A 144,179-nucleotide genomic window follows, 5' to 3' on the forward strand; every position below is an offset into this window, starting at 1 on the left:
ATTATATATACATTATATATATATATATATATATATATATATATATTATATATACACACATTATACATACATGCATATATTATATATACATTACACCAGACTGTAAAAGACGAACAGGTTTTGTCATATTATCTGACAACGCCTCTGTTTAAGCCACCATATAACTCTTAAATGATGGATTCCGCCCAGCAAATACATCATTTTCATCACGATTCAGAATTTTAATAAGGATTTAGGATTTTAATGCAGCCTTGCCACACGCGTTATGTAAACGCCGCGAATGCTTGCTAGGTCATGGCGCGGCAATGGGCCTGCGCCGCCCAATGCTGGCCACCACGTGCGGCTGCTCCCACAGCCGGCCTGTGCGCCAGGTGGCCCACTCCTGAGGGTACTGGCGACACTCGCCACCCCTGCAGCCAGTGACAGACGTCCGGTAGGCAGCACTGAAGGGTTATCAGTGTGGGACTGCCCATCCTGCCACCTGACGTTGCCAGACGTCCGCCGCGCTGTTCCGCTGCGTGGGAGCGGCCAGCCCGTGCTGGCGCGAGCTTTCCAATTTCGCAGCACGGCATGACCAACCAGACACCGCCTGGGCGTTATGCCAGCCACGGCCGCCTGGAGATGGGGATAACAGCACCCGCAGGATCTCAATATCTTATCGTTGAATCGAAAAATTTAGACAACAATCGACAGCAAACAACAATCTTGATCAGTCACCCAGAAATCATCAAACTGGCTTTTATCTCATGACGGGTTATGTCAGATGGCGCCAAATACCTTACAAACGTGCGGAATTTTTTTAAAGGATTTCGTGGCTCCCCATCGTACGCGATATCAGTCGTAGAGTTCTGCAACCGGCGACAAACAAAAGAGCGCGCTTCATGCAAAATGGGATCAAGGCCAGGGTTGTATCAGGCCAATGGCAAACCACTTAATCTGATGTAGTTGTGCTCCTCCGGCGCGTGCACATAACACATACGCAGAAATCATTGGGAAGAAAATGTGCTGTAATGCCATCTGTCGCAAACAATCATTTTCCCAAACTTAAAAGTCATTACCTCCAGTTTCTGATCCATCACGTCTCAGGTGCTGGTGGGTCTACCTGGCATCGTTCGGGGTCTGCTTCCAAAAGGGGAAGGAGAGTTCACCTCTCCCCCTCTTGGTCGCGAGTTGAAGCTCGTGGGCGATGGCTCGGCTGGTCTGCTCTTGTGCTTTGAATGAGGTTTGCATGGCTTACTCTGGTGACTGAGCGCTATGAAGGCAGCGAGATCGGCAAGCAAAGCGCGCCATGTGGGAAATGCAACCTGTCCTTCAAAGCAGCCTCTTAATGAGTGCTCTTCCCGTTTACCTGGTTTCCGGTGTTTTAGCCATACAGAACCGCGGGAGGGTCTTGTGATCTTGATAAGAGTCGGTGCCACTTATCTTTGCCACTTCGCATCTTTGGCACCATGACCCGAGCGTCCATGCAATTTATCTGGATGCCTCAAATGACACGCATTTTTGCACTCGATGAGAAACTAGGTGGATGAATTGGACATGTGCTGACGGCTGACCAGAACCGGTGGCATAAAATCAGCTGATTAAATGGTCCGCATTTCCATTTATTTTCGGGTACTGGCCGCCACGGTATTTGTTTAATGTCGCGAGTAATATGTTGGGACATGCAACTGCTGTGACCACTGGCGTCGCAGTCAGTCACGTTCACTGTTACGGATGACACCGGGACACGCCAGGTCGAAAGGTTCGAACCTGTCACCCTGCGGTCACGTGTCAAGTGTCCAACTGGAGCACTGGCTGGAGCCTTCCCGCTCGGGAATTTACCCGGCGAAACACGAAAGGAGCGAATCGCAAAATACGTAAGTGACCTGACCCAACTTTGTCGTTCCTCCCCCTCCCCCTTCCACCACCAGCTGGAGCTGATTCGCGGAGAACGGCTACCCAGCCGAAGAGCACGACATCACTACCGGCGACGGCTACATCATCACCATCCACCGAATCCCGTACGGCCGGGCGGGGCCGGGCGCCGGGCCGCGGCCTGTCGCCCACCTTCAGCACGGCCTGCTGTCGGCCAGCTCCGACTGGATCATGCAGCCGCCCGACAGGGCACTAGGTACAGTCACGGAGAGCGGCAGCCAAAGGCCGAAGCTTTGGAGCACGTTCTAAATATGTGCCGTTATGTGCCGTCTAGATATGTGCCGTAAATGTCTCATCAGTGTGCCGTTTGAAGCTGTGTCCGCTTGGCTATGCGCACTGCGTTCCTGCCACTGCTGGAACAATTCGCCAGAAATGCTGGAACCAAAAGCGGGCACTGATGAGATTTCTTGCGCGTCCCCGGAGCCCCGCTCGGCGGCCCTCGCCAGCCCTCGCCGTGGCGATGGCGGTGTCACCCGTGCCTCCTCCCGCAGCCTACATGCTGGCGGACCGCGGCTACGACGTGTGGCTGGGTAACGCGCGGGGCAACACCTACTCCCGGCAGCACGTCAACATGACCGCCGACGAGCCGGACTTCTGGAAGTTCACGTGAGCAAGCTCGGATACCGCACGCCACGTGCCTGCTTGAGAGCAGTCTGGTGTGGCGCAGATGTCGTGACGAGCGTTTCTCAATGAACCCGATGACTAGACATAGTGCGATGTAAAGCACAGGAACGGAACTCCCTGATGGAGAAATTCTAAAAATGCTTACCAAACCATGCAGTCTTAAATGGAAGCTGCTTTGGAAATCTCCCGGAAAGAGTTTTTTCAGTGTTAAACCTTGCGCATTTCGATGAAAGTTATGCGATCGTCGCCAGGCGTGGATACATGGGGGGAGGGGAGGGGCGAGAGGCTCTAGCCCTGTCCTCCCCCCTCCCCCCCCCCCAGGTGGCTAAAGTCGGGCAACAAATGTCGTTTGATTATATTTATGGGCATTGGAGAGATGCCAAACAGCTGTTGCAGAGGAAATGCTGTTTTCAAGAACTCCTTAGCTAAAAGGAGGCAAAATACGAGTTTGTAAAAATCAGGAGACGTTTTTAGACTCCAGCACTTTCAAAGTTGGGGGGTTGCTCCCCCCCCAGGCCGCGTTCTCGATCCGCCCTTGGTCGCGGCCACACCTGTTACGCTGCGTTCTTCTCCCCCCCCCCCCCCCTCCCCTTTCTCGCCCCGACAGCTCGGTGGTTACACGCACGAGAGTTCTCGAGGGCAGAGGACGGGGAGGGGGAGGGGTGAGGGGAGGGGAGGGAGTATGCCGCATGCCACGCTGTTTTGCCAGGCTCCACACGCGAGCTGGCGTGCAGTGATGACCAACACTGTCAGTGGAATGCGGGGACTGAAGGCAAACACGGAGAATGACAGGGGGAGGGGAGCAGCCAGCAGCTCTCGGTAGCGGCGGTACAGGCAAAAACTGAAGGAGCATTTCTTGTCGCAGCATGCAATAATGCAGGAGACGGCCCCGGGACTGGGGAGCAAATGCAGGGTGAAGTGATTGTCTCACAGTAAATGATACGCGGTGCCAAGTAGAACGTTCTTGGAGGCAGCGGCGTAGAGCTTTGGTCTTGATTCAAATCTACCCGTGCCGTTATTTTCAAATTTGTGTTCGAATTCACAGCATTTTACATAGCTTTCCACTGTTAGCATAAGTACTTTTCTGCGTTGTGGCGAAATGATGTGTCTCGGCTCAAAGCGGCAATATCGTACGAGTAGCATGAGAGTCATCAAACAGAGGTATCCGTTTGAATCAGCCGCCCTTTGCCATGCTCCGGGAAGCGCCGTGACCCACTGTATGCTGTTGTGCGACCCACGTGACATTATGCCGCACTGTAAAATTAAAAACAGACATCGCGATTACAGGTCAGATTAATTTGGTTTCTTTGAATATTGATGCCGTGGTGACGTTAGGTGAGATCAAAGGTAATGAAAAACAAGCCGTTAAGCCCCTTTTTGTTTGCGAGTGCTCACCGCTTCTAACCCATGTGCACGGCCAGCTGTCCCTAAACGCTCGTCATATATGAAGCGAGGTGACCGATTATACGAATGTTTGCTCTGATAACAGCGCCGTGGGGAGGCAAGATCTAAGATAACCACGAAAAAGCACGAAAAACATTACTTTAAACCATTACGCATTAGGGTCAAAAGTAATGTTAGTGTGTGTTTTGTTTTGCTTTTGACAACTCCATTCCTTTTGCTCCGACTACCGACTGCCACGAAGCGTTCAACGCTCGATGTGCCACAACTATAACTACAGCGACGAAGAGACCACGAGGAGACCTGTTCCTGAAGCTGGGCCAGAAGGCTTAGAACGTTCAGTTGTCGGTGAATGACACTGTTCGCCTCATCTTCATGACCTTTGACCTGGCTGAAAGCCGTGACATTCTCCAGCAGCAAAGTTTTCATTCATGGCACATCACATACAATTTCGCGGCTGTGAGGGATGACCCACTGGACTGCCGGCAAATGCAAATTTTTAATTCTTTAGATTTTATGGCTTGTCCTGGCCCTAGGTTACAATGTTTCACAGCTGACAGCTAATAAACTTGTTATTTGGGCACATAGTACGATGAAACTCTCGCTCTGCCGGCTATGTTCACGACGTTGGATACATGAAGTTGTGTGCAAATTGAAATATCATGCGGGCTCCATGTAATGAAATTGGAGTTAACACAAGGCCATCGTATTCATCATGTACGGCGGTTAGACTTAACCGTACCCTAGGTAACATATTCAAAACGGAAAAGGATCGACTATGGCGCATCGAAAGTCGGAAGTTTTGTGACTGCTGGTCCCGTCGTTCCGGATCATGACTTTATTTTCATCACCCTCGGACATTTTCCTTGTTTGTTTTCATCGCCTTTCGCTTACCTGGAAGCAGTAAGATACATTCCCTGAAACGTTGGGCACAGAGGACATATCCTTTTTCATTCGTTTTCTCATGCCGTAGTAATAGGTATGGTGTAAGTTCACTAGCATTGGTCCTGGTGACTGAAGACAGGGGTGGTGCCATCAATTTGGGATAGGGGGACTAGATAAAACAACACTCGCTACGATATTTGTGTAAAAATGGATGAGAAGCCACGCGTTTCGTAAGTGACGTTCTACAAAGGATCATTACTATGCAAATACATCCTGTGCCTTGTGCTGTACCATGGATTTGAAGGTCTTACTACAGTTTCGAGCTTTCTTTCCAGCACAGTGGATATAACCATCTAGACCATTCGGACACACAGTGTATGTCCCGGTCATCTGCCACCTCCTGTTGCCATGATAGAGGCTCCTTACATTTCAAGGGGATTTAAAATAAAGCTCCCCTTGGCAAACGACAAAGAGGTGGCTGTCTCCAGTGCCCCTGGTAGCGCTGCCCCTGGGTGACTTCCTAGGGTTGGTATCCGCAGATTCTGCATAGCCAGGGATCAAAATCATAACACTTGAAAACAGGGAAGAAATAAATGAAATAGGACATCTTGGAGATGGAAAAGGAAGCCTAGTTAAAAGAAATATTACGAAGCAAAGAAATTGCAACGAAAGTTATTGCCGCCATGTAAGTATGTACGTACTTCCAACCATTACCCAACTGGGGAGCGACCTTTATTATCCCCTAAAGCTTTTGAGCATAGTGGAAACAGAAACGGAGCGTCAAAATTTTCAGTACGTTTTCCCTAATCATTTGGCACACTTGCATTACTTCAAAACCTCACTGCAGGTCAAGTCATTGCCCTAGGTCGGGCCAAGTGGGATAATACGCAGAAAAACCCTTTGTAGTTTTGGGAAAGACTGGTGCCAAAACAAAACTTTGCAAGCTTTTTTATTTGTTACGCAATTATTCGCACAATTTTCACGGAATGACATATTCTGAGAGACTGTCAGGAGTTTGAAAGGAATTTCCGGGCATTGAAAGACAAAGAACATCTTACGAATGTGTATGACAAGCAATGATACAGAAGACACGGCTCAACAACTCTGAGACAAAACGCTTAAGTCTGCTCTTGCTTATTCAGCCAGTGTTTACTTATCCAGCCGTTTTTGTTCCACTCTGTACAACAACGAAAAAACAGAACATATTTTCAGACAAACAAATATTGAACCGTTTAACGGCCATTCGTTAACTGTATCCTGAAAACATGCCTCTGCAAAATCATCAGCTAGTTTAACTGACTGTCTTCCTGATGGGTGGCTGCTGGCTTGCGACCAAAGCAATTCATTGCAATGAACCAATCACAAAACGCTTGTCCACAAATCTTGCGCTAAATGTGGCAAATATTTTTACATATGTTTGAATAAACAGTTTGCCAGTTCAGGTCGTTTGCGGACGCTTCACTAGTTCAAACACACCACTTGAATATGTACCAGCAAAGGTTGAAGTATTGCGGCATATCGATCAATGTCGTAACGATCGGCTGGCTGTTTAGCCACGGGATTGTTTTAAAGAGCGCCTCCTGTTTTCGAATGCCACCTGGGAATCAACGTTATGGCAGGAAAAAAAATACCAGGAATCATTCAACAATACCGCTGGACCTGAGCGGCGAGATGAACGCATCATTCCCCGCGATTACCTGCCACACAAATCCAGACCTGTTCGCGTTTATGTCTGAAACCAGTCCTCATGTTCATCGATATGAAATGCAAATTCCTCAACCCGAGCCGGTGTCCAGTTTTAGCGCGGCATCTCCGCAGACCAAATGCCACTAACACGAGACTTGAGAGCGATACGGGGAAAGGTAGTTTGGCGCCAGTTTGAACAAAAATGTGATTTGGGACATTACGCCAGTCAGGCTCACCAGATATCAAACGAGGTTAGATCCCGTACCTGATGCGAATTTTCGTTTAGCCCTACAGCATCTTTAAAGTCCTCAAAATGCTTCGCTTAGATGGCTGGACGGGATCCCATTTTCTGATAATCGCACAAAAAAAGATTGAATGTCAGAGAAAAGAATGCGTCATTCGAGTCGAGTTCAGCACATTCAGCTTTAATTTGGCCAATATATAAGTTATCGCAGGTCATGATATTCTGACCAGGGTCGAATTGAGACAACACAATAAACGAGTTTTTTGGGAATATTAGGATTATTATAAGCATGACGTATGCGTGTAAAACACCACAGAACACTTCTAAACATGTCCCCAAAATCTGTTCTTGTCTAAACAAGATATGTTGATTTCATTCTTTTAGCTTCATCTCAAATATGATTCTTCACCTCGATCAGCAAGTGATTTAACCCAGTGGGACTTGCACGCCAGGTGCACAATAGATAAAGGCGACGGTTTCAAGAAGTTCGTGCGCCGCAGTTACCATTTTTCGCCAGTCTTGAAAAGCCCTGAGGAAGACAAATATCCTGGTCTGTTCTGGCCGTGTCAGGGTTGGACTCTATCGACATTTTAAGTAAAAGTTTTCTCACCCAAAGCTGCTCAAACTGTTTATGTGACGAAATGTCCATCTTGCTAATGATGATCTGATAATATACCTGTCCGATTCGTTATTACGACCTGTGACTGGAACTGTAAGCTTCATAAAACTAATCGCCGTAGAATCTTCGATTTCGGCGTGCATTGGTCAATACATGTTATCATGGAACTGCCATGCAAAGTACCTACATATCCAACAACGCTCCCAGGTGTCAAATGAACAGAAGAAACGAAGCACAAATTGCAAGGTCGTGTCTTACTGCATCCCAATGATATCGCACCAGGTGAAGCACGAGGGTTTCCACCTTCGTGGAAACTTGGATTATGTGCTTGATTCGGGATCTTACGTCAAAGGGCGTTAAACACGTGACTGAACTTTTGAACGCTTTTGAACCAGATCGTACAAGAACAACATTTGCTCTCTGAAGCACAGTGCAAGGCATACACAACTGCGCATCATCGGTGTTCACCTTTAAAAAAATGATATGTATAGATTTTCAGGCACTTGGTGATGCAGTTACCTGCTTGCGGCTTAGACATAGACACTCGACTGAAGAAATGAAAAAACTCAGACAATCCTGTGCGTGCTGCTCTCTAGCCATTTGGATAGGTATCAGCAGCACTGTATACCTAGCGATTCGATGCTATGCTCTGTTTATCGTAAGAAAGAACGGAATTAAAGCCGGTCAATCAATTCGTCACGAGCATCACGCTGAAATTTTTTCAAACTCAACAAAATGGGTCGGAAGGCCTGCAGGACAGCACTGCGGATCTCTCGAAGCAATAGCAGTTTTGGATGTTTGCATTGCTTGCAGCAACTTCATGTTCATATGGTTGGTCGATATATATATATATATATATATATATATATATATATATATATATATATATACGTGCATATTTTTGGCACTGGTGTTATTTTCGTTGGCAATTATTTTTACGTTCTAAATTCATTGCCTACCTTTGAAGCAAGTTATGCTATACTTTCATTCGGTAAATGCTCCAAACTGGTGCTGTTTCATGAATAACATGGGAAAATCCCAAACACAAAACATTGATTCGCTCAGTTTTATTGAAGGTATTTAACAAAACGCTGAACATTCGGCTGCAGATATACGTACGATACATCCGGCTCAAACACCCCACACATAACTACATGCCACATCCACGTAAACGCTACGAAGTCAGTTGAAAAGAACGAAACGGAAACACTTCTCATGATCGATCTGTCATACTGTTCTCATTCATCGTTGTCACTGCCGGAGCCGGTGCCGGAGTCGCTGCTATCATCGGTTGTTACGACAACCGGTGGGAGATCTTCTAGCAGCCCGTCATTCGTCCAGTACTGCTGCTCCAGCCTTTTGACGTGCTCACAGCACTTATTCCAGTCCTCTGGAGAGACAGCTGCGACACCTGCCTCCACCAGCCGTTCCACCTCCTCTTTCCGCCCCGTCAAGTTCCCCCGTATTATCACGCGCTTCATCTGTGCCCACACTAACTCTATCAGGTTCAAGTCGCAGTGATACGGCGGCAGGCGAACGATCCGACGACCATGTTCTCTAGCAAGGTTGTCCAGAAAATATTCCTTATTCCGGTTCTGGGACTTGACTAGCTTCAGCAGCTTCACCTTCCGCATGTCTTCGTCGATGGTCACACCCGCCTGCTGCAACCACTCCTGGACTTCCGCTTTACGCCAGCTAGAAGTTGGCAGTTTTTGGCACAAACGGGAATGATATGAGACATTATCTATGATGATCACAGAGTGCTCTGGCACGTTCGGAAGCAGGCACTCGGTGAACCACTTCTCGTGGCAGTCGGCGTTCATCGACGTATGGTAGCCGGCGTTCTTGCCGTCGGTCCTGAGGTGGAAAAGTGCGCCCGGTATAAATCCTTCTGAAGAGCCGACATGGACAATGGTAAAGCGTTTTTCCTTTTCCAATGGCGTTCTTCCGTCCGTTGATTTTACTACCGTCCTGCCACGCTAAGTCCTCCATATCGTACTGATTGTACCATGTCTCGTCGGTATAAATGATTTTGCTGTCGGGAACTTCTTTATGCAGCCTCTTCATCTCCCGCAAGAACTGGCATCTCGTTGCTGCAATATGAGGTTTCTCGATCAGGATCTTGCGCTTGTCGATCCTTCGGTACTTAAATCCGTTCGCGAGTAGGTGTTTTCTTGCGGTGGATCTAGACATGGTGACGCCGAGCTGTTCGTGAAGAGCATCCGTGATGGTGTCCAGAGTAACATGTTTTCCGTCGATGTACATTTGGTGTACCATTCTCCTCATCGCGCAAACATCGAACGGATCTAGATCCACCCTTGGTCTTGCTGCAGCTGGTCGGGATCGGCTTGGCGACTTCAGTCTGGCACCATTCTGGGCTTCACGTTGTATGCGGTAGACTGTAGTCTTCCCAACGCCCGTTACAGCTGCTGTTCTTAATAATGGACTCTCCCGGACGGCGTCGTCGTCTCCCGCCTTCAACTTCATGTCCCGGTCTTGGACAAAATGTTGATGCACATTATAAACAATTTCCCTACTTTGTGCCCCAAGAGTCCTTCCAGACGCTAGATTATATTTTTCATTCATTGGTAAGTAGGTACTAAAACATATACAAGATATAAAAAGACAATGCAATATGCAAGCAAAGCAATATAAAACTTTTCACTGCGTAAAATATTACCGCAACACCAAAGTGATGCCGGTCATGATGTTGGTAATTTTTGGGCTACAGCACACTCGAGTAATGACCCACGCGCAAAAAACGTGCAAAATCGTTGGCAGCACTTTAATTCCGTTCTTTCTTACGATAAACAGAGCGTAGTAAATGTAATGGAACTTTATTATGGTGGAAAATTGGTCCCCATGAGTGAAAATGCTTACAAAAAATGCATTTTTTTCCTGTCAGAAGGTTGCTGAGATAGGGGGATTGTTCCCTGCTATCCGGAGATAGAGGGGGACGCGTCCCCCCCATTCCATTCCAGATTCGTCACTGTGGTTCGAAACGCATTCCGGGTAACACGCAGTTTGCCTTCGCTGGTCCATAGTCAGTAGTTTACTGTTTAACGTCAATTCCCGCTCTTCCAGGTGGGACCAGATGGGTATGTATGACGTACCGGCCATGATCGACTTCATTCTGGAAACGACGGGTCAGAAAGATCTGTATTACGTTGGACATTCCATGGGTAAGTATAAGTCTACCCCAACTGCATCGGACCCATCGTAGATTTACATTCAGCATCTATAATGCTTCCCAAAACACGCTGCGTTCGGCGGATGATAAAGCCATCCGGACAATAGAGCCCACGCTGAATTATTCCGATATCAGTGCATTATTGACACATTCCCGTGAGATTTCCCACCAGCTCTTCTGTTTCGATCACGCTAAACTTGAGTTGAAGTGTTCCCCGTGCAGGCGTGCCAGTGTATTAGCCTTACATAGCACCCGACATCACATCAACGATCGTTCACCCCAATCGGTGACATTTTGTAGCATTTTAACGTGCTCACGCACCAATCGTTGCTTCTTTTGCTGCTTCTTTAAGCCCACCAGTTTGTCAACTGCCGGGCATCTCATTGGCCACCGACTGACCTGCGCTGTTCTCCGAGCATCTCCTTGGTCGCCAACTGACCGGTGCCGTTCTCTGAGCATCTCATTGGCTAACGACTGACCTGTGCCGTTCTCTGAGCATCTCATTGGTCGCCGACTAACCTGCGCTGTTCTCCGAGCATCTCCTTGGTCGCCGACCAGCCTGAACTGTTCTCTGAGTATGTCATTGGCCGCTGGTTGACCTGCGCCATTTTCGACCGTCTGGCCACAGGCCACCACCATGTTCTGGGTGATGATGTATAACCACCCCGAGTACAACGACAAGGTGCGGCTGATGCAGGGCGTGGGGCCCGTGGCCCGGCTCGACCACACCTCGTCCGTCATCCGGTACTTCGCGCCGTTCGCCAACCAGATAGAGGTGAGTCGCGCGCCGCGACCAGGTAGTGGTGGCCGTGGTGGCACGGCGGGGGAGCGGGAAAATGGGTCTGGTTACGCTGGAGGCGGATTTTGCATAGAGGCTGTCCGCACGCACACGCACAAGCACACGCACACGCACACGCACACATACAGAAACACAGACACACACAGACACACACATCGACACACACAACACACACACACCACACACACACACACACACACACACACACACACACACACACACACACACACACACCACATATATATATATATATATATATATATATATATATATATATATATACATATGTATGTAACATATATATTACCTTATGCACAGAGAGGAGAGATGTTTTTAATACAACGCAACCTAAAGAAACAAGGGGAGGAAGCCGGGCGGCGTAAAGAACGTAGTTGCCAATTATCATATTAGTTTTTCTTAAATGTTTTAAAACCTAGGGCCGGATACCGTTGGTTTCCTCTCATGACAAGCAGCACGCACGTTTTTGATTCGTACCTCTAGTTTAATTAGGACAAACAGACGTGGCCGTTGGGCGAACGTACGCTTCTCTCACTCAGCGGAACGGTGCTATACCAGGGAGGTAGGGGATGGAAATTGGAAAAAATCTGCAACGTAATTTATGGGTGGCTCCATATAAAATATGAAATATCTTAGCCGATAAGGCAGGGGAAGGTCGGTGACGGCGGCATGGTCCGTAGATGTGGTTGGTTACCCTCAAGACGACTTGATTGTCCAGCGAAGTGCTGTGTTTCCGAAAAGTCAGCTTTCTTTACATTGTCTCTATCTTTGCGTATCGCACAGGCACTCGAGCTGCTGGAATGAACTGACAATGCTAAAACCCCAGTCCAGAATCTGTTGATCCGATAGTTATTGCTCTGTAGGTGTACAACGGTTGCCATGCCTCTTGAATTGTATAAATTGCGCCTTCCAGTCAGAGTTTTCATCACTGCGTGTCTTTGTAGGGTTTGCGTCATCTTGTGATTTAAAGCGGAGTGCCGGTTTTCCAGAATTATCCGGCCTCTGAGCCGAAGAACCAATGTTGTCGTACCCAGCGCACCCGCCCGGGGCACCGTCTTCAGATGGATTGCTTTTACGGGATTCGAAGAGATTACATGCGAACATAATTTGATTGACTAAAGCTGTTCTCAAACCCATCGGACCCGAACATCCACCTGTCGGCGAAATGTGCGCGAGGCGCTGCAGCGCCACGAACTGCGCCACAAAAGCAGCCATGTGTTCTGACGCATTGCACTGTTTTAAAGACTGACGCGGCTAAGCGAGAGATCAACATTACGCGTCCGTGGGCGCCCTTGACCGTCTGTGACAGCCTGCCGCCGCCGCCCGTGTCCACCCGCGAGCCCGGCGACCCCGCTCTGGTAAACTGTCGCGTGCCGCCGGCAGAAACTGGCCGAATGGATCGGCTATGACGAGTTTATGCCGAGCGACGCGCTGATGACGCTGTTCGCCGAGCTCGTCTGCGAGCCGACCGAATCCACGCAGTTCATCTGCGACGACATCCTCTTCCTGCTCTGCGGCTACGACCCCTCGCAGCTGAACGAAGTGAGTACCGGGCGGAGGTCGCCTGATGTCAAGCTTTGGCACTTTGACCGAGCGTGTCGGTCCCGGGTTTGTGGGATCCGTAACGGTCCATGTGTGACTGTAATGTCACGTCGTTCTCAGTGAAATTTCCACGTTTTTAAAGAGTTCAAGGTAAACGCGGTGTAACGCGGTGTAACCTGAAGACACCGACACGGTCTGTAGCTGTGCCAATAGTCACCCATTGCTTCCGTTTGTGTTCACCTTCGTTCTTAGCTTTAGTCATGACTTCTCCCTAGTGCTTTCGCTTATAGCAAAGTCTGCCCGGGATTATTTTTTTACGGAACGCCAAGCATGTCATAGTGTAAACTTTCATGGAGCGCGAACGGCTGCAGAGGGTGTATTAGCGCTCAGGGGGTCATGGTGCAACCGGGGTTCGAACCCGAACCTCCCGCGTGGAAGTCGAAGGCGCTAACCACTCGGGAATTACGTTCCGCGGGATTCGCTTGCCGTTCGTCTGTGTCCATTATCGACGAAAAAGCCAACTGGCGTTGACTCCTGGGCGTGATTGGGTTATTATTTCGTCACAAGTCAACCAAGCAAACGAGTTACAGAGATACTTTATTTATACTTACGCCTTATTCATATTTGACGTCTTCATCACGCGTTCCCTGGATGGGAAGTTGGTCAAGACAAGTCGTGATGGTATGCGTATCACGTTAAGGCAGGGTCCATACTTGTGCTTGACTCTGTGTGACGCGTGAGTCCTCTCTACATCTAACACGACTGAATGCAAAATATAGAATCAACTCCTCTGATAATGCCAGAGGGCAAAGATATGGAGTCCATACCCAGCCAAGTGTGCGTGATATGCTTTAGTATCTCAGTGTACGAATCGGGCATTAACGGGGCACGGGCGCTCACATGCGCTTGGAGCGTTGCTCGACAACTAACAACTCTGGAGAGACCAGGTTGTTGACCGGAGACCATCAATCAGCCAACGCAAACTCAGGCGTGATGAAAACATATGTTTATAGCCAGTCAGCACTGATATGTTTTTGACACAACACATCATGTGTCCCTGCGCTATTACCACTGTCTATACTTAGCTAAGCATTAGCTCAAGGCCACTGTGCCTTGAAGAATCCTGTTACCATGCCTGCGTCTTGCGTATATGCGAAGTCACGATGCAGGCTCCTTCCACCGAACTTTGTTCCCACATCGGGAAACAGCTTCCAGAAGCTGATATCAGAATCCACGCAGAGGTGCACGCTCTAACCCGAAGTCAAAGGTGCACGCTCTAACCCGGAGTCAAAGGTCATGCTCTAACCCGGAGTCGGAGCGCTTGGTCTTGCTGCGCTGTAGGCCAGAATCGAGATCAATGGCTCTGAAGCAGAGCGGAGTATCTTACCTGCGGCTGTTGGGATAAGCTCAACGCCGTCCATTGGCCCTGGCTTTCGAGCCCCAGAAGCGGCGAGCCATTTGGCCCGATCACACAAACGGCGCCCCAGCAGGCAGGTGATGGAGGAGGGAGCGCCTGCTCTGTCCGTGGCCCGGTTCTGCGCTGTGGTGTGACACTAAACGATCTTGCTGCGGCTCTATCGGACAGACAAGCCAGAGGCAAAATAGTTCATTAGACGGGATTAAAACTATCGTGTTGAGTTCCGGGCACGGGAGCGGGCTCTGTTTAGCAGGGCGGTCTGAGAACAGTATTGCCCCTGCACGCTATTCGGATAACTTAATACACGAGCATGCAGTGCAAATCTGTCAGAGATCTCTCAGGCAACCGGTCAGGTCGGACAAACGAGCAGATGCCGTCACTGATTCATGAAGCGATGGATTGACGGCAGCGCTGATTGAGAAGGGTACAAAACGTCCCAAGCTCCGCGACCTGAACCTGACGCGGACACACGCGCTTGGCTGAGTGAAGCTGGCGGCGGAGGGATAGCGCTGTGTCGCAGCTGAGGACTCGCAAACCACACACACCGACGTACTATACAGACACAGACACAGACAAAGAGACCCCGGCCTACGCGGCCCGTCACGCTTCATCAGTGATGTGGACAGCAGTGTAATGACATCCGTATTGATGGCGAGACCCAATATTTACCCGAAGATGGCGATGGGATATGACCAGGGCTTGGCGATAGCCGGGTGTTGACAAGTGCCGGACGGATTAAGCCAATATTGACCTGACCACGGGAAGGGAAGGGATGAGATAGCACGCACTGACCTGCTACTCACTGCTCTGAAAACGACATAATACGTGAACTAACATGACAGATTACCTCCCAACTGAGCCAGAGTTCAATTACCCTCGCCGAATGGGGGGGGGGGGGGGGATTGATAAGTTGAGTGCTCCATCCGGTCTTTCGGCGGTTACTAAAAGGTAATGGAGATTGCCTCCACGTAATGCGTACGCCCATTGCCGAGTTCTTTTGATACCTTCTGTCATATTTGGTCCATGGTTAGACCTACACCATGTCAAAAAAAGCCAACTTCCTAAAAATGATATTCATCAGCGCAGTTTTATCAACTTGGCTATGCTTTGACTCATTAGAAAAATAATATATGATGAAACATACAGTTTTTGTTTTGGCGTTTTCGAGAGGCCTAAGATTAATTACAAATCTGAGGTCAGGTGAATCATGACCAATAAGTTAAGATCAAGCCTCCATTTGAGCCGACACTCACCAAGTTTTGGTGTTTGAATATTAGCAACAGTATGGTCCTTTACTATGCTGCACCATATGGCGACAACACTCATAGCGTTGGCTTAGGTCGTGACTCCCAATTTAGGTAGGTACATGCTATTTTTTGAAATAATGAACTGTTTGCCCTTAGGTTACCTTAACCATTCGTGGAGATACCTCCAGAAGCTAAGGTTAGATTACACGAGAGCAAAATATCATGTGATACCCCAGTTTTAAATTGTTAGGTAGAAAAGTATGTAATATGCATTCAGTATACAGATTTTGAATTTTGTTCACAAAACACGAGATAAATAGTTTCATTTAAGGTGTGGACCTCCAGGCCTCTGAAGGCTATCCGAGTGATGCCGCCTCTTGCAACCTGAGCTGTGCGCATAGGAGCCTTTGCGGACTTAAATGAGCCACTGCCATACTTAGAAACGGTGCCTAAACCAAATCGTGAAAGTGAATTCCCTTTCAAATTAACATTTATGGCCATGTGCACGCGATCACAAGCCTGGTGTCGACCTGTCCTGACCGCCGAAGGCCCAGAATATCCTCCCCAGCTGGCGGAAGGTGACGCGGGAAGCCACGCCGGCGCGTGACTCTACATGACCTCACATGACATATAATGGTCTTCACTGACCCGGCACATCCCGGAAAGTCAACATTTTAGTAGTTTCGTAGACTCTGCTAGAATCTGCATTTTCTCGTGCCGGTAGTTTCGCATTTTTGATCCAGATTGACCCAGTTTACTTGAGTGTCAACTGAAAATAGTGTTTGGGTGTCTTTGGTGTTTTTGGGTGCTTCACCTTGCCATTTGAACAAATATTTAGCTTTCAAGTATTACGATAAGAGTGTGCATTATTTATGGTATTAACATGTTTATCAGAAAATTTAGTCACCGGAGATCGATTAGCTATCATTCAATGTGAAAGTGTATCATTTTGGATGGGTCAAATGACCTGACATGACCTGTACTTAAGCGCATGAATGTGGCCCCCCATGGTCTTAAAGTATCAAATTGTCACCTCAGTTCAATCTATTTGCGGTAAAATAGCATACATATGTATGCAAGCATCGGCTGATTTGGATTTTTCTTCACCTAAAATGACGTAAAGATTCCTTAACGTCCAACACTTTGTGACTTGGTGAAATCTGTCGTAGATATTTATATACATCCCGTGCTATGCCGGGGTATAGTTGCCCATTCAGTGTAGGGCCTCTCATCCTCCTAAGATTTGGCTCTAGCGCTTACCCTTAATTCTGTTTGAGAAGAAAGTGGGTCAAATCCGTGGAAAACCCTTTTGTGCGTACGCAGGGGAAAGGTTTCGTTAACTTTCACTGCTCAGCTTCCCCACCCTCTTTTGCAAACTACGCCCGCACTACTTTTGTTGGGAGCCGATATCTTAGATGAACGCTTAACTACCACCCCAACACGGTTGGTGAATGCCACACGTCTCTCTTTGCGGTGCATCGTTTTAAATGTCTTGACCTCAGGCGTAGGCGACGGGCCAAGTGGACCATAGAACCAACGTAATTCCGCAATCCTAGGCATCACGCCATGATGATGCATAGAAAGAATCAGCCGCACGTAGTTTTGACCTAACCGCTTTTTGAGAAGTTCCTATGCCGCTGGCCTGGCCTCAGCAGTAGCAGCCACGGTCGCGAACATCGCCGCCGGCGGTGCCTCCCATCAGTGTTTCCCTCCTCTGCCCACAGACGGCGCTGCCTGTCATCATCGCCCACACGCCGGCCGGCGCCTCGACGCGCACCCTCGTACACTACGCCCAGGAGATCGACTCCAGTAAGCGATGCGGCCGGCGTGAGTGCCGGGTTCCCTTGCCCGCCCCTGTGAGGCGCGGAACGGCCGACGGGCGACGGGGGCGGCGCGCGACCTTCTTCTCCTCCAGGGTCACACTGGGGCATGTTTACGGCCAGTGAAGGCGTCGAGGTTTCAGGGAGCTTTTATGTTTATGGGGTCGCCACACGGTGTGGAGGAGGCGGCTGCGCTGTTGTTGCTCTTTGCATATTTCAAGCCGATATCGACCAGACAGCTGAGATCCCTGGCTGGATAGGGACTCGGGCGAAATATTCGGGTTCGGCAGTGAAAACGGCCATGCTTCGGAAGACTGCACCTGGTGTTGCATACACTTTGTAAAGGTCGAGACTCCCTGCACACAAGCTTGGCAACAGCATGTCCAAACTTTTTGCTGCAATTGGCGCAAACCGCGGGGTAGTTTGCTTACATCTTACATCAGCAAGTATGCCGAACACTTGTTATCTATCGTGCCAGGTGCCTTACGTTTAGTGTTGTCTCCAGGCCAGCGGCATAGTCTTACAAAATAAGGTGGGTGTGGGGGGGGGGGAGGTCTGAAGAATAAAAAATGACCCAACCTACCCTTAAAATACGCCAAAAAAGCAAATTTTTCACCAGATTTGGCCGACTTTCTCCCCAAAGGCGTGGGAGAGGGAGGGCTGGAGCCCAAGTTGCGGGGGGGGGGGGGGGGGGCTGAAGACCCACTGAATAGGAGAATACACCCCTGCTTCGGGCAATGGGCAGGCGATGGTGAAATGTCTCTATTATAATCTCCTATGCTGAAAATAATCGACCCCAAATTCGCCTGGAGGTAATGAACAAACGAAAGCATCGGGTAACCATTGTCATATTATGACAACGTTTGACGCGTCAGTGTAGTTTTATACACCGGTTTCGAGATGTTTCAAGTTTTATAATGAGAGGGTCTGCACATATCCGAATACGTTACTGCTGTTCGTACGCCTTGTGTTTGGGACTATTCATCTTTATATAACCCTGTTTACTCACGACCGTGAGAACTACTTTTAAACGCCAAACAGTCTCATTAGTCTCATTCTCATTCTCATAGTCAGAGTTTCGAACATTCTCACTCTCCCACATACCAATGGTAACATGATCTTTTCGTTTAACCAGCACCTGCTCGCATATATGGGGTTAATCATTTTCAAAAGAAGCTTTCACCATGCCAGCTGAACACGAGTGATTGCTGAGCTGGTGGTTCGTGCGATATTCCCTCCTGGCGAGATGTTCCTCGTCGTTGCCCCTCCCAGTCGCCTGGATCAATACACCGACATCACCTGCGGATAAATTGGACGGAGTCCTCCTAACCGCTCATCACTAGCCAACTACGGAACGGTACAGCGTCTATGATTGGACGGCCGATGTCAAAAACGGTGCTATATCGGATCATCGAAGTAAGATCAGCTGATGAGTTTGCAGTCGCTAAGGCTCCTCGCTCCGGCATCTGCGGTGGAACCGGATGGTGCAGGTGAAGCATCACGTCGCATTGGCGATACGTGAGAGATGCGCCAGTTGCAATTCTAGTGAGAAAAATGCTTGGAGCGCTATATGAAATCAGTGATATGTCAAGGTATGAGAGGCTTATTCGAGCGGTTTTTTATCTTCAAACCGTCTGGTCCATCACATCTATAGTGGTCTTGTCCACGGCGCAATGCGACTGGCGAGGTTATGTCTGCGTAAAGTCAAACAGCTACGCTTTCAAGGCGACCAGCATTTTTTCTTTTTTTGACGACCACGGAGGGTGCTCCTGCAGTACTATAATAATGAACAGCACTTTATTTCATCAGAAGATATGCATCAGGTATTGGTATGTATATCTAAGAGTACAAGTTTGACGTAAGGCTGTTTAAAACGAAGGACAATACCATGTATGACCGCTTTTTCAATCACATTGCCTCCAGAAAAGCCCCTGATTCCCGAGCGATCATCAGACTTGTAGCGTGGGTGGTGTAAGAATTAGCCGAATCTACACAGTCCCAAAGTTGCAATTCCAACCGCTCAAAAGCTATGCTTGGCAAAGGAGTAGGGTTAACACCTAGCAATACCGATGCTTCTAAGTCATGGTACGCTTTTTGGAGATGCTGGTTGCTTCCTAGCGAATCCAGGCTGGATGCTTAGTATCTGGGTATGTTGAAAGCCAGGGTCCCTAGCACATATCTGCAGTCTTGTATTTCTGAATAGCTTGAAAGAGATCCCTGCGGACGACTTCAAACGTGACGACGAATAGGGACACCCTGAAAACACGTAACACGTACGCCTCAAACATATCAAGCTGCGGTGAGTTCAGAGTGGGGAAAAGAACTAACTTTTCAAATCTCACAAAACATAAATATTTAATGTTGACAACTCAACAGTGAACATCTCAAGAAGACAAATATGAAAAGCCGATGACTTCGGACACTCCCAAATGGCTATCAGGAGTACAACGTAATGCGTCTTTCTGGGACTGATTCACCTTTTTCGAGCCGAAGTGCTGCTTCACACTCATCCTTATCATGATAAAACACGATATCAGAACTAGTTGCTTGGCCAATTCATAGACTCTATCTTGAACCAATTTACTCATCCGATCTCCCGAATGCTCTTCTCCATTTCGAGCTGTCTATCGCACGCCGGCGATGGTGCCATCACATCTAAAAACAGAAATATATATTAGCTCCAGAAACAAGTGAATGCTTTACTTACGCTAGGAACGGAGTGAGTAGTTCGAGCCAATGGCCGCCGCACGATCTGTTGACGCTGCGGTGTTCCCCGGGACCGGTTCAGACCCCGCGGCCGGTTCAGACCCCGCGGCCGGTTCAGACCCGGCGGCCGGTTCAGACCCCGCGGACGGTTCAGACCCCAGGGCTGGTTCAGACCTCGGAACCGGTTTAGACCTCGGGGCCGGCGTCGCGGGCCCTCAATAAGTGTCTTTTTCTGATGCTCGTATTGCTTGGAGAAAAGCTGTGCAAGAAAAAATGTGCACGGGGGCATGTTCTGAATCAACATGCCTGTTGATGCAGTCACAATCTCACTACAGTGCCCACTGACTACGACATCCTCCGTGGTCAACGAGCTTGCGTAGGCGGTCAGTGTGTGGCTGTGTATGTGTGGAGGGGGGGGGGGGGGGGGGAGTTGCCGTTGCAGGCATACATGTAACATACTGGGACATGACTATATTTCTGGTGATATGAGCATATCAACCAAAGAAACGTGGGCAATTGTATTTGTGACCGGCCGGCTGCCATTCTTGGCACTCGCTAATTTCGTTTATAGCTATACAATGACAAAAGTTACAAGAACGTCACTAGCCTGATATTTATCACGTCTTTGGCTATGTTTGAATTGGTGTATGTTTACCTCCTTTTTACTCACTGGCAGTGAATGCCGCGGCCTTGCAACGTACCACCTGTTAATGCCGGTCCGAGTACAGGGGACTGTGAGCCGAGTGTGCAAGGTTGTGTACTCGTGGTCACCCGTGTATGGGTGACAGGTCAATAAAAGAACAACATAGAAATGGACGCTGCCTTAATACGACCTTGGCAGTGTTGCTCATCACTGTCTCTTTAATCTTGCACGAATAAAATGCCAGTTTGTGAAGAATCCACGTTCTTGCGATTGGACGAGACCGCTAGCACCTCATTACACGTATTTTCCATGAATTGCGTTTTAAGCGATCATGCCAAAAAACAACGTAATATACTACGTTTTGTGGTCCTTCATGTTTCATGACATGGTTTTCCGAAGGGCTAAGGCTGTGAGTAGGCAACCTCCATGTACGCTGTGCCTACCTCCATTCATGGAAGGAATAACTGTTCACAAATCATGCTGATTCTGTGCCTAGAACCACGTAACCAAGTTTCCGATCCCTGCGCTCGCCGCTTTTTGTGAATTCGCGGTCGGGGCAGTGAACGAAATCGAAGGAAAACGAAGTCGAAGCATGCCAAGGTCGTGTTACGGATTGGGCAGGCGTTCCCTCACCTTTGTTCTTTGACTTTGTAACTTGATTTCAGATTCTGAAATTTTATCTCTTTTAGGTTTTTGGTGTTGAAGCGTCTCTCTTTTGGGTACTTTCACGACTGTTTATCGCACGTTTGTGTTATTAACTGGAGCAGAAGACCTGCTGTACCCATTTATTGATATGGTGAGCTTCATTTTGCACATTTACGTTAGTCAAGATTTTCTCATTAATTCATCACCATGTCTTGTCTCCGCCTTGTCCCAGGTAACGCTAACAATTTGCCAAAGATAAATGGCAGTATTTCGTGGAAACCATTCGAAATGAATTTATAAATAAAGAAATAAGAATAGCGCTGGCCTCATTGTTAGGCCGACATTACAGAAGCCATTCAAATTGCTGGCGATCTTGTGGCATTCCCACCGCGGCTCTTCGATAGCCGCGGTAGCATGACTGCATCGCTTAACTGGCACAAAAACATACGGTGATAGCCCGTCTTCAGCAATGACTTCCTTTTCTTGACCTGGTGGAACATTACAAAGCTAAATTGACACATCTCTCCTCTTGTGGCAGACATTTACAGTGCCCTTAAAGAAAACAATCCGCTGACTATCAGGAAAGAATTTACTGCCACAAATATAGCCTTATCAGCTCGTATCGCGATCAAGCGTGGGGTGGAAATTGCCGGCTTCAACCTGTTAGCCGGTGTCGCGTGCCTAATTATCAGCTAAACGCAGCGAATCTCAGGCAATAATCCCCGGTTGAAAGGCTCCGACCAAACTGGCCTGATTTCCGGTTCGTTTATAAGACTGAGAACGTGGCGTGCCCGTCAAGTTGGCGAAATCGCTAGCGTCAACGGGAGGAGAAAGAAAAATGTTCCGTTCCAACGTTCATACTGGCCAAACGTTCATACTGGCCAAACGTTCATACTGGCCAGTTGTATTCCAGACAGTCCTTCACATCGTTGATATGTTCAAGTACATATCTAGGCACATCCACATCCACGGTCCAAGTCGCGAGCCCCCTCGGGCGGCGTGACGCCTGCGGAGCTTGCGTGACCCGCGCCCTCGCCTGGCCTGACCGGACCGGCTCCTCGCGACCGCTGACCTTGACGTCCCGGGCCGATTGCACTGATCCGTTTAGAGGCGCAGCCCGGCGGGGCGAGACGCCGCGTCCGCGCCGGCCGTGGCGCACGACGGCCGCGCGCGTGTGCCTCGGGCGCGGGCGGGGAGCGTCCGAACCTGATCAGGCTGATAACTCTGACGGGCGGCAGTCGCCTCAGGGCATTAGGAGCGCTGACGCAGCGGGTGGCCCCGAGGCGCGCCGCCGGCGCTGGCGCCGGCGCGCCGTAAAAACTGCTGAATTTTGTGTCGGTGAGGCGGCCGAGCCGACATAACCAAACAATATCGGCGAGGATAACGAAGTTACGGCCGCGCTAAAGGCCAACGAGCGGTTGCAAGGGAGGTGGAGTAGGTAGCCGCGCGCTCTCGCAGGTTGAGGGAGTGCTGTTTTTCTGGCGCTGATCAGAGGGAGAGAGTGGCTGTATAAACCACACAGTTGGTGTTTAGGGTCGCATTCGCCTCGACAGCGGAAACTTTTAATGATACCCAGAGGCGCTGCAGTGGAGGAGCGCACTAGGCGCAGTTGTTGGCAGACAAAGCTGGGCGCAGCAGAGCGGGATTACCCCGCATCAGTTATGTGTTGTTGGCAGTTCGCGTCTCGTTTTCGACGGGCGTGCAGAGCAGAGGTGACGGTGAAATGCGACGCGGCGCACCGCTCATCACTCCTCCACCCGGCGACGGAAACACCCTCCGCCGCCTACCGATGTCCCCTCAAATATTGATGACCGGCCCGAATGTCTTCACTGGTGCCAGCCAGCCCGTCGCATGGTTTATTTATGCTGTGACCCGATGGCGTTGTTTTCTCTTCGGTGGCCGACAAATGCTTCTCGGGTCGTTTCGCCTCACGCGTTTGGACCCGGCGCCCCATACTCGATCCATTGTTGATGGGTTGGGAGCGGCGAGCCTGCATATTTCAGGTGGTGTTACAGCGCCCGGTGCCTGCGTTCCTGGCCACCCCAGGTGGGAGCCCGGGGCGTGGGGCGGACTCACCGCCGGCGGGGGGTTTCCCGGCAAGCGGCGGGCCTCACGACTAACTAACCTCACGACTGACTGACCTTAGGACTGACTGACCTCACGACTGACTGACCTCAGGACTGACTGACGTCACGACTGACTGACCTCAAGACTGACTGACCTCACGACTGACTGACCTCACGACTGACTGACCTTAGGACTGACTGACCTAACGACTGACTGACCTTAGGACTGACTGACCTCACGACTGACTGACCTCACGACTGACTGACCTCACGACTGACTGACCTTAGGACTGACTGATCTCACGACTGACTGACCTTAGGATTGACTGACCTCACGACTGACTGACTTTAGGACTGACTAACCTCACGACTGACTGACCTTAGGACTGACTGACCTCACGACTGACTGACTTAGGACTGACTGACCTCACGACTGACTGACCTTAGGACTGACTGACCTTACGACTGACTGACCTCACGACTAACTTACATCGCAAATCACGACCTTGTGACCTCACGACTCACTCACGACCTCACAACTCGCCACTGGCTGGTACGCCCCGAGCGGAACGAGCGTGTCATCCCGCTCACATGTCGGCCGCGGCCGGTGAGCCCACCACGGGATGAGGTGCGTTATTGAGGCCGGGTCACTGTCTGTGCCCTCCTGCGATGACCCCGGGGGCGCCGCGCGCTGCCAGATGGCGAAGACCCGCTGTCGGTGGCATCACTACCGTCTTGTCCATCTCTGGGGGTCATTCGAACCAGAATTACTCCTGGGGTTATGGCTGTTTGATCGATCCCCGGTCTTCATATCGCGAGGTCATGCTGCTTATTTGGTGGGCGATCCGTCTGATCCCAAACAAAATATTAGTTGTGTTTTGGCATATCACAACTTGGTGAATGTGACAGGTTGTCGCTATGCCAGAGCATGTGTTGGCATGCAATTGAAGGACCACATCCTGGATGTTGCGTTACTGTGATAACGTGTTTTATGGAAATGCGAGTGAGCTTATGGTGCTTATGTGCTTGAGAACTGTGAGACTTCTGGGTATGCATGCCATATTGAAGCTCATCAACCCCACCGAAAAGCTTTTACCTAGCACAGTGTTTGCACGTTTGGTCTAAATGTTTTTTTTGTTTATTGATTTAATGTCGCGCCTTGATTGCTTTACTGGCTTTGATATTGCTATCAGCGCGCGTCTGCAGTACCGGCAACCGAGGCAGACCAAGCTGGGAGCGTAACGGACAGCTTTCGGACCTACCAAGACGGTGAAGCTGCAGACCTCCCCACCAATGGCAAGCCTCATGTGGAAACGGTCCCACGTGGTGAATGAAGCTTGCTTATGACCCGTCTATGTAGTTAATACCTATTCAATTTCCTTAATACCTATCCATGTCCGCCCTTCGTTTTCAAATGGTACTGCTATGCTAAAGAATGTATCACAGGGACGGCAGTCATCGACGGCGATGCGGGAGACGGGGGGGGGGGGGGGGGGGGGGGGCTTAGGGCTTTCTTATGTCATGTGTGCGTACCAGCTGTCATATGTACATACTCCTACATATGTACGTACTCCTATTCGATAGTTTCTGTTTCTAATTTCACGCAATCCAAACACCCGCTGTGGATTTATAACGTGACTGGGCGCTGTCGTTATAACGGCAGCGCTTGATAGTTCGGTGGAGCGCGCAGCCCCCTGCTGGCATAACTGCCAACACAAATAAAGGTCATCCTCGCGCTTTGCTGCATTGCTCCAGTTTATGGGGGATTGAGCGCTGCAAAACAACTCAGCCCGAGTCCCATCTGGAGGGGTGAGCTAGCGGTGGCGTCTTGCGGCAGAGTCTATCGTGGGATGTTGAGGTCGTTTTTTGCGTGGAGCGCTGCGCAGACAACTGCAGGCGCCGCAGGACTCGATAGATGCCCATCTTTGTTCAGGAGAGACTCGAAACGTGGCTTGGGGCTTAGTGCCCCCCCCCCCCCCCCCCCCCACCTGCTGCCAGACACTGTAAGCTGGTGCAGTCTCCATGGCACCGGTTTTAGAATGACGCAGACCTACAACTGTTTTAAAAAATATCTAACGGCACTTGGAGAAGGGCCTGACAATGCGTCCTCTTACTAACGTTCGCCAATGTCATATTATCAAAAGAAGTTTGAGAGGAAAGGCGATGGGTCGGGTCGGGTCGGGTCGGCGTGAGTTGCCAGAGGAAGGGCTATTGTGAGCTGCAGGCTCAGGCTCAGGCTTTCTGCACCAAGGCCCTGGCAAGAGCAGCCAGCCATAAGGCACCAATTCGTCGCCCGGTAGCGCTATTTTGTGACGTAAACGCGCCAGGAAATCACTTGAATACAACTTTTGGGGGGTACCACATGCTAAACAATCGTAGGGTACTGCAGTTCACTCTTCTGTGACGTGCTATGACACGCTGACCGCAGTTTCCTTCGTGTCCACGCAGTGCAGGCACTCTAACACATGACGACGATGGAGTACCGGTCCCCAGAGGTCGGTCGGCCGTTTTTGGTTTGCATATCTGGCGCGGTTCCTTACTTCTGACTTCAGTGTAGCTCGCGTATCCGGCCGCTGTCGTGCAGCTCACCAACACCGCCGTGAGAACCGGCGCGTGAGTTGGCGACGTTAATGACACGCCCAGCAACAGGCGTCGATGAATAATCCAGGGCGGTTAATCGGCGACAGCGGTGCCCTTTCGTCCCGCCTCTGCCCAGACAAGCGCCGACATGCTCCCTCCACCGGCGGCGAAGCCCGGGGCCGTGCCGACTCGACGTCCGGGGTTTCAGAGAAGTTCTCGCACTTCGACTGGGGTTCGGAGGAGAACATGCAGCGGTACGGGCAGCGCACGCCGCCGGAGTACACCCTGGACCGGGTGACGTGTCCGGTAGCGCTCATCTGGGCCGACAACGACCTGCTGGCTGACCCCCAGGTGAGGGGGCCACCGCGGCGGGGACGCTCAGGTGGCAGGCGGGATCATCTGACCCCCAGGTGAGGGGGCCACCGCGGCGGGGACGCTCAGGTGGCAGGCGGGATCATCTGACCCCCAGGTGAGAGGGCCACCGCGGCGGGGACGCTCTGGTGGCAGGCGGGATCATCTGACCCCCAGGTGAGAGGGCCACTGCGGCGGGGACGCTCTGGTGGCAAGCGGGCGCGGATCTGCTCGTCCCGGCCGCGGAGTGGGGAGGAGGCTTCGCTGAAGCTCCAGCGTGAAGGCGAATGGCCTGACCTGGCCGCCGGTCGACAGGAAGACGCCGGGCTGGTGCGCCGGGTGGTGGTGCTCTGTTCTGGGCCGTGAGCTGAGGGGAAGGTTATAATCTGAGCTCTGGAACGGGGCAGGTCATGGCCAGCTCTATCAGGGCAGGGCTACCTACCGCTAAATGCGGCAAACAGGCCGACAACCATCAAAAAGGCCTTCAAACCTGCCGTAAACCATCATCTAGCAGGCTCTTCAAGAACTCTCGCTTCGGCGGATCTTCGAGCTGAGTGAAGTGGCACCGAAATACCCCAGCCATAACCCTTGATCCGTCATCGCAGCATTCAGGGCAAGCCTCATAGCCACCATTGACAGCTTCTCGTAATTACCATCTGGCGCCTCTTCCGCTGAACCCGACTACATAGACAACAGGTGATGACTGCATCCCCGCTTAGCCTCCTTCTGCGAGCTGGGCGCCAGAAGGAACTCCTAAGAATCCCTGCCACCAGCAGCCAGTTAACTGACGCCACGAATGAACCTCCAGTGAAATACAACTCACCTTATGCCAGCTGTTGCCGGGCGTCAGGTCCTCCAAAGCCACATCACCTGACCTGACCTTTGCGCCAACTTCGTTTGCCACTTCCCGAGCATGCTCAGTTCTCGTGGGTTTCCATAGCCTTTTTACTGATGCCTGTCGAGCGTCGCAGCTCTGCTTGTTAGTTGGAGGTAAAGCTCTCTGGACTAGGCTTACAAGAATAAACGTGCGCATGATCAATGGTTCGGATGATCCTACCTGCACCATACACCATTGATCTTTTAATGATATTATTTCCGCTGGGCTGTAGTGAGCCAATCTATTTTCTTTTTTAAGAGAACGCGACGCACGTCGTCACACCCGTTTTATCGAGCGCCAGCGGCTGCATTGGCCACGTTAGCGCTCGTGGGCCGTGTCGCACCCTGGATTCGAACCCGGGATCTCCACGTGGGAGTTCAACACACTAACCACTCGGTCATTACGCTCCGAGCCAATATATGAATGATTTGCGTCGGTCAATGGACCGATGGCTGAGCTTTATTTTTCTTTAGTTGATTTCGGCTGCACATATCCCACCCCTAAAATAGCGTGCAGCTATGTGCCCTGTCTAAACGACCAAGTGAAGCACATCTACTGCGTAAGCGCCAGCGAATACGGGTCAAGGATGCACAACAATCTTTGAATTACGACCAAACCATAGGGCTCTTGATTTTATGCTATTCTATCGCACGAAAGCTGCCCGGCTGCGGTCAGACGAGCATGAGTTACCAATAGGATGGATTGAAAAACAACAAATAATGCTTCTCTATTGGTCGACCTAAATAGTCTCCATAGCAACCCCGTCTGTTGCATCATGCTCGCGGAAAATATTGGGATACACTTATACTGTTCTTATTGAGTTATAGGTAGTTTGAGATGCATAAAATGTTAAGTAAAACTGCATCCAATAATGCACCCACTGTAGGAGTTACGGCGTTAAATGTTGCAAAGTTGTATCAGCATCAGACATGGCATCAGCATCCCGCGCCACCGCAGCCCAGTGTCGCGAAAATGTGTGCAACATCCAACCTCCGAGGACAGCATCTGTGTGCAGACAAATCTGGACCCCGTTTGTGGCTCCCGGGCGACGAGTCAGCTGAATGAAACGAGGACGCAGTTCTTGACGTTACTAAATGCCGGCCCGCATGCAGGTGGGTGCGGCCACCGCCCGCTTCGTACCATTCATTAAATATTCTGGCAATTAACGACCAGATGGCACGCCATAGTAGCATGACTGCCGGGTCATGCTTACAGTTTACAATCTACATGTGTCCAAATTGATGCCTCTTTTTATGAAGCTGACCTGGTTCGTGATGACTCGGATGCTCTCGGCGTAGGCGGTGGTGCCATCTGTGTCGCCGGCAATAGTTTGGCGACCGTCTGTACAGCACTTGTGTTCAGGAGGCCTTCTAGCAGAGATCCTGTGTTCATCAGACCTTCTTGAAAGAGCCTTGTGTCCAGCAGAATTCATTTCAGAAGCCGATGCTCTGACAGATTACTTGCATCGGTCTCACCACGCGGGGAATGGTGCTGACGCACCCTCCCCAGGTTTCTCTAATTTTTGACATTACGCCCATCGGCGCAGCTTGGAAAGAAACGCCTTAAAAAACGACGTCTCCTCCAATTTCTGACCTGATAAACTTCGTGCAAGAAGGCCTTCTGAACATGGGGGCTTAGGAAGTAGGTCTCCTAGATGTAATCTTTACGCAGGTGGGCACTCTGAGCACATAGTTTTTGGGAAGAGGCCTTCTGAACACAGAAGAAGAGCAGAGTAAACTCATTGAATGCGGGTCTCTTGAAAGCATGAATGACTTCGGAATGCAAGCTGTATGGACGTAGGCCTCCCGAGCGTAGGCCTTCTTGAAAATGAAATTTCTGAAAGGGACCTCACGACCGGATGTGACCTGTAGCATGACATGTCAGACCATACGGTCAAGCCCTGAGTGCATGTGCCGTTTCCTCAAGAACAAAGCGTGGTTTGGCAATAACCCAAACGACGCTGGACGGCGCGTGCCAAAGTATGTCGTAAGCATGCCAAAGTATGTAGTAAGTAAGTAAGTTATGTCGTATGTATGTCGTATGCCAACGTATGTCGTTAACTCGACTAACGTGGCCTGGGGTATATAAAACCCCGTCATGAAAGGTAAAATAACACTCCGGGATGATATTTTACCTTATAACATTTCGCCTAGCTTGACCTGCATGACCTGATAGTATTACTTTAGAGAATCACGCCATTATCACGCGGTGTGATGAAAACACAGCAAATTAGTGCTGTAAAGACATTTAGAACAGCTATTCCACTACGGGCGTCCGCTATCGATCGTATGAACATGAAAGGTGACCGGCATGACCTTGATCAATAAGTATTTCGTTATGGTTAAACATTAAGAGCGGTGAATCGTTACCGAATATGAAGATCTGTTGGAAGGTAGATCCGTGAATTTTCTTAACTTTTGATCAGACAGCACTAACAGCCTTACTCCCCGTACAATAACCAGGAGAATGGAGAGATGTATCGATATCTTGATATTTCGGCTGCATGCCTCATCGAGCCTGGTGTCGGTAGATACACTACTGATCTTAGTTTCAATAACGGCATGCACAGGTCTGCATAGACAAACTAATATCGGTAGATGTACTGCTGGTAGGTCTTTACAAAGCTGTTTATCCCTTTTGAAATTTAAATGGTGTGCCCTGGTTCAAATTCAACGCTCATTAAGGATGGCGTTTTTGTGCGATCTTTCATGTCGCTAAGTTGCACCATGTCACACCGGTATGTACCATGTCTACGCAGTCGTTACGCAGTGATGATAATTGCCTACAGGACGTAATGCAAAGCTTGACTCAAAAAACAAAAAATATCCACTCTAGGCTATCAAAACGTGCGCGAATGTGAGTGCAGATATTGATAAACCGACCGTGACACGATTCCAACAGCAACGGCGTGCTCCCTCAGTCTGCGTTGAGTAGGACATTTCTCTTGGAATCCCACTGGAGTTCCGAGCCAGTTTCCAGGTCAAAGGTCGAACGCACCGGCCCGGCTAATTCTGCGATCGAGCCGGGGTACATCCATCCCCAGGCAGTCCTGCCAACGAACAATCCGACACTGTATTACTCCTGAAATCCCTGGATACACCACACTGCCAAGATTCTCTGTGTGTAATTAGCCATGCTCACCCAGTAATTAGTAATTACCGTAAGCTGTAATTATCGGAGGCCCCCAAGTCCGAAACGTATTAGTGCCCTGAAAATGAGATAGCGACACACGAGTTGGGAAGTCCTTGGGCGACCAGGCGTCCTTAGGTGCGGGCGGCGGTAGGAGGAGAAACACAGACATGGCTGCCAGCCGGGTTACGATCCTAGGAAGCGTGTACAAGCCATCGCTACATAATGTGAAGTCCAGTGCCATCCTTTTATTCTTTCCCTCAACGCGACCCGACTGCAGATGACCGCCTCTTTCCTTGCATGCATGGCTCCATGTCGGAACAACTAGGTGGAAGAGCGATGTTTTAGCTTAAGAAAGCAGTCCATTCGTACGAGCTTAGTTGTGTTGGGGTCAGTCAGGTCAAGGAAAATAGACAAAAGCCTTTTGCCAGGTTATGGCTAACATAATCAGATGACGGAGATAAGAGGCGCATCGTAATCACCACATACATTGCGGAAAGTGTTCTGTCATTAATGACTGCCAAAGCTGCTACCGTGCGGGCCTTTTACTCAGCTGCAGACGCGGCAGACGAAAGGAACTACAGCTGACTGTGCCGTTTACAGTTTCTCAAGATATTCTGCTAAAACGGTCAGGTCGGAAAATATGCGCCAGGCTTTTACCATTGTTTCAATATAGGTGTCGATGAGCCGGTTTCTGTTATCACCTTCAGGCAGATATGGAGATCGATGATCTGTTTTCTATAAATTAGCCCCGATTTTTCTTAGATTCTAACCTGTCTTGTTGAGAGGCGGGCGCGCGTGTTTGATATTACACCACATGATTAATGATATCGGGCCGATCTTTGGCGACCTAATGTCACTGCATAAAATTTAAAGCTAAGGTATCCAAGCAAACAAGAAAGGTCATGTTCTCTCTTCGCGTAGGCGCCTTTGGGTTTTATAAGTCCTCTCTAAGAGATAATAGGGGCTTATACCCTCTCCCAGACGCCACGAGAACGCATTTCAGAGAGGCAGTAAGGAACGCAGGGATGATATGGTCAAATTCATGCACAGGCGGAAAGCTCTTGAACATAAAGAGGAGGCAGGTTTAAGGGACATAGCAAGCCTGCTGTCTTTGCATCTCGTCTCTGTTGGTCTGTGACACTTACCGTAGCCTTCTGGCAGGACGTGTCCTGGCTGGCCGAGAGACTTCCGAACATCGTGGAGAAGTACCGCGTTCCGCTGTCCTCCTTCAATCACCTGGACTACCTGTGGGCCATCGACGGAGACAAGCTCGTCTACAACCACCTCATCGAGAACATGCAGAAGTACTGAGGCTCACTGCCACCAAATCGCAAGCGGCAAAAGGTTTCATTTCAAAGAGTTCCAAAGCGATACTATATGAAATGCATTATTGGCAACTGGCTACAAACTGCATCGTGGCAAAACGAAAAGATCAGCAATACAAACATACGCCAACAAGCAGACAACAGCTATCAAACAGATGCGGACGGATTCGCCCCTAAGAACGTCCCAATGCAGATGCCTCAGTCTCCGGACGCTCTCGCCGCTGAGGGCGGGGGACACCGCCCCGCCGTAGAACGCCACTTGACAGCTCTCTCCCGGCACACGTGCCGGCCTCGCTCGTTCCCGGGGCCGCGCCAGCCGGGGACGTGGACTCCACGTCGTCACCGCGCCACTGCGGATGTCCGTTCATAATCAAACGCCAGCGCAACAGCCGAGCCTGCGGCATCGGCCTGCAGTGGGCTGCCGGGAAAGCCGTCAGGTCTGAGAGAGGCTCTCTGCAGGCGAATTCGGCGCCGGAGACGGCTCTCCTGCCAGGCTGGGCCTCCCTATGGGGTAAGATTTCTCTGCAGGAGGGGTCGCTCTTTCAGGGAGGTCTCCTCTACCATGTGGGAGTGCTCCTGCTTGGGTGCCTGCTTTGCTGGAGGGGACCTTCGTCACGAACACCTCCTAGGCCGGGGAGGCCTACTCTGCTTGGGAGAGGACATTAATTGGGGAGGAATCCTGTTGCGAGCAGGGTCCCACAGTCGGGTATGGATCCTCTAACATGACTTTATCAGAAAGGTTTCTTGAGGGTAGGGAAAGGTATCAGGAAAGGTTTCTTGACCAGAGCGTCCTCATCCGGGAGGGTCGCTCTGCCGAGGATAGCTCCACAGCTGGGTTCCTCAGCCGGGGGTGGCTCATCAGGACAGCTTCTCAGCCTGGGAAAACTCCTCATTCGGGACGGAGTGAGCCGGCGTCGCCCGCCGCCACCGCTCCTGCCGCTCGCCGCCACTGTTCTTGCCGCCCCCCGGCCGCAGCGCCTAAATAAAGTCAGCCACCCGTGCTCAGATCGGTCGGGCCTGCAGGCATTAAGCACGACTCACTAAACTTGTTTGTGCTACGCATCATTTAATCACGCCCTGAAGTATGCAAATGGGCCACTGAAAAGGTAATGCTGGTCCCCTGGCGGGGCCTTCGCGGTTGCCGGGGCGTGACGGGCCGGCCCCAGTATCCGCGCGCCGGCACTAGGGCGCCCTCCAAAGGCAGTGGGCCTCCTCGACGGGCCCCGGGCCGCGCCTTCATGGCAGGAAGTTGGACAGGCGAGTGTCTGACGCGAACGGTGGACGAGACCATTAAGAATGGCGACCGCTCGCCGGCCAAGTTCGCTGCAGAGGCGGTCCGAAGTGGGACGGCCATGACCTTTTCAGAATTACACCAGGAAAGTAATTTTGAAATCTGGCCTGAGAACGCTGAGCCCATCTGCCCCCTCCCCCTGCAGTAATCGTTTCTGCTGTGAGCCCAAATGGTGCGGAGCGGTCGGTTCGGCGGACGTCGCTGGCCGCATCGGCCGCCGAGCCGTCGTTTCTGCCGAGGCGCGGCGCTCGCGGCGATAATGGCACGGACTGTTAGCGGCGGCCATTCAGGCGCGCCGCGCTAAAAAGGCCGGCGACGGCGACGCAGTGCCGTCCCTCGCTCGGTGCATGCCTAACTGGACACTAAATCAAGATGGCGGCGATCTGCAGCGGCCCATTTATCCCGCTATTGAGAGTGTCGCAGTGCAGATTTACCGGGCACGGCGACGGCGGCGGCGGCGGCGGCGGCCGCCGCGCCGGTCCGAGCGCGGCATGGGAGGCCGGCCAATCAGAGCTGCGGCCGCGGATGGCTGCGTTCGGCCCGCGAATTAAACCGGCGCACTATTGATCAGCAGACGCGGCCGCGGCCGTCGAGCCCTCGGGACGCGTCGTTGACGGACAGCCCGACATCACTGTATCAATTACGACGGACGCGCCGCAACTGGCGCCGCTGGCATAAGTTATGACGATTGGAGCTCGCGAGCTAAGCGGGCTAGCTCCGCGTTGCCCGGCGGAGCCCACTTTGCATGCTCGCATCCGCCGCGTATCACTCAGTTTCAGAAATTTCGTTCCGTGTGAGAAAGCCGAGAACATGGAGTGTTCAGTTGGAATCATGCGGGCACAATGGCGTTTTTCTGACCGAAACATTTGAAACGTTCATATTCAGCATGATCTCCATTACATTACATTTTCATGATTTCCATTACAATTACCATGATTTCATGATAAATGTAAGGCGGACAATGCCCTGCTGCCCGTTCCAACGTTATTGGTGTTTTAGGCACTCCATTTTGAAATCCCACATCATTGATATCTTGGCTCTGAATTATTTTTTGAGGGTCATTTGTTTAGGGATTCTTGACCTTTGCATGCGTTGCTGAACTGATTCCAGCGTATGTTGGGTGCATTGTCTTTGTATTGCACTGAGAGGTATGCACAGTCTAATTCGCAATATGTTTTCAATCACTTTAGTCCCCGACTTTGCTTATTTGCAACCCAGAGATCGAATTGGAGGCTAGAGGCAGATTCCGATGTTGGCTAATTTCTTTTCCGGTTTGCTTTGGGTATGACGTCACCAGCGAGGCCGGTACACGGGAACAACGCTAAGCCACTCAGAAAAATAGACGCGCTGCAGCTGAGAAAAATCCGCAATGCTCAAATGCTACGCTTTCCGCTAAGATAATGCCTTTGGTCGTATAGCAGAAAGAAGCGTAGCAAAAAAAGTGCAAAATGCAAATGCTACCGTTGTCCAGTGCGGGAAGTAAGCAGAACGTTGTATGAACCCGATCTCTTTCAATAATTTTTGTTTTCATAGGTTTAACGCCGGCATCTTTTTTCGATTTTGTAAAAATCTGCGGAAATGTTTTTGCTGCAGGCTCAGGGAAAGTTTCAGAAGTGAAGGACGTTAACTTACCCCACGAGTACCATCACGTTTTTTTCTGTACGCCGAACGTAAGGAAAGCGACGTGTACCTCCAACTTACGACATGTTTTTTTTTTCGTTCAGTGACCTACAACCGCACGCAAACATAGTCCCTGCATATCATTTAACATTTATGAACATTCATTCACCCCTGGTGCATAAGAAATTAGACACCACCGTCATGTTGCTGATGGCAGCGTAGCTAAAAATGTCGCCTAGTAATTTGGGACTGTGAAGGCAGGAGGACTGAAACTTTTATGCATGTACGACCTCATGCGTGCTTGCCAGATGGTCCAAAATTGCGAATGTGCCAACTGCACATGATTTCAATACTATATTACAAGTAACAATGCTATACATACAGCAATACAATTCTGCATATACGCAAAAGCACGATGTTACAAGTAAAGAAGATCAAATTGCTGAAGTTAACTGATGAAGTGAAGTAACGTGAAACATTACATTCAATGGTGCCATGGGAGTGAGCGCAAACTGCGCAATGGCACCGATTCACCCACTAGTGATAACATGTGGGATCGCCGTCGTGGAGCATGTTAACCGCAATGACAACTGAATCATATTATATGGCCATAGCATTACCTGACGCAACTCAATCATGATGTATGGGCGCGGCACCACCCAACTTTAACCAAGCACGGCATATGACCCACCACCTGACGCAAGTCAGTCATGGTGTATGGTCGCGGCAGCACCCAACTTTAACCAACCACTGCGTTTGGCCCACCACCTGACGCACTTGACCACCCCCACGTCATCCGATCCTCTTCTGACACACGGGCTGCGTGTGCCGATCTGACCCTGAAACGTCTCTTGAGTCGGCTGATCTGTCTCCGAGCCACTGCTCGTGCGTGTCGGGCACCCTGACCCTAGTCCCTGAATCCCTGAGTTCATCCAGAGGACCAAACCTCGGTCAGGGCCAGCGGTTAGCATCGAGCGCGGCCTCCCGCCCCACCGGTCCGAACAACCGGAAACAGACACTTTCGCGCTGTCACATCTCATCTGGCAGCAAAACATCATCACGACGAGCGCGCCACAAACGCCGCAGCCGCAGGGCGAACTCGGTGCCAGAGCGGCCTGCGCCACGCTCCGCCGGACGAGCGCGGCGCAGTGTGGGCGGCTCACAGCGGAAGGTTCGCACCGGGCCGCGGATTCCCTCGTCGCGTCGCTCGTGACCAACTGCCCCCTCCGCACGGCGCCGTCGGCCGCGCCAGGCCGCGGCCACCAGCGCCCCGTCGCGCGGCGACCAGCGCCTGTTATCGACGCGCGGCGAGCCGGCGTCCGCCTTCGGAGAAGCGGACTCATTGTGGCCGGTATCAGCGCAACGCCTGATCCATTCAGCCGCGCGCCGAGCCGCCCGCATCTGGCTCCGACCTCTCGCACCGCCCGTCAACAGCGACGCGACCCGGCATCGGCGGCGGCGGGCCGGCATCGGCGGCGGCGGGCCGGCGTGGTCCGCGGCGCGGCGGTCCAGGCGGTCACACCGGCGCTGGGGATCCCACTTAGTCATTGCTTACATGAGAGGCGACTTGGACCGGCAGTGACGCGTGTGTGGTGCTGGCTACATCGGCCAGCTAGGCGCTAATTCAGACCGACGGCCGAGTCGAAGAGGGCTATAAAGGCGCAGAACAACGCGGATGAGACGGGGAAGCCGGCGCTTGCTGACGTAGTAGGACGGACAGCTGATAGGACTGGTCGTGATGCAGCAGCGAGGAGCAGGTCACAGAGTGACATGGATCTAGCAACGAGTTATTTATGAGCGGCTGTCAGATGTGGCCATATACCGCATAATCACATCAGCATCGCAACCGGGGTGTCTGGGCTCTGTGCGATCTATTACAGCGCTATTGTTTAATAGCATTAAGGCCTGGCACGGGGGAGATAATGATTCTGCCTATCACAGCTGGCTCCTCAACATTATGCATAGCAGCGTGGGCTGTGCTCTGGACCCGGGGATAAATGCCATTATAAACAACGCGATATGCTGTGAGGAGAGGAGTTCTGGTCGGAGAATACGCCGTCCGAATTCAAAGCAGATGCGTCATTAACGCATTTCAAAGTGTTTGCAAAACAACCAACCTTTGCTCAAAAGCTACGTTTCTGACTGTAACCGGCGTCTGCAATAGCTTGAAGGGAGTGTTCCACTTTGGTATGGGGTCTTGAACTGAAGCCGCCATCTTGAAGATCATTCAGTGCAGCTCACAGCCCTGACCTAAAACCTTCTAGTTTCTCAGCTACACACCCGCGAAGATGCGCAGACTATGTCGTGCAGGCTTTTTTAAGGCTCCCCAAGTATCCATGACGGCACAGAAACGCCATTCAAATTATGCCATTCCACTTGTCAAATATAGTTGTTGAGTTATTCAAACACGGCGTTCGTGAGCACGATTTTCGGACATCATGGGGATCGATTGGTTCTCGACACGTATTGTGCAAGCTATGCAAGATTCTCACACGATGGTTTTTAGTTTTGAATTAGATCCTTTTCGACCAGAAATGATTATTTAAGGGCTATGGGATGAAGGGAAATAGTTAACAATGGGGCAGACCTGCATGCGCCTGGGAGGCCAACCGCCGAGCTTTAACTCGCGCACGTGCGCTAGGTACCCGGTGGGGGTACCCTTCCCATGGGGCTTTTGGCCCACTTGTGGCTGACACATGCAGCCTGCCCCGGACAAGCACCGCGTCGCGGGGATGCAAGATGAATAACTTAACTTACCTTGAATAATAACTTAATAACTTGTATTTGAATAACTTAGGAAAAGTGTTATAACCGAGTATGTGAATGCCAGTAAGCACCCAAAACTCCCGGATGAATATGCAAGAACAGCACGAGAAAGGGTCAAGTCACGAGCACCCAACGATGTTTGGTTCAGCACACATCCAACACCGCCGTGGGTTACCTCTCGGGACATAGGAGCGAGCGCTGTCATACAAACGTTCCATGACGTAGTCATTGAATGACGTAATAAGGAGTACATTTACTAAATACAAAAATTGTGTTGTCTAGCCTTTCTTTTGTCCTTTTCACTCAAAAGTATGCCGATAGTGAGCTTATTTCATCAGATTAGTGATCTTATTTCATAAGATCCGATGCTTGCTTCAGTTTCTTTAAATGTGATATTTCCTTTGAAATATAATTCGAATGATAGATAGGATCTACCTGTGACCGCCGAATCCAGCACGCACCAGTGCACAGGTATCTGTGATACTGCTACCAATGGTGCCAGCCTGTGCGCTGTCAGAAGGGAAAGGCTCCATGCAAGATTACTTTATTTTATGAGCTACACTAGAATGGTCGAGATCGTGTCTTTTCACTCCCTTTTTTTATTTCCATGCACTTAACCAGTAGTATCACCTAATAAGTAATTCCGTGCCAGGGAAAGACGTCTCCAGTTGCATCAACGGGCATGTGCTGGGCGGCGGCTAGAAACTAGGCTCCATTGCTCAGTCGGCACAAACTGTTGGAGCTGTTGGACAAGATGCGGATGGAGCACGCAGTCTACCAGAAAGCAATGCTACGACTGCACTTTTTCTGCCTGCCTGAACGCGGAGCAAGTTACACCTGTCGACATTGGGTACACATTTTCCAAGCGTTCTACAGAAAAACGCTAGGCGCCGTGTGGCTCGTACTGCCCGTCGGGGGTGAACAGAATAGAACTGTTGGTGGTAGGGGGGGGGGGGGATCGCATCGTGTTGAGGGCGGTGTTGATCGTCGGGATCGACGCCACGTGTCTGCAGTCCATCACTGCTGTCGGGCGGCTGACGTGGACGAGCGAGATCACTACCATGGAGAGTGGAGACGAGATGTACGCTAGATGTTATTCGTCGTCCGGTCGTAAGCCAACGCGTGTTTGTAATGGCGCTTGCTCCGCTCAACAGATCCGCCGGCTGCGAGTCTTGAATTGTCCAGGGTCAAGGGCGCTTGAGCTCTACGGTGCAAGCATGCATAGTTTATAGTTTCCATGTATGGTATATACTTTCTCTGCAAAGTGATGACATGACTTCACAATTTCGCAGGATGGTTAAATTTTGAGGACCAGCTTTGGATGGTCCAGATCATATCCTTCCAGCCGCTTTTATTTGCATTATTCTGTTCCCACACCTAAAAAAAGAGCTGGCGCTGGGACATTCTTGGCCGACGAAGAAGACCACAGCAAAGATGGGTTCTTAAAAAACAAGGCGAGAGGACACCACGCTATTAAGGGGATGGTTATTGTATGCGCTCTCAGAAGGCCAGATGTCAGCGTTACACGAACCTGGCAGGTTCTGGCCCGTTCCAAGATCCATTACAATCACTACCAGCAAACGACACAAAACAGAGTCCACATGTTCGTTCCCCGATCACCTCAGAGCAAAGTACGGTCCTGCCTGAGCAGGCCTGAAGGTGGGTTTGTGGTGCGTTCCAGCCGTCCCCGGAACCATCAGCTATGCCCACACATGGCGCGTGACCCATTTCCCAGTCGTGCACGTGTAGCGGAACGTCGCCGCTGCGGACTTGGGTCATGCAGCTGTTAGCACTAGAGGTCCAGAGGAGACTTACTAGCCAGCTGCCCGGCTCGCTCCGCAGTACTGGGGAGGGTCGGGCCGCTGCGGACTCAGGTCATGCAGCTGTCAGCACTAGAGCTTTGAAGGTCGGGCCGCTGCGCACCTGGGTCATGCAGCTGTCAGCACTAGAGCTTTAAGGGTCGGGCCGCTGCGCACTTGGGTCAAGCGGCTGTCAGCACTAGAGCTTTGAAGGTCGGGCCGCTGCGCACTTGGGTCATGCAGCTGTCAGCACTAGAGCTTTGAAGGTCGGGCCGCTGCGCACTTGGGTCATGCAGCTGTCAGCACTAGAGCTTTAAGGGTCGGGCCGCTGCGCACTTGGGTCATGCGGGTGTCAGCACTAGAGCTTTGAAGGTCGGGCCGCTGCGCACTTGGGTCATGCGGCTGTTAGCACTAGAACTTTAAAGGCTGGGCAGCTGCGCACTTGGGTCATGCGGCTGTTAGCACTAGAGCTTTGAAGGTCGGGCCGCTGCGCACTTGGGTCATGCGGCTGTCAGCACTAGAGCTTTGAAGGTCGGGCCGCTGCGCACTTGGGTCATGCGGCCGTTAGCACTTGAGCTTTAAAGGTCGGGCCACTGCGGACTTGGGTCATGCAGCTGTTGGCACCAGAGCTTCAGAGGAGGCTCGCTCGCCAGCTAGTCGGCTCGCTCGGCGGTGGCGGGGAGGGCCGGGCCGCTGCGAGCACGGTGCTTTGCTGACCGTGCCGCCGATAAGGCCCAGCCGGTCCTGCTGATCAAGCACTGATGCATTGCACAGCTGGTGACCTACCGTCCCAAAGACACTTTTTCGGTTCGCGGTTCTCGGAGCTCCCGCTCGTGAGTGATGGATGAGATTGTGGAAGGTGGAGGGATGAAACTATTGAAAACCCAGCCATAACGGTTAAAAACTTCTGTGCCCCGCGTTGGTGTGAGATCTTTGGGTCCTGGGAGCGCACGATAAATATTCTAAACGAAAGGTCTCATCATACTTTGAACCACTACAGCGTTATACCTTCAGAACACGAGAGTATCGGGCAAAATGCTTGCATTGTTTTGGCCACCTTTTCCAAAATCTCAAAGCAAGTGGCTGCGATGCGATTTGAGAAAATCGATTTGAGGAGTGCCTTGTTTGCTCAAGCCAGATGTGTCCAGCCCAGACTTGACTTGTTTGACACCAGCCTTAACAAGGCTCCCTCGTCTATGCCACTCTGTGAGCAATGTTTGCGACGCATCGATCTGGACCTGGCGACCGTTGCTATTTCTGCTAATAGACTTGCGCTCGCCATATTATTCGCCTCGATATTTGGTTCACGTCATGGGACTAGCCCGGCCGTTGTTAGCTATTGGGTTGGCTAAACATGAGCAATTGTGATTAATTGTGTTGGTTAATTGTGTCATCAACAAGATTAATTGTGCGCTGTCATCATAGAGAAGCGCACCCAGATGCTTTGGTGCATGATCATGGGCAGGGTAGAGCCCAGGGGAGTTTGCCTTTCTACGTTCACGTGTAAAACAGCGCACCCCTCCTCATTTCGAAGCTCAGAATGTTACCTCGGCCGCTATCGAACCGTCAGGAGGCACCGACTGCGCCTCTTTGCGCAGAGAAACGTCAGGACACGTCTGCAACACCCGAACACTCCCGAAACCGAGCCGAGCACGCCAGCTACCATTCCGCCAGACTCGCAGCAATCTGATGATAAGATGGCGACATTCGTGGCTGGCCGGACCGGGCGCGGGCGGCGGCGGCCATGAGAGCAGCGGCGCGGCGCGCGCCGGCTGCCCCAAGCGCCGACATCCTCTCGGTGGCCGCTCGCGCGGCGGACAATGCGCCCGCGGCGCGCGGCGCGGCGCCGCGGGGTGCCATTGTCCCGGCGGCCGGCGCACCGGAAGCGGCGGGCTTCCGTGCGAGTGGCCGCGCCTCAGCGGCGTTAAGCCGGCCGGATCAGACCGGCTCTGGCGCCGCCTGACGTCTCGCGTGCCGCCGGCCATCGGCGCCGGCCACCGGCGCGCCGCTCGCCTCTCGCCGCTCGCCTATCACCCCGGCGTCATCCGCCGGGGGCGGCACCTGACGCCTCGCCCGGGGGCCGGGGGAGGCACACCTGGGGAGAGTTGCCCCGCGGGGGGGCCGTCCGGGCGTCGATAGGCGAGCGCGTGCGCGCCGGCCGGCGGCGCGCGGCCGGCGCCTATCGACCGGCCGGTGGCAGCAGTCGGCGCGACCCGGCCGGCCCGGCATGTAGAGAGACGGCGCGATGTCGGCTCGGCGCTGCTGGCGGCTGGCGACGGCCGCCCTCCTCCTGCTCACGGCTGGCTCTGGACGCGTCCTCGGCGCCGACTCCGCGTAAGTACGCTGGCCGGCACACCGCCCGTGACCAGACCCCGTCAGGTCACCGTGAAGACTCGCCTCTTGCGGGACGTGTCGCCGGCTTTCACCCCACCGCCGCCGGTGTGGCTGACCGCGCGTTGCGTGCCGCCCGACTCGGGTGATCTCGTGCGAGTCACGGGGCGGCTCGGACGTCGGCCAGCTGGCGCGGCCTCCGGGCGACCCACGCCGGCGCCGCGGCCGATCAGGCCATCCCTGACCGCCACCGCCCCGGCCACCGGGGCTCCGGGGGCCCCAGCCGGCACCAGGGGCTGGAAGCTGGCAGGAGCTGATGCCGGGACCCGGAGCAGCAGCACCTCCGAACAGGTGGCTGGGTTCATAGCCGGGTGCTGGGTGGAGCGGGGAGTTTGACGCCATGGGTGAATATGTGTGGCAGGTGTGTGAACGACCACACCACCATTGGAATATAAAGTTAACATTCGTCATTGAAGGTCTTTTCTGTTGGGTCATTAACTAGGGAAAGGTTTTTTCGTGTCCAGTGGTCTGAGAAGATATGGAACTCGGACAATAGCAGCAAAGGGACCTGGTAGACGGGTGCTACAGCTAACGAATATAGAGTCCGTTTCGAAACTCAGCTGATTGAAATGAATTGAAACTGAGTTGAGCTCCAACTGAGCACGGAGGGATTGAGGGATTTACCTGTATCTGTAAACCGTTGGCTGAGTGGGGCTTAAGCTGAGCGCTACGGGGGATGAGGGAATACTTAGCCAGGCACCAGAGAAGATGAAAGCATCCGCTCCCGTGCGGGGTTACAGAACTGTGTAGCTGAGACTTTTGTGGCGACCAGGGATCTTTAAGGCCAGACCTTAGCGGGCTGGTCACTGAGATGTCTGAAGTGAGACACTAGGGATCAGAAACGTTCTCTGTACAACGACTTTGGGAAATGATGGTCTCTTCAGGCCGGCTACAGTGGGCCGCGACTCTGTCGCAGATTGTGAGATTTGAAGAGGCTTCTGCCTCCCGGCATTAGTGAACTGAGGGTCTCCGTAATTGGACTATGATAAATTGTGTATCTCTGTAAGTAGACCCAGCGGGATCTGTAGTTATGCTGATGATAATCTTGTTGAGTATAATCCCTTCTACTACTCGAATATGCCATCGTGTTGTCCCTTTGATGATGCTTCAAACTGAGAGGGCTGCAGTAGTTTGTGTGGTGAAGATTTTCATCCCTTGTATACTGTGCTCCATTTCGATTTTTCCTAGCGAGTTGAGAGCATACAGGAAGGGGCACAAAATCTTCATGCTCATGATTTCACAACTTGTCTCCTGAAAGAAAAATAACTTTGTTACCAGTGACGTATTTATGCATTCAAAGTTGTGTTTCCTTTAATGCCCAATATGAGCGTTACCGATCCACATGTGCAACGGCCAGCGAACGGCTAAAACATTTAGAGCGGGAACAACGGTCTATAACTTCCAGTTGGTCCAGGGCTCCTTTTCCACTTGGTATCATAGGACGTATCAAATTTAGCTGCATACATTCTCAACCCGTTTCCTCCTATGCAACCCAACTTTAATCCACGTCTCGTGTATTTCTGTGGCCTTTTCCCTGTCTGTTACGTGAGCGAGCATAACGTCCTCATCTCCTTTTCTCTTTTTCTGTTCTATCCCTTTCTCCCTGTCACTCCCTCCCTCCCTCTCTTTTTCTCTATGTTAATCTCACACGTACACACAAACACACACACACACACACACACACACACACACACACACACACACACACACACACACACACACACACACACACACACACACACACACACACACACACACACACACACACACACACATACACACACACATACACACACAGAGTTGCATACGTATATTTTATGTGTACAAACTTATTATGGATGCAAAGTAGCAGAAATGCACAATTCCCTGCAGAAATACTTGACATCACTATCCACAAAACCCTGATGAAAAAGACGTCGCAGAATGCACGCAAAGAAAAATGGAGGCAGAATGTTCAGAATGGCACGAAATTCCCAGGTGGTCACATTTGTCATTCTGTTGCATCCATAGGCAATCTGAATTAAGATTAGAATAAAGATACCTACGAGACATTTTACATGTAAATGTGTGTACGTGTCAGATAGCATATCAGCAAGAGGAAAGGAAATGAGCCTGGAAGACGTTGTATTTCGAAGTCACGTGGATTCTTCACAGGGCTTCTGCGGTTTTACAGCATGATATGGCACGACTTGACAACACTTGACGAGGAAATGTTGCTTTCTGTATGGGCAGTTGACATCAGAAAGGTAGGAAACGACTGGAGAATCACGTAAACAACCGAGCATCAGACAAACAGTAAACGGATCTTCATTTCATTTGTTGTCACGCTGAGCACTCGAAGAGAGGACTTGAGAAGTTTGAGCTGCTCCTCGGAATGCGCCGGGCAGCGTAATCTCGCCGCCTCTCCTCGCTACCTCCAAAGTGCACCATTTAGTGACGGTAGTCATCTAGCCATATGTATGTACCCATTCCGTGAGCCGATAAGACACGTTTCTCATTTCAAGCTCAATTCTGTGTGGTGCAGGGGCCCAACATTGCCTTTAGATAGCTACTAAAACTGCACGGAATGCGGATAGCCGGGAGAGGGGGGGGGGGGGGGCGTTCTCCGGTAGGTGGGTCGGCTGCACACAAACCCTCAGTGAAATACAGCACAGTCGCCTTAGGATGGCTTCTCTGGGATGTACTCACACTATTGCTTCTCAACATTTTCCGTCTGCGGGAGTGCATACGGACGTGCCAGCGGTGAAGGTGAGCCGGCACCGCATCATGGAGCGGACGTGCCAGCGGTGAAGGTGAGCCGGCACCGCATCATGGAGGCATCCCCGCCACACATGGCGAGTGGGCAGTGAGAGCAGGGCGCGGCCGAGAGAGGGACGGGTCGTGACCTGGCAGCGAGGACCCAACCTCAGACAGGCGTACACTGCAGGCTGCCCGGACGGTCAGGTGACGACACACGTGGCGCAGCCTGAATGTTGAGGACTGCCATCAAGACATGAGGGAAATGTATGCACCGCGAGAGGTTAGAGTAGGTGGAATATTACGACGACGCAGAAGTGATGCCGCTCGACGCTTAAGAGTAAGAATGATATTCGAATGATTATGGAATACATCACGATCATGAAAAGACGACTTAATCAGCATTGATAAAATATTCCGAGGATGGACTGGGTCGTCTGCGTGGAATGCAGAGTCCGTGGTACAACTATCAGTTTTGAACGCATGCATCTTGCAGGTAGTCAAGCGCCTGGTCAAAATCGCAGCGCAGCAATGAAGCTTCGTTGTTTGCATTTGGCATAAGCTCTGCTCTTTTTATCGCTGTGATTTCGCGGGCTCGGCGACAGAGCTCAGCCGTGGCAACGTTCTGTTAGAACCAACGCATGGTTCCATCAGCATTTTGAAACCCGGTGAACTGCGGCGCGCTCGATGACCACAAAGGGCATGTCGCGCTGCAGCACTTTATGGCTCAGAGTCTGTAAAGCCGACAATGCTGTCGCACTAAAGGGAATGGAATGCACAATCAACCCCAGGCGCGGGCGATAGCTGTTTGCATCGCAGAACTAAATCATGGATGTAACGAGGACATTTACAATGCCCAGTTAACTCGGCGCACGCGTTCACCCTAGCTACGTACTATCTGTCACATATATCTATGGCCAGGGCTGAGGCTGACATAAGAGGTCACTACGTTTGAAACATGTGCTGTCACATGAGCTTAAAACATAGCAACACAATTGTTGGCGAACTGTTGAACTATTTTTATGATTAGAACTTTCGAAGTACTTTTATTATTATAACTTTGAAACTACTTTTTTGTAAATTAGATGCTCATCCAGGCTTTTTTGTTGGGGGCGTTTAGATCTATTCTGTTTATATACTATTCATGTACTTAGGTACCGATCTGGGGTCCAAGAATCCTTTGCAAGGCTCCCAAACGAAAGGGGAGGGGAGGGGTAGCCCGGAATCCCCCTGGTTGCGTCTTTGTTAGCTATCCTGCGTTCTGCTCAACCATTTGTTCCATACGGCACGCCTATGCATTCGTTGTCGTTTTGAGCTGTTATCCTGGTACCACTTCTGTAACTGACAGGTGTTTTCCGGGTTTGGGCAGTTATTGATGAGCGCTGCTGCTGTGTATTCAGGCCACCTAGCCTCCAGCACCGCCACCGGTAGCGCTGCCGCCTACAGTCCCGATACCGTGTCCGCTGCAAGACCGACTGCCAGTGACGTGCGGCCGTGGGCTCAGCTGAGGACGAGAGGTGCCTTTGTCTCAGATGGGAGCATGGTAATGAAAGCGCTCAACGTACGCCACGTTTCTGGAAGCATCTAGCGTGGTGTTTATAGCTAAAACTATTCGAACATCATTAGAGCTCAGCAGGGTTCTGGGTCCATTCTTCGCACACAGTCATCGTGCCTTTCATGATGAAGTTCATAAACATTTGGGAAACACCTGCCACATGAAACTACCGAAAGTTTCACCAATGGGACCATTGGCCAGTCCCCGACGCAGCCAAGCCCTGTTGATGAGGAACGCACCTCTGACTCCTCGACGGCCAAGCCTAAGAAGCTTAAAGTAAACAAACTAAAGCGACTAAATCAACTTCAACTCCCGTTCTCTGCTCATTTCCACGATGAAGCTACTGGGTAGGCTGGCTGCAACTCCTGATGTAAAGCGATTCCGACGCGCCCTGACCTGGCCTAACCTGGCATGACCTGGCCTGACCTGGTCTGACCTGGCCTGACCTGGCCTGACCTGGTCTGACCTGGCCTGACCTGGCATGACCTGGCCTGACCGTGCCGCCCCTGCACTGCCGCGGCACAGTCCAAACGAACTGCAGCTACGTGCTTCTCGTTCCTGAGTGCCGAGCCACTCCGACAAATATGGGCCTGATTCTGATGCGGTCAGATGCGCGGGACGCTCTGTCTCCTGTACGTAGCGCGGGATACAAACGAGCAGCGAGTCCGCGCAGCGACTCGGACAGGAACGAACCGGTCCGGCCGAGTCGGGAAGCCCGAATTGGAAATATGCTGAGCTCACCGCCGGGTGTGTAACGCAGGGCCCAGACAGCGGTCCTCCGGCCCTCTGTTCGCCGCCATGCCACACCGCTGTCCAAGCTCGGCGTCGTCTCCCCGAGACCTGTGGAGAGGGCGGGATTGTTTGGAAACCGCGCCACCTTGCGCCGTGTCATGCCTCCTTCATCCTTGGTTGTGCTCCACGGCTTGTAAAGGTGTGGCACTATGGAATTCCCACGCTCCGACGCCACCCTTCGGAAGCGCTGCACTCGTGAGGAATCAGCACCGGGCGCGAGACATGCCCTCCAGAGAGCACGTGATGGCTGGGACGCCGCAGCACCGGGCGCGAGACGTGCCCTCCAGAGAGCACGTGACGGCTCGGACGCCGCAGCACCGGGCGCGAGACGTGCCCTCCAGAGAGCACGTGATGGCTGGGACGCCGCAGCACCGGGCGCGAGACATGCCCTCCAGAGAGCACGTGATGGCTGGGACGCCGCAGCACCGGGCGCGAGACGTGCCCTCCAGAGAGCACGTGACGGCTGGGACGCCGCAGCACCGGGCGCGAGACGTGCCCTCCAGAGAGCACGTGATGGCTGGGACGCCGCAGCACCGGGCGCGAGACATGCCCTCCAGAGAGCACGTGATGGCTGGGACGCCGCAGCACCGGGCGCCAGACATGCCCTCCAGAGAGCACGTGATGGCTGGGACGCAGCAGCACCGGGCGCGAGACGTGCCCTCCAGAGAGCACGTGACGGCTGGGACGCCGCAGCACCGGGCGCGAGACGTGCCCTCCAGAGAGCACGTGATGGCTGGGACGCCGCAGCACCGGGCGCGAGACATGCCCTCCAGAGAGCACGTGACGGCTCGGACGCCGCACTCACGGCGCTAGTTTCGTCCAAAGGCTCGGACGTTTGAAGAGTTTGTGGATCTTGTTATCTTCCTTCAGCCTGTCCCCATCCTTAGCATATACCACATCCCTGAGAGTTTAGTTTATGCCAAATTCCTGGGAGTTTAGCATGGAACAGGTCAAACTGACGGCGAAGGCCAGTTTTGTTTCGAGTAGGCTATGTCATGTACCCACCACTCAGACCCGATTGAACTCCTTAACCATTGCGCCAAACTGCACCTCTGGCCTATGTCAGCGTCTTACTCATCTCTGCCTCATCCTAATCATACATCATATATATATATATATATATATATATATATATCCATATCTATATCTATATCTATATATATATATATATCCATATCTATATCTATATCTATATCAATATCTATATATATATATATATATATATATATATATATATATACATATCACGGCGGCTTAGACGGCCACTGCGTTGAGATAACGAATGCCTGCTAGCTGCTGGGCGGAGCCGAGTCCTTTGTATCACTTCTAATGAGCTGCTCACGCGAGATGATTATGTCAGTGCATTGTGTTTACGTGCTTGGGGTTGGCACACGTGCATAATGAGGCACTCTCACCATGAGAGAATAATGCGGTAACCTCCAGGCCCTCCGGTCCGCAGTAATGAGCTGATCCGGCGCCAAATTGTTGCTAATGATGTTCATTTTAAACGTGGTCGATACCTGCATTAGGCACGGCTGATAATAAAGGTAAAGTCAGTTCTCGCAGTTTTTCCTTCAAGAGCTCATATTTTCTGTCTGTAACGGTCATTTACCCGATCTGCTCCATCTAACCCCATGTTTGTTATAACGAAAACACGTTTTGTCCTAGTCTTGTTTATGACTACACTATTCGTTCATTTCATTTTATCGATCTGCGCTCAAAGTTTTGGTTCAGGAAACGTTTTGACTGCGTTGCTTTTGGATAAGTCGAACGAGGGATTCTAAAACATAAATTCCGCAAAATGCGTTTTACAAACGTTCAAATTCGGCGTATTCTGGAAAGCCGTTTCTCCTCCGGTATCCTTTTGCTGTTGACAGACGCAAACGTCCGATTTGAAGGCATGCCATGAGTTTACCCCAACCCTGCAAATATCGCACACCAGGACTTGAAGATCCCAGCTTGGCTGATTCGGTCGGCAAACATGTTCTGTATCATATCGCATGCAATTCATAACATTTCGCGTGAGCGATCGAGGCTACCATCAATATTTTCTGACTGAAAGTTGTACTGAAAAAATACTATGATACCTGTAAATTATTTTTTCAACCTGAAACAACGGGAAGCAACGAAATTAGCATCACCATCCCAATCCTTGCTGCTTCACGTTACCGTAACATTATAGCCAAAAGTAATGTCGCAACGCTAGAACCAGAAGAGAGTACTGACATTCCATTGACTCACGTTTAAGCTAAAACTGGGTCCAAATATTCATTCAAATATTCTAAGCCGGCTTCGCACCGGCCGCCTGAAAATGTGACCAAACTGGGGCGGCATGTACGCGCCAAATGTGACCAAACTGGGGCGGCATGTACGCGCCAAATGTGACCAAACTGGGGCGGCATGTACGCGCCAAATCAGGCTGCCTGTGCTGAACTCTCCCGTCCAGTCTCCGCTGTTCGCTACAGTGTTGCTAGCAACGCAGTTGCCTCTCGACACGGCAAAAGCCGCGATTTGGCAAACGGGCGGCCGGCGTAATTCAATCGGTCGGCCCAACGCGGCGCGTTCCCACGATTGTGGCTGGGCGCGCCGGACGGCGCCGCCGCGGGCGCTGCGCCGGTCGGCTCCGCTCGGTCTGTCCCCGAGCCGGGAGGCGACAGCGCCCACCAACAGTCCGCAGCACGACGCGCGCGAGCCGCAGCCCGCGAGGGCGAGCGGCTCCAGCGCACCGCTCAGCGCGCCAGGTGCGGCGCTGCAGTGTAAACGTCAGGCTGTTCCCACGGGCCGGCCGCGTCCGCCAGGCAACCGCCCAGCGCCCACGCCGCGGGGCTTACAAAATTGTTACCTGGGGGAGAGCCGGAGCGCCCAGGGACGCCCAGGAGGGCAGCAGGCGGCCCGAGGCGGCGGCGCGACGCCCGCGTGCTCCACTCGGCCACGCGACACCCGAGGCTCGCCCCGTCGCACTTTGCGTCAGCGACACCCGAGGCTCGCCCCGCCGCATTTTGTCGTATCCCGTCGCCCGGTATCCCGTCGCCCTTTGCGTCAGCGACGCCCGAGGTTCGCCCCGCCGCACTTTGTCGTATCCCGTCGCCCGGTATCCCGTCGCCCTTTGCGTCAGCGACGCCCGAGGCTCGCCCCGCCGCACTTTGTCGTATCCCGTCGCCCGGTGTTGACGCAACGTCGTGACGTCCACGCCGCCGACATGTCCGACCCCGTAGCGTAGCGCGGCCGACACACAAACAGGGGTGGTGTCGACCGACGGCCGGCCACGCCGCCCGCTCCGGACGGCAGGCAAATCAAAACGACAATCAATAGGGGAGCGCCGCCGCCGGCCGACTGGAAGGCGTCGTTTGAGGTGTCTGCACGGACCGCGCCGTCGCGCCGCGGATTGCGGCTCCGCCCCCCCCCCCCCCCGCGCCGGCCGGCGTCGGGCGGCGCTCGTCCCCAGGGGGGTAATGCACAAATGGCACGGCCGGCACCAGCCATTGGAAAGCCTAGAAGCAAATTGGAACGGCGACTGAGACCGGTCACGCACGAAGCGGGCTGGGTGCGCTTGTGCAATGTTACAATGTTGCACTGCGAAGGCCTGCCTCCTTTACTACCGGGGAGGGTGCGTACGTACGGCGTGTGGGTGCGCCCGTGTCAAATACCAACGTCTGCCCCTGCACGCATGAAGCCCAGCTACTCTCCTGTGAGCGATGGTGGGACGGTGACCATGACAGCGCAGCAACGGGCCCAATGAGTGGCGACACCAGGTGGGCGCATCCACACGCACGGGCTCTCACGCGACGGTAGGTCGCCGGTGTTCCAGGGGCGGCCCGGCGCATACCGTGCTCAGAGTCCAGGGTTGCACTGTCCCGCGCCGGTGTTCCAGGGGCGGCCCGGCGCATACCGTGCTCAGAGTCCAGGGTTGCACTGTCCCGCGCCGGTGTTCCAGGGGCGGCCCGGCGCATACCGTGCTCAGAGTCCAGGGTTGCACTGTCCCGCGCCGGTGTTCCAGGAGTGGCCCGGCGCATACCGTGCTCAGAGTCCAGCATCGTTCTATCTCGCGCAAGGCTCGGGCTCACAAAATTCCCGGTCTGTTCAAAGTTAGAACAAAAGCATGTCAGTGGTTGCGAAGAATGTAGTAGCCCCTGCAAGGCTAGACTGACAGGCTGTCACTGTGCGTAAATCGGCTTCAAAGCCGAATTATGTTGTTTCGCATCTGCGCTCCTAGTTGCAATCGAAAGTCACAAAAAATAACGATTCGAACTATGAGCATTCCTCGACGTCAGTACAGCTGGTTGAAGTGAACGTCCAGATGAAGGCACACACATAGCGTTGTCAGAGAAGATATCGAATTGCTTTTCATCCTCGGGCTCCTTTCCACATTCAGGAGATGCATGTGATGTAGGAAATATCCGCAACGAAATGAGATGATGAAACTTTTTTAAAGCGCCATTGATGAGAAAACAGGGCGGGTAGTGTGTGATAAATGTTTAGTCAGGTGTTCCGTACAACATAGTAATTCAGTGCAAACAAAAAGCTAAGTACCGAAAGTCAGTTATCCATTTTGCACCTCATTGTTATCACAATCATACAGAAAGAAGTGAAGGGTGTCCCTCAACTGACGTAGTATAGCATCCGCCACAGTAAGTGCTTCGCTTGAATTGATTGGGCTTGCTAACAGAACTGTTTGTTTTTGTGTGTTGCATTCCCATGTTTAGCGCCAAAATATTACTGAAAAATTCCACTGAATCTTCGAGGCGATTAGAAACAAAACAGATGTTGCATATGGAATAATTCACGAGAAAATGGTCCAGCACTTCAAATGAAACTCAAACATAGTTCTTAGTACGCGCCACCATTATAGGTTGAGTGAAAAGTAATAGTCCTAGAGCGGCAAAACCGTTATCTTTGAATGAGTACAAGTGTCCGACATTGTACTCACAACGTACTCAATGGCTTGCATCAGGGGCGGTGCTGCGAACAGTTAACTAAAGCTCACACAAGTTAGGTTCATGCGAGTCAATTATCCATGTACATGTTGTCAAACCGAATTCGAATTTTAGTGCTTAGAATATTAAGCGACAATACCAGAACATTCTGGAAATTGGATCAATCTGCAGATGACGGATGGATTCACAGGGCGCTTTGGACCATCTTGGAAAATTTTGACAACACACGGATTAGAACCGCACCCTATTTAGAATTCGTCATGCCACAGGGATTGGGCAGTCTGAAAATTTAACCAAATGCAGAAGGAAATAGCTGACTGTACAACACAAACTGCAAGAAGCCTATCAAGGGAGCTTCAATTCTATGAAGAGGTAGATTTCAATTCTGACTCCTGGAAATATATTTTAGATTATTGAGGCAAACATGTCATTGAGTAGAATATTTCACAAAAAGGTGACCTTTTAAGGATGATGAGAGCACTGTAAGAGGTGATTACGGAGCCATAGCATGCCAGTTAAACAGGTGGTGTAGCTGCTGTCCTGAACCTGAAACATAAAGCACGTATTAAAAACATTACACATAGCTACACCACCACCAATCTGGCGTGGAATAGCAATTAGGTAGCATTCAATTATTTAGATTATTGGCGAACGCTCATTCCGAGCTGTAAAGAAAAGAAAGCACTGGAGATCGCCCCCATTTCAGTACGTTGTTTGTGATGTTCTGTTATCATTACCATTGAGTCTTGCATAATGTTCCAGGGTCAACACTCAAATACAAAATTAGTAGATTAAAACAAATACAAACGCTCTGTTGCCGTCAATATGCATTTGCTGTCTGCTACGAAACGCATGAAGAAATAGAAAAATGCCAGTATCACCAACTCAGGAATAAAGACAACCCGAGCCTACCAACGTTTTGCGATTGTCATAGTACTTGGCAATATATATATATGCTAAATTACAGAGAAGCAGACAGGAATTATGGTGTCACGCTTTCCCAGATCACGTCCCACCGTGTAGTTATATATTGCTCCGATGCTGTCCCGACTATACACTTCACCGGAACACTTATAAAATTGTCATTATGGCGCCTAATGCATGGAATGCATACTCGGCGCACTGATCAGCCTGGCGCGCCGTGTTAAAACCCGAGACACCCATGACCCGTCTCCCGGCTCTGATTTTGCTTCCCTGCACAAAGCATTACTGAATGGTGTGATGAAGAATTTTTGGCAACTGATATTGTTGTAGATTATTGACTTTGTTCAAGACCTCAGGAAATTCAACAGAAGCGATTACAAAAAAGGATTGGTGGTAATTAATGCTGATGCATTGGTTAATGCAGTAGGTGAAGAACGAATACCATTTGAACGAGCAATACTTATCACCGCCACCTAAGCGACATGAATTGAGCATCCAAAGAATGCGCAGTTTTTGACTTGCTTTGACTTGCTTGCTTGCCATTCAGATTTGTATTTGCTAGAGTGGTGCCAGTGCAGTTCTTTTACCTGTTTTCTGCTATTTTCCAAAATTGTAACTTTACTCGGGACGGCATGCATACCATGGTGTCCCATTTGGCGAAATTGCGACTTAAGGATAGTACGAGGCCTCGTCAACAGATGCCTCTGAAATTATATCAGATATTTGATGTCCTTCGCTGGATGACAGTGGCTGAATTTTGGCTTACATTGTCCAAACTTCACCACTTACGAAAATCATCTTGCGCAATTTTTGAGCGCCCGTTGACCAAGAATAAGCTTCAAGTAATTACAAACTGTTTATTCCAGCCATTTGTTAACTTCAAAGAAGATTTTGCTTTATATTAGAGCTTAAAGTGAACGTCATCTCTGAAGATATTGAGGCAAGCATCGCTTATGATGAAATAAGCTCACTTCAAACCATTGGTGTACTTTTAAGTGGAAAAGACCGATCTACACAGCACAATTTCCTTTCTTATTGAATATGCTTCTCAATGTGCCAGGGTTTGATTGCCTCATCGTACCTTGTAAAACATTGTTTGAGATGCAATTGACGGCCGTTATATATGGAAATTGCGCTCACGAAGCCAAATATGAATGACTTGACAATTCCATTTTTCTTAGCCTTGATCATCGCATGATCTGTAGAACGACAGCATTTGAATGATGTTATTATGGCGTCCGGATGTCTGAGTGACCTTAAAGTAGTCTGTACAAAATAGTTTGCACATCTTCGCCGGCGTATAGCTCAGAAACCAAAGGAGCTTAGGTCTTAAGAAGAGCAGGGCTGCGATCTGCGCCGAATGACTTTCAAAATGGCCACCCAGTTCAAAACCCCAAACGAATGTAGAACACTCCTTTAGTTTAAGGCCATGTAAGGACTAAAACGCCAAGAACGGGGATGTCTGGAAGATTGAGCGTGTTCTTTGCCTTGTTCAACAATGACGCACCAATGCTGTTTGCAATGCTCGCAATAAGCGCCATGCATTTCCGTGTTAAAGATACCGATGCAGAGGTAAGTAAGCAATGTGCGTGTATGAAATTCCCATGGAACGTTACCGGTGTTTTCTTCTTTAAATGACCAATGCACGTACTATTGCCAAGCTCTGGTGTGATAATGTTCGAAACAAATATTACATCTAATGGATATTTTGTCGTCTCGTTTCTACCAGTTTTGTCACCGGCCATCCTAATTAAAACACAAGCACGTGGCAGGTTTTTGTGAATGTCACAAAGTAAATCAGATTGGGCATGATTACATAAGGGGAAGTTTACAAGTTTGTATGCCTTTGATCAATGAAAAAAAGGTTTTTCTGAATGAAATTTAGATAAAATGCTATTAACCATCGTCCCGATCGGCCCCTTTCCATAACACAGCCTGAAAGGGGGTGGGGGGTCGATGCGACCCCTCTTCTCCCTGCTGTTTCCAAACTAAGAACAATAGGAGCTCGCGGAAAACACCAGTGAATTGGTCTTGACGAGAGTCCGCGTGTCCAAGGTTGATGAAATGAAATTGGGCCGGCAAATAGATGACATGTTTCTAGTTAACAAAAAATAGCTCAATATGCCTGACCTAAGATCAAATACAAACTGTATCAACCGCAAGTTTATGCTGTTGATACCGGCCATCAACGAAATGAGTGCTGATGGTTCTTTTGCTCCAGTTATGGTTGACAGCTTGTGCGACGCATGGCCAGAGCACTTTTCGTTCGTCTGTTGCCATTGCGATTTCACATCGCACATGCACACAATGTACTTTCACATGGTGAGCTTTTGATGAACTGCACCCCACCTCTCACCCTATTTTTGCAGCCTGTCAGAATGCCTCGGGTTGGCCCGCAGATTACAGGTTCCTGTAGGCAGTCATAGTAGTTAAACGGATGTTGTTACAGGGAAAACAGCTAAATATGCTAAAATGTGTCACATTTCTCTGTTTATGAAGGCAGAAACAAAACCCCGAATTCGGATTTTGATGAACTTTTAAGTAAATCTTTTGCCAAGCCGCACCTGGTTGGGTTGCAATAAGAAATTGGAAAAGCCGTATTGTTGGGTGGGTTGAACTTCAGAGAGCTGGGCCGCACCGGACTGGGGTCTAAAACTCAATTCTTGCAGAGCTCTTATTTGAAGTAAGAGACGTTTCTGTTTGTGGCGTGTAAAGGACAGAGCGCCAGGTCCCTCCTCCCAATAAAATGTGTTTCCCGATTTTTGAAGTCAGTAGTTCACTTCTCTCACTGCATTTTGGTTAGTATATGTTTGCTGTTCAAAAACCACAAAACAAACTTGATTTGCTTTCACAATTACATCAGATGGCCATGATTGCGTTTTTCACATGCTACATGATTATTTGAGGACCTATTCGGCTCACCTTACCCCAGTCAGCAGTCAAATGGTGCGTCACTTTGGACTGGATGCTTTAACCGGCTGCTTCATTTGTGCTTCGTCGCAAAGCATTCCATAATCCAAGTTACTGCTTTGCTATGCACGTTAGCAGGCGGCAGCGGCTCTTCGGTCTTCCAGAAAACGCTTGGTAAAATGATGCCGCCTAATGGCTCGTTTAGTAGACCCCATTCCACGAAGTGATTTGCATACCATTCGTACGTGTTATATTACGGTTAGTTTTCCAACCCGCGCAACCGAATATTTGAGAATATGATTTCCAGCACACTCCGCCAACGGGGGCTGCCGTTTAAATACTAATGCAGCTGCAACTGTCCATTCGTCAGAAACGCTTCAAGCGATGAACGGAAGTTCAGGTAAACATCTCCCAAGCTTAGGCCCGTAGCTCACCAAGCTCACCTTCGTGCATACAAATATGTGTAGGGTACCATTTTGCGTGCAGATATGCAAAGTCAACCCGACACCCGAGAACGCCCCTCACGTCCTACTGCTCCGACGACACGCACCGCGCCCGCACCCCTCCCCAGCCCACATCGCCGTCTTCCCACGCCCCCTCCCCTCCCCTGCCAGTGCCGACCCGGTCGTGTCGAGTGCCACCTCACCGCCAGCGTCACGCGCTCGCGCCCACGAATTATATCAAACTGGCCGAAAGAAATTAGTGTATTAGGGGGTGGCGGCGACGGCGGCCGGCGGTCGTCTGCTGGCGCCACAGCCCGGTAAACAACGCTGGACGGCGGTGGGCGCGCCTTTGAAGCATTGTGTCGATCGGTGCGCCGGCGGCGTCACTGAAAGGCGGCACCTGGCCGGCCGGGCGCACAGAATAGCGCCTGTGATACGGACAAGTGAAGGCTTTCAGTGTGTGCCGGGCTAAAGGGCGAACACAAGAAGGATTGTGGCGAACGGATGGAAGGGGAGGGGGCCGGAGAACGCCGAAGAAGGATGAGGCTTGCGTGATGGTCAAAAGAAAACGCCTGGACTGTCAGTGGCGCATCTCCGATCTAAAAGGCCTCCGACGGTTGTAACGAGAACACGCTGCGCGGTGCAGCGAAGCGCACATGACTCCCGAGTCGTTCGACAAGCCGAAGAGAGACGGCACAATAAACCACGACGTGGACGACGGCTTCCCGTCTGGCGTGTGGCAGGTCAATATGTGTGTGGATGGTGCGGGTTCGGGCCGCTTCCCCACTCTTGATTAGGACAGCACCATTCAGGGCCGCCGCCGGCCGGGGGCCAGGCGCCGACCAATTGGCTGAGTGCAGCCCGGAGGGCCGCCGCCGGCCGGCAGACGCCGCGTGCTGCGGGCACGGAGCGTGGTACGGGTGTAAGGTTACGGTGTCGGGAGAGGGGGAGGGGCCATTGCGTCGCGGTCACATGCGGGTTGCTGCGTCTGGCTCATATGAGGAACCGGCCACGGTCGCACGGGGACAGCACGGCATGGTCACGAAAGAGGCGGATGGTTGCCATGGCATGGATACTGTGTTGCAGCAGCGGGGCGGAAGGCTGCGACCGCTAGAAAGGCAAAAGGCAAAAGTGATGGGATGGGAAGTGATTCTGTCCACTGAAGGACATGGAGTCGTGGTCACGGAAGTAACAAGTGGCGGTCAGATCGCTGGAGGGTCACGGGTTCTAGATCGCGTCGAGAGCAGCGGGTCACGACGTCTTGATGGACGGTGGTTCACGTTCGAAAGAAGCGAGCCTGGATTAAAACCGTATCAAACCTTGCGGAACCAAGTACCGAATACGGCGACAATGCCCCCAAAAAAGGACGAAAGAGGGAAATAGTTCTGCTGTTCACCGTTGGGAACATCATTGACTCAGTTCTTCATATGAAAAATGAAAACGTCTTTTTGGCTGAGTTGATTGCACTTAAACATGTAGATACCATTATTACGTCATTTTGAGCCATATCGTTCCCCATTACATTCATGAGCGATGTACCGGACGACCACTACATGTTGTAATGGTATGCAGTCAAGACCGCCTCCGTCTTGGAGCAGCCCTGTATCATTATAGTCAAATGCAGACTACACCGAGATGCCTTAGTGATCATTTTCGTTTCCTTCGGGCCTCGCAAAAGTAAAAGGGAGCAGGGCGTTAGACGCTAAGAACGACCTCTCCGCCAACTCTTACTTTTCTGTGTCTCAATTTGAGCCAGAAATACTTTGTAGCTCCGCCCTAACATTTTGAAAAACTGCATCTGACATCAAACAGCACAAGAGGCTATGGGAGTGCCTGATGGCGTGAAAAGAGCTGAAGGTCAAAGCGTCTGGAGGTCCGCCGCTGACGACGACGCCGCTGTGCTCCTCCAGCGAAGCACCTATGGCGTGGCGTGCGGGGGGGGGGGGGGGGGCGGCACCACGCTGATGGTCCGAGCTTCGCGTGCCCCATGGCATATTCGACCGTGACAAATCACCCATGATTGCACACATTTAACCGTGAAAAGTTGCTGCTGTGCTCTGGCGGCGCGTCAAAGCCGGGCATTCCAGCGCTCTCCTTTGTCCGGCGCCGGCGTGTTTATCACCCGGCGCGCGCCGACCGCCAGCCGTATATGTCACGGTGTCGCCGGCAGGCAGCCCGAGCCGGCCGCGCGCGCCGCGGGCACCGCTGCCGGCGAGCCGCGAGCGCGCGCCCGCAGCCACTGGCTCGAGCGTCCGAGAGCGTGGTAAACGTGCGCCGTGCGTGTTGTCGACCGCGCTTCGAAAGGCCCGTGCGTGGCTGACGTTTCGTCGTTCCGAGCGTCGTTGTTCCCGTGTTCTGGCAAGATCCTGCTGCGGATGGGTGGTATTTTGCCCTCCCGTTTTGCTCAGGTGTCAGCTCCGCTCTCCCAGAACCGTTCGTACGGGGGTGCGAGTCTGTAAGTTTCACAACGTCTGTCCCGCAAGAACCGTGAAGACGGTTCTAACCTCTTTAACACGCCAAATGAGCGTACAAACCACTTCGAATGCCTGCTATGCGGCGACAAGACTGAAGTGGCCACCATGCCACACATTCGTCCACCTATTTATGTGTTGCATGCATCGTCCGTGAATTGGACGGTGTCCGACACGGAGGCGAAGTGGCGCAGTCCGACTTAAAAATGCATGCTATTGAAGCACGTCAGCCGAGGCGCAACTAAGTGCCGGTCTTTAGCATAACACACAACATGCAGATTTTCAGTAATCGTTACAAGCTGTCAAAGCAAGCGGTTATGGTTGGTTCCATGTAAATAAATGGCATTCTTTAGCCACATCACTTTTCTTCAGCGTAGTTTCGTGACAACTGAAACAATTTGGGGTAGAAAACAGGCATGGACAGCCAATGATTTCGTTTCAAACGCCATGACATCCTGTCGCGCGCCTCACCTCACATACCACATCACACGCCACACATCACATCACATCACATCTCACGTTTCTGCCCGCCGACGCTCGCGCAGGCCAGTGCGGCCGGCGAGTTCGGCAGGACAAGTAAGTAGTTACGTCATGATCGGATAGAGGTCAAACCTGAAAAATCATGTGGTGAATCAATGCATTGCCTTGGTCTAAAACTCTGCCATATCTGCTAAGACTGCGATTTTAGTCCAATAGAGGCCATACCAAAGACTGAAAATATATCTCGCACCTGCAGTTTTGAGACTCGTTCCCACCTATAAGTCCCTGTGGCCCTAACGATGGTGTATGTTAGGTTTGAAGTATTGTCACCTTGCCTCCCTCTGATCTGAACCTTTCAGTTTCGTGAGACAAAACGTGCTAATTTTTACTCGATTGATAATAACTGTCTCAATATGGCCAAGACGTGGGTTGCTTTGCTTCTTTGAGGCAGCAAAAATATACTATAGTACAAAGAGATCTAGCGAATGGATCTAGCAAAACTGCGACGACCCAAATAATCATCGCATTGCTTTATTTGGAGACCGACTTTCCGGTTATCAAGACGTGTCACTTATCCCAGTGGAACTCTGTCCCACAATGATAAGTGCATGGCATTTTTGAAACGAGTGTACATCGCCGAACGAGTTCAGGGCCGCCTGGTCGAAGGGAATGGGCCGTCTATGAGGTAACAACGAAGAAGCTCGTGTAAGCAACGAGGAAGACCTGCCGCTGGCTCAAGGCCACACCACTGGGATCTATCGTTTTTTTTTTAAACATCGTCGGATTTCAAAGATCTTCAATGATTGCAGTACCGGATCGCCACTGGCTTAAGTCACGCAAAGGCGTTTGTCGTTTCGACGAGGTGAGGTGACCGGGTGCCTGCAGTGAGGTGACCGGGTGCCTGACCGGGTGCCTGCAGTGTGCCGAGCTCCAGGACAGGTTTGGGCGTCAGCAGAGACATCCCAGGTGCCCCGCCCAGTTCGGGGCTTTGATTCATCGGCTTCCACTCCCCGCCAGGCACAGTGACCTCGGTCACCCAATCACAGGCATGTCACCGACTGCCACGACCACGTCCTGAAGTGGCACGTTCACCCTGGTCTCGTCCAGTCGCCGTGCCGGCCGGGACGTTCAGAGCGAGGCGTTAACCGGCGCGGCGCGCTGCGAGCTGGCGCTAGATTTTGACTCCACCTTGCATTGACCGTTTGGGCTGCCGGGTCCATTGCGGGGGGGGGGGGGGGCGAACTGTTAGGGGCAGTCTATCGACCCGCTTCGGTCGCATCCGCCCCACACTGTCCTGCACCTGATTGAATGGACCTGACTCGGCTGCGAACGCCCTGGGTGCCGGCGAGGGAAGTGGAGGAGAACGAATGGAAGAGGAGAAACGCCCACCGAATACATAACAGTGGCTCAATAAGATGTGATTGGATTGTTGCCCAGGCAGAGCGTGTATGGTGACGTCGAAATCAGCCGGAAAGGCTAAGTTATACCTTTCTTTGCACGATTGCATTCAGGTGCTTGATTGCCTGTTTATGCAGAAGATGCGCGCCGGGATATTGAGATGAAACGCTGGCGAGATAGGGAGGGAAAGAGAGAGATCGAAGGAAAGAGGAGGAATTGTTGAAAGAAATGAAGGTTGAAAGAAATAAACAAAAGCGGAAATAAGAGCCACGTAGGGAAAGGATGGTCCAGGCAAGAGTATGGCGGTTATGACAATGGAAACAAAGTGAGGAAGAAAACAAAGAAATATCTACTGCTGCCCAGGAAGAATGCTATCTAGAGCTATCACTTGCGTCGTGCATCCGGTTGCGCTGGACAGCTCCGTATCCGTTCACAGCAAGTTCATGCGCTGTGGATTAAATTGGTCGTTGCAATGCGAGACCGCCTCAGTCTGCTGTTTGTGCCGCTACGGCTCCCGTCAAACCTGACGGAGCAGCCCCGCCCCTCCCTGTGTGGCCCGCCCCGCCCCCTCGGTGCGGCCGCCCCACCCGCGCCCTGCTCCTTTCGACGCGGCCCCCGTCTCGCCGGCCGGCTGCGTGTCGCCGGACGCGCCTGATTGGAGCGCCGTGATCGAGTTTGTCGGGCGGCGGCGGTCGTGGCGCGCCGGCGGCGGACGACGCTGTTCGGTCGTGGACGTGCCCCGCCTGAGGGACGGCCCGCCGGCGGCCGCGTGCCGCCGTTTGTCGCAAAGTTGGGCCATGGGCGCGGCACGGCGCAGCGGCCGCTCTGCCCGGCCCGGCGATGGAGCCGACCCAACAGAGCAGCGCTGCGCCCGGCCGGGGACCACCAGGCGCCGTCCGCCGCAGGCCGGGCGCGCTGAGCCAGCGTCCCGGAAAGCACGGACGGGCCCAGCACAGAATCCAGGGAGGAGGCCAACGCCGTGCCTAGGCCGGGATAAGTGTCTGGACACCGAGCATGGATAGAGAACAGCTTTGTCTTTTTTATATTTTGGCGAACAAGACATGGTCCTCGCTGAGCCCTTTGGCTCCGCCAGCGCTGGACGCTGGTGGCGGGCGCCCCTGCATTGGACCGGCGTGGCATTGCTGGTGCCCAACTCTGCTGGTAGCGGGGCGGAAGAGCGGGGGCATGCCGCCGCGCAGGGCCCAGCCGAACGACTGTGGTGTCAGCGCGGTGCCTCGGCACTGGAGAGGCTTGTTCGTCGTGGTGAAGGAGCCGTGTCTCAGTGTTATTGGATACACGTGTAGATTATACCGCAAAGTGGGGAGGGATTGTGTCATAACACATAGCAACTGTAACTGATCTGCGGCCTGTTCCATGACGCAGAACACTACATTGTGCGTTTTTACGGGTATTGCCGTATTAACAGATGCAAACAATTAAGGCTCAACAACTCTTCAAACTGGTAAATGTCTCGGCATCACACTGCTGCGTATTATTCATTTATTTTCGGTTGATATGTTTACACGACAAGAGCTATAAGGGCGTGCATTGTATTCTCCTCGATTGATCCCACCAAAGAGATCTAATTGTCAACTGCCGATATCATTTTCTGATTTAACTTTGTGGAGAAAGTGAATGTAAGGCACGAACCTGTAAGATCACATGCTTCAAAACGACTGGCTATGCGTCTTTCGATCCAATGTTTTCAGGTGATTACCATTGCCGATCCCATCCCTTGCGGGTATCCTGCCTTGACGTTAAATCTGGTTTGCTCCTCAGAACTTGGTAAGCCTTACTTGCGCTGAAGAAAGCTGACGTGAAAAAGTTGATCTCATTTGAATAAACTTTCGGAGTTAGTCATGACAGTGGATGACGTACGCAAACTATTTGCGGGATAAGATCGGATGGAGAAAAGTTTGGGCACATCTTGATGTTAAGAACATGAAAACGAGTTGGCATAAGCGCCTGTTGCTACCAAACATGACAGAGGACGAACAATTAATGTGTGTTGTGCAGCCAGATGTGCTAAAGTGATAAGAACAGTGCGCCATGTTTCATTGTAGTGCTGAAATGACAAGACTTACTGACTTCTGGTAGGTATGCTGGGTATCAGCAAAGCGTTTTCCTGGTAATTGCAAAAGCTACAACCCTCGACATGAGCAACTGTACATTGTTTTTGTCCGGTTAACAATCTGTTATATCCTTTTATTAAGTGTACTATATATGTTTAATTTTCAGAAACAATATAAGCTGACAACCTCATTCACTTTTTCCAATTCACAAGCTTCAAGCAAAAGTTATAGTGAGGTCCACGGTTGACATCTCAGTTCTGTACTGTTCTTGAAATAGGTGTTGACCTTTGAATTTAAACTGAGACGTCCATACCTCAGAGGTCAAGCTGGCTTAGGACAACTGGGCGTGTCCTTCCGTCGCCTAAGTTCGTCAGTTACAGTTGTATCTTCCACGAACTGGTAGCTACGATTATTGCATTAGGTATGGACCTGTTGTCAGCCCGTGCGCAGACGAGAAAGTGGCTGAAAGGATCACACGTAATGCAGCTCGGTTGGTGTAACGACGGTTCGTGTTATAAGGCTGCGAAAATGATTTTGTTTCGTAGGTGGCTTTAACAGTCTGCTGCTGGTTTACCACACCTAAAATTGTATCCTCTTCCATATAAAAGAGTTGAAGCCTTGCCTGCAATATTTGTTGCATGACCCATGAATGATGATTCAGCAAAGTATGGCATTGCATCAAGCTTCCCTAGCGCTTTATATCAAGTTTGTTTTTATACGAAGTCCACTTTATCAAACTCGTGCTAGCTCCCCTGATTTGGAGCCTCTCGACTTTAGTTTCCATTATCTTGGTTCGTTTGTCGGGAAGTGCGAATTTCCTCGATGCTTTGTGCTTTTCATTGAAATGACAATTCCTGAAAAAGCTAACAGGAAATGGAACGATTTATCACCGATTTTATATGGTACACTGAATTGGATTCCTTCATTCCTTTTTCACCAGGCCCCCGTGGAGCGAAGTATGGCCATCTTTAAAGCTAACGCACGGCGATCGATGCGGTTCCGTAAATTGCGTTTATCAAAGCGTTTTCCACGCCACGTGCGGTGGAGTGCATCGAAGCCCATTCGCTGGGCCCATCTCGTCCCAATCAAAGTCGTCCTCGCCCGAGACGGTCGTCCATCAGCCGCGAGCGGCGCACACGAATGCGCCACTCCCGGGGGGGTCCGGGGCAAATGGCGGCCCGCGACGACGGCGCACGGCCGCTGAGGGGACCCGGGGCGGGATGGAGGGATCTCCAGCGGTGGTGGAGGGACCCGGAGAAAGTGTGGAGGGACCGCAAGCGGGAACGTAGGGCCCCGGGTGGTGGTGGAGGGACCAGGAACATTGGTGGAGCCAAGGACGCTACTGAAAGGTACTGAAAAAGGTTCCGGGAAAGGTTCAGGAATGCTGGAAGGGTGGGTAGGGGCTCATGAGTAAGAGCAGCTGGTAGAGGAGGGATGGAGAACGATTCCGGAGATGTGATTTAGAATTTCGTGATGAGAGGGTAGTGGAAGGGATCTTACTGGCAGAGGAGTGATGCCAACGGGTTCCAAACCGGAGGAAGTCCCAGGAGCGCTGAGGGGTGTTTCAGGAGCGCTTGTCGATTGCTGTCGCGCGGCGATAAATTGCGACCATAAAAATAGCCATTTCATTTGTTGAAAATAAACGAAATAAAAGAAAATGGGAAGTTGCTGGAGCAACGCTCAGCCCAAAGAATGCAAGGCAAGTGCACACATACCACAGAGAAAGGAAGTGGTTGCGTTTGAAGCTGCAGCCACTGAATCTGCATCAACTCTACGCGCCCAATGGTGCCGTCTCGTTCCTCGTGTGTCAGCCCACAGGTCAAATCCAAAACAAACGCGCCGCATGCACCGTCCGTCGCCCCAGAAACAGGGCGGCGGGGGAACCAGCGGAGTCGATCAATCCGGCTGCCGCCTGTTCCAGCCTGCACGTCTATTGGCATTTGCACCCAAGGGCGATCAAAAGTGGGCCAGTTGGGGTGGCCGCGTCGCGCGCCGTCCGTCGCCCGCTCAGGTGCACCTCCACAGTTCATGGCGCCTGCCATTTATCATCATAACATTCGCATGTGTCCCGAGCGCCCGCGCGCCGCCGGCCGCCGCCGCCGCGTCCGGTGCGATCAATACGGCTGTTGACAAACGGAAACAACCGGCCGGCAAACGCGGCGACTGCCAAACGAACGTTTATGCACTAACTACACCGTACACGGCTGCCAGCGAAGGTCAGGGCCAGTGTTTGTGCACGCATAAGCGACAGTCTGGGCTGGAGCAGACGTGAGCGCCTCAGCAGTACGACAACGGATTCTCAATGGGGCTGAATTGGCAAGCGAGCTGGAATAGCCCATACATGTCATGCATGTATGGGCATGTATGCATATCATACTTGTCCCTTAATGAATATTTGTCGGAGGAAATGAAAATACCCGAAGGGCATGTTCTAGGAGAATATATATATATATATATATATATATATACATATATATATATATATATATATATATATATATATATATATATATATATCTCTCTCTCTCTCTCTCTCTCTCATCTCCTCTCTCTCTCTCGTCTCTCTCTCTCTCTCCTCGTCCTCTCTCTCTCTCTCTCTCTCTCTCTCTCTCTCCTCTCTCTCTCTCTCTCTCTCTCTCTCTGTATGTAGGTAAAGATATACACAGGTATAGTAAATCGTAGAATATATATCACATTGGCTTCCTCATCAAACTGTTTGGCGGTGGTACTTGACGTTGAGTTGTCGATCAGCCGGAGCAGCCCCAGCCCCTCTAGACTTTTGGGGATTTTCTTGAGAACTGCGCAAGATATGCAAAATATTGATATGTCAGTGCAAACCCAGCATTTTGGCAGGCGTTTCCCTAAACACAATTAAGCGATTTGGCTGCAATGCAAAGTGGTTATATCAGTTTTGTTAAACTGAGTGCACAAACTTTTATACTTGGGAATGTGTGCCCACCCACGGCTTAATATCGGTCATGCATTTACCGAGATTGCTTTCACATTTGAATCGAAACGACCTGTGCTGTTAGACTCATTTATACCAACAAAGGCGTGGACGGTTCTAGTTCCAAATTACAAATGACCTGACGTTCAAATAATGCGGCACTGAACGGCTCGTAGGAATTGTGTGGGAATGCTAATTAACTTTAAGGAAAGGCAAAATATCTCTGCATGGGCTCTGAGTGATGCATGCAATTGAGTTACGGCAATAAGCTCATTCCGTGACGTAATTCCAAACCATGCCACGTTTGTGTTGTTTGTATGTATTATATATCGTTTGTATGCGTTTGCCACGCATAAAATGCACAACATATAATGATGTTCGGGAATCCAGAAACTTTAGTGTGGCCTTAACTGACTACCTACTGATTGTGTTAAATTAATCCTGGATATACTCTGGCCCGGTTTTTGATTATAAGAAGCCAATGACATGATAAGGCACGGAAGTAAAACTACATTTCAGTAACGCCGTTGTTTTTTCAGCCATTGTTTGACTGAAAAGGATGTAAAAACACACCACTTCAGCGGCAGAAACCACAAATGAACATCTCAGCGGGCGTACCATTTGTAAGCAACTCATTCGCCAACTTTGAGCAGCCCACTCACTGAAGGAATGGCTTCTAACATCCCGCAACTCTGCGCAATCTGTACATGCTTCTTCGTCTTTCATGGGACCTGCCTTATTGATCACTTTCGTCGCCTTGTTACTGTCGCCAACGCCATCATTTTGCGTTTCGTTCCGCTCTGCTTTTCAAGCTTTAGCTGAACTGTTCGCGAGGGCGTCATTTTGTTTTTGGCTCGCGATGTCAGTTTAGGAGCCATTCTCACTGGGGGCAACGGGATAAATGTCATTGACACGCCTCAGTCTCGTGTTTTCCTGTCTACCTGAAATGATGCGGCCGATTCCCTGTTTACCTGAACTGATGCGGCCGTCGCCCTGTTTACCCGAACTGGTGCGGCCGCTGCCCTGTCCACCTACTCTGGTGCGGCCGCTGCCCTGTCCACCTACTCTGGTGCGGCCGCTGCCCTGTCCACCTACTCTGGAGCGGTCGCGGTCCTGTCCACCTGCTCTGGGGCGGTCGCGGTTCTGTCCCCCTACTCTGGCGCGGTCACGGTCCTGTCCACCTACTCTGGAGCGGTCGCGGTCTTGTCCACCTACTCTGGCGCGGTCGCGGTCCTGTCCACCTACTCTGGCGCGGTCGCGGTCCTGTCCACTTGCTCTGGCGCGGTCGCAGTCCTGTCCACCTACTCTGGCGCGGTCGCGGTCCTGTCCACCTGCTCTGGAGCGGTCGCGGTCTTGTCCACCTACTCTGGCGCGGTCGCGGTCCTGTCCACCTGCTCCGGGGCGGTCGCGGTCTTATCCACCTACTCTGGTGCGGTCGCGGTCCTGTCCACCTACTCTGGCGCGGTCGCAGTCCGGTCCACCTGCTCTGGCGCGGTCACAGTCCTGTCCACCTACTCTGGCGCGGTCGCAGTCCTGTCCACCTACCCTGGCGCGGTCGCGGTCCTGTCCACTTGCTCTGGCGCGGTCGCAGTCCTGTCCACCTACTCTGGCGCGGTCGCGGTCCTGTCCACTTGCTCCGGCGTGGTCGCGTTCCTCATTTCAGCGTCCTTTTTGCGCTAAAAATCCCGTTGTGAGCGAAACTCCTCTGGTTTCTCATCACACGATCCTGATGGACTGTGTAAACAGTACTGGCCTCCAATCAGCTGGTGATGGTGGCATGGTTTCCCCAGGACGGAACGGCAAGTCTGAGCGAGAATACCAGCCAACTGCCCGTTGGTGACTATTGGCCCCGGTTTGAGGTCATGCTGATGACTGACTTGACGAGTCCATGCGTTCTTCGGCACACCGTATACGGTCAAGCCCAGTGGCTGTACCATGTGCGAGCTGTGCGGCCGGATCGTCCCGATGCGCACGCTGTGGGAACATGCTTGCGCGGTGGAGCTGCTGCTGATGAAGCTGCTGTGGCGGTCCGTGATCAGCAAGGCCCTCCCTCCCTTGATGGGGCCAGCGTACTCTGCGAAGAAATGCGTTAACCAGTTCAAGAGTAGCTTTGTAGCAGCCCAGCTGTTGGCACGGATCCCTCTGCTTAACCCTAACGGCGCCTCGCTGATCAAAGGCGGGTTCATTCGCATTCGCCCACCGAATCAGCAGTGGGAGGATGTTCGCACCGGACGTAATCACATACCGATTAGGGCAGCCGGCCTGGAGCGCTTTGCCGTCGGAGCTCAACCCACTTTGCGCCAACGTTTTGCGGACAGGGCTGTCGGGCCCTGGGTCGCAGGGGGGGATCGCGATTTGGGCCATGTTGTATGTTGTGTGGGACGGATATCGTCCGTACTTGCTGACGATCTCTGAGATGTTGTAGAACTGCTTGCAGATTCTATCTGTCGACTTCTTATGGGTCATGTTGGGGCTCTCCGGCGTATTGAGCGAGATGTTAGGGCGGGGCTTCAAAACTACTGCATCCCTGTCCGAACCGCTTGTCTCTTCTGTTGAATGGATGCGTATTTTTTGTTCCGTCTCTCTGAAAATCATAGACCGAACAGGCTAACTTTCCCTTATGATACCATAAAGTATATCCGCCACATGAATGATTCTTTGAACCATTCATGTGGCGCTTTTACGTCCTCGAAGTCTGGTAAAAATGCCGTAAACTTCTCCAAGCGGGGCTCTTCGCAGTTGCCAATGTGATATTTTTGAAGGGTGGAGTGTGGGACACCAAATCGCCCATCTGCTTGATTTCCCTCAATCCTAGTTCTTTCATTATAGCACGAGTAGCTTCTTGCAGTGCCGCTGTTTTCCATTTGCCGTTGTCCGTTTTGCTATCGTGGTTTCGCTGCATGCTTCTGAAAAAGTGGACAATTACCTTAATTAATTAGATATATCTTCCTGTAATATCATCACATTGGGAGTTGACTGGAAATATTAAAATCAATAAGAGGTGCACTTTTGCAAATAAATTGTAGTATGACCAGTGAATCATGAGGAAAACTCCCTAAAATGCGCCAATAAGCGGATTTCTTTTCGGATTTGCCCCACCTTTTTCAAAGTTGTGAGGGGGCTTGAGCCCAAGCTAGAGGCTGGAGCCCTTCGACTGAAAAAGGAACTACACCCCTCGAAACAATCATCAGACATGATACCACGTTACACAGTGACGCAACTTTAAACAGACCGATATTGGCGTGCGACACCCACGCCCAGTGGCTGCCCAATGGACACTGAACAGCTTATACTCAGCCATTCCTTGTTTGGATGGAGAAGGGCAGCCCAGGGAAACGAAGCAGAATGGGCTAGCCAGATCACACTATTAGTGTTAGAAGCTGGCGAGACAAGTCAACAGGCTTATGTTTGCATCGCTTATGTGTGGAGAAGGCCTGGTCTGTGTAGGGCAGGCTCATTAAAGTGGGTGACGTTAGCCGCATTGCTCGAGCGGCACCTAGAATGGAACGACTTAGCAACGGCTCCACAGACGCCAAAATGTTCATCATCCGCTCTCGGTTTCAGACACTGCCACGTTGGTGATAAAACATTGCACAAAGTTTTCAAGTGGTCCTGGAGTCCGAAACAAGGGCGTCACTTTCTAAAACAGACCTAAAACTCTTGTTCAATTTCTTCACAAATTTCGACAGCTTCAATTTGCGCCCCGTTGATAAGTTTTATTTCAATGTTTCGTTGCATCCCTAATTCTTTTGTTGCGGAGCAGCGTCTTCCCATTTCACGTCGGTGTCAAATTGCATTTTTGTGAGAAGCTTGAAATGAGATATAATTCACATGCAAATGTTAATTTGAGTCCTTGTGATGAAAGAAAATAGGTGTCGCTCTTCATTGATGGGAAGAGGCCCGAGGCGTGAATAAGAAGTTGTATGTAGAATGGCGTGACCTGGAACGGATAGCTCAGACCCCGTGGAAATTTTTAAGTACACTGCCGCTGCGCACCTGCATGAAAAGTAAACTGGACGTCCACGGCCTTCTCAACAGGTATGCCGTTAACTGGAAATTAACTGGAAATTAAAAATTTGTAATTTGTGCCTTGTGATCAACGAAAATAGGTGTTGTTCATTCATCGAAGGAGGCCGTGGCGTAAATGCAATGTTTTATGTAGAACGGCATGGCGTGGCACGGACGGCCGAGAGCCTATGCAATTTTCCAGTTCACTGCCACGGTGTACCTAGACAAAAAAGCTGACTAAACATACACCACCTTTTCAACAGATATGTCGTTAACTGGAAGGACAGAATTGGTAAGGACTGGTGAGTGAGCGTCCAGGGTGGCGTCTTGACAATAGCGTGACCAAGGGTTTGACACGTGTTGAAAGCAGGGGCGGCGCGACAGGATGAGGGGGAGGGGGGGGGGACAGAGAGAGCAGTTGCTTGCTCTCCTCTTGCCGGCAGGCAGTGGACTAGAGTATGCATTTGCCCTCTTCAAATTTTTGGGAGTCCCCTTTTCCCCAAAACTAAGAGCATTACAGCCGCCCGCAGATTACCCAAATTCAGGTGAAGAAGGTCTAAGATAGGGAGTAATAAAGCGGAATCACAAGGCCCTTCCCTACTTTAAGAGACCCGTTTTTTGTATCATAAGGCCTCCTTATATATATATATATATATATATATATATATATATATATATATGTATATATATATATATATATATATATATATATATATATATATATATATGTATATAGATATATCAATGAATAAATTGGCTCAAGCCGTAGGTCAGCAGGTCTAGTGTTGTGTTGAAGAGGCCGCTTCATTGGCCCGGGAGCATCCCTCACGAACTTGGGTTACTCTGGTCTGGGTCAGGAGGCATCCTTTATATTCAGGAGACATCATTTCCTAAACATGAGGCCCCTTTCACGCGTCAGATGGCCGCGGTTCCAGACCAGGATACCCCGTTTTGGGATAACGAGGCTTTTTGGCTTCATTTGTAGGCCCCTTCGTGGAACGGAAGCATGCTGTTCTGGATCGGGAGGTCCCATGCATCAGTATGTCTGTTTTAACAGGAGGTCCTGTTGAAGTATAACAAGATCCTTGGCTGTATAATCAGAAGGCCCAGTTCTGGATTTTTTAGTTGTCAGCATTTATTTGCTTGGGTATGATGCATGGAACACTTCTATGAGGAGCGCATGCCCTCGTGATGTGTCTGGGTACCTAGTGAACCAAAAGATAGGATAAGTTTTCTGCCGTTCTTCGGCCCAGTATTTCCTCTTTGCTCATAAGCATTTAGGAGGCCCAGCGAAGCACTGGGGTGACTGAAGTCATCATTTTGAGGAGGGGCTTAGCCTTCCCTCCCCCGAAAGTGTATAAAACACGTCCCTGTAGACATTGAAAAACATCGTTTTCTCACAGCAACATCCCGAAATAGACGATGCACTATCACTCATAGCAAATCGGTTCAAACCAAGAGATCGTCTTTTCCGTCTGTCTCTTACGCAGCCTTCAACAAAAGCAGTCAGCTGTGCTCTGTTTATGCTTTGCTCATGGGCCAAATGGCTGGCACTACACCGCGGCAGGTGCTACCCCGGCTGGATCCGCAGCGAATCAGGTCTCGTCACTGCGATCTGACGCAGGTTTGGCGAACCGACCGCCTATTCCGGGATCAAGGTCGTCCGTCCCGTCAGTTTCCCGTGCGGCGCTCCCTCGCCTCTGCCGCCCAGAAACCAAAGGTCAGAGGTCGGCTCGTTACTCGTCGGCTCTATCCCGAACTGCCTCCATGCGCGTGAAGAAAAATAAGAAGAGAAAGATGTGCCGCGGCAGCGCGCGTGCGCGCGGCGGATAGGCCGCTCAGAGCGGCGGACAGCGTGTCGTCCCGTGACGGTCGGCGGCGGCGGCGGTCGAGTTCCCCAGTGACGAGCCGCCTGATCAGGGTCAGCCAGTGACGTCAGTCGGGAGCAGTCGGCCGCCGACGGCGTCCCGGTAGTCGGCAGGGCTGGGCGGCTGGCCGTGTCACGGTCAGAGGATTATTTATGGGGCACCCGGCCACCACAAGTCACCATTACCGGAGGGGCGAGGCTGGTAGGGGGTGTGACGTCGGCTGGGCGCAGAACTGTCGGTGCTGCAATGCGTGCATCGATTGAAAGCCGCCGACGTGTGCTTTGCCTGCGGCCGAGGACAAGAAACGAGGACTTGGATTCAACGATGCTTTGTTCGAGTACTCTTGGACCCAATCATTGGCTTGATCATGCATTTAGAGGCCAGCTGGAAAATAAAGTGTTGACTGACACCATGCACTCATGTCGCAATTTGTGTCTCGGAAACGTATGCCCTGAATATGCAGTATGTCCACAGCCGTCCCTGCAAAGCATTGGGCTAAATTACTAACAAACAGCAGTTACTAGTTTCCTCCACTGATAGCGAAATTTCTTATGTTATCAGGACAAAACTTCCAAGCAAATGCAAGACAAGTGCGTGCTCGTGGATCTCAGCGGTTTAAATTCAGGATGGTCTCCGAACAGCGCCGCGGCTTGAATCCAACTTCCCCGTAGCGGCTGCCAGGGAGCTCTTCTCCGACGTTCCTTGTCTCCGATCATGACCGTCGTCGTCTTCCGTCGCGTACCGATCACTCGGCGAGATCAAATATTCAACAACCGGCCACCCCTCTGATTGACTGATTGACTGATGCATATTCTATTGATTGCCGCCTCGACGGCGATGGAGCCTGGGGGTCCGGAGCGGAGGAGTCTGCTCTGTTCAGGCGGTCGCGGCCGTCAGGAACGTCCCACCAGCGGCGTCACCAACCGACAGGCCCATGTCCAACATTGACGGTCGCATTCTGTATAAGGTTTGTGTGCTAGCAAACGTCAATTTAAGCGATGGATATTTATTTATGTCTTAGGTCACTGCACCACATTTCTCCATATCTGGCGCAAAGGTTACTCTTTAGCACCGTACACAATCGGCGTTGGGTGCAAGCAATTTCAAAATGTTGGCCAAACTGACATTGGTATTTGATTTGAATATTGACACTGGAACAGACCATTGTCAGATTTGTTTTATGGTCCACAACTAAATATAGTTCTAGAAAGTTCAACGGCGGGCTACCGCATGATGTTTCATCAAGCTATCCAAGGCATTTCCTCAGTTGCTTGCATACGCTGACACGCTACGCGCTCAGATGACATGAGCTCCCAAAACACTAAACACAAAGGTAAAGATCCCCAATCATCTTTTATTTAAGAAGACAGCAGTTTTAGTGATTCTCAAAATCGGGTATCCAACACAGGTTAGTGCCAAAATGACTTGTTGAAGTCTTCTCTAACAACTTTAATTGAGCTGTAGTTATGAGCAGGGGTTTTGTGATGTTGGTATTCGCTTACTGTAGGATGTTTTAAAATTCCGTTTATTCCGTTCCGCAAGGTTGCCAAAATGTGCCAAAATGCCAAACTGCCAAAATGCGTAAAATTCTGTAAGGTTGCCAATACTGGAATATCCAGCTGTTTGGACTGGTAACTTTTACCCTGCCACACCAAAAAAAAAAACAAACTATAAGCCGATGCTTTCCATTTGGCAAATGCTTATAACGGTATATTTTGCACACCAATTGTTTGCTGCTTTCTGATTTTTCTAACTTTCCATCATGCAAATGCACCGTGAATATGAAGCAAGTAGGTAAAGTCAGGCAGATGTGCAGAAAGAAAAAGGAAAGCATTAAAATCGGAATTGGGACTCTACCAATGCACCATAAGTGCATTGGCCAAAATGATGAAGAAGCAGCAATAGACTTCCGCTACTTATTACTGTGGACTTGATGAAATAAGAACAAAGTAAATTAAACATGACAAAGAAATTGTTTCGATACAGAATACATGGAACCCGGCACTGCCTGAAATACCCTGCAGTTATATTTTCATCTCTAACCTCATGTATTTAGCAGGGTATTATAACCTCATTTTCATCTCTAACCTCATGTACAGTTTTTTTAGAAGGTACTTTGTGTGCCGCACGCAACCTTTCCATCACTTGTGCAACACCTGATCGGCATTTGTAGCAGCATGTTTATCTGATGGTCGACTGTTTATTGAGATGTGTGGTAGAAGTCGACAAAATCTACTTCCAGTTGCCGTTCACCTTCCCAACATTTCTGTTTGAAATGGCTTTATTGACATTTGTCTGCTGGTGCAGCCGGTTAGCTGCACCTCCTGTCATATCTCCCAAGTGGAGTATGATACTGTTGTGTTCATGTGCTGTGGTCCTTTTGAGCAAAGATGGTTTAACATGTTTGGAAATCATACTCCAGTATGCTGACTTGCTAAGCCATACCTTTCAATAATTCCGGTGTAAATGTACACGCTTAAGAACACATTTCTAATTGAAGCTGATGATGTATTTAGATCAGAGATGTACGTGTCAGACATGCATAGTAGCCATCATTGGTTTCTCCATAGTTTGTCAATTTATTGAAGCAACATACTGTTTTGCCCAGGCATACTGCGTTTTCGGTGATATGTTCATTAGAGCAATTACGGTAACTGCTGGGAATATCCAACGCATGCTAGTTGATGTCCACGTTCTTCCTGCAAGGCACAAATTATTTCCTCTGAGAAGATGTACTGCGTCAAGCATAGGACTGCTCGACCGCGACCCAACATTGATGCCCTATACTGAGTTACTTATAATTTTGAAGATTTGTGATGCGATAAAATGCGAGATGTCTCAAACATTTAGTTGTATGCAAAATCTCTGTTAAACATTTCGTTGGCAAATGTAAAACCAAGCCGGTCTACATCAGCTGTTGGTCGGCGAAATTTTTGGACTGCGACCGGCATCACTCGTGCACACGAACGCATGCAGAACCATGCACCACACATGTCAAGCGGCACGTTTTGACACGGAAGCTGCGGCCAGGATGCGAACGGCGCCTGCATCCTGCTGGGCCCGCTGGGCGTCGGGCTGCGTCGGCCGCCTTTCACCGCGGTCGCCGGAGCGGCGCGGCGTTTTTGCGTCCGGCGCCTCCCGCGGGAGCGCACTCGGCCGCCTCCGGCGCCGGCCCGGTTCGGGCCTCGCCACTCTATTGGTGGGGATGACACGACCCTCCATAAATTGGAGCGGCCACCGGAGCGCGCCCGGCGGACGCGACGGCCGATGCGGAATTTAGGGCCGCCGACGCGCCCACTCTTGACCGATCGCTGTCCGCGTGTCGGATGTGGAGGATCGGGGCACGCGGGGTCGGTGCGGGTCCGGCGCGCGCCAGCTGTTCGGAGCTGGCCGGCCAGCCGCCACCGACTCGTTGGCCGTCGGGCCGGAGCGCCGGCTGGGAGCAGAATGCGCTGGCGCTGGAAGACTGACCGGGACCTTTATTAGGACCTACACAGAACGACTGCCCACGCCGGCTGGGAGCAGAGTGCGCTGGCGCTGGCAGACTGACCGGGATCTTAGGACCTACACAGAACAACTGCCCGCGTGAAGAGGCAGGCGGACAAACAGAAGCATTCTCGACAACGATGAAGGGACCCCCGGCTGGCATCCCGGGAGCCTGAGGGAAAGTCAGGCTCCAGGGATGGGCACAGACGCATGGTGTACTCCGCATCATACCTTTACATGAAATGTTCGTGGCGATCTCCCTCATTTGCATGCTGAAATTGTATTGAGGAATGGTGGGGCAAGGCGGACAGAGTAGATGAGGGTTACTGCCAGGATTTTCGTAACGGGTAGCGGGGGTAAGGGGGAGGGGGAGAGCAGCAGAGGAAGTGGAGCATGAGAAAACGGATGGAGACGTCTATACGGTGCTAGTGTAAAAAAATGCAGGCCTAAGGGGCCCGCTCCCGCCCCCCCCCCCCCCCATGTCTTCGCCCGTGTTGTAGAATGTGCAGGCAGCTCTTGTACAGTCCGTATTGGTGATACTACATAGCCAGCGCTTACTGAAAGTGATAACATTGCCTAAGAACTCCTCTGAACGATATCACGCGAGTCGGGTGGCTGGCTCCTATATATTTGCCGAATAAAAAGTCCTGTATTAATACCGTGCCATATTAAAGTATTTTGAGGCGTATATCATAATCATTAGATATTTTGTGCCGCATTTTCCTGCTGGCACATTGACAATTGCCATATTTTTATTGCGCGTGGCGGAAGGAAATGCTTTCAAGACGGTTTGCTATAGCAACGCAGTTTTATGAAACCGCAACCGGTGGTGCAGGATATCGCTAAATTAATCGTAGCTGAAGACGCAATTAAGCTGTGCTGTAAATAATGATTTTGGAATCGTTTTCGCAAATTCTCGTGTTATCCCTGTATTCTAAAGTTCACAGACATGTCTTTCTGAAGCATACTTATAACGCTAGTAGGCTTTGGTCCTTTGTATCTTCCTTGACACAGCTCTAGGTGGGGCACAATGGATAATTTTCTCGGTACCCGCACACAGAGGAACATTTATTGCAGAGTGCGATGCAAAAGATTTGAAACGACTGCGGAGGTATATCTATCTATTTTACGGAGTGTCTGATACCCAGACAGTACGAGCGCCTTGCTAACGATTATCGTTTGATCCTTTCAGTCAGAAGAATGGCGGCAACCTATCTGCAATTCTGGATTCTCTCCATCAGGGCTATGACAAGAGACTAAGGCCTAACTATGGAGGTAGGTGCACCGCCGCCGTAACAAATGGTGGTGTAAAAAACAGCTGTGTAAAGGCTAATTGAAATGCTGCTGGGATCTGGCTGCGATTTGGCCACTCCTCGAGATATCAAAAATATGAATCTAATGCGAGTATGTGTTTGGCTTTCAGTATACTTGACTTAAAGGATCACAAACAAATCCAGTATCGTTGATGTTAACGAAAGTTGTATTTTCAAAAACATTCCTGGTGTTACCTTCTGATACATGAAGTGTATTGCAATGGGAAATGCATGGCTTGCAGCTTCCTTCAGTCATCTTAAAGAAGTCGGTTATTCTAATAGGCATCTTAAAGGAGTTTAGAAGTAAGTGCCGTCCTGGACTATTAAGAGTCTACGCTCTGTTGATATGTGCAACCGGTATTTTAATAAGGCACTGAATGCAATTGGAATCCAAAACACCATATACACCTTTTTATGCTATAACTTCAATAGTATATGAGCACCAAATATTGCAGAAATTACGAAAAATAAATCATCTAAGCTTAAGGAAGCCTTTCAAGTACCAAACGTTTCCACTTCTGCACCAGATGACCTCTTTTAGAGTTGCCTGGATAAATCCCCCCCAAAATAAGCCGATGGTACAGAAGTCACTTCCTTGTGTTGGCGAATACTTTGCGAGTAAAACAGTTTTCGCGGTCCACCTATTTCGCGGAGACCTCCCAGAGCGCGGCACCGATCACATTCCCGCTCTTCGCAATTTCTTGAAAGCATTCTTGTAAAATCTTGAAAACGCAGTTAAGTGGATGTTTTTCTCAGAAGCATGGGTGGAGAATACTGTGTGGCGGGTGTGGCAACAGGGATATTGACTGTCACTCAAAATGTTCATGGTTTAATAATATGCCTGTTGAAAGACGGCCGGTCTGATGGCGTTGCAGGGCTAGCCAGCTTTTCAGTATCTGTCCCCTCTGCTCCAGAAGGTCCCGTAAACCCCCCCCCCAAAAAAAAGGCCCACGCCAATCAGGTGTAACTATTTATCGCAGCAAGCGGGGCCCGCCCCCCCCCCCCCCCAAAAAAAAGATGATTGTCTCAGTGGACTATCACTGTGCTCAAGGCACGGAAATTAGCAAAAATCTCAATGAACCGCTAACGTCTCATCACTCCAAAGTAGGGTGGACACGGCGAGCACTGATGTGCGCTCGCTGCGACACAGCGAGCGATATTTACACTGATCTGCAGAACGCGACGTTCTATTATCACCCAATACTGTCGGCGAACAACGGGTGGAGGCAAAAGCTGCTACAGGCGCGCTGAACAGTGGAGGCACATTGTTGGCAATGCCATGGTGTCGCAAATCGCGGGAGTCTCTTCGCAGCGCGCGGGGGCGGCTGCCGCGACGACCCGCTATCAGTGCAGGAGGTCGCCGCGGCGGCGCGATGACAACTGACCGATGACGGCCGCCGCGGCCCCCGGGGGCCTGACAGACGCTCACCGCCGCCAGATGACGGAGCGAGCTCCGACAAAGGCGGCGGCGGCGGGCCTGCGCGCCGGCTCGCCCGTCGCCCATTCGTCACGGGGCAGTGGCGGGCCGCCGGCGCCGGCGACTCCCACAACCGCCGCGGCCCCTCGCGCCCGGCCAAGCGGCCTGCCAGGAGTCCTGGCGCGTCGGCGGGCACGGCTCGAGTTGGCGGGCACAGTTCGAGGGACTCTAGAGAGCCGCGCAGCCCCTCCTGACGCGTCGGCGGGCGCCGTTTGAGGGATGCTAGAGAGCCGCGCAGCCCCTCCTGACGCGTCGGCGGGCGCCGTTTGAGGGATGCTAGAGAGCCCCCCCCCCCCCCCCGGCGCGTTGACGGGCATGGCTCGAGTCGGCGGGCACGGCTCGAGGGACGCTGGAGAGCCGCCCCCTCCCCCCCCCCCCGCCTGGCGCGTCGGCGGTCACGGCTCGAGTGACGCTGGAGAGGCGCGTGGTCCCTCCTGGTGCCGCTCTGGACCGGTGGTTGGTAACCGGTGGTTGGGTTGGGTTTTTGGGAACGACAACAATAGTCATTGGGCTGCTCTATCTCCTGCTGCTTTTTTCCCCACTTGGTTTGCCTCTGCTATTGACACACACCTTGTTTTGTAGTCAATCACCGACGGCATTTTAGTTAATAACATATCGTCGGTATATTATATCAACGATACAACATGCCTCCTACACAGCCAATGCAACATGCGCCACCCGATATCTTGGAAGAAAGTTGGCGCCACCCTGAAATTCTTGTTTAGCAAATGTCTAAAGCTTTGCAACATGTACGATACTTGTGTTTTCCTACCACTCAGCATAACATGCAGATTGGTCCAGTTTATACCTTAAGCCCTTAAACACACATTTGCATCCCGTTCGCTTGCCGTGGTTTTCAACGATATGCAAAACAGACGTGTCACGCTCACCCCAACACAAGTGCAAGTGTAAGGTCGGAGTAGACTGAAAAGTAGTGACCTGCTGTACGTCAGCTGAGTGACTCAAGACTGCCAACCGTCACATAAATCTGGAATAAATCACCCTGATACCACTCAACATGATACAACTCACCTAACTCTCCCTCACGTAGAGTTACATAATCTTCTCATAGCATTGCCTGTCCCACATCTCTCTCGCTCGGCCCCATTGTCAGTCTTCTCAGGCGCACTTCAGACTCCCGAAGCGCTGCACCCGCCCCTCCCTTCGCCGCCGTCGGGGGAGGGGGAGAGGGGCGTCACCCGACGCCGCGCCAGCTGACGGCAGGTGGTCGGCGACGGCGGTCGCGGCGCCCCGACCGCATTCCGCGCTTGCCGCCGCTCCGAAAACTATCCATTATGCGGGTAAATTGAGTGTTTGGCGCCGGTGCCGGTGCGTGATGAGTTCATCTGCCGGGGCAGGCGACGTGCCGTCTCGCCCTCTCTCTGCGCTCTTTCCGCACCCTCTCGCCCTCTCTCCGCGCTCTTTCCGCCTCTCGCCTTCGATGTCGACCTGGCCGGCGGTCTTCGCAGCAATATCCCGACTAAATATTCGCCGCACCGTCGGCCGGGCGGGGGTGGTTTCCTTTATCAGCGGCCACTGACGACTGAGCCGCGCCGTTCCGATTGAATGATGAGCCTGCGAGGGGTCGTTGGCGTTGTTTATGGAGGATTTACGCGCGTCTCCGAAGCAGCCAGCGGCCGACGTCGGCTAGCCGGCCGGCTCAGCGCCGTCGGCGGCGAGCCAGCCAGAGGAAGGCTTCTCCCGCCCGCCTGCTCGGGGTCAGAGACGTCGCCTTTCGCGTACTCAGGTCAGCCCGCACAGGCTGGCAGAGAGCAGTGGCAGGCCGCTGAAGGGGCCAGTCTCTTGCACCTGTAATGCACCAGGGCAACAGAGCTCACTTCTCACGGACGCGCTGAGTGAGGCTGAGAGCGGCCGCTGCCACAGTTGCAGCGAACCGAGCTGGCGGAGCCGCCGCTCGCCCACCGACGCTTCTCTCCCTCAGACAGCCCCTCCCCTCGCCGGTAGAGGTCTCCCGCTGCCGCTCGAGCGAGACGCCCGCCGTCGACAGCGGTCCGGCTTACGCGGCCTAGCTGGGCCGCCGGGGGCCACTTTCGAGTGCGAGTTCTGACGAGTTTGACACCAATCAGGTGCAGGTTCCACAAATCGGCGCCGTCCGCTTATTGTGTCAGCTGATCGATACGCGGCCGCCGCCGACGGCGTTGAGCACCACTAATAAGACGCCGTTCATTTGGGCCCGTCAGCCGTAAACTGTGTCAGTCCACGGACCGCGTCGGCGCTTCGACGAGCCGCCAAGGAGGGGAGGGGGAGACAGCGCTCGCTGGAGTCCGGCGACGTGGAGAGCGGACGTCCGGGGCCCAGTCGGCCCTCCCGTCCCGGCAGTGCAGAGTTCGAGTCCAGAGGGCCGCCGTCAATCGATGCCGGTCCCGCCGCGCCGCCTGTCCGCCGCCCGTCAGCTGGCCAGGACGCGGCTCGGGTGCCGAGCGGCTGACCGGTGCCGGTGCCGGTGCCGGTCCTCCGTCGTCCGCCGCCGCCAGGGGCGCGCCCTCACCGCCCGCCCCGACGAGCCCCGCGCCGGCGGCGCTCGGGGCGGCAGGGGTGGCGTGCCGCGAAGCGTGTTGATTGCGTCGCGCTCGGCACGGCCGGCCATTTGCGCGGCTGGTGCGCCCTTTCCCATTCTGCCGAAGTTGAGCGCTCTTTTTCAGGCTCACGTGCGCCTTTGCAGAGAACGTGGTATCGAGTTCGATTTCGACTGATTCCAGCCGTGATTGAGCCGGTGCCTGGCACGCGAGCCGCGCGATCTTCGACCTGCGGTTTCTCTCTTAACTTTGCTACTGACAGCAAAAATGGAGCTGGCCTCCGCAGCAGAAATGAGCTTTCAGGCTGCTTCTTTTTCAGAGTGAGCACAGACCAAAGACCACACAAACAGTAGTTTACGTTAAAAATGGAGCAGCTACAAGGCGTTTGGACGGCTGTATGGGTATTGAGATGGTCCCAGCCACATTCCGTGCTCGCGGTGGGCGTGGAAAGTTCAGACTTGTTTGTCTGTTAAAAGCTTTGTAAAGTAAAGCTAACATTTGAACTGACAAACAAGGCGTCGTTTTCCACCCGTGGCGAAACACAATCTAGTTTCGTCGTTCTGGAATTAGTCACGTCAGGGGTAAAGTCCCACATGCGTATAAAAAATAATGTTTCGTGATTCAAGCTCAACGCCTAACAATTCGATGCGCATTGTTTTAGTGGTGAGACCCACCGGTGCGACCTCCACCCTCCTCTTTGACCAGATCTTACAAATTTCTATTAAGACGAGGCATAAATACGCCATGGTGAAAGTCGACTATTTTCCTGCAACCCAAGGAAGACACGCCACTCATGCCGACGTTTCCCCGCGCGCGGACTGAGACGGTCAGCGCGGCGGGGCCGCACGCGCCGTCCGCGGAGCCGGCAGCCGGCCCAGGCCTCCGCCAGCCCCAGTCGCCACCGTCGAACGCATGTGTAGGTCCGCCGGCGACCGGCGGTCGCCGTTCACGACCCGAGTTGGGCCACTTTGGGCCTCGCGCCGTGCAAAGTTCGGCAGTATGGTCACAATAAACCACCGCTGCCCGGGCGGCTCGAACGCCGGAAAAGGCCGCCGGCGGCGCGGCGTCGCCGACCGGGCGGCGACGCGCGGACGTGCGCCGCGCGCCAGCCGACGGACGCCGCCGACAGCGGCCGGCCGGGCCCATCTCCGATTCCTGCCGAGTCAGTCGATCTGGAGCTAGTCAGTTCAAACAGACCGTGATACAGACCCAATCGAAGCGGTCAGGCTGGGAGGGTGGGGGGGGGGGGGGGGACGACGCCTGCGCAGCGGCGCAGTCGTGTGGGTAGGCTACGTCCGGATCGCGCGTCTCAGCGCCGTCTGTGTTGACACAGGCGGCTCTGACGCACAGCAGAGGCGCGTGCCGGAGGGACAGGAGTGCAGGGCGGTCGCTAAGTTAGGCTAGTTTCGTCGTTTGTTGAACTTTTTAACTGTGTGAACTAAGGCAAACGAATTAATTCTCTGTTTGCTGGGCTTAGGGCTTCCGGGAAAGATGAAAACAGGCTAATGATCTTACACAGATGTAGTTTGTGAGGGGCACATCAGAATGAACGTTGCCATTGCATTGCCTGCCGGACCAATTCCCTTCTCTGCCTCGTGCATATTTCAACACCTTGCCTTCATCTCATCTTGGAGGTAAATTAGGCGAGATTCAAGGGATTTTTTTTCTTGGAACGATAAATTGTGCAAGTCACGTAAAGAACACTATTTTGCTGATGTGCCTAATGTCAGCATGTAAATCGTTTCTACCTAAGCACTGAAAACGTTTGGTGAGTAGCGAACAGTGCTGGTTTCGTGCATTCCATGGATCTACCAAGAGTAATTCTGGCATGATAAAACGTTACGCTGAAATGCGTGAGATGTCCATCAGCCCGCGATAACTCACGGATTATTTATTCCACCAATAGCAAACGATTCACCGCTGCACCAAGTAAAACTTCGCAAACTACGTTCTGTGTAAAATTCCTGCGTAATAGAGATTAAAGAAGTTGTTGAGCATATTGCCCACTTCCAGCCGAGACGCAAACGTCCAAACTAGTAACAACACAATGAAGCATCACACCGAGCAATCTACCACAAACGTACCACACGAAATTGTTGAAACAAGTAACCATGCCCGCTTCCAGCTACCCCGCATGTGCCGCGTATAACTGTTGCCAGCGTGGCCTAATCACACCCCATCTACACCAGGCTTCTTTTCCGGTGTGGGACAGCGTGATGGGCATCCTCTACCACCACGTGCAGTCTGTGCCCTTCTTCTGTCTTCTCTGGTCTCCTCTATCGTGTCCCCTGACCCCAGCCTGAGCATTCATCCCTGCTTCTGCACGCCTCCTCCACCCCGCCTTTTACCCTGTCTCGTCCTGTGTTGTCTACGTCCTGTCCCGCCTCTTTCGGCAGGTGCACCGGTGTCAATGGCCTGTCCCGATCTACGCCGCTTTGTTCTGCCTACCTGCCGTGTCCGGTCTCTTTGCTGTGCCCGGTCTCCCCTGCCCTCTTCGGTCTCTCATGCCGTGTCCGGACTCCCCTACCGTGTCCTGTCTCTCCCGCCACATCAGTCTCCTCGCTGTGTCCGGTCTCCCTCTCGTGGTGGTCCCCACACCGTGTTCCGTCCCCTGACGTCGGCGTCATCCAATCAGCGGGCGGCACTACCGGCCGACCGGGCGCAATATCCGCCGCCAGGCTTTGATGCCGCCGCCGTCGGCCGTCTCGCGGCCACGGCGCAGCCGCACTGGGCCGGGCCCACCCCGGCAATAAAGCACCCAACACACGTCATAAATATTGCGTCTCGCCCGCCCCGGCCCACTTTATCAGAGACGCACGACGCACCTTCCCGGCCATCTTCGGACACTCCTAAACGAGCCGCGCTGCGGCAGCACGCACGGGGGACGCCGACAAAATAACAATATTTTGAGGTAGACCGCGCCGCGGCCGCCGAGCCGCCGGAGGAAATTTATGACCTACTTTCTTCATTACGAAAAGTCATTTGAAGTTTCTGAGATGCGGTGTCGGAATACAGATTGGCTTTTAACTCTCGAGTCCCGTTGGTCGATCGTGCTTATTGGGATATTCCGTATTGTGGTGAGCCGCTGAACACGTCTCGCGAACGGCACTGTCGTATGATGAAGTACCGCATGCAGCAAGCAGTCTCCACTCAGAATAAATATTGTGCTCAGATGACTGCAATTAATCAAGCTTATGAACGAACTGAGCATTAAAGATTCAAATCGCGTGCCTTGGCAATATGTTACGCGCGTATGTAATGCGTTCCACTTCAAAGGAAGCAATACGAATATTTGCTACGACACCTAAGTCTGCCCAGTGCTCGTAGAAACCCGTGACTGATATGTACCAAACTGACTGTGTATCACGAACGAGTGTCCTGCCGTGTCTACCGGGGCCCCGCACGGCCCCCGCGTGCAATGCTGACGCCTCTGCTGTGTATTGCAGGCACGGCAGTGGACGTGGGAATCACCATGCATCTTGTCAGTATTTCGTCATTGTCTGAAGTCCGAATGGTACAGAACTGTAGCCTAGACGCCGCCTATTCTGCCGTTTTCTTTGTCACACTCACCACTGACACGCCCGGCCGGCCGCTCTGGCCACACCGAGTGCTCCACTGGCGTACTCCCACTCTGTACAGTGTACAGCTGACCGAGCGGCGCCGGCCGAAGCCCCGGTGCGCGCCGCCCGGCCACCACGCGCACGGCCGCCCTGCTAATCGCCCGGTTAAAAAATCTCCGCTATTACGGCGAGCGATGACGCGCGCTACGCCAGGCTATCTCTGGCCGCGTGCGCCGCGGTGGGGCGGCCGATGCGATAGTGGGACAGCGCCCCGGCCCAGCTCGGGCCGCTGCTGCCGCCGCCGCCGCCGCCGCCGCCGCCTGCCCGGCCGCTGCCGACGACACATTAAATTGACGGATCACTGATAACGCCACTAAAATTCATAACTTCGGGGCGGCGGCCGAGGAGTGCGCCACCGGGCGGTGCATTGTCGCGGCGACCGTTCGGAGAAGAGCGCCGGCGGCGGCCGTTCACGCGGGTCAATCACGCCTGCCGAGCGGCGGCCGCCGCCACCGCCAGCTCAATCGCCCCACGAGACGGATCGTGGCGGCTCGGAGGGCCGGGCGGCGGAGCGCGCGGAACGCCCGCTCTCCGCGCGCTCCGCCGCCAGCCGACCGCGCGCGCCCTCCGATCACTTTAACGACGGCAGCGAGGCGGAGGAGGCGGCGGCGGGCCTGGGCTCGGCGCCGCGCGCCGAACGCGAGCGTGCGTGATTGGGCGTGTGCGTGAGTGCGTGAGTTTGCCGTGTCACGCGAGTCTGATGGCCTTTTCAGGTATCCCTGTCTCGGTCGGGATCACCATGCATCTAACGTCGATCTCATCTGTTTCGGAAGTGCTCATGGTACAAAATGCGTGTCTCCGACGACCGTTAGACGCTTGAGGCGACTGCTCAACGGGACTTGTTTGCTTGGTTTCTCTTGCGTTGGTTGGACTCTCGCTTCTTGCACGTCTCCGTCTTGACCCGCCTCCCGCGGCAGAGGCGGCGTTCGGCTGCGCATGGGGCGGCGGCCCCGCGAACATGACTCCGTCGTCCGACTGGCGCGCCGCCAGGCGTTAAGTGGCTTTCTGGCCTCAGGCTGGGTCGGCCGCGCGAGTTTTGTTTATGTCAGAGCAATATCCGGAGTTGTGTTATAATATTCGTTTTGCGTATGATAGTAACGTCGTTTTATAGAAATTACGTCGCAGGTTCTTTTATTGCTCACCACCTCTGTCAACAAAACTATTCGGCCATATATCAGGTGCGTTCGAGGTTATTTCGAGGAAGTCACTTAATGCGTATACCTACAACATATGTTCTTGATTTGATATTAATTTGTGTTTCTTACTTGTTTCTACTCAAAATTGTGAGCAAAAATATAATCCCGGCAGTCATAAAATTGCGTGAGTTGCCAAGAGAACAAAATTTAGATGGGCCGTGACATTTGTGGATTGAAGCACTATTCTAAGCGTATTGGACACCACTTGGCAAAATTCGTGTTCTGGAATGCATTTTAGCAGTTCTAAACAACCTAAACAAAATGCGTGATGTCGATCTACAGATTTCTCCTCAGAGAGGACATACTACATGACATAACGTGTTAAACTGAAGATGGATTGCTGCTAACGGAATGACACCGCCAAAAATGGCTTCCGCGCAAGCCGCTGCATAGTGCCATAATCCGCAAATGTCGCCAGCTTCACTATTATCTCCGGCTTAAATGATGCCACCACACGAGACAGGGCTGGCTGCTACTCCTGACAAACCTCGCCCACTACCCGAGGCTAGGTCAGGCCATGTCAGGTCCACAGCCTGGTCACATCTTCGTGCACTGAGCCCAGAAACGAACTGATGTAACTTTTAAATTTATTATTCAAGGTGCCGCAATAACTTGCTGTGACAAAGTGTATGTTGTCTACATACCACAAATGCAGTGCTTCAGCTCTTGCTACCTCATCTTTCCTTTCTGGGCACATCTGCACATCGGCTGTTCTGCTTTTTCATCGCGCAACCGTCAGCTAAATAAAGCCGCATAAACCCCTTAGTTCATTTTATGTAAAAAGCATAAGTCGTTACGGTAAAAGATCATTGCATCACTTGAGCATACCGCAGTGGCCTACGAGATTTATGCGTCTTTATGAAACTATGAATAACATGTTGTCCAATGGTTCTGTGCATCTGTGGTGTCATCTGAAAACCTTAATTTTATTGAACCTAATCCTCTGCTTATTTGTGCGTTTAACTGTGACGTCCAACAAAACGATTAGACTGTATGATGCTGGTACGCCAAAGCAGGCAGCTATCTTTTCCGATTCACACGAACATGCAAATCAAAACTGCTCTCAATGTTGTCCAGAATAGTTTATCGTAACTGACAAGAGTTTTATTGGGCTTTGTCTCAGAACAATCGCTCGAGCAATTCATGTTGAGCGCGGGAATCGTGTTCATTTCAAACGAATGCGGCGTTTCTGACACAACTCTTTTCTCAGGATTTCACCAGCGACTTCTTTTTCCGGCAATTTTGGCAAGACCCTCGGCTTGGCTTTAAAGCCCAGGAAGGCCTGTCCATGCTCAGCATCGGGTCTGAATACCTCAAGAACCTGTGGGTACCTGATACATATTTCCCCAACGAGAAAACTAGCTACTACCATCTGGCTACCACGTCCAACGAGTTCCTCAGAATATACCCAACAGGCGATATCTTGAGGAGCATCAGGTAAGATCACATGGTATTTTTCAGGGCGTCTCCTGGACCAAATTGGGCCTTGTCACAGGGGGTCTCCCTGGCGTTGTTTTAAGGAGGAGCACCGCAAGCGTGCGGTCTTACCAAGTTAGTACATGCATTACATTCAAGTAAATAGATGTCAGCAATGCAAAAATCCAAAACTTGGGGCTTTCTGATTATCCAGCAAAGGGCCTGGCCATCCAAAACAGGATCACTTCTTTCAGAAAGGGCCACCCGATGCATGGAGGGGTCTTTTAATTCAGACAAGGATGCTTTCGGTTCCCGAATGGGCCTTTAAATCTAGCCAAGGAGCCGCGTTATGCAAAAACAGGGCATTCTGATAAGAAGCCGCGGCCATCTGTCGCATGAAAAAAGCCTCATGTTCCAGAAATGGGGCATTCTGAATAACGACACCTCTCAGCCCAGAATAGGGGCCTCCTAGTTCGTAACGGGACATCCTGAGCCAGCAACAAGCTCCTAATATAATATTTAACATACCTATGTAGCGTGGGTATCTTATTCACAAAAATGGCCTCATGATCCAGAAATGAGGCTTCCTGACGTAGAAAAGGGTCTTCTGAGCCCGATTTATTCTTGTCTAGCTCAATAAGGGACCTCTTTGATCTGAATGTGGGTAATTTACGGGCAGCTATAACCTCTTCAGTTTGGAAAAGGGCCTTCTAAACTTTCGAGGAGGCAAAAACATACTCCTACCCCCTGCTCGCCGACAGGAGAGGCAACTGCCTGTCTGCCCCAGCCCCTCCCCCTGTCGCGCCACCCATGATGATGACCACGATGCTTTATCACTACCTTCTGTTGTTGGCACCAGTTTGTGCAAATGATTTGGGGGAGGGGCGAGCCGCGGGCGAGACGGTCTAAATTCTCCCATAATTTGAGTTTGCTTGCTGTTTTATTCCAGTTTACTTTCATAAATGGAAATTAATTTTGTGTATCACTTATCAAAAAAAGTTTAATTTGAGCTGCATAGCAGTTATAGCCTTCAAGTGATGACCGGAGAAGGCATCATGTGCTATTAACTTCTCGTCATTCATGTTCGCATTCCAACCAAAGCGTTGGAAAGAGCCAAACAAGCATTGGGAGCGGGTAAACCCTTCTTGGAGAACCGGGACCTTCACGCAAGGATATTAATCAACACCCACGTTTACTGGTACGTTGCATTGAAGCTTTCAAGCTGAAAACGCAAAATGGAAAAGTCTCTCCGGCTGTGGTATGAGCAGACGTCACAGACCGCATTTATTCACAGCATGGTATTGGGCGGAGGAGAGATGTCATTCATTGTGCGCATGACGTCTCGTAAAATTTGTAGGCTGTTCCGCATTGCACGCATGTCTTCGGAACAGACGTGTTTGCAGGGGCTTAGTATATGCTGCCATCTAGGGGACAGCTAGGAACCTACGCTGTTCATGCCGGCGGCCACGAGTACGCAGCGGCTGCAATACCAATCTAAAAATCGATTTCGGGCCCAGCTGGGCCAGGTCATAGACGTTCAACATTTTCTCACAGTTCAAGGAAGACGCACTCAGCCAGTGGCTTTGAAGAAATGAAAGGGCCGATCCAATGGCTAGACAAGCGCTATTCGTAGGGAAATTGCACTGATGAAACATCAAGACATTTGTACATGCTGATGATTTTATTATGCACATTTGCGAATAGCCACCGAACGTAATTTGCTATGTAGTCGCCCACTTGACGACGATAGCGCTTAAGAAGCCACATAGCTTTAAGTTTGTTTCCTTTGTTAAATAAACACTCAAAGGCCTGAGTTAACCGCCTTTGCCGCCTTAACCACCCGAGTTAACACATGTTGGCGTGATTGTGAATTTATTCACTCTAAATGCAATAAGCTTAGCTGAACTGCCGGTTTACTATAACGCTATGCCTAGGCTATACTCTAAAATATGATTTATGCGTAATTACATTTCCATAAGCTTAGGCTTAATGTCCATAATAAGTGACAATAACAAACTGCCGCCAAAAATGCATCGCTTAGCTGAGCGTGCACCCCTCCGACGCACAGGCATGCCCCAGCGCCATATAGCCAAGGAGAATCGAATCCACTCCGAAAAGTGCAACATCCAGGCTAACGGTTTGAAGGAGATCCCGCTGTTGAATCTGCTTTGATTACGCAATATTACGACCATGGGGAAAGAGTAATATCAAAATCATTCGCCTCGATAGATATAAGCGAGTGAAGTCGCCTGGGCGCATCGGACGACCAGCAACTTTGATCGATGAAATCTGCCAGGTAATTCTCAGAAATTATTACATTCACTTCTGCGACTCTAGACAAATATTTGGTCAGGACCCTCGCTGGTCAAGAATGGAAGGTGCCACGCATGTGGGGCCATTAATAATGTCATGGAAAAAATATGATATAGAAGCGCTGTAAAATCTAGTGCTACAACGCTACATTAATTGTACAACAGACTCTAAAAAGGGATTTGGTGCCAGGTCAGGCTAGGTCACTGAGCTCTAACGCCACCTGCCAAGTGATTTGCCAATACCGTTCTGCCACCATTTGCGCCATATTGTGTCACATCAGCAGCTGATTTAAAAAATAACAGCTTTTTGGCATCATTTTAGGCGTGGTCGCTGCACCATAAAGTTTGTCACCTTTGCTAGCGTTAAACATTGCTGATGCCTCCCCCGTAGATGTGGCCGCCGTATCACCCCTCGTTCCGTGCGTGCGTGCTCACCGACACCGTCCGCCGCTCGTAACCCGTCAATGTCGGCACATCCAGCGGCCGGCAGCAGGCTCTCCTCCGCGCCTCGCATAAGATCACGCGACGGCGCAGATCAGCTGGGTAATAAGGCGCCGCGGCGGGGGAACCGCCAGGTCGCTCCACTCTCGCCGCTTCGGTCCTCGGGGGGTGATCAGGCTGGCAGCCGCGTCACGCGCCGCACCGTCACGGCCCGGGTGTCACGCACCGCGTCGTCACGCCCCTGTTGTGACTCGCCCCAGCGCAGCCGTGCGCCACGCTCCGTTGGCTCCGCAGGGAGGTGAGGGAGGCTCGTTGTCACCACGTCAGCGTGCAGGCCTGGCGGAAGCGCAGCTGACGAGGAAGGGGTTTTGGTGGCAAGCATGGTTTGTTAGGCGGGACCGTGCTCACTGGGCTGAGTGCTGCACGGTTCTGAAAGGGGAGGAATTTTTACGCGGTACATGATCAAACACGCTCTCTTGTCCCGAAAATTCTGTGTCTCGGTCTATTCCGCGCTCGATTTGAACACAACGCGCCCGCTTTTCTAAACATTTCCATGGATTGGGAGTTCTGGTGTCTAAACAAACCTCAGGACACGTGTTTTAATCATATTTAAGATACCGTTGCTTAAATCTACTAAATTTTATATATCATAGGTATTGCAAGGGCAACTATTATAAGCCTGAGCACATTGCATCGAAATGGAACGAAAACAAGCAGTATGCCAAACAGCAAACAGTTCGGAACAGGCAGCGGGGATTCAACTGTCAGTTTAAATGGTGTCGTATGAACAATGCACTTGCACCTGGTAAATACTACTGAGTCACCAGCAAACCCGCACAGTTGCGGTGTTTCTGAGCAAGAGCTCCCCCCCCCCACCCCCACCCCCTCCCCCGGCGCACCCTCGGGAGTTGGCCATTGTCCTGTGGAGGGTACGGAGCCCATTATTCGGAGCATTGGTGACGTAAGAGCTCCCACACAGGGCGTGGGAAGCGATCAATGACGCCTATGGCTCTGGAACAATAGCCGCTTCAGCTCCCAAATTATTATCTTCGCAGATGCAGTCATCGTCATCTCGGGTCATGCAATGTAATTGCTTTGAGAACATCATTGAACAATTCAGTCAGAACGCTTTCTGTTTACTTTGAAGTCTAAACTTAGTTCGAATATTTAGATTGGCTGTCTAGTTTGTGCACTGTGCATCTCTGTTCTGTCATGGCGAGGTGACGTGACTGGTGGGATCAGGGGCGGATCCAGCCTGGAGGTTTTTTTTTTGGGGGGGGGGGCAAAACATACTCTCAGAGGTTTTGGGGGGCTATGCCCCCCCCCCCCCAGGATCCGCCTAAGGGTGGGATACATTACCCGCTCGCCATCCGACCAACATCCAGCATGGACCCTGTTATAGATCAACACCGACAATCCTCTCCAGCATTTCTGAAACAATATATTTTTTACCCTGCAACGACGGCCCTCCGTTGCCAATTTCAGAATTTGCGCAGGGGTTGGCACTCCGTTGCCAACTCCAGCATTTGTCAACGCATGCCAACAATTCGTCGGAAACTAGTCATCCATCGATTGTAGCGAAGTGTCTGTAAGCTAGTGTTCTCTCTGCTGTGCAAGCATAACTGTGATCAATATTTAAATTAAGGCCTTTTGCCCGCTGTGATGACGACGGTGTCAGCATGCATGGCAATCTGAGTCAGCAGCTGCTGAAAAACAGGACGATCACACTTACACAGAAAGTCTTTTGAGGTGGGTGGCGTGTCACAGAACACAGTCTATTTTTCAATACCAATAACTGATAGACAACACGTGCGCGTTCCAGCGTTCTTATCTCGCCTCCGTTGCCGCCATTACCATGCTGCCATGCTGCCATGTTACCATGACCAGCGCGCCAAAAACAAAGCCTCGTGTGCGATCTGTGGCACTGGTCGACCCTGGTCTAAGGGCATTTCAACGTGACGCTGCTCTGGTTACAGGCTGACCATCACGGCGTCGTGCCCGATGAACCTGATGTACTTCCCAATGGACCGGCAGCTGTGCGAACTTCAGATCGAGTCGTGTACGTATGCACTCGCTACGGAGCGCGCCAAGGCACACGACCCGCGTAATACACACGTATAAACATGTGTGACATGTGTCGCGCTTGACATGTGTGTCATATGATGTGTCACATGTGTGAACCACGCTCATTCACGAAGGATGGTCCGCAGTGTGATGGCAGAGGATAAGGACGCTATTTGAAAGCGAAGAAGCGCGGGCGTTATCAGGTTGACGAGGTGCGTGCATGGCATCGAAGGCCTAGTTCCTTCGGCGGAAGTAATTTGTTCTTGCCCTTTTGATTGGTTTGTCGATTGGTGAAGCGCACGGACTGCCACGGACGTCGCGTTCTGTCCCTGCTTAGTCGGTCCGTGCCATTATGTGCCTTGGTCTGATTTTTGCTTGATCAATTGATTGATCGACGTAGTTTTAATAAGGGTCTGGATTCCAGCTGATGACTGCTGGAGAATTAATGCCTTTCTGATGTTCAAACTTCGGTCGAATGGATAAGCAAAATTAATTATGGACATATGGGGCTTTCACGATTCATTCACTTGATTTCTTGTTACTTTGTCCCAGAGACAGATACGGGGATTCAAAATGCCCCCACAACTTGAAGGAAGACCACACCATTCCATGCGTCGTTGCACACTGCGAGTTTGATGCGTCAACTTAAGCAATGACGCACATGTAGACCGCACTATGTATGTGTCTCCAGCTTCTTGTGACACGCTACGTGCCTTGCTACATATGACTGACAATGCACATCTTGTTTCAGACAAATAACCTCCCAATTTTCAGGCCGGATGACGTATGACAATTCTAATTCTCTTTTTCAATAGCTGCAGCTCAGAAGTGAACAGTCCCAAACATTCGTCAAGGTTCAAACCTGAAACGTGTGTGTTTTGTGTGTTCACACGGGCCGTATGAAACCTCTCAAGGGTGCTTGGTTGTGCGATCTCATGGGGAGGACAGTAGTATGATCCGCCAAGACCTCTGCGATGGAGCGGAGCCCTCCGCTGGTGCTGCCCCAAAGACCCATCATTCGCCCGGCCCGCCGACCACACCGTAACGTGGCCATGTGTGTTTACCTGCAGTCGGCTACGCGACTGGAGATATTCGCTATATGTGGCGGGGCGCCGAGCCGGTTAAGATAGACGAAACTGTGCAGTTGCCCCAGTTTGTAGTTATGGGCCACAAAACGACAGACGTTGTCTTCGGGACGTCGACAGGTAAGCGGGCGGCGCCGGCGCCCGGTGCCGTCTGCCCCTCCCCTCGCGCCCGTCTCGTGTACAGATCCGCGGCGGCCGGCGGCCCGGACCGTGCCCCCCCCCCCCCCCCCCAAGGCCCGCCCGCGACCGGGTCGGCCATCGTCCGACGGGACAGCGCTCGATGGCCGCCTTGCACGAGGCGCACCGCCGCCAGCGGCGCTCCGACGTACACGCTTCGCTTACAGCACACGAACGGGCACCGGCGGCCCGCTCTATCGCGCTGTCTCTTCTCCCTCTGGCAGTTGGCTACACGACAGCTGAGATCGAGTATATCTGGAAGGACGGGACTGACTCGGTTAAAGTGGAGAGTGGCGTCTCGCTGGCCCAGTTCAAAATAATCGGTCACAGACAGAGGACGATTTTGTTTCAAACTTCTACAGGTATTTCGAAGTGCAGTAGGCTCAGTTGGGCATTGCTTTGCGGTCTGGAACTTTGCATTTTGTTGGAGGCGTCAGTGGTTGGATCGTTCAGCGCCCTAGAGGAACCTAATTCCTTTCACGATGACGTTTGGCGAAGTCAAAGCTGAGAAAGACAGTTGATAAATTCCCGTCAGATGGTCACTGGGTAAGCTCACTTGCGTAAACACCATTCTCTCTCGAGTCGGACCGTGGATGTAATTCTGGGGCGCTGAAAATGAACCCACTGGGTACGCATAAATGTTTCTCAACACACTTGCCCAACTGCGCTTAATCGGGCACTTCGGTTTGATGAGAAGCCTTTGTTTGGAACACCCTGCATCACTTTGAGTAATTCATCACACCACTGTTGATAAACAAGGGCGGATCACAGAAGTAGAGTAACTAATCTTTGCTGCAATTCAGCTTTTGAGAATCGTGTTCACTTGAAATTTACCCGTTGAAAAATTCACATAAAAGTGATTGGCTGGAAGACTGGCCTGAAGTGATTCGCCCTTGCTTGAAACTTGAGAGAAGGAGGATTTTTGCGTAAACTGGGTTTATAATTAACGTATTTTTCCGGAGACTGAAGATCTCCACCTGTCTGCCTAAATCTTCTGAGTAGCTGGTGGCCGACCGAAGAGGCACATCGAGTCATAAGGCCACTCGTTTCCGAATTCTTTCAAGTTTCACGGTCACGTGATTCTACGTGCCCACGCAAGCCTGATCACTTAGAAACTGATTCGTTTTAAGCTTTTTTAGGGCTGGTTGATTGCCTAATACACTCAACCTTTTCTATTATTTCCTGGAGAATGAGCTGTCAAAGTATGGGCTGATGGCACTTAGAGTTTTTGTGCCAACCTCGGGGTGGTAAACCATACGCATTGACCATCGCCTCGGGAGTAATCCTTGAGCTTGTTGACATATTCAAGCGGTTGCTCGCTGGACGATGGCAAATGTCGCGAGGTTACCACTTGGCACGTGCCCAAAATTATATGTGTCCTCCACCCGTGTGTCCGGGATTTACCCTCCAGGAAAGAATACAAATGTTTTGAGTGTATGGGAACCACTGACTTGAATGTCGTAGAAGCTCAATGAGTTTACTTCTGTTCCACTTTCATTACACACATGGATCACCCCACTCACTGCCCAAAAGGCAACCGCTTCTGGCATGCTCAGGAAGCTATAACAGATTGTCCCCTGCCTTAATTCTTAGAAGCATGCGTGTTTGAAGTGACCTGTCGAGACGTTTGTATGCACTTGTGCAGCATGAGGGCAAAGGCGCCCATGCGTATTGCTGTTTTGATCGCTGCACGAATTGGCAGCAGCGTGAAAACGGGACTGTTTTAAGTGCAGGCTGAGCCTCTCTCTCCCCTCCTCTCTCCCTTTCTTTCTCTTTCTCTCTTCCCCATCCACCTCTCTCTCTCTCTCCCTGGGCGTCAAGGGCCAGTCCTACCTTCGGGCCAATTTAAAAACAACAACGCTGAGATGAATGATTGAGACCAGCTATCGCTTTTAACACCACCAAATGTGCACTGACATCGTTCAAAACAACATAGAAGAAACTCGGTTGTATTTAAGTTCGATTCTATGCGCCTTTGGTAGCGACAATGACAGTTCTATGAGTGACAGTTCTATGAGACATTTCGACAGTTCTATGAGTCTTTGGTGGTGACAGTGCACACCACCACCAACACCAGAAACAGTCGTTTAACAGCTACTGTCTTTTCAACAACTCGCATCTATTAGCTACTTTCCATGAGCATTAGAACAACTCGTCATTTGAACTTAACATCGTACTCAGCTGCTGAGGCGATATGGCGTTGCCTACCTCTCACCCTGGCAGAGAGGGCGGGCACAGCGAGGAATCTAATCCCGGACCTCTGGGTTCCCAGACGTGCAGTGGTCACCACAGACGAATTAACCACTGCACGTCTGGGAAAATGTTTGCGCTGTGTCGACCATCGTCGACACAGCGCAAACAGCTTCAGCTTTCCTGCTTTGATGAGTGCCTTTTCATCATCTAGCCTATCCGTTTTCATGAATTATTCCAATTTTGTAGCATTGTAATGTTGCGATGCTGAGAGCTGCATGAATCAATTGAAGTATGTCGTGGAAGTACGCATTGTGGAAATTGCATTAGTTACCAAATGCACTGTCAATTCAGAAGACAATATGTATATTTTATTCTTAACATGAATGGAGACGAATTGAAATTTAAGTACATAGAAGGATAAGGGTAAATTCAATATTTTCTTGACCGCTTTGTTAACACAGAACGTAAAAATGTGTTGGCAAGTTGCGTATCTCTACTCAATTTTGAACCAAACGACTGGAGATCCTTCGTGAAAACGGCGATAGTTTTGCAAGTTGGTTTTCCATGCAATGTATGATAACCTTCGCAACTCGCTCATACCACTGCCACATATCATGCCATCGAATTAACGTATTGTTTAATGCCCGGTCTGCTGTCGAGATTCGTGTCAGTCTTACTGACATGTGACACATTGCCTTTGTCCCAATTTCGCATTCAATGGCGCGGTTCGCATCGAACAAACGTCAGTAATTGCCCTGTGAGCTCTCTATCGTGCCACACTCTATAGCATTAAGTGTTCTGCAAAGCCGTGACAAGCCTCCTGGGGCGGCTGATGTAAAGCCATGACAACTGGCTGGCCGTGGGGCGCCGAGTGGCCCCAGACCCAACTTAACGAGGCACACCACTCGACTCGACAGACCGGCAAAGTGAGGAGCTCCTACGGCTGCCATATCGGACAAAGTGCTGCCATATCGGCCAAAGTGCCGCCATCTGGCCGTTCGGAGCGTAATGGCGCTGATGGCCACACACACTGCGCCGTGAGTGCCGCGTCGCGCCATAATTGCAGCGCCCTTCCGACCGCACTCGTATTGTGGACTCAAGAGCAATGCCCGCTCTTAGGGGACCCTCCAGACGGAAGGGCGGCCTTTTTGGCTGGATTGCAGGCCCTTTATTAGAGGTTCTTGGCGCTGCGCGCCGAAGTGGCTGAATCTAGGTTAATCTCGGCAACGCTCAGGAGCTTAGTGCCAAAGGTGCTTAGTTGATGGGTCGATGCGGTCGACAGACCAGCCTCTACATACGCGATTAGTTGTCTTTGGCTGGTGTTGGCACAACTGGAAGCCTCCAACTTACTCCCCGGACTTACTGGGGAGTGCTGGCATGTCGCACATTCTCGGGAGGCCTCGTTATCTTCTCTCTACGACATGCGATCCGCCCGTAAAAAAAACATGTTTTGTGTTTTAGAAGCTTGTCAATTTCGAACCCACCCGTGGCGGGGTGGGTTCGAGTCGCTTTAGGGCGCTCGCTATTTGCCCTTGACAGGTATGGCCTGCGGCCGGTGGCAGCGGTCGCGCTAAAGGTCAGTTGACGTCAGAGGGCAGGACGGACCGTGCCGAGCATTGCGGCACGTTAAGCTTTCGCCACAAAATTCTGACGTTGACATGGAATTGCGCGATCGGATGGTAGGGGTCAGGGCTCACACAACAAGCACTGCTTAGCGTGAGCTCTGATCCCTGAAATCCATCCATTCAAAGGGTTCGGATCAAATCTTTAAAAAAAATTCTTTACTTTTATGGTTTAAAAGGTTGCCAAACAATAGCAAGCGCCAGCCAAGTATTCTGAATTAGAGTTCGAGCGCCATGCAGTCAGCATGCACATTTGGTTTCTGATTTATTTCTGCGACATTTCCAAAGCACCTCAAATCATATCCGAATGCGTTTTGCAAAATGCATGCAAATAGAAATATGAAGCTTGTGACCAGAGAAAAACAAGCAAGCTCCTGAACCGAAAACAATGGGTGGCGGCGACAACCAGCTTCTTGCACCGTGTTACCGTCGGAACCCTTGTTCCAACCAGATATGAAGATCGGCCTCCTAGTCTTCCTCCTGCCAAGGCTCAGATTTCAGTCCCGTGTTCATGCATGCACTGCCGGCGACCACAGCATGTGCGGACCGCCGCCCACGCAGACAGCACGCTATATGCCGTCTTCTCCCGTAATTAGGCATTCTGCGGTCGTTTGTAAACGTCGAACTGCTAATCAAGATAATCCTGCCAATTACGAACCGTGTGATGAATTGCCCGTGTCGAAACAGGCGCGAATGGCTGTAATTTGGGAGCAATGACGCGCTGTAGCGTCGGAATAACCGTTTGCAGCTGCCATCGATAACGTGTCGGTGGCGGTGGGCACCATCGGAACAGGAAGACAGCTATGATGCAACGCACCACTGACGGGACGTCGCGGCGTTTCAGGAAACTACTCCCGACTGGCTCTGCAAATTCAGTTCGAACGCTCCATGGGCTACTACCTGATCCAGATGTATGTGCCGTCGAGCCTCATCGTCATTATATCGTGGGTAAGCGGCGTGTGGGTGGACCGGCGTTGTCGTGATACTGTAACTGGATCGGTGAATGTTTCACGGCGGCCGCTGGTGCGTGCTGCACAGCCTGCAGTCCAGTACCGCTGGAACTAACCCATCCATAAATGAGACTGCCGTTAGATTATATCAAACGAGCACGTACATAGACGAGTTGGAAGCTCAAAGAAACTCAAGATGTTGTAAAAGCCACGACCGAATCTACGTTCCCGGCGCCCATCGCATTAAGCACAGGTTTTGTTTTTCGTGTGTACTCTCACTTCAGCCATTTCCTGTCACGCCAGAGTAGCAGGGTGCTCCATCGGTGTTCACGCCGACGCGGGACAGACATGGACAGACAGATGCGACAGGCAGACAGACGCAGGACAGACAGGGCCGCCTGGCCACATAACTGCATTACACGGGGCCATTGATGCCTCATAATGACGGGGGAGGGCCCAACGCCTGTTCGGCGTCCTTACTGTGCGCTGGGTGGACCCGCACCCAGATCAGGCGCCATCGACCGGCCGCCGCCGGCGGGGGAGGGGCCCTCCCCGGGACCCATGTCACAGACCGGCTCCGGGCTCAGCCGGGTCGCCGTCGGGTCCGCCCTTTCGACGTTCCGCTGGTCGGCTGGTGAAATACGGACCGGTGACGACCGTTGGCCGCTGGTATGGCCGCGCCGTGGCCCGGGAGAGCGGCGCGTTTATGCTGTCGCCGAATGGCGCTGGGTGCGGCACCAAGTCGTAGTAAACAGGGTGGTTGGGTGGTGCGGGACATCGCGGTTGTGCAACATCGCCTGCTTTTAGTCGCAAACTTGCATCGAATGGACAACATTGCCATCGATCTGATAATGCGAACACCATTGCGATGCTATCAGTGACATCATTATAATATGAGGTACTACGCGAATAGAATAAAAAGATAATACTTGTGCCGTAAAATGCGGGGTAAGTAATGGCGTTTCAACGTAGTTAAAATATTATCGTAAAGTGAAGCTTTTCCGGTATATCCTTATCTCTTCCCTATCTGACAACGGACAAGGTGAATTACCTTGGATGGGGTGTTCAGCATTGGTGTGCCGCTAAACTGTATCGTCAATCTGCATGTCAAACATTTCATCGTACAGGTATTGGGCGATTGAAGTATGATGCGTTTAATGGGTGGCGAAATGTAATTACAGGTCAGCTAGGTCGCGGTGCCTTTTGATGTTTTTTTAAACACACCACCAGGACGCGTCCGCGCGCGACAGCGTGTCAGCAGCTCCTGCAACCTTTCAGCACAATGCTAGATGGGATCTTTTCTGTGCATTTTCCTTCAATAGACTCTCGTCTCTCCTAATTGGGGTGTCAAATCGACCAATTAGTCTGAGTGGCTATCGGCGTTATTGGAGCACTGGGCACAAATCTTAAGTTTGGGTTCGGCGTTGCAAAACTTTGAGCGAGATTGATCGGCTCTAGATCATATCACGATGCGGCTTTCGTCACTGGGCGGGTTCGGGCGACCAAGGGAGCACGCATTAATGCATGAAGCTACACGAGTCGATGGAGGAGCGCTGGGCTTCGGGAAACGGGGTATGGCTCCTGCAGCGCTGGACGCGGGCCTGCCTGAGGTCAACACCACACGCCATGGCTGGTCCGAGGCACTCGTCAGCCCTGTTCGTGCCATAGCCGCAGTACCTCGCAGTGAACTCACTGGCGGTGAAAGGGCGTCGTAACTATCATAAGCTCACCACGTGGCAAGCGCCGATCCCCAACGTCGCCTTGCGTAAGTTGGGCTCAACTCAAAATATTTTTTAAAATTAAACAAGTGAAATACTTATATTACGTTACTGGCTTATGTGTTCTATTTCGTTCCTTAGAAATTTTCTACTCACGCTGTCGAAATTATTCAAAGCTTTGACGCTGGCACTGGTCTAACGTGAAGTGAGTACTGTCTCGTGGTACTGTCGTTATAGCAGTGCGTTGGTCGAAATGACTACGAAAGGAGTAAAGCTGCAAAAGTGGTAGCATTTTCTTTCCATGCTTTTTTGGGGTTCAAAAACAGATTTTTGATAGATGAATCTTCTCATGCAGGGAGAATGCGTGGCGTGTGTTTGTTGCATTCCGAATTATTACACCACCGACGTGAATGCATGCTATGCCAAACAGCGGATTAGAAGCATCTTGAAAGTGAGGGAGGGCAGACCAAACTCATGAGTCAATTCTTTTCATGCATCACCACACGGCTGATGTCAAATTTTTAAGAACGATCGTGGACCCATGGTGCGCTACTTCTCGTGGATGATAAAAGTTTTGGAAAGAAAAACAGTAGGACAATTTCACAGCGCTCTCGTGATCTGGTCTTTTCAGGTGAGTTTTTGGCTGAACCGGAACGCCACGCCGGCGCGGGTGTCGCTCGGGGTGACCACCGTGCTCACCATGACCACCCTCATGTCGTCCACCAACGCGGCCCTGCCCAAGATCTCTTACATCAAGGCCATCGACGTCTACATGGGCACCTGCTTCGTGATGGTGTTTGCCTCATTGCTGGGTAAGCCATGACGACTTTTCCTAACACCATTGTCTCATTGGAGCTTTCTCGGGTGCACTTTTATCTCATCGCTATCGGATGATGGACAAGATCAATTGCTTGGGATCAAAAGTGCAATAGTGGTACCGAACTGGGATTTGCCAATTGCAGGCTGTGTCGAAAACCAGTTGTTGACCAGGGCGGCGATTTTACTTCAATCGACCAGCTATTATGCACCTATTTTCCTGACATTAAATGATCTTCACGTGCGTTGTTGAACTGGGGAGCATCAGATCATTGTATGTACCAAGGACTCGAAGACTGGCACTCTCGCACTGATTCTCATGGGATACCTTTCACAGGATTTCTCCTGCAGACCAGACTGCCTAAAACATCGTCCGAGTTAGAGACAGAATTTGAGCCAGACTAGATCACGGCATCAGTTCTCCCATTTCGGAATGTGGAACAAACCTTAAAGGGGTTTAAGGTATACACGCATGCCTTGTTGAAGGTAGTCAATGCTATTCGGTAAAGTTGAATGCACCGCAGCTAGGCGCGGTATCAATGGATGGGAAGGAACATAAATATGTACTTAACCTGGGTCAAGGTCAAGTCAAGCCGTGAAGCCTATGTCACAATGTCAAGCCGTCATAACTGTTACACAAAATAACGGTACTTTGTCCAGGCACGACTCACACAGCTTGCGATAGTTGAGCATTTTCACAGCACATCCACGGTGGAAGTGTTGCCGTCTGTGCCTCGTCTATGCCCCCACAGAGCTGAGGCCAGCAGCCGTGACCAGTCGGTACTGTCTGTGCCTCGTCTATACCGCCACAGAGCTGAGGCCAGCAGCCGTGACCAGTCGGTGCTGTCTGTGCCTCGTCTATGCCGCCACAGAGCTGAGGCCAGCAGCCGTGACCAGTCAAGCACACGGCCGTCTTCTTACTGAACCGATCGATGAAAAGAACCAATTTCAGGGTTCACTGAAAGCAATCTGGTTACCCTGATACGCTTTGTCGGCGAAATCTGACCATATTTCATGATAAAATATGATGCTTGTGCAGAGGCTTTCTCAGAAAAGCAAACGCTGTTTTTCCGTTATCGACGGATTTTAATGACAAACGCTCTTCAACGCAGAAGGACGAGTATCATTAAAGGTCGACCTAATTCTGTATGCGGTATGTTTGTATCTTATTAATGCGGAACAATTACACAAAAAATACCAGAACATGTGACGAAACAATAGACGTAAAGCAGCAATACTAGTAAATAATACTCGTAAATAAAGAAGCGCAAACAATGCATGCGTGTAAAAGGTGAGCCCACTGTTTCATTTAGTCTGTCCTCCGCTATTTATTTCGCGTTTTAGAGCCAATTTGACCAGCGTGCGTTGCCGACCGCTTTGACCACCGTCAGCGACCAAATTGGGTTTAAAATTCTAATGTTTTTTTGCTGCTCATCTTAATGATATTGCACCCGATGCCAACTACGCACCATCAAGTCTGTCCTCGTCCTCGAGCGCGGAGGTCAGGCCCCCATGAGTCATAGCAGTATTCCCCTCAGCTGATTGCGCCAAGACCCTTCAGCACAGTGCGCCACAGAATGCCTGACACATGACGTGTGCATATTGCATGCCGTCGCCGATGACGGCGCTCCAAAGCATCGGGCCGTCATGATCTCGTCCGGAATGTGCCCGCGTCGCACCATTAACATGGTTTGGCATCGTCCCGTTAGCATAGTCGCGAGGAAATCATCCATAATGTATGCACTTGCAAAGCAGGTATCGAGACGATGTCATGTCAGCATCACATTTCATGCAGAGGCCAACCCGTGTTAGTTTCTAGCCAGCTTCCCACGCTTCGTACTGTCATACCATGTATTGCTTGACAAAAGTCCGATTTTTTCACAGTACGTGTTCAGCTGATGCCTGGCCTCACGTATACGTGGGCGTACCCATAAATGTTAAGAGAATCGAGTCGGGTAAAGTAGAGGCCGTGCCACTGTTTAGATATTGCAGCAGATAAAAACTGTCTGCATCCCTATCTTTGACACTGCACTTGGCTGGAAACTGTTCGGTTGTGTTTCGGACTTTGCTCCTGTGGCGGATATTTGGGACAACAGATCGATGCGGTTGACAACTTAGAACACTGAAGCACGATGTTAGCAATGACAGCTTGACCTAGAACGTTCATAAGGAAAATCATAGAGGTAACGTCGACAGCCTCAACAGACGATATCGCCCTAAATGCAGCATCGGCAGCATGAAGAAAATACTGCATTTGTCTCCTGCGGACTGGAGGCGCGCCATCGTATGGGCTCGATCCCCTCCTAATGCGTCAGATGCCGTCGAAATGCCTGTCGTTGGTGACCGAGATGGAATTTGTCATGGTGCGTCAACATCCCCAGTATTTATTGTTCGACCGACACGATGAGGATGCGTTATTCCATAGCCATCCTCCACGCTTCTGAGGTTTTTCTTAACAAGGTCTTATGGTCCCTGTAGCAAATAGCTGCAATGCATTTTTTATGAAGCTCAGCATGTTGACTGTATATATATATATATATATATATATATATATATATATATATATATATATATATATATATAGCCGCGCCAAACTCAGGAGTTGCCGACAAGTGTGGCGATAACATGAGCGGAAATAGCATACGTTTCCAGAAGCACTCCGCCTTCTTTACCTTCCCGGAGTTCGTTCGTGTTCTGATTGATGGTGTTCACAAAGGACAGGAGAGACTTGGGAGTTTACAAAGGACAGGATAGGCATGTAAGTTTTCAGGGAACAGAATAGACCTGATATTTCATAAGGAATGGAACAGACATGGGACGTCTTTTAGAAACTTGTTTGCCTCACCACCAGAAAACCTGTCTTTTAGACTTAAGATAATAATGGAGCTGGAAACAGGTTCCCAGGAAATCAAGTTACGCAGCTCATCAGTTTTGTCTGATTGCTGTAATAAAGCGTATGGGACATACGCAAAAATGTATTATCCCCGCCAATCACTCAACTATCAATCTGCCTTATGTCGGTTTATATCCCGTGCGACTTTTTTTTAGTATTGATAGCATGTGTGGCTCATGGGGAGAATTCATAATACGGGCCATCATGATTGGTCGGTCTGCGCGAATGATCAGCATGTGATGAGGTTTCTGCAACTGTCGGCAAAGCCATTAAGTCGAAATGAGTTTACTTTAGTTGGGCGTGTGTGTGTACTGGGCACACGCGAAAGTTTACATAAAGGGGCGCATCCTCCTGACGTTTGGGCGTTCGTCGGTGCTCAAGGAATGGGTCACAGACAGCTGTCGACGGAGATGCAATATTCCTTATTTTTCGTGTGTGCTAAAAATTTTTATTTATTTATTTTTTTATTTATTTTTATTTAATTTTTTAAAGTTTTTTGTGTGTGAGATTGCTTGCCACGCGCTGATCTGTTGGTAATATACCAACAAAACTGAAGTAGTTGATCAGTGAAAGAATTGCGGCTTGCTTTTGACTAAATGAGCTGTAGGTCATTATCCGCTGTTAATCAAGACACCTTGCATGCCATCGCTGAAGACAGGACTCCATGGACCATGGCATAAAAAAGACAAGCATTCTTCAATGAAACGATTTATTTTGAATCTTCAAACTCATACATTTTGTCGAAATAGAAACATTGGACGGAATAGTGTGGAATACGCTTCCGTGTAATTTACGCTAATACGTCTTCGCGTTTGTCAAAAAGTTCAGCATTCTATGCAAGCAAGCAAACAGGCGAGACACCCTCGAATTTGGTCTTGCATGTATGGCTGCGTTCACCTACTCGCTTCGCTCACTCATTCACTACATCTGACTGAATATGTATTGACGGACGCGTCACACGGCATGCCTCAAGCCCAGCGCCCGTGTCCGACACAGCCGGCCGCATTTACGGCGTGTTCTCGCCGGGCCCAGCACCGCTGCCTGAGAGAGCCGGCTCTATCTGACCCGTTCGACCGAGTTTACAGGGTTGCGCAGAGCATTCGCGCTTCTTTCGCCGCAACTGACCGGACTCGCCCAATAGTGTCCTCGATTGATATCACGAAGTCGTCCGCTGGTGTTCACTCCGTTTGATGTATCCTCTCATTGTGCTGTCCCGGTCTGTTCGTGTGCCGTGTTTGCCGTGCTCGTCGAACGCACCACAGTTCGCAGACGCGTCGGTGTGGTTCGCGAGGTGATGCTTACAGAGAGCGCCTCGCCGGCTGTACACCGGCTCCCCCAGCGTCCGTGTCTGACTCACTCGTTAGCGTCAGCCGGCGCCTTCTCCGAGGTCGGACGCGACGCCTTTGACGCCGCCGCCACCTGACTGGCTCGAGTCTGCCCTCAGAGTACGCCTACGTGGGCTACATCGCCAAGCGGATCGGCATGCGGCGAAGTCGGCTGATGGCCATCCAGAAGATGGCGCTGGAGAAGATGCAGCGGGACGTGCGGGACCACTCGTCGATGGTCATGACGTCCGACGAGCACGCGCCCAAGTCGGCAGTGAGCACCGCGTCGCGCCGCGCCGGACACGCTTCGCTGCAATGGAGGGCGTAGCGCGTCCTGCACCCCGCTCCCTGCGTCTGCGTCATTTTCCATGCGCCCCCCCCCCCCCCCCCCGGTTCTTGATTGCTACGTGCTGTCTCTGGCTTTTTGTCAACTCACGTGCGTTCTTCTGTTTCAGCTCATGTGGTGTATTAGTTGTCCAACAACCGGTCGACCCAAAAGCAGCCATAGCTCATTCTCTCCGTGTGTCCCGCATCCAGCACCTTGCATCTTGTGTTCTGTGGTCCAGTTTTCGTCTTGCATGTCCTGCATCCTGTCCTTTCTGCGCAATGCCCTGCACCCTTCGATGCATGGTCCGCGCCACGCCTCGGTCCGGCGTGCTGCGTTCTCTTTCCACGCGCGGTGTTTGTGTTCAGGGCCGTATCCCGTGCCAGCAGCCCGCGTCCCACGGTCTGTGCCGTGGACTCTGAGTGTATTTCCTTGTTTCCGTGACCGTGTTCTGTGTGCTGCGTTCCGAGTTATGTGCCATGTGTCTGAAGTCCTGTGTTCGTTGTCCGGCAGCTGTCGTCATACGGCTCTCATCCTCTGCTTTACGTTCTCCTCTGCATCTCTGTTTCTACGTCCCTTCTGTTCCGTTATTCATCGCACGCCATGTCGCCTACGTTCCATATGTGTCACCATGCGTTTCTGATGCTCACTGTGTCTTGTTTCCCGAACGCTGTCCTGCCCATCATATTAACGTTGCCCCGATTCCACCACTTTGTTTGCTGTGTATGTTAATTGTGTCTTGTCAGCGGCGTCCCATTACCATTCTCCTACGCCATGTCACTGGCCTAACGCTGCTGCAGCCGACGTTACATTCTGCGCCGCTTGTTAGCACAGCGCTTATTTGCATGGAAAGACAAGCATTGATAATTTTCTACACCAACAACACCCCTAGATGGTGTAGAGTTGCAATAACATGATTTATATATATATATATATATATATATATATATATATATATATATATGTGTGTGTGTGTGTGTGTGTGTGTGTGTGTGTGTGTGTGTGTGTGTGTGTGTGTGTGTGTGTGTGTGTGTGTGTGTGTGTGTGTGTGTGTGTGTGTGTGTGTGTGTGTGTGTGTGTGTGTGTGTGTGTGTGTGTGTGTGTGTGTGCATATACGTACACATTTGGTTTATGTCAATATCCGTTTATTAACTTATTTGATTTGCATCATAGACACACACACACACACACACACACACACACATATATATATATATATATATATATATATATATATATATATATATATATATATATATATGCATATGTATAGAACAATAAAATCCGGATCAATTGCCACAAAGTTGACATCAATATTTCAATAAATGTATGATAACTGAAGACTGCATTTGAGTTGAACAATCCGGATTCACTTTTCGCATCCAGCCTACATATTCTGTTTAGCGATTCCAATGTGACGTGTTTGTCCATAGCATCCGTGGCGTACATTCGTCACCTTTTTTCTTCATTATCTTCCATCCTATGACAGTCGTTTGGTCCTCTGTTGTCTTGGAGGCGAGGGGAATGGCAATTCACCACAATCTGTCTTCGGTCTTGGCCAAGCGGGGGCCATGCGATCGTCCTCATCGGGCATTAATGGGATGCGTGTGGGACAAGTGTGAGACGAAACAGAGCTATAAAAGGAGTGATAGGTGCACTACGTGGATGGTGTGATCAGGCGCGTTGGGTGGTCATTGATTCACAGCTATGGTGTGGGTTTTTATGCCATTTAAACTAAATTTTGATTGCTTTAAAGGTTGTAATACACGTAGCTTTTCAATTGATGTGTTGCACCTGCGTTGGCTGCACTGAAGTTTCGTAAAAAACTGATGAGTCCTAAAAATGTTGGCTCATGAACTTTGCACGCGTCCGCCATTTTATTTTGCAAAACATTGTCGCCAGCCCCAGCTTAAAGTAACTTTTACATGTTAGTTACCTCTGGGTGGCCTATGCTTATTTTAGGTTAAAGGTACCATTTATCATCTTGCATTACAACATTAGCATTACATATGTGCCCTGTTCCATGCATCTCGTTTTACGCACACTGATATCCTGCGTTCCTGCCTCCTATGCAGACACTTTTGGCCATGTCTTACCTGTTTTTTTTCACTGTCCTGTGCTCTGCGTTTTGTCACCGCTCTCTTTACTTTGTGCTGTGCTCTCGGGAATGTGTTCTGTGTTTACGCTTGTTACGTCATACGTGATCATAATTTCCCTTGAACTTGTAACCTGTTCTTGTGGTACATGTGCCCTGTTTCCTGTGGTGCAACGAAATGCTGTCCATGCCCGGGTTGTAAGTTGTTCAGTGCATTAGCGAGGAACATTATTCACATAGATGTGACAGTAGTATTAGCCTTATTCCTCGGAAAAAAACAGGATATATCTCCATTCTCCTGTTTTTTTCCGAGGAACAAGGCTAATATTACTGCCTTTTCAATGCCCGGGTTGTGTTTGCATACTGCAGTGGTTTCATGGAACCTTGCAGGTGCCCATCCTACAAGAACATCCTTTTTCACCAGACTGTGTCCTATTTTCAGATGACATTTCCATATGTTCGGCGCGCTGCCTCCTGCATTCCGTGCCATGTTATTATGATAGCAGTGCCAACTATTACACTGCGTGCTCACATGAGCGCTTTAACGCCGCCTTGTCTTTGGATAGGCTGCAATTCAAAGCTACTGCTAGCAATCCTACAAAATTAGAGGCGGGAATAGACAGTCTAACGTTTGTCAGCGTCTGGTCTGTACCATCTTCCTTGACGGGCCTCCCGCAGCGAACCTCAGAACAGCACGTCCCCTTGTTCACGGCATATCTCGCAGCGTTACTTGCCGCGCCCAGGCCTCGTCGTTTCTCTCCTCTCACGCCAGCGAAGCCTGAGGCAACCATACGCCGCACGGTTGGCCTAGCGCTGTTCCGTGGGAGTTTGCTGTCACGCACGCTCGCTCGCCGTGGAAATCAGATGGGTCGCCGCTCTAGTGGTTGCCTTTTCAAGTCTGCCTCCATTTCACTGAGTTGCACTCCCTCCCAAGACCCAAAGGAAGTTTGGAAGTTGTCCTTTCTCTTGCAAAGTTGGTCGAGAGGAAAACACTCTAGAACGCCTTTTGAAATGCCAGCTCTTATTCTCTATTGTAAAAGATTTAGCTTTGGGGACCGTTGAAATATTAAGGCGTGTCTCTGGTTTATTATAATTATCAGACTCCGCATATCCTTACAAACCATAACCTTGGACTGGTTCACGGCCCTCCAAATCCCTACCTGGGCTGCATTATTGCAAGCCACACGAACTATTTCGTGATTCTCTCTCGCCAAGGCTCTTTGTAACAGCAACGACCAAACTCCGCAGCTGTTTACCGGTGCCTTCCGTGCTTTGTGGTTGTACCTCAAGGTCTTGACATTTCCGCGCCCGGTTTAACTGCGTCTTGCCTTCACAGATGAACACGCTGCGGCGAGGTCATTCCGGCCACGGTGCTCACCACGGGGGTCACACGGGTCACTCATATCAATGCACCATGCAGCCCTGCCCGGACCACCGAGAGCAGCACACCTGCGTATGTACTTCACCGTCCAGATCGGTCTCCCTTCCGGGCACAAAGTGACAGAGCGGACGCTACCCTTCTGAAACCCACCGCCGAAGAATCCTAGAACGAAAACGGGGTACAGTCCGGCCATGTTCCCAACGCAGCGCTGCGTCTATCCCGGCTCCGTGGCAACTGAACTAAGAATACCTAATGTGACCTGTACTTGTCCCGAAACACAATGGCCTAGAGAGCCATATCTGCCTGCTCGTTCCGTGTAACGAGCAGACAGATACGCGCGGGCGGGTAGTTGCATGTTCGCCACCTGGGTGTCTTGACCGGAAAGATGTGACGATCCTGACATCTGTCCCCGGGACATTCCGACTGGGAAGTCCTGCAGGCCTCCCACCAGCAGCGTCCGTTCCCGTTACCTTCTGACAGGGTGTACGTTACGCCTCTTGTGGGAATCTGTCCTCTAGTTTCTAGCACGGAGCCAACGTAGCTTTCTCTGGAATATGTCGACTCGGAAGAAGGGACACCACCTATCGGGGAGTCACTCACGTCACACTCGTGACCCGGACGACGTCGTGACCTGGACGACCTCGTAGCCCGAACGACCTCGTGACCCGGACGACCTCGTGACCCGGGCGACCTCGTGACCCGAACGGCCTCGTGACTCGGACGATCTACTAACCCGGCCGGTAAAATTCGGTCTGTGCCTGGCCTCCGGGGGCACGCTCTCGCCAGGTGCTGCTCGCCAAGGTGTAGGGGCGCGAGTCGGGAAGGTATTTTCGGGGGTTAATGGCGCAGTTTGAGGCGCCTTTTGGAATATAGTTTAAAGCCAGCAATCACATTTCTTTGCACAACTGTGGCCGAGATGTGAAGGTTTCAGAGGATCTCAGTGAGCACCAGCCTGGGGTACGATTATGGGCTGGCATTAATATGCGGTATCCGTTCAAGATAAGAAGTCCGGTAATTTTGACGGAGAAGAGCGTAACCATTGGACATCATCGAATAGTGCTGACCTTGAAAAGGGCTTCAAAACCCCGAAAGAATTCAGTCAAGGTGTTTTGCCAACTTCCCTCATGAGGCAGACCAGGACACCTTAGTGCTCATTTCCTCATTGCTGGCTCGGATCACATGTGCGCGTCAGTTTTTCTTCTTCTTTTTGTGGTGATATCACCATCCGCCCTCATCCCCATCCTCGCAGTCATTGCAACTTAGGCAATCAGTTTTCACGGCAAAGTATATGATCGCAATTTATTGTGTCATTCGGTGTACAGCCACACAGTTTTCATATATGCCTTTTGCGGCGGGGCACATCGGGCACAACAAAAAACGTTTTTTTTTTTGCAAATCAGAAAGCTCAAGCCTCTCCTCCTGATTTATCCTCCTGATTTTCTCCACAAGTTTTGCTTTCAACTTTGGGCGTATGGGAGCCCAATACACAAGCGGTGCATCTTTACTACTCAGCTTTATACCGCCACAGCAGCAACGAATCTCCCGTTGCAAAAATAGTCGGCGCTGATTGTACTCAATACCGACTCTGGTCAAAGGAGTCATCTAAGTGATCATAACTTTTCCCTGCTTCAAGAACAGCTATCACTGGAAAAGGTTTTCAACAGATTCAGCCTCATCCGAAACGTGGGAACGATATGCCAACCAACATCTGTACCCTGTTTCAACTTCTACCTCATGTAAATGTGATATAAATGTGATATGTTACTATTGGAGTTAGTCTTGTTTGATGTGCAACAGCGGACCTAACAATAACGCTGCATCATACCTTGTTAAAGGCGGGTCAGGAAGTGCGAATCATAAACCATTAGCTAGAGCATTTCCTTCAGGACTGCATTATCATAATACCGGGAATATTTCATACGGGATGGTTAAAGTCGGCACTCGTCTTCTGTCGGAACACCACACGAAAGTTTCCAAGGCCCTGGAAGCATTGGCTCCTGTTGCGGCTTCACCAAAAGTCCCTCGTCGGAACCACCAGCACTATTCTCTTTGTTACTCTGACAAGATGTCCTCCTGAATTGTCAACGCAGGGGCAGAGGTTATCATGGAGATTCCTTCCGGTGGTCGAGTGACTGCCTCATTCTTGGAACCGTCTGCAGTGGAGTCAAGGACGGGGGGGGGGGGGGGGGGGGAGGGCGGAACCAGAGTCGATTCTGCTGTCGCAGCTGGAGATCGGTGCGTTTTCCGATTGGATGCTGCCGTAGTTTTGAGTACGCGAGTGCGGGGCGTCTGTTTTCTTAAGATGGTCTTTAATCAACAGCTGAAAGTGTCAGATTATGCAAAGATAATCTGACAGTCCTGACGCCCGCTGTTGGTTAGACGGCAATAGCGGGTAAGTCAGCTATTCGGTCCATCTGTAACATGACCTTGTCGTCATTGCCCCGTACCTCTGGTTTCTCAGACGTGTCCCTTGACATGGCCTCGATATGCGCAGCCTTTCCTGCCGGCTATTTCATACTTACGCATGTCGTTACTGTCCTCATGTCATATGTGAGCGTTGTGGTTGAGTATTGGAAACACCGATTCCGTGCTCTGGTCAAGCTGCAACGGCCTAATAGGCTATCAGCATCAGGGCATTGTGATGTTGTCCCGTGCCATCATGGATACTTTTCTACCTTCTCTGGCCTGTCCAAGATCGCCATTAGTTGTTCGGCGCCCAGTTTCATATGGCCAGTTCTTGTCAGAAAAAGGTAGCTTGAAGGCTCTGAATTTTTACCAACGACGAAGAAAGTGACGTCATCGTGACATGTTCGCTGAGCTCTGGAGTTTTGCTGCATACGTCGCCGACTGCATATTTCGCGATTCTTTGGTTGATGTCATTAAGCGGGGTGGCGGCACTGGTGGCGCATGGGGCGCCACGTCAGAAAGCCGGGATTGAATCTTGTACGCTGCGTAACTTTTTGCTGGTCCTATCGCAACGAACAAGGGTCGGAACGCTAAGGATCGTGTCGCGCGCATGCACTGATAGATGCGCCATGCAAAGACCGTGACACAACGACGCAGCGGCAGATAAATGTAATGAAACCGCGCATTATCGAAAGTTCGTACGTCAAGCAGCCTTGTGGCTTCATGCCACCTGCAGAATAGTTGTGAGGTAGTTTGCAGTCATCCTTTCTGTCCACTGAACTCTTTTCTCAGAAAAAATGTCGGCATTGTCTTTGAGGTGTGTCTCTCAGACAGATGCTATTCCGGGTGAAGACCTTCTTTTAGCGCCATAACACCACGTGCTAAAGCCGGGGAACATTCTGAGATCAACTTGTCTGTAGTTTCGTCCCGGCGAGCTGCTCCAAGAGGACATATTTTACCAGCCGCATTGCCAGTGCGTCGCAAACTTTTTCTATTAAAACTTCGCCATCCCACAGAATCAATCAGAAATTAAGATTTCATGGCGGCGGGCTGCTATGACGCCGCACGACAGCCGCCGGCTAGATATGACGAGCGGGGGCGGCTCGCGCAGCCCGGCAGTGCTCTCATTCCCGCCCCGTCAGCGTCCCGTCAATCAAACGCCCCCACATCGCCGGCCGACGGCGACCGTGCGGACCGTTCGCGACCCGGCGACCAACCCAGTGACCCCTCTGACTCCGGGTACGACCCGACCGCCCGTGACCCCGGGCGGCGCCTCGAGCTCGCCGCCGAGCCGCGGCGAGCCGGCCCCGCAAGCGCCGCGCCGGCGGTGACCTCAGTCGGAGCGCGGACGCATTAACGGCTGAGCCGGCGCTGGAGGCGGCCCGCTGTCCGGGTGCGCCACAGCGCAGCTTGCCGCCATTGATCAGCCGGTTATGTAAGGCGAACTGGATTTTCTGGCGATGGCTGCTGAGCCGCTGAAGGATAAGGCTTTGTTGGGAAAAGACGGCCGCTGGATGTGTATTGATCCCATGCTAAGCACCATTGCTGATGGGAGTTCGAGAAACGCGCGTTTGTACATCGCTCAGAATAGAGTTATTGGAATTCATATATCTGGAAATTGAGGCGTGGCTCGTATCACGCACCCCGCAATGTAGCTCGCACGTATTTTCATTGATGATCGCTCGGGTGTTCCGACGCTCCTGTTTAACGGGACTTGGTGAAACCTGAGCTCCTGGCTGCCCCTGGCCAACAACCTACACTGCTGTGCCACCATTGTCCCGGCTTCGTTTACCTCAGCTGTCACTGGCCTCTTTTTGTCCACAGGAGGTTCGGTTCAAGGTACATGACCCGAAAGCCCACTCTAAGGGGTGCATTCTCGAGAACACCCTAAACGGGGGCAGGCCCGATGAGGAAGCGGCCAACATGACTTGTGAGTGGAGCCATGGGGTCATCTTATAATGATGAGCCCTGTCCGGGTCAACTCTATACATTGTCATACTATTAGTCCTCAGTTTCGCCGAACCAAACCTGCCTAAATACCTCCCTCCCTGTTTCCTTAAGCCGGCCTTCCCGGCGCATTGCCAAATGTGATGAGCACTCATACCAGCGAAGCTGAAACCTCCGTCATTATGTAAGGACATCTTCAGTTACGTGCCTTGTCTTACCCAATGCAAAACCCTGTTACCGCCACCCTGTTGTAATGAGGTCACCTACGCGAAGTGTGCGTGGCTGTGGATGGTTACCATTTCAGTTCGCTTTATCAAGCTGTTTCCTGTTTGAGTTTCACTGAGAGACCCTTAAAAATAGACTGAACACTTCTCCTTCATGCTGTTTTGATGGCCATTTTTTCACTCTACTCACAGTTCGGTCCTTGTCACTGTAAAGCACTCCACTTGGTGCAAACGTCCCTTCCGCCTCTCCCCGGAGCGCGTCTCGGCGAGCGCGTCAGTGATGCATCAGATATCCTCCCATCACGCCGTGTCACGTGTTTGATGCGTCACCGGATGCCCGAGGTGCACCGCCTTAATGCGTTCGCCAGTCACCCAGTGTTGGCCATTCATCAGCGCTTGTTACGCGAGGTGTGATGAATCTTCCAGTTTTGGCGATCTGCTCCACAGATTTTGGCTCTGATATCGAATACGTCCACAATTATCCTGCCCATCACTCACAGAGGTGTATCACATCAGAATCTTCACGACGTTCGTGACACAGCTGCGTTTCCTTCCTGTCTGAACACATTCGTTTACGTGTCAGCGTCCATTTGGCTGCGAAAACCGTGACGTCTTTCTGAGTCTAGGAGACACAGTTGTGTTTCCTGGTATCATATCCAAAGATGAATTGGTCGCAAAATGCTTTCATCTTATTCAGACCGCTTTTCGACGGTAAAGAGCGCCATCTGTCTTCCCGCAGCTCTAATGAAGAGCAAGAAAGTCAACAAACTCTTGGGCTGTAGTCCATCGGACGTGGACAAGTACTCCCGCATCGTGTTCCCCGTGACCTTCATCTGCTTCAACCTCATGTACTGGATCATCTACCTGCACGTCAGCGACAAGGTGGCTGAGGACCTGGTGCCGTTCGTCAAGAAGTGATCTCGAACACCCGCACGCCCTGGAGGCCAATCAGCACGGTCACTGTCCCTCACACCGGCACCCGAGTGTTCGCACCGGCGAGGGCGGGCGCTGCGTCAACGAATCGGTCGGTGTTTTTATAAGTATTTTTGTATAGACTCACCAGCATTCGGGCCTGCAAGCGTCGGCGCATCGCAAACACCGAAGTTGTGCGCGCTGGGGCGCCGCCGGCCTCCAGACTGGCTCTGGATGGAAGCCGAGGAGCGGCCGCTGCGGCGGCGGCGAGCTGGCGGGCGGGCGGAAGACCCCGCCGTGCGCTGCACCCCGTACCAGCGGCGCTGGGAGGCGCACCGTTCGCGACGGGTTGACGACGACAGACTCCTGGGCCACCCCTGCATCACCGGTCGGGGTCGATTAGGGCGTTGCTGGCGGCCCAGCACGGCGTGTGGCTTGCACGTTCCAGCTGAGCACTGCTCAAACGAGCTAGACAATCTAGCCTCCGCGGTGAGGACAACGGTGCGGGTTCGCTCGCACGCCGTCAGCGAACTGGAATCCACAGTGCTCCTGTCCTTTTCTAACTTACTTACTTTTGCTGATGAGTCGTTTACCGGCTACACTGTGCGTACGTGTCTGACCCATATTGGCGTGACTTTTGTCAGCACACCAAGCGGAAGCTTTGAGAACTGAGCTCGCTGCTCGACGTGGACGAATCCATTCACGAATTTGCTCAAGAGGGGAAGACTGTGCCGCTAAGGATGGACGCATGCTGCCGATGGGGATTGAAGAACGGGGTCGCTTGTGGAAGGTGCCAGCAATAAGATGCTCTCTTTTCATCTTGTCTGGAGTGTTTCCGCGCGATCTTTGCAGCGGCGCTGTGCGAGTGATATGTTTTGTACTACTGCAGCTTGGCACTGATCTGGGCGAACCATTCGAAGCTAACAGCACAGCTGCTATGTAAATTTGGTTGCAAATGGACGATGCGAATCGGAGATGTGTGCGTGTGATGTGGAGAAAAACACCGACTCTGGTCTGAGCTTTGCGTTAGATGGAAGTAGACATGCCAGCTTAGTGTGCACCATGGAGAAGTCGGGATACAACATGTGAAATGCTCTAACGTGCTATATTCGCTGTTACTGAGACGCTGAATAAATTAGGGGATAAGGGGAAAGTTGTTCCACGACTTGTGCCATTTAAAAGATGCTACTGTCGCCAGTTAGAAAAAAATGGGGTTGCCTTCTGATCACTGGACAACATTGTGAATTATAAGATATCGCGCTGATAATTCGAGCTGTACAACAGCCAGCGATACCAGGAAGCGAACAATTTATATGGGCATGTGATGCTTCATGCGGTGACCTCTTGACAATTTACACAGAACGCTTTACAGAAGGCATTTGCATTCGTCTTGGTATACATGAATAAAGAATTAATTTCTGCAGCTGGGCATGGTTGCCAGGAGAGGAACGTGGAACTGACCTAAATTAAAATGGTTGGTACCTCTTCAAAAACTACATTTTTACGACACAAATAACCATATTGGCATGTTAACGATAATTATAACGCATTCTATACAATCGTTGTCTGCTCGAGGTGACGCGCATGAGTATCACCATTTGCCAGTGAAAAGATTATGGAAACAATGTTCAGCCTAGTTTTGGGGGACTTTCATGCCCAGAACCCCACCCATTTCCTAAAATCGGCAGGGGGGCTAAGCCAGAAAAATTGGCCTCAGCTATCCCCAAGTCACGGTTTCACCTGGATTTCGGCCACTTTAATTTGCATCCCGGTGCCAGCATTAAACAACCCATTTTGATATTCGGTCAGCTCCAAAGCAGTTCTCATGCTGAGAAATGACTTCCCATTTGAAGTCGATGTGAATACGCATTTTTTGTAAAAAGTCTAGAATGGGGTTCAGAGAAAAAATCTGAGTAAACCTGCCGGCTGTGGTGAACGAAAATAGATGTAGTGTGTGGTTCATCAAGGGTGGTCCGAGGCACAAAACAGACAGTTTTATACGGAGTGGTGTGACGTAACACGTACAGACGAGATGTTACAAAGAATAGTGTGTCCTGCTAGGATGCATCTATAAAAAAGTAAACTGAGCTGCATGCCCTCGACGGACATGTAGATAACTGGAAGGACATGGACGGCAAAGGCTGACGCCTGGACGGTCACCGGAGTATTCGTTTGAAAAGGAAGCGCGACCAATGCTTTGAAGCGTGCTGGAAATTGTTCAAGCAAAAAAGATCTCGGACTCTGGTGTTCTGGCGGCATGAGCCGAGCTTTTTGTGTTGAAAATAACCGATCTTCATTTTAGCAGGATGTTGTGCGTTTACGATATCAATTAAGTGTTCACCACGTTGAGGAAACCTGACGTTTGGAAGCTGTGCTTATGGTTGGATTTCTTCGGAAACATTATCAACACCACTCCAATGTCTCTTTCGCTTTTGAACATACCGACACACAGAATATAATAATTCCATTCTTCGATACCACTTTTCTTTGCTCAACCATTGGGAAGACGCGCCACCGAACTTTAACTTAAACCGTCCTGTCCCGAAATGTGTGTACTATAGCTCTCCGATAGCTCAGTTGATTGACGCACTTTCCTTGCTGGCCCCCTAGGCGTTCGCTATTTGCCCCTGACTGGGATAGTCTGCGGTCGGTGGCAGCGGCCGAACTGACGGCCAGGTGACGTCAGAAAGCCGGGTGGGCCGCGCCGAGCATTGCGGCACGTTAAGCTTTCGCCACAAAATTCCAGCCGTCGGCCTGGGATTTTATGATCAGATGGTGCGGTAAGGGCTCAAGCAACAAACGCTACTTAGCGTGGGCGTTCATACCAGAATACACCATTCAAGAAGTTTAAACTAAATATATTTTTTAGATTATAAGGGGCGCCATACCACAATGCATCACAATGTGGCGCACAACAAGGCTGCTAAGAAGGTAGTTCATGTAACATAATTGCGGAAAGCGGTGTCTGCGTCTTGTGATCACTTGTCTTCTCAGCGCTATGGTACTAAAATATTTTTCCATGCGAACGGATATTCGAAACATTGAATGAGGGCCCCTGGCTGTGTCGTAAAATCTCGGTTTAACAATACAACAGTATCAGGGCCATGAAGAAATCGCAGAAATATGCAACAAATAGACCGCCTTTACGCAAAATTATTGCTTATGCAGCGTTGCACAAATACAAGTTAAGCTATGTTTTACTGAACGATGGCAAATGAATTTCTCCCACAATCGAGAGTGCGAGGTCATTTAAATGACAACAAATAATGCCAATGTCAGTTATTGGTGATCTCACATTATCAAATCATGACTATATGGAGGACGCTTTGTGGACGAGAACGAGGGTGTTGTTAACACCACCTGAGAGCGGCACGTCGCTGCCTCTCTGACAGCCTCTCTGGGCGGCCCTGGAGCGACTCCCCTTAGAGAGGCTCCAGCGAGACGGCGTGGCACCGCGTGCAGCACACTGGATGTCACTGGTCGCCGCTGGTCGCCACTGGTCGCCACTGGTCGCCACTGGACGTCACGCTGAGTGGTCACCTGAGAAACCACGTCCGCATGGACAAGCCAGAGAACCTTCAAGAGCTCAACGTCATCTTAGACTCGATATGGGATGCATCACCGCCGACCGTACCGACAGGATAACCGGCCACCCGCAGCAGGCTCAGCTGTTGCGCATCCTGGACCAGCCAGGGGCCCGCCTGGAACATCTTTTGTAGTCTCTATATGACGGCTGTAGAAAATCTGACCACCATTTCCCTGTTAGATGCTTTGCATGAAACTGGCAGTCAAATGCCATCACAGTCATGACTGGACACTTGTCACTGTCACGGAAAAAGTTGGTCATCTTTCATCTGGGGTACACTTTTATTTAGAAAGTTTCGATATCATGGCCGATTTTTAACGTTGATCCCACTGGGTATCTCATGAAAAAACCTGTTAACGTTTGCAGACTGGCCCAACGTACAAGAGAGTTGGATTCAAAAGAGCACAAGGTACCTGCAGAATAGTGGCGTAAGTATCTAGTTTACAATGAGCTCAGGAAATTTGCGCTTTTTCATAGGCTCAGAAAGTGCTTTTCTGCTTATTTGCATTTAGGCAGAGAGAAGGGCTCTTATGCACTTTGGGCGTTAATGCATTTTGGGGAGGCAGAGGGCTCCGAGGAGCATTGAGGGGCATCGTAAGCATTGAGGAGGGTGTGGGGGTCAAGCTCTCCCGACAGTATGCAAACTGACGCTCCTGGCCATACTCTTCATAATCGTATTGTGGTTGCCAGTTTTATGTTCGTACCTGGAAATACATCCTCAACGTTGAAAACCACAGGGCGAGGAAGAGGGAGGGAGATAGATAGATAGAGAGAGAGAGAGAGAGAGGAGAGAGAGAGAGAGAGAGAGAGAGAGAGAGAGAAGAGAGAGAGAGATAGAGAGAGAGAGAGAGAGAGAGAGAGAGAGAGAGAGAGAGAGAGAGAGAGATGTAGAAGAGGAGAGAGAGAGAGAGAGAGAGAGAGAGAGAGAGAGAGAGAGAGAGAGATAGAGAGAGAGAGAGCGAGAGAGAGATAGGAGGAGAGAGAGAGAGAGAGAGAGAGGGAGAGAGGAGGAAGTCATATCTATTTTGGTAGTCACAAACGAGTAGTACCAACAAATGCATCTGAAATAATAGAAGAACAAAAAACAGAGCAGTGGTGGCCGAGAGGCCGTAACGCAAAGTACATGGTCCTGGCCTGAACAGTCAAAATTACTCACCGTTTTACGACGACAGCTGCCGGCTCAGAATATTTGACCATTCAAAATAGTCATGGTTCGGTATTACATTCATACAAACCAGTAAATCACTTTGTGGGGCATGGAACGAGCAGTGAGATGATCACGGCTGTAGATACGCTTGTCCAAACACACGTCAACATGGAACCTTTCGGTGCAGCTATCTGTGTCTCAGGCAACCCTTAGTACGGCGCTGTGTCTCTGGTGTTAAAACGCGGGGTTTGAAAAACTGTGATGATGCTCATGGTGCGTTCATTTCCAACCACATACAGGTACGATCTACGGAGGCCTTTCGGCTTGGCCTTCAGCGTTACGGGCAACCTTTCGCACAGCATCCATTATCAGGTGTTAGAACGTGAGAAGCTGACTAACTGAAAGATGTTGACCTCCCCTGATTAACAGAATTTGCACACATCCAAAACATTTTCTGTCTTTTGCGCAGCTCAGGTTTTGAGCCGTACTGTGTTTTGCCTAGCATTACCCAATCGTGACCGTAAACACTGGGATATGTTGCAAGTATTCCTATGATATACTGTAACAGATGTTTGATGTCTTCGATTAACCTGTACCTCCCGTTAAAGGTCGTCTTATGCATTGTACTCACGATGCTACAAAAGTAAGAAGCAAATCGGCTTTCTTGTTAAAACAACGCTAGACACTTGCCTTTCATGACAGCTTGACAGGCGGAGGTCTGCTGGTTAAGCGTTCTCGCGCCTCTTCACAAACACCGCTGTTTACAATTTGGTTACATTGAACCGTCATGCCCAACTCTCTCCCTCTCTCTCTCTCTCTCTCTCTCTCTCTCTCTCTCTCTCTCTCTCTCTCTCTCTCTCTCTCTCTCTCTCTCTCTCTCTCTCTCTCTCTCTCTCTCTCTCTCTCTCTCTCTCTCTCTCTCTCTCTCTCTCCGTCTCTCTCTGTACCACATAATTAACTGTCTGCGAGATAGTTACACTAGTGGAGACCTTTCTCGTGTCAGTCTTTCTCGCGAGTCCAACAAGGCGAGATCTTGTCAAACACAGCTTCTATCTTCTGGTCATTTACACGCATCAACACTCACGTCACAACGTCCACCCACACAACCAACAGCGGTCTTGCGTTTTCGAGTCAGGAGAGAGAGAGAGCATCTACACGGTCACCAGTGGTATGGATTATATACGGTATGCATCGGAAATGATTCAGGGTCGTAGGTTCCAGAAATGACGTGATAGTTTACCAATGAGAAACGAGTACGACGCCTTCCGATGGTCGCCCAAACAAGTAAAAAATCAGGCATCGTCTTGCAATCCCAGAACGATCTGATGCAACTAGCATGTATTGCGACGCTGAAGGCGACATTTTAAAGGAAGTATCGGATAGCATTTTGTAAGCCAGGCATCTATACACATAGGGAATTGATGTCCTTAGACATCTGGAGTGACAGAGAAACATTAGGTGAGGACATTGATTAAGGGCAAAATAAGTAACAGAATGTCCCTAGACTTACATATGCCGAGAAATATAACTTTGTTACACACTCTCTGCTCTGCTTTGGTCAGAGCGCCCTGCTATTTAAGATATCTTTATGCATTGGTGTCATTTGCCGCTTTCCGCTTCATTACTACATTGCTTACTGGTCAAACATATTTGAGATGCATGGTTAAGTTGGGCCCAGTACATTCGCCTACACTGTTCAGTTGGTTTCATGTCTTCACCCGCGCTCCTTAAAAATGCTTCAAGGCGGGTGGATGCATGGTTTGCGCACGGGCGTGCGGGGTTGGCAGCATGCATTCATCTACACATATGGTAGCAATATTACCTGCTTTTCGCTTCCATGCGATTATGCTAGTCTGGTGTCGCATATAGGCGTTCTTTATGCTGCTCGAGTGTGAGAACAGTTCGCAGCGATATTGCAATATTGCACAAAAAGCTCGTCCGATCAAACGGCTGCCTTACAGGTTCCTGGCAACTGAACTAACGGCTCAACGTTTTAACAATGCTGCTTCTGGTTATTGAAGACTACGCGAACTTGTGATCTGTGATTGCAAAGGAATAGGCTTTTGGAAAACGCAACTGCGGATCGGCTCCGGCTCAAGTTGAGGCATATTATTTTAAGGTCAAGGGCATGCAGTGTTTGAGCTTACGCCATTGTTAGTGGCGTGCATTCTGGCGCTGTTGTTTTTGCGCCCGAGTATTTTGTGCGACCGCTCGGAAGTTGTCGTAAAAAAATTACTGGCAAAAAGGAAGCTTTTCAATCCAGACAAATCGTGAACGGTAAAATGCAGTTTGGTCTAGTTGTGTGTTTGTCTTTCGGACGTGACACGGCGAATGAAATCGTTGCGAAATTATGCGATAACGCTTCTACTTGTTTGATTCAAGTCATTCTTTCGCAGCGCAATCCCTGCAAGACACGTATTGCCTTGGCCGGAAACCGAATGTTCCAGCGTCTCATGGCCAGCTGTCCGAGTTCACAGCTAAAAACTGTGAGCTGCCAATATAGGATGCCCCACATTCACCGGAATTCATCTTCACTAAGTTCTCATCCTCTTCGGGAGGAAGCTGGCCCGCAGAACCCACATGGCTGCCTCGGGCTGCGACACAGACGTGGGAGGGGAGTGAGGGCTAGCATAAAGCATTGCTTCCACTCAAGAAGCTGCGAGAGGTTCGTCCAGATGACGAACGTCTCGCAATGAGTATCGACGTATCGACATAGGCGCACACAGGTTCGTGGTGGCCATGCTGGTTAGGCCCGGTCACCCGCATCTGTGGTGTCTTCCGATGGAGCACCGACTGACCCTTCGGCCCTTCCCTCTTCCCCTCCCCCGTGTTCCGCGTAGTTGACCGAGGATGGCTTCCCTCCTCCCTTGTTCTGCGTCCTGAGTGCGTCCCTGGCCCAGGAAGCGCTGTCCCAAACTGCATCTGCTCCCATGACGCCTACAGGGATCTGAGGGCCGATTGGTCGGTGGCCAGATGACGGCGACGCTCAATAGATGACGCTGGTGTAGGACATCGTGGTCGGTGGAACACGACAGCGAACCAAGGTCTCAACTGCGGATCGTGAGATTAATTAATAATAGGTAAGGAGAGGGTTTATTTCTAACGGGCATATAGCATTGTTGAGCACGCTGTTCTCATAACACTAATGGGATGATGTACTCAGCAGCCCATTGGAGCATGCATGTATCACGCATAGCTGACGTCCGCTGTAAGCAGCTTTGAATGATCGCAAGGTGATCGTACGTATAAAAAACAGCATCAGTTGAGTAAAAGTGGATACAGCTAACGCCGTTCTCCTATTGCAGCTTTAACTGAGAAGTGAATTCGCCCATGGTTATGGAAACAAGGAGTTTTCCTTCTGTTGTCGGATTTTCTCGTCGCTTCTCCATCGAAAAGAGCCTCGCTTTTATTGCCGGATTTTCTTGTCGTTTCCCGATTGTCTTTATAAATTTTGTTGTCGCCTTTTCTCGCTTGTATGTTATAGATCACACCTCATCGTTCCCGATTGTGTAGCTTCGCACTTGCCCGCCATGGGCGGAAAGCGAAGAAGGGCAGGATTGACTCTTACAGCTCTGACAAGGATTCGACCAGGCTACTAACATCTGGACATGGTTGAAGAAACGCCTGACGATTCGCACACGTCCGACCCTTTTGCCGCCCCGATTGATTCTCGCTCGCCTCTGGCCCACGACACTTCCACGTCATGACTCTCATGCTGATGCTGGCACGTCTTGATAACACCTCCGAATACACTCTCGACCCAGTCGGCTCGTAACTGGTGGTGCTCCCGCGGGATGAAACCGTTTCGTCCAGCAAAGTCGGCGTCTCCACTGGCAATACCTACGCACATACAAACAACAGACTAACGGACTCCACAGACACGGATAGGTAAAGTACCGAGCATATCAATGGTCTATCGATGCTGGTCTGCCATGGTGCCTTAAACGACTGTTTCAGTTCCGTACCGTATATGTCCACTCGACTATCCGGTACTCTCGTTATGTTCTGGCTGTTCATGTCGTTGTCCGTGACAGAGTCTATGATATTTAGATCAAATGGCCTTCCTAATCACCGCGACCCAAAATAATACTCATTAGTGTCGTGGAAAAAAACTGCACTCAAACCTGGCGGGGAGGGGGGGGGGGGGGAGAGGGACTAAAGTCTCATGAGTCCCCACCCCTTGGCTGCGCCATCCGACCAGGCTGAAGTTCTTATGAAGGCTGTGGAGTTTTGGGCAATTACGATGCTCACTATACTTCTTTTTTGATCTTTAAAGACAAGATCCAGATCTTTTAGTTGGATGGATGTCTGGGATCAGAAACCACATTAAGCAGCATATGTGTGAGCCTTGGCATTACCATCCGATTATTTACTTGTGCTCAAACAACAAAAGCAGTCATCAGCGCCAGGGAACCTGCGACCCACCGCCCACCCGTCCGATTTGTTAGCTGACACGGGTCACGGGTCCGCCGCCGCTGTGGGTCACACTCCGTCTCCGGCCGGCGGCGGACACCTGGCCCGGTGGCGCCACTCAGTCACCCGTCCGCATTCAGCACCTGCTGGAAGCTCGTAAGCGAATCGCTCGGTTTGAAGAAGAAATGCTTGGATTTTTTTGCTATCTGCCGCCTGGTGCAAAGTTGCGAACAGCTACCTCTAAGGTAGATACTGACTTGCTCGTTGTGGGTGAGCTCGCAAAGGTTTGGAATGGTGCGATCTGTCTTACGCAGGACTGAAACTCTGATTTGATGATATCGAAGACAGAGCAATACATGGTGTTTTTGGTCTTCATCTTAATGACCACACAAGTAAGAGAGACCAGATGTCGTTGGACTTTTAGTCTCAAACATACGAGTATTAAGGTCTGACATTCCCGATGTCAGCCTAGCATTTAGAATGTTACCAAGCCTGGCTCCAAAGATGTGATACATTGGAGGTCCAGCCACACTGCGGTGTAAGCATCTTGAAATCCAAGGCCAACGTCAGGACTTTGCAGCCAAAGTTGAACGTGCTGCCATGCCCAGTACGGTCCGTCTAACCCTCTAACGTTACATGACTTTAAGCGCGACTGCTATCATTTGCCGCTGGCCACTCTAGCCAAGGGCATATAGTGAGTGCTTAAAACGAGGCGCTCCAGTCGCAGGCACTCTAACCAGATCTAGCAAAGCGGACAGCAGGTTGGCCGGGCACACTATGCTGGAAACACAACCGAGGCTGCCATCTGTGCGCTTGACATGAAATTCGTGTGTCTCGTTGGCTCGAGAAGAGAGAATAGGTAAGCCATGTCCACCGGCTGACTGCTGACCTGGGCGGTCGATGACGAGATGCCAATCAGCCTGACTAGTGGAGCGCCTCATCGTTGGCCGTCTTCGTTAGGCCGAGGCGGTTCCGTCCTCAGTTCACTGGGCTGGTTCTGCCAGCGTTCCGGTCAAGGGATCAAACACTGCAAACGGAGCTCCAGATGTGTGAAGTGGGGCGAAGCTGCACACGAAGGGGTTGATATGTTTCGTGTCCAGTGTCTTGGTTGACAAAGTTCTGAACGCACGGCAGACTCTACGCATTGGTCACGCCTGGCATGTAAAGAGGTGTGTGATATGAAAGCCAGAACAGGCTTGTCGCAGACACCGAAAGGCCCGCCCTACCGTCGAAGTTCAAGACGTCTCCCCTCCCCCCCCCACCCCCCCCCCCCCCCACCCCCACCCCACCCAACCCCAACACAAACGTCCAGGCAACTCGAGTGCAGTCAGAAGCTCGTGGAACCTGGACGATATCTCAGGCTGCAGAGTCTTGCGGCACGCAGACGGAGGCCACTGGAGCTTCCTTCAGTGACGCTTCTGTCGCGGACCGACGCCGTCTCTTCTGAGCCCCAGACGAACAGCCCAGCCACGACAGCCTCCGGCACCGCCCTGGCAGGGCGCTCTGTCGCCCGGTGACTCGTGACCTCCTGACCCCAGTGCCACCGGCCCTGCAGCACTCGGACGGTGGATGGCCACGAATCAGCCCATCCGACAGCCGGCAATACAGTCACGACTCTGAAGTCTGGTGCTGACTGCCAGAGGTCGACGAGAGGACCGTCGGTATCGCACGGCTGTAGAGACCGCCTATGGGCAGGGCGCGGTCTATGTCACAAGGCCGGTGGTGATGAGCCCTACCCGGTGGCACCGACTTGTATGTGGTCAATCCCCAGAAAGTCGGGGTGTTGGGATCGGCTTCCCTTAAAACCATTCTCAATGGCTTTTTTCCAACGGAACCGCCGAGTTTTAAGTAGTGGATGGACTGAAACAACGCCATTACAACATTGACCATCATCCAGGGCAAGAAACACGTTTTCTCCCGACTGGCTTTTAGGCTTTCAAACTAACGAGTTAAGTGCCGCGTCGTTGAGATGAGACGGAGCGCAGTGCCGCCGTAGTGTGGCAGGTCCGCATATTTCCAACGGTTTCGTCCATTCACATTTTTCTTCGTGGATGCATCTGCAGGCCGTTGCCGGTTAGACGCACTTGCGCGTCCGTGCCCTTGATGTATGTTCGAAGCACTTCACTCGAGGACACAAAGCTTGCACGCCGCCATCCCCATTTTGTCGCACAATTTCGAAGTCGATTTCTCCTCATCTGTGACCAGTCGGCGACTACCCCTGCCTGGAGCAGCGACTGTCAGAAGTTCAATCGCCGAGGACGAGGGCGACTTCACTGCAGGGAGCATGCCACTGGCTTATCATTGTTCTCTCCTGCGATCGGTGTCCTTTTTGTGTTCGGCTGAACGTGTGACTTAGCCTAGTTCAACAGACGCCTGGTGATTTGGCTCGAGACAGTGGCCATTTACCCGCAACAATACATACCACATTCACGTCCACCGATGACGCCGCTCCTCGTATATTCCCCCGTTGGAAGTTGCGCAAAGCTGACAGTGTCGTACTCGAAGGAACATACCGCGCCGTCGATGTGCGCTTCGCCACCTGCAGCAGAGAGTAAATTGGATCACAGCCATTCTTCTCACGCGTCTACCGTGCCAATTCCACTCTCCTGATGACAGCCACGGCGCAGTCCAGTGCCGTGGTGGACGGACTACGTCAAGCAAGCCATCGCACGTCATAAACGAGCTTTTCGAAGCTGCGTGGACGGACTACGTCAAGCAAGCCATCGCACGTCATAAACGAGCTTTTCGCAGCTGCTGATGCAATCGTGACATGCCTCACCTTTCTGTTGGTAGCTAGGAACTTGTACGCACCAATAGGCTCATAGGAGCTGTCAAGCGCCGCTCCTGGCAGACTTTCCTTCTGTAGTCCACAGCTGCTACTACCACAGCTCACCCAAACATGGGGCTGCTTCGTGCGCTTCATGGCAGGCGACCTGCAGCATTTTTACCAGCCGTCCTGATGGAAGCCGCCTTGAACCGTCTGGAACGCAGCTGTTTCGCATGAGTTGCAGATTGACCGTTCCAGCATTCACCACTCAGAGAACAGACTTCCGCGGGACAGCCGCACCACTCCGATGCTCTTCAACTTGCTGATGTACCATTTATTCGACAACGCCACTCAGGGCACATCCACGTCGCGTTTTGGCGTTGTCAGCCCGGTCGGCTGCACCGACATCGCGGGAGAGCAATCGATGCCAAGCCCTCCAGACACCCTGGGCAGTGGGTAGCAGTGGTCAAGACGCCACGGTCTCCGGTCTTCCGCTAACAATATGCCGTTGGGATTTTCAGAAAGAATTTACACGGCGCACCCACATGTTTTCTTCCCGGACACGCACCATTTACCTTCTGCATCCGAAATTGTGTTATTCAAAAATGCTTACCTGTAGGTTACTGCATTACATCTTCATCCAATGTCCCTGAGGCCTTTTTGAATTCCTTGTGTATGCTTAAATGCATGTGCTTTTGAAATATGCCATACAATGTTCATCGTCCCAAAATCACCATCTTATGAAGCCGGCTAGCATTTCCAATGATTCTAGATCTAAGGGCCAAGCATAGATCGCTGGTAAAATACCTTTCGTCAACGGCTTGCCTTGCAACTTTCCCCAATTGTAGTCCGAGCAGTGGCTTTCTAGATTTGAAATCTCCTACTCAACGGTGTTATAGAAACACCATTTGATGCATTAAGATTTCCGGCAAATGCTGGCAAATTAAGATATAAACAGCAGTATTAGCTATGCCGTAATGCAATGCTCATGTCAAATCTTATCTTGTTAGCGAATCAAGTACACAAACCTGCCTGTTTTTTGCAACCACCAGGACCAGGTGCCGAGCATTTACATTATCATCAATCTTCTCAGCATTTCCGTCTGGGATACTTTCCTCCATTGACACGATGAGTTGAAAGTTCTTGTTAAGTTTGCGGACCTGCAATATGCCAGGAGATGCTGGTAAACGGCGTTAGAATGCTAAATGAGCCAAAGGAGTGATGCGTTTGAGGTTGAGCACAGCTCGGCTTATTAAGTACCGGTAACATAATCGTTAACCAGAGGCGCAATGTTCTTCAAGTAGTGTCTCCTAGCATATAAAAGATCATTAACTCAACATAAGAACTTCGAACTCATTATGCTAAAAACAGGAGCTGAGTGCCTTTTTTTCTGTCACGCTAGAAGCAAGGGCGTTGACGTCACTGACAGCTGTTCGCTGCTGTGGCCAGTTACTTGAACCATTCACCTTCGCTCAAAATTGACGTAATACAATGTTATGTGTATATTCTAGGTTCTTATTTGGGCAGTGCGGACCTAAATGCCTTAAAATGTCAAGTCACGTTTTATGCGACATGGTTTAATCAGACCTGACGCGCGGTCTAGTGAATCCATCTATATGTCATGCCTCTCAATAATTGCTTGTGTATGTGTGTGTGTGTGTGTGTGGTGTGTGTGTGTGTGTGTGTGTGTGTGTGTGTGTGTGTGTGTGTGTGTGTGTGTGTGTGGTGTGTGTGTGTGTGTGTGTGTGTGTGTTTGTGTGTGTGTGTGTGTTACAGCGAGTATGACATCCGTGAGTTTGAAACTTAACTAGGGAATTTGCAGACTCTCTTGCGAATTTGCAAAATCCTTAAAGGCAAATATGAATTTATTTACACTTCTCACTGAAAGTAAAATGCAAAAGTTTAGATACACAGACCTGTAAAACCAGTGGCTCAAGGGTATGCGATGTTATACCTTATTTCCCAAATTCTGCGACAGCCGTGCAAACTCTAGTAGAAGTCTTGCAGCTTCGTTCTAACCACAATATTTGCTACTAATTATTATGCTGCAAGCACAAAATGTAAAACCATTTACTCAAGTGACGTTTTGAGTCGTGCATCGCCTAGCTGTGCATCTCTTACGGGCTTGCCGCATTACAACCAAATGCGTGGTGGACGTTGCATTATGGTGTTCACATCACGAATTTAACGTGCACCCAAGCCAATCAATGCTTATGCCCTTCTTGAAATCATACGTATAAGTTGTGTTTGTTTCGTTGCAATCATGCAGTATGGGCGTTACACTGCTCAGTTAGAGGAATCAAGAAACATGTTATAACTAATGCAAAAATTAAATCAGCTGTTGCCGTCCAATATAAAGTGGATTGTTCACAGTCTTTTAGAAGCACACAGCTGGGAGAGGATAGCATGTCGGGCCCTGTGCTCGCCTACCTTAGCCAGCAACGCTGAAAAACGGCCCTCAGCCACTGTCGTCTGTGGATAGAACTTCCTGTCTTAAGCAATGCATTGCTTTTCTGCTTGCATTCATGCATTGCATCATTCGTGGGTGTCGCTTAAACACAAGACTCTTAAACGCGAAGAAGGAAACACGAGATCGATCTTAATCCCAGTATCACTTTTTCGTCTTTCCGCCTGGATAGTTACAAAAGTTGCCCTACCGCCGTGTGTATGTCAGGAGCCATGGAAGCGCCAATTCTCATGCCTATGACCTCCACTATCTCACCATTTTTATAAATATTTTCATCTTCACCAATGACGATCGCACACATTGCGAATACATTTGAACTGCAATGACGCATCCCTATTAGCGGCGTAACTGCTGAGCGGTTAGCACCTTCGAACACCACGCCGGTGCCGGGTTCAAATATTAGTAAAGCCATGGCCCCTGAGCGCTAATAAGATTTCTGCAGTTGCAGTCCAATAACAAATTAACCTTAGACATCACTTACAAGCCGATATCAGCGCTCACTATGGAGCTGAAGCCAGTGATAAAAGTAATGTCATGTATCCCTCCTTAGCAGAGCAGTTCTGGACCACGCTGTAGTCAGGATCAGTATATGACCCCACCCTTCCGGCTCCTGCCTCTGTCACCTCTTTGCCCATTTTACAAGCCCTTGGAGGTGTCAGGGAAAACCGTTAAGGTCCGCGGGGCTTTCACAGCAGTGGTGATGTCCTCATCTAACATTTCCGAAATCAGGATGAGCATATTAGCATCCTTCCAAATAATGGTTGTGTCCACCCATTTAACCGACTGTTTGATAAATCTTGAAAACTGAAATAAGGTACATAAACATGCATTACCCATGGTGCCAGTGAAATGTGTGTTGTGTGCAACATAATGCAGCGTTCATCCCAGACTTGGTGGCAATGCAACAACCTAGCAGAGGACCTAAGCCAGGCGATGTACGGCTTCATTCGTTGCTCGCATAATCGGTGGTAAATGTTGTGCTTGCGGCAAAGCCGTAAGATTTTTACCGGCGTTTCACTGTTATTGCAAAATGTTATGCATGGCGTACGAGATCGCATGTTTTGACCCGCTTCTTTTTATGTGTCTGTCTGTCTCTTTTTATGTCAATTTTTTAAGGTCAACTTTTTCATGCCAGCATTTAGTTGCATGCCTATTAATGCGGGTCAAATATATTATCGCTGGCAGCAGATGTCATTTGTGACCTCTCATTTAAGGTGTCACTGGCTATTTCCATTTCGGTGAGAAGTGTAAATAGAAATACAAATGAAAAAACGCGTGTTTTTATCTCGTGTACAACACATCTGATGTTCATGGGCTCTTCGGCTACTGCAGGAAGGTATGTGCGTGCAGTACTTCCTCCTGATGCTCAGTTTTGTCTAACCACCCATTTGGTTAAAGGACTAACCAGTTCCTAAAGTTCATGTATGCCAGCATTGCTTCCATCTTGGAGGCAAAATTCCATGACTGGGGAGGCATGTTGAGCGATTAGAGAAACATTTACCTTGTTAATGTGCTAAATGATGTCTCGCAAATGCCAGTGCTTAAGCAAGCTGCAAGCAGCCTCGTGCGATGCACCGGAATGACATCACCGAAACTAGCAACAAGCCAGGCCATTCGTAATATCGTAACCATCGGGTAAATGCGGCGGTGAGAGCGGCGGCTGGTAGGTCCGAGCTGCCAATTGTAAACTTGAATTTCATCATTGTTCACCATCCCGTGGCCAGAGGCATCATCAGCCATTCCCGAAGAAAATGAAACAAGCGGGTTGATACAAGTTTTGGCAAACAACAAATGTTCGTTTAAAAATGTAAATGGGTCAGTTACATAACACTGCCAGAAGTAAGAGCGTAGTTATGCCCACATGACTTCCTTTCGGGAAGAAAATTCGCCATTTTGCCCACACGCTGTGGGATCCGTCCCGTGTGGCTACAATACACATGTAAAGCAAACCTTTGGAAGGCCTGAAATTGCCAGAACGTTCAGTAAAACGTCTGAAGCCAATGAAACTCGAATTCAAAGGTTTTATGACTACTGCAAATGGCGAGCAGCAGCGACATGCGTACGAGGTCAAGACCTTGGTTTTTTGGCGTGACGAAACCACCCCGGAGCCCTCTGATGCAACCTTTCCGGATAAAGCAGAGCTCTGTTCGAGTACACACCTGCACCAGGTGCCAAAGACGTATGATTATGATTCAACAAAGCGATGGGTGACTTCGTAGAAGGCTCCCGGGATATGAAAGGTTTCCGGGACCTAAAAGGACTTCTCGCAGACCTTAACATTGGCCGAGTGCATGCATCATTTTAAACTCTCCGCAAAAGTGTAATATTCAAGCCAGTCTTCTTTTCTTTTTGGGCGTTCTTAGGTTCATCGAATTCTTATGACCCAAATCGCAATATAAGAATAATAAAAAATCCAAAAGGAACTCCAGAAGTTACAAAGATCAAGAAAGGGTCTGGTATTGAAAGGTTAAAAGTTCACGGCGCTCTGAAAAAGATTCCTGGAGTCTCAAAGGGGAGACCAATCTGCAAAGCAAATCACCGAATGTTATGCTGGTTTGTGGAGTCCCACAAGGTCAGAGCGTATTCATAATGCGCCGAGCTAGTTGATGAAACGTCCGTAAAACTCTCAGGCTGGACTCGCGATCTTACGCAGCCTACCATCTTGGTTTAAAATCTAGGCTCGTCTGACTTCAAGCGCGAAGCTCTTAGGGCCTAAAGAACTGCCATCGGCTGCACACGGTGCCCACGAAGACAAGAGCCATTGATTAGGCTGCTTAAACAGAGGGGTCAACGAATATGGATACCGATCATCATCATCATCAGTTCATTTCATGGCTTGCAGAATTACCGTTTTATCGGACCCTGCATCCAGAAACGTGTACTTGTGCATCAATCACGATGAACGCTTTCAAATTTCTGAAAAGCGTTCTGCGTGGGGCCGGTGCTTAGAGGGAATGTTTCACACTTGAGGATGTTGAAGACAGCGTCATATATGATGCAACAAGCTCATTTTTTACTTTTGTTTATATTGGAATGTTATATATATATATATATATATATATATATATATATATATATATATATATATATATATATTATCTCTCTCTCTCTTCTCTCTCTCTCTCTCTCTCTCTTCTCTCTCTCTCCTCTCTCTCTTCTCTTCTCTCTCTCTCTCTCTCTCTCTCTCTCTTCTCTCTCTCTCTCTCTCTCTCTCCCTCTCTCTCTCTCTCTCTCTCTCTCTCTCTCTCTCTCTCTCTCTCTCTCTCTCTCTCTCTCTCTATATATATATACATATATCACTTTTAAGTGAAAAAGACTGCTCTAGACAGCGCGACCTCTGTCAGTAAATATGTAAATATGCAAGTAAATATGCTGCTCAATGCAGCATGGTTTATCATGTCATCGTACCTTGCACGTAATTTGTTGAGAGCTAATTGACAGCTGCTATATCTGGCAATCGCGCTCATGAACGCCAGATATGAACCCCTCGACAATTATATTTTTATTGGTCTTGATCGCCGCGTGACTTATGGGCTGGCAGGATTTGCATGACGGCATAATGACGTCATGAATGCCAGGTGGCTTTGAAATACTTTCGTCGATATTTATTTCCCCATTTTCGCGGCCGTTTAGCTCGGAAACGAGAGTGAACAGCACCGAATGGTCTTCAAAATGTCTATTTCAATTATAATTCCTGTATAAATGTGAAACACTCCGTTTAAACTGTATTGTGTGCTTCAAGCTTTTCACCCGAGGAGTTAGGCGCACAAAAATAGGCATGTATTGCCATGCATATAACTAGAAACGGGTGTGGGATCTTCTGGCAAAAACGCTCCCTTCGGGAATGCTATTGTTCAGTGGTGGCATCGGCCAGGTGAGCAGTGTGGAATCTGACACAGAGTTCAGAGGGTCACTGGTGACCAGAAGGCGACGAGAGGGTCACAAGACGCCGCTAGTCTATTTCCACGCTCACAGATATCTCACCTTGCCGGCACTTCTCAAATCGTAAGATCCTCCTGCAAACTTACGCGAACAACCAAAGTCAAATAATCCTGAGTCCATTCACGTAGTTCAGTTGGTTAGAGCGCCTGTCTTCGGATTCACCCACCTGTGGCGGGGTGGGTTCGAGTCACTTCAAGCACTCGCTATTTGCCCCAGACTGGGCTGGCCTGTGGCTGGTGGCAGTCGCCGCGCTAAAGGTCAGGCTACGCCAGAGGGCAGGGCGGACCGTGCCGAGCATTACTGCTCGTTAAACTTTCGCCACAAAATGCTGCCGTTGACCTGAAGTTTTGCGATCAGATGGCGGGGTCACGGGCTCACGCAATGGCCACTGCCTAGCGTGGGGTCTGATCCCAGAAATGCGTCCAATTAAAACGTTTGTACTTTACTTATAAAATCAAAACATAGTGCGGAGTCGTTGTGATTACCGCGAAATGTCATAGTCTTCTAGACGAGTTTTAGCCAGGACATTGGTGTCGTTCTTGGTTATGAGCCATTTACAAGGGCTTAAGCTTTAGGTCACATGGGCCGCAAATGGCCTGAGCTTGTTTAGACTGCCAGAAGACGTCGATTCTGCGGAAAGCAGCGTATTCGTTCCGCTCCTGCACCACCAGCAACATGGAAGTACATTAAAAAAAAAAATGCTATTGAATTATAAGAGTCTTCGCAAAATGATATGATTTGACTCACTAAGCGCACGCGCTTCCTTTGTTGATATCTTTAGTGCAAACTCAACAGAAATCAAGCTTCAAAATAGATACCGTCCGGATATTCTGGCTTTTTCTCGCACCCAGAAATGCATACCCTTTTGTCAGATAGGTTTTCTACCGTCTGTTTCTCCCCACCCTGTTAACCTTATGATCACCGGCGTCCTTTACAAGAGGAATAAAAATCATTGAGAGGACCTTTGTTCATCACTCCTGGTAGGATCTCCGGCCCTCAGCACCGTGCTCTGGACGTTTGCCTGAACGGGCCTCATCATTCCGGCATGCTGCGCCGATTTTGTCCCCACCGTTCTGATTTGTGGACTCATATACCGCTCCCCTGCCGCCGGCCGCGTACCTAGCCGACGCGAGGTACAGGACACAGCATCGTGAGCAGTGGCTCCAGTGCCGAGCAGCAGTTGTACCGGGATAGGCTAGGACAAAGCAAGAAAAATGGAACTAACATACGTGCCAAGAACTTGGAAGAGTGTGGCGTTTTAACACATCAACGTTCTAGCCTAACTCCCCCCAACTCAGCCGGTAATTCACAAAGTTGCATATCGCAATTTCACGTTCGCCATGTCAGCTAAGTACATCGTCCTTAAGAACAAGCAAAATGTTCAACAAGCTTACACCATCAAGCCATCTGCGAGTTGACATTTGGCATCTAAGCCCCGTAGATGACCCGATACCTAAAGATGGTGGTACATTTTGGCTTTTATGCTTAAAATATAATCATTGGCATGCAATTAGGCAAACGTGTTCTCATTGCAATGTCTACAATCATCCCAGAGGTCCTCCGCAAACTTAACAAAATATATTTAATGTCACACGCATTTTGAAATTTCAATCGCGCCTATTCTGATTCCGTTGCAACCTTTTAGAATCAATGCCGAATCCTATTCAGCTGGGCACCTAACGGGGCCGAATCTGATTCTGTCCAACACGGAATCGATTGTGGATCTGGGGGCGCGATTCCGCTGGAGCCCGGCTCATCTGAAGTTGTCAGCTCGGCCACCATTATATGTCCATTAGCGTTGTCATTGGTTGGTTTTCCATTTCATTTAGTAGCATTGGCATAACTCGACCATAGTGAAATAAGGAGCTTGCGGGCTTCGGCAGGCGCACTTCCTCGCCTGGCCTCAGTAAGCATCGTATCTCACAAAAGATCTGGCTCGCACTGTTTTTTTTCTGAGTGATGCTGAACTAAAGCGTCGTCTTGATCAAGGGAAGCAATCTGTTGTGCCATGGCGTCAATAATTTGCCTACTCGTACAGTGCATCAGATATGTGTACTGAAATATATTACACATTTTGTGTAGTATGCAATAAAATGTCTGTATCACCGATTAGTGTTTTGCGGTGGTTTCCTTAAATGGACTCTGTGGCGTTGAATAACACGTATATATAACCGATTTTTCCAGAGTTTGGCTGCGCTTATTAATTTAAAAAGGGATTATTAAGACAGCAGTACTTTCAAGCTTTCCAACTGATATCTTTCAAACTTTCAAACCGATTATGCTTTTTTGCATACACACATAAATGTCTGATGTGGTTAAGTTACCCAATGTATCTGACCTGCAATTGTTAGTGACGCGAGCATGGCAGAGGCAGCGTATATGTTTTTTTTGACGCATTAACTTTTAGTTTTTCCATTGTCGCTTCTCAGCAGCCTACTTAGCTTTTTCAAGAGCTCATGTTTTGCTGGGATATTGGTGGCGGGGCAAGGCAAAATTTACCCATCGTGAACCCCAATCAAGGTATGTTGTGTAACGCACTAGTAAACACTGGTTTCTGTCGTGCACCTCCATATTAAAAATTGCTTATTGCAATTATTCTGGTCCAACTGTTTATAATGCTACACACACACACACACACACACACACACACCACACACACACACACACACACACACACACACACACACACACACACACACACACCCACACCACACACACCACACACACACACACACACACACACACACACACACACACACACCCACACACACCACACACACACACCACACACACACACACACACACACACACACACACACACACACACACACCCCACACCACACACACACACACACACACACACACACACCCACACACACACACACACACACACACACACACACACACACACACACCACACACACACACACACACACACACACACCACACACACACACACCACACACACACACACCACACACACACACACACACACACACACACACACACACACACACACACACACCACACACACACACACACACACACACACCACACCACACACACACACACAACACACACACACACACACACACACACACACACACACACACACACACACACACACACACACACACACACACACACACACACACACACACACACACACACACACACACACACACACACACACACACACACACACACACACACACACACACACACACACACACACACACACACACCACACCACACACACACACACACACACACACACACACACACACACACACACACACACACACACACACACACATACACACACACACACACACACACACACATAAGATATATATATATATATATATATATATATATATATATATATTATATACATTTAATCAATATCGCCAGACATTGCAACGATCAGAGTTAACGCAATTCAACACGGCCATTTGTGCATAAACAGAACAGCTTGCAAAATGCAGGAATCACGCGACGAAATATCTTCTTGGCCCGTATGAAAAGGCTACCCTACAGGCTGCAAAGATATACAGGCGCCAAGCTGTTCAGTTTTTTGTGAATATAAAGTAACTCTAAAACCCGAAAATCAAGAGAATTGCTGCAACGCCCTAATGTGGAAAAGTTTTCAGTTTAAAATGAGCGTCACGCGCAAACGAATGGTCTCGGATGGGCGAACGGTCTGTGGAAGATATAATGCTACATGTACGGTCAGACCTTCCCAAATATTGTTGCACTCTGCAGTGCAAATTACAGAGGATTGAGCCCACGTAAGATGCTCCACACGACGCACAACAATATTCATAAATGGCTGCGGAGACAAAATTTGTATTGGGAAGCTGATACTGGCTGCATGTATCGAATGTACCGAAACAGTGACGAATTACATAAGTGATAGTTGCGGCTCTCCTTGTCATCCAGCTTTTACTACTTTATGTATATATATATATATATATATATATATATATATATATATATATATATATATATATGCACTTGCACATTGTATTAATGCATTATGATACCTACGCCAAAAAACACCAGCTAGTCATTTATGCTTGCGCATATTGGATACGATGTACCTCAGCTTTGTTCGCCATTGGATACTACTGATGTGGCTTGTTCCAATTCTGTTTTCGCTTTATCCAGATCACTGACGCAACATCTTTAGGCGCTATCACCTGCCTACCTCAATGGTTTTAAGCACATTGACGTTGATTCAAATGACAACGGTGTGTCTGGAATTCTAAATGTTTCCTTCATAAGTGGCAAGTGCTTTGCTGTCTTTAATAGATTATCTTTTCATCTAAAAAAATCCCGAAAATTTCGAAGAGTTGTTGAGAACCTTCTTCAGACAAGGCTTGGAGCGGTATGGTCTATTGCTCGCTTTGGGCAAGCCGTGCCCAAATTGAAGCGCAGGTCGTGCCTGCAAGTTTCGAGCATTGCAAGTTTGTTAACAGTGTGTAGTTACACGACATTTGAAGGAGTTCAAGCGCAGGTTTTGACTGCTTCAACATCACCTTTAGACGCAACGTTTCATGAGTGAAACGTTTCAATGTGCTCAGTGCGTGGAACTCGCAATCCACCAATCAGACGCGTTGCTTCCGCTCCGCCGTTCCTTTATGCTGCTGTCACGCGGAAGCCAGGCAGTCTTTCAAAACTTCGAAAACGACCGCTAATCCCAATATACGTCTGAACATGCAATTACGTAGGGAAATGCAATGGCATAATGGGGACCCGGGGTGAAATAAAAGAGGTGCCAAACCTAGGCAGTTGTTAATAATATCCGGGGGGCATTTGCGTGTATGCCGGTGCAGCTTCCGCCACCGCGAGGGCTTCTGAACATGATTTAAGCTGTTTCTGGGCGTGATTCGTCAAGAGTGTGGTTCTTCGGACGTGATTAGAGTGGTTTATTCAGGTAAGGTATGCTTAGAAATGGTACGCTGGCCGTTGCCTCGAACACCAGCGTCCTGTTGCGAGTTTCTAACCTAATAGTCTGATCTGTTCATAAAATCCTTTCGGGTTAGCCGTTTGCGTTTGTGTTTCGATAGCTTGCAGCATGGTGCTATACATCAGGTGTTACTATGTGGAATCCTGAATGACCACACTACCGTTCATATTGAGCGTATTTCTAACCTTGCACTCGGCACACATCAGGACCTTTTGGCCTGGCCGTCCGCGTCTGGAGCAGTGCTTAGAAAAGGGCAGTGTTACGAGGATTAGAGGCTCGGGGCTGATATGATTATCATTGTCATATTTTGCTGGCGGGGTTAGCCGGAAATCAAAGCATCTGCCATCTTCCACACACCAGGTAGGATTCAGGTTTTCCATTTTTGCAAGTATGCAAGCTTGTGATAACGAGCGCAGCCTCGATTGGTACTTGAGACACTTGGTGTTATCGCAATATATCATGTACGATTGCTTGATAACTACTCGCCTCTTATTTTGTTTACGCAAACCTGCAAGCTTGAGATTTGCACCGTCTCTCAGCCCTACTGTGGTAATGCGGAAATCTAAGGAGTGCTGCTGACAATGAAGCGTAATTCTGGATTTCCGAGCATAGCTTGAACGCCAGCGTATTGGACGGGACTAGATAATGCCAATGCCAAAGTTAGAGCCGCCTTTTTCATTTCCCGCCTATCTCTATTGCTACAAATGAGATACAAAAAGCATTCTTAATGACGTAGTATAAGTCAGATACAAGCGTGATCTGACCAAGTCTAGTAACACAAACGGACCCCCGCTAAAGAAACATCATAGCCACTAAAAAGCACATGAAATACTAATCACATTAGCATCAGATGGCATGCCTATACGCCAAAGCGTTTTAAATTTCTGTGCATTCGCATAATTCGTGTGTGTACCATAGCTCTTTGCAAACCCCCCATAGCGACTTGCAGACCTATTTTTTCGTGCGTGAAATCAAGGTGTCATAAACGCATATATGGTCTTATCAATTTTGTTTTAAAGCATTCAGAGAGGCTAACCATTAGTCGGCATAGATGGGCAGTATAGCAAACACAAAACATGGAAAAAATAGAAGGGTAGACAAACAGACAGACATAATAAATTTGCTGGACAGGAGCCTTAAATAGACATGAGAGAGAAAATAAAGAAAAGAGCAAATAATAAGCCAACGAAGGGAGCGACAGGGAGAGGGAACAGCGAAAGACAGTAGCGAAAGACAGGGCAGAGCCAAATAGATTGATGGAAAGGAAGAGGAAAGAGGGGAAAATCAACAAATGGGGAGAATCTGGGGTGTAGTTTCGCCGAATAAGTTGTGGATGAACATGAGAAAATGGCTATACTGACCCTCAAAATAAAGAAAGTGTTTTATCCCCGCTTTGGTCCCTTGTTTCTTACAGTTAGTGGGACCTCCAACCCAATCCCCGACTTTAAGTATGAGCCGGACATGAAACGAGGTGCACCCCTGAGGAAAGAGAGGATAGAGGGAGAGAGAGAGACAGAGAGAGAGAGAGAGAGAGAGAGAAAGAGAGGGAGAGAGAGAGGGAGGGAGGAGGAGGGAGGGAGGAGAGGGAGTGATAGAGGCGGAAATGGAGAGGGAGAGAGAGAAAAAAGCGAGAAAGAGAGCGAGAGACGGAGAGAGAGAGACAGAAAGAGACAGAGACAGAGACAGAGACAGAAACAGAGACAGAGATGAAGTGAGAAGGAAGTAGGAAGGAGACATAAAAATTGTGAGAGGGGAGAGGACAAGAAAGCAAAAGGAAAGGGGAGGAGAGCAAGGAAGAGAGAGGAGGAGAGAATGCATGTCTGTAAGTGAGATAGACCCAGCAACCGACAAAACAGGGAGTGAATGACCCGAATAGCTACTTCCTCCGTCGCTGCCTGTGTCGCTCTGCCTTGACCTCGTCATGGTAGGTCGTTGGTGAGCGGCGGCCAGCCGGCACCGCAAGAGATGCGGATGGTCAAACCACGCTTGCGTTGGAGCTTTTCCGCCAGTGCAGAAGTCACCTCAGCGTCGGGCTGTTGCCTGGGCTCAGTGAATGCCGGGACGTCCGGTGCAATAATCCGCCGGAAAGGTGCATACGTGGTAGTGACTTACAGCCACACCAGCACAGCTGTATCCCCAAACAAACGGTTGTCTGAGTCTGCTTCCCACCCGCCGCACCTTTCCGACCTAGCCCCAGCGACCCCACCCGCCCGACACGGGGTCCGGCCGAGCAGCGCGGGCGGGCACCTGCCGACTCCGGCAGAGACGGCGGCGGCGGCGGCGGCGGCGAGACAACATCTCGGGCCGAATTTCACGCCGGCATTGATCAGGATTTCTGCGCAGCCGGCGCCGCCGCTCTCGGCCGGCGGCCGGCGCCGTATCGACCGTCTCCGCCAATCGGTGTCGGGCGGCCGGCGCGAGCGGCGGCCGGCGCGGCTTCCGATGGCCGCGCAGCGCTGAGCGGCCGCATGGCGCGTACCGGCGCCGTCCTCGTCTGGCTGTGCGGCACGGCGCTGCTGCCGGCCGCCAGTGAGCTGCCCTCCCGCACCATGTCGACGCCGCGCCCGTGAGTACCGCGCGCGTCACCGGCCGCCACGAGCGTCACGGGAACGGCAGCGGCGCACGTGACGACGGCTGCGGCCGATATGACACGCGGGAAAGGGTTGAGGGGGGGGGGGGGTGAGGGGAATGAAGGGTGGGACGGACTTTGGGTGGGGAACTGAGGATGGGACCGGGTAGGGGAGGACTCGACGGAGGGCTGGGAGGAGCAAGGGAGACTGTCATGGTTAATGAGGACGAATGAATGCTGTCTGGCGAAGGACGGCATAAGGACAAACGTAGCAGTGAGGTTAACAGAAGAACTGTCCGAAAACCTTCAGGAGGCTGGGAAGGAGAACTGCTGCCAGTGCGCGACGGACGGGGAGTAATCCGGATCGGCCGGGTGCAGGAATGTCAACACTGCAGATTCTGTCATGCGGCTGGCGGATATGAGAGCCGCACCAAAGCAATCTGCGAGAAATGGGTGCGCGACTGGGAGTTCCGTCTGGACCGGCGTCAGCTCTGTTGAAGATCGGCTCTGTGATGGCTGCTGCTTTGAGAATCAAAGGAATGTGTAGATGACATTTTTTCGGTCCGATAAGGGGGATACGAGCATGCAAGGATAGTTTTAAGGACATCATTATTTTTTATTAGGAATGCCCCCACAGAGAGTAGAAATAACACTTAAAAAGGAATGAGTTTTAAGCCAAGGAAGAAGAGAGTGGTTGGAAGGAACGAATAATAGAACGTGAGTTAGAGAGGAAGCTTCGGGCGAACTGAGTGAGAACAAGGGAGATAAAGAGAGAGAGGTATGAGAGGGGTGAAGAGAAAAAGGAAAAGAGGGAGAGAGGGAAATGGCGAGAAAGGAAGTGACAGAGACGGTCAGAAATAGAGAGGGAGAGAGAGAGAGAGGGAGAGAGGGAGAGAGAGAGGGAGAGCAAGAGAGAGAGAGGGAGAGAGGGAGAGACGTCTTAAATATGGTCACTGAGCCTCCCTTTTGCAGTTCCCAGACGCCTTCCCTTCAGCCCAGACGCCTCACAGCGAAAATCAGGAAATGGGGGAGGTCACGCGCATCAATACTGAAATGTGCAATGGGCTGTGAAGTACCCGTACTGAGTTAAATTGTTAATAAGATGGGTTACAAATCCTTCCTACATTACGTCATTTCCACCGTATATCAGTCACAGGCTTCCTTTTGTAATGCAGTTTCCGAGCACTCTCGTACCCATTTGCAATAGGAAGCAGTGTAGCAGCCGTCCCAGTCCTACGGCATAACCCAGTCACCCACGAGGGATGGGCACCGATGGGTGTGTGGGAGTCCGACGGCCAGCCTCGCTTTTTTAGTATCACATCCTTCATTTCAGTGAACGAAGAGAATGCGCACTTCCGGGCAAGTTTTCAGGAGGAGGATTTAAACTCCATGCTCCGCATTATTCATTTGGGTTATTCTATTTACTGAGACAAATGTCAAAGAGTCGGCATTCTTCCATTTGCCGGGCCGTACAGCGACGGCACCACCATTACACCAGTACATCATGTGAGGCTTTGATCATGTCAGGTTTGCGCCGTGTTTGTGACTGTACTGTGCCTCCTTGGAGGTACTTTTACCAATTTGTTTTGGGGGACGTTGGGGACGAGCTGTTGGTATGATTGGAGTCTTTTTTCTGACTTTGTCATTGGGGGTTTGTATCACACCCAGCTGTTCAGGCTTAATGGCGTCGCTGCCTCTCGCGCTGGTTAAAAGGGAGGGTACCGCGGGGAAACCCCGTACCTCCAGTTTCCCGACTCGCTGCTTAACCATTGCAGTACTGGTACCCGATTTTTGAACTGTGGTGTTTATTTCGTCTGGGTTGGTTGTTTGGATTATGCTAATCATGTCATCCAGTCCGATTTTAATTGATTTTCGAAGCCTCGAAACCTGGAAAATAATTGTAAATGCTGGCCTCGAATGACGAATCTTGCAGTGTATTATAGTGTGCTTCACTTGCACAATATGCGTATATTATGAGAAGCAGTATAAACTCCATCCTCAAATGCCTCTCCAGCTTAACTGGCACGTTAGAATATTGCTTAGAAGCATATGGCTCAAAGTCCCCAAAACCAACCAAAACCCATCTTTAAAATACCTGCTTCTGACCATGGTACCTCAATAATGCTGCAAGGCATGGCTGACACAATATGTTTAGGCAAATAAATTTAAAGGGTGATCAAAATAAACCAGACGTTTGACATATCTAATTATACAGCAGAAGTCATGAAACAGTTTTGTCTTCATTAGGCAATATATTTTATATATACATATACATATGTATATATATATATATATATATATATATATATATATATATTGAAATGTATTAATATGTTCCATGACAATGATAATATACGTTGCAGTTATTAATTAAGACGCATTTTGAATCAAACTTATTCAAGGACCTTATCCAAAAATATAAATGGTATCATGTATGCATGCGTTTATTTTCGACTTTGTGAGCCAGGATCATGACAGGAAACTTATTTTATATCACCAAACGGCTAGAGCGTACGTTATTGTTGTACGATAATTTCAATTCAATTGAACACTTAGCATGCCTTCTATTGCACAAGCAGTGGACCATCTTAGAATTCGGCTATTTTAAGGTAAAGCCAGCAGCCCATATTTGCATCGCGTTGTCTTATGATACTTATATGCAGGGGTGGAAAGGGTTTTGGCTTACCGGAAATGGTCGGTGACACAAACTGACGCTTTGGAAGGCAAGTGGTGACAAGATTGCAAAAATGGAAACAAATCACAACAGGTCAGACCATATTACAACAGTCCATCCCAGCCAGACGAAATTTGAAGCTTAGTATTGACCTGTTCTTGCTAACGCTTGTAGCGTGAGCATACGTACAGTGCATGTCGAAAACGCTGACGTTTCTCTGCATGAGCAAGTTGAGCCACAAGCAACTGCCAAACGTAGTAGTATTAAGCAGGATAATTTCTGGCTTATCAGTGGTGAAACAGTGCTTTTCCAGTGCCCCTCAGATCAATGCTTTTCACAGATTTTTTAGTCAGGATTCAATTCACACACTTAACAGCATAAAGTACTAAATAACTAGGCGTATTACTAGTCGTAAGAATCGTGGCTGAGCACAACATCTTGCGGCAAACGAGGTCATTGTGCTACGCAGAGTTTTAAAGCGTCGTGCCATTTGAGACGGATGGGCTTGAATGCTCGCCGCGCGGCAATGAATTGAATTCCTTGCAAGGCTGTGGACTGCGGATTGTTGTGTTCATGTCGTGAGAATCTGACTGGCCAGAAGAACGAAGCTAATCGCCAGCTTTTAAGGAATATCCTAACAAATCCCACCGATCCAGGAGGGTTGTTATTCGTGGATACCTGAGCTGTAGCTCCAGAGGTAAACGGAGGACGTTGGAGCGACACATGTCAAAGATTCATCCGGGGCTTTCTGCTGTTGAGAGTAGCAGACAGTGGTTTTGAGGTAAAGGACTGAGCATCACTCTTGTAGGCCTCTCACATCGCCCGCTGCACCTCTGGTTTAGCGTACTGATCGGTGGGCACGCGTAAGATAAAACGCTTTTTTTTCTCGTCACATTGCATATGAAACTGAATGAGGGTGGTAGAGGAGCTTAAAAATGTCGTTTGCATCTGTTGGTAGGAATATTGCATGGGCTTTGCTCTAAATGACTGGGATCATGTTGGTGGGTGTAAGGTCTGCACCGGTAATGATTATGCGAATACAGTGAAGATTGCCTGCGCACCCAGGTGATTGTACGATGGCGTCGCAAAACCAAGAGGGATATTGTTTTCAGGAGCTTGTAAAACCATGTTGTCGGTAAATGTACGGCTACAGGGATGCAGTTTTGCAAAATACGTAAGGGTGAGGGAGGGGGCAGGAGAGGAAATAGCTGAGCAACGAAAAATGATTGATAAAAAATTATAACTAACAATAGGAAACTACATCCCTGAATAGAGGTACAATCCTCCCCCCCCCCCCCATAACTGAAAAGGAGCCTACACGCCTCTGGGCTGTGTTCGTTAAATGTCCCCGTATCTGATGATATTGCTGGTTTAGTCTCAAGCATCATTTAGTGTTTTATGGCCAGAAAATGATGCTCTGGCGCAAAAAATCAGCCGATAGCACATTTTTTCCTAGAGACCAAAATGTGCCTCCTTAAAAAAGTATCCAAGGTGAGTGATGATAGATAAGTGGTAAAACGTAGCAGGATAAAGTGAAAATGACGTGCGTAACCTAAGTTGATGTCTGTGTACATTTTAGTTTTGGCAGCATTGTTTTTTTGTGATTTCATATGATTTTACGAACAGTTATAAGGCCTAGCGCAGATAGCACCGTCCTTTCAGCTGTCTGAAAGATCTTTAAACTAAACTTTACGTCAATGTAGGGTCCTAAAAGGTCTCTATGTGACACTGTAAAAGGATCAAAGACCCAATGACACCTCCCAAAAATTATACAGAAAATCTAAGATCATACAAAATCCTTCCGTATCATATCAACGGATCCTGAATTCCAGAAGGTCCTTCAGCGAAGTTCAAAAACCACCCTAGATATAGAACACGCGAGATCCAGGACTCGGGTTGCAGTCTATTTCCGAGTTCAGGTACATGTCTGAATAACACTCGCTGTAAAGTACAAACAAAGAAGCACGGACGTATTATTCAGCTTGAGTCACGTAGCCTCGGATAGCTTGTTTGCGTTGCACACCCCGTCGCGCGATCGACCATGGCGGTTATACAGTCAGGGATCGTTGTCGTTTACGTCAAGACAGGGGCAGCATGTCGCGGCTATATCATGCTGGTCTTACCAACCACGAAAAGTCTGCCGTCAAGTGTACTGAATTCTTCCGTGTACAGGTACACCAGGTTTACCAGTGAGCACACGCATCGTTAGGCAACTATCCCCAAAAATCTGGAGAGGGGCTGTTTTGGTGCCAACGAAGGCAGCGGGCACTGGTCACATACTGGTGGGAGCAGGCACAGTCGTCTTCAAGCGTGGCTTGGTACTGGTGGGAGCAGGCACAGTCGTCTTCAAGCGTGGCTTGGTTGCTTTGATACCACGTTGCCCCAGTTCAGTGCGATCCAATAAACCGTATTGCATGGAGAACGTTTTATCACGCGGTTAGTTTTCACGAAAAGGCCTGCGGTGATGAAGGTTTCCAGGCCTTCATTTGGGGACTTTAACATCCCCGAGGGTCTTACGCCCACGGCGTTGGGCCTTTGGATGCTGGCGAGGCCAATGATCGTAAGAAGATCGAGA

General features: G+C 50.6%; 3 protein-coding genes across 6 annotated transcripts in view; all 3 read left to right on the forward strand.

Annotated features, from left to right (window-relative positions):
* The first annotated feature begins 305 nt into the window (after positions 1-305).
* Positions 306-31,836, forward strand: LOC119092490 (lipase 3). The gene is made up of 9 exons (XM_037215451.1): positions 306-362; positions 1,930-2,110; positions 2,406-2,520; positions 10,458-10,561; positions 11,199-11,338; positions 12,764-12,922; positions 17,311-17,395; positions 26,255-26,397; positions 31,568-31,836. The coding sequence occupies exons 1-9, from the start codon at positions 306-308 to the stop codon at positions 31,715-31,717; spliced, it is 1,134 nt and encodes a 377-aa protein (XP_037071346.1). The 3' UTR covers positions 31,718-31,836.
* Positions 31,837-41,419: 9,583 nt separating this feature from the next.
* Rdl (Resistant to dieldrin) lies at positions 41,420-114,490 on the forward strand. 4 transcript variants are annotated; one of them, XM_037214098.1, is made up of 12 exons: positions 41,420-41,541; positions 75,815-75,897; positions 83,396-83,463; positions 85,976-86,202; positions 90,911-90,993; positions 92,069-92,203; positions 96,920-97,023; positions 99,375-99,555; positions 103,897-104,051; positions 107,534-107,650; positions 111,809-111,914; positions 112,895-114,490. In XM_037214098.1, the coding sequence occupies exons 1-12, from the start codon at positions 41,453-41,455 to the stop codon at positions 113,071-113,073; spliced, it is 1,527 nt and encodes a 508-aa protein (XP_037069993.1). In that variant the 5' UTR covers positions 41,420-41,452; the 3' UTR covers positions 113,074-114,490. The 4 variants fall into 4 exon arrangements, with proteins under 4 accessions (XP_037069993.1, XP_037069992.1, XP_037069995.1 ...); XM_037214097.1 differs by lacking the exon at positions 92,069-92,203 and adding an exon at positions 92,485-92,622; XM_037214100.1 differs by lacking the exons at positions 41,420-41,541; positions 83,396-83,463; positions 92,069-92,203 and adding an exon at positions 92,485-92,622.
* A 24,404-nt stretch (positions 114,491-138,894) lies between these two features.
* LOC119092491 (gamma-aminobutyric acid receptor subunit beta) overlaps positions 138,895-144,179 on the forward strand; it is a 53,734-nt gene continuing 48,449 nt past the window's right edge. Inside the window, exon 1 of the mRNA XM_037215452.1 lies at positions 138,895-138,927. Coding sequence (XP_037071347.1) covers positions 138,911-138,927 — 17 coding nt within the window. The 5' untranslated portion in view covers positions 138,895-138,910. The remainder of the gene's footprint in view (positions 138,928-144,179) is intronic.

The sequence above is a fragment of the Pollicipes pollicipes genome, unplaced genomic scaffold, assembly GCF_011947565.3.
Source record: "Pollicipes pollicipes isolate AB1234 unplaced genomic scaffold, Ppol_2.1 Scaffold_3447;HRSCAF=4054_pilon_pilon_pilon, whole genome shotgun sequence".
Classification (NCBI taxonomy): domain Eukaryota; kingdom Metazoa; phylum Arthropoda; class Thecostraca; order Pollicipedomorpha; family Pollicipedidae; genus Pollicipes; species Pollicipes pollicipes.

What these genes read in the sequence shown, in the direction of transcription:
- Rdl (XM_037214097.1), top strand. Translation starts at nt 41,453, where the DNA reads ATGTCGGCTCGGCGCTGCTGGCGGCTGGCGACGGCCGCCCTCCTCCTG. An exon ending in CATTGTCTGAAGTCCGAATG is followed by an intron (nt 83,464 to 85,975) that starts GTACAGAACTGT and finishes CTCTTTTCTCAG; the next exon opens with GATTTCACCAGCGACTTCTT. An exon ending in TTTGTTTCAAACTTCTACAG is followed by an intron (nt 92,623 to 96,919) that starts GTATTTCGAAGT and finishes GCGGCGTTTCAG; the next exon opens with GAAACTACTCCCGACTGGCT.
- LOC119092490 (XM_037215451.1), top strand. Translation starts at nt 306, where the DNA reads ATGGGCCTGCGCCGCCCAATGCTGGCCACCACGTGCGGCTGCTCCCAC. An exon ending in TGGACATTCCATGGGTAAGT is followed by an intron (nt 10,562 to 11,198) that starts ATAAGTCTACCC and finishes CACAGGCCACCA; the next exon opens with CCATGTTCTGGGTGATGATG. An exon ending in CGCCCAGGAGATCGACTCCA is followed by an intron (nt 17,396 to 26,254) that starts GTAAGCGATGCG and finishes CCGGGGTTTCAG; the next exon opens with AGAAGTTCTCGCACTTCGAC.